This window comes from Aegilops tauschii, chromosome 7, assembly GCF_002575655.3.
Source record: "Aegilops tauschii subsp. strangulata cultivar AL8/78 chromosome 7, Aet v6.0, whole genome shotgun sequence".
NCBI lineage: Eukaryota > Viridiplantae > Streptophyta > Magnoliopsida > Poales > Poaceae > Aegilops > Aegilops tauschii.
In genome coordinates, this window is record NC_053041.3 from 328,945,372 (window position 1) to 329,089,550 (window position 144,179).

The following is a 144,179-nucleotide window of genomic DNA, read 5'->3' on the forward strand; positions in this document are numbered from 1 at the left end:
GAGCTCGCCAGCTTGTGGAGGAAAGGGGGCGTGGCCTGCTCAAGCGCGCTTTCTCCCGTGTCTTTAGCCACCTCCTGAATGCCGACCCCAACTTTGACTTTGACGCCGCCATCGCCCCCATACCCATGGCTATCCGGGGCGACCTAGCGCGCTGGGTTGAGGACAATGTGGACGCGTTGGTCAGGGCCTTCGCTTCGGAGGATGACGCGGTGGTGGTCGTCGCAGACGAAGGCGACGTGGTCGACGATGGCGACGGGGGCGTCGCCGATGGCGGCGATGATGCCGATGAAGACGACGACGGCGAGCGACATTTCTGGCTGATCCCTTGTTCTCCTGTCATTTCTTCCTGCGCAAAAACTCGGGCGTGGCCCTTGGAAACTTGTAAGAGCATTTTGAGAGGGGAGCCCCTCATGTAAGCAAATTGCAGCTTTTACTTTCCCATGCGATGTGAGTTTGTGTCCTCGTGAACTTGTGAATCCTGATGCGAGTTTTCTGCCTTGGTTTACCTTAGTCAGCGCCAGCTTTGAGCTGGGCTGCGATGTGTCGAGTTCCTGAGAATCTTGCGGAGCTCGTCGCCCCGTCGGAAGGGGCCCCACGAGAGGTGAGCACCAGTTGCAGTGTTAGCGCGCGCTTGGCGTGCGCGTGCTTCGCGCAGTCTCGCTCACGAGGAGCTCGTGAGGGAAAGGCGACAAACATGAGTCCTGGACAAAACAAGATCCGGAAGGCAAGAAATTGCTCAAACGAGAAAAGGCTCCCCCTGCGTGCATCAATAAAACTCAGGTTCAACTCAAATCCAGATCCAAAAAGCAAAGCTACAGAAAGAGAGAGATCCAAAGCAAAAGGCCGTGTCCGGCACCTAGTCTAGTCTTCTGGTCATCAAGTCTTGTCACCAGCGCGGAGCTAAGTGCTGCCACTAGGCTTGAGAGGGAGCCCCAGGGCCTGAGGCCGGCACCCCTGAGACTCCGGGGCGTGTACAACCCCAACTCATTATTACGTGAGAGTGTCACGGGCGGCGAGCTTCACAGGCACTAGGCCTTCTTCACAGGTACCGGCCTTGCTTCATATCGCTAGACGAGGGCCCCGCCTTGCGCCACCCTCGACCTCCTCTGAGCCGACCGGTCACCAGGACGACACAGAGGAGGGAAAGAGGACGCCAGCAGTTCCCTCGGCGACCACAGGTCCTCTGCCGGGGGAAGGGTTGTCGAGGCCTCCCCGGCAGAGGGCCTACCTCCAGGTGTCGTCGGGCGTCGCGCGCCGTGGGGAGGGGCCTTGCTCCTTGCTCCCTCTCGGTGGCCCCAAGCGTATCTCCATTGTTGGTATGGGTGCCGCCGTGCCTGGGTCGTCGATCGACGCTGCAACCTGATTCATTTGTAGTCCATGGTTAGCCGTTGCCGGCGCGAACGTTGTGGTTCTCCGTTGGTTCTTGGAAGGCTTCGGCTCCTAGCACCCCCTCTCCCCAATCTTCTCCAATGAATGAGCCGAGGTCATCCTCTGGTGCGTACCCTTGGTCCATCATGCGGGGCACGTAGGCTTCCGGGGCCGTCACCCCAAACACCTCGCCGTGGTGCCCCACGCTCCATGTTGCTCCGCCCATGATGGCGTCCTGGGGATGACAATACAGCATCCGGCTGGGACCATGGGGGGCGACGCTTGCGCTCGTGCTTGTCGAGGGCGGCATGGGGGAGTTGGAGCCCCCTACGCCGCCGGCCGTGCTGATGTTGACGAAGCCCCGGGCGTAGTTGATGGCGCGCGGATGTGGTGAGGTTCGCCGCACGGCCCTGTAGTGGCCTGGGGAGGAAGTCGATAGCAAAAGGGTGGTGCTCCCGACGCCGCTGCGTCCAGCAGCTCGGCAACACGCTCCAGCAGCGTATCCCGGCCGCTCTCCATCACCCTGCATCGCAGCAGCTCCCTTGCCACCGTGAGTGCCGCCCACATGTTTGCTTGCTCCCGCCGTGAGTGCGGCGCCGTTGCTGCAGCATGACTCGCCGCACTTGCCACGGCTCGTACTTGCCGCAGGGTGAGGGTGGATGACGCCTGGCCGCGCTGTCCGCGCCCGGCAGAGTTTGGCGGCACCCGTGCCGCTTGGAGTGCGGGGTCGAGACCTTCATGGGCAGGCGGCGCTGCCTGGGCCGGCCAGGCTGCCCAGCGGTCGGAGCCGGCCCTTGAGTCGCCAGACATCGTGGCCGGGGAGCGTCGAAGAGCTGGCTCGTGGAGAAGAAGCTCCGGCGCACCCCTACATGGCGCGCCAAATGTCGGATGTGGGGTTCCGGCAAACCCTTAAGGTTCGAACACTGGGGTGCGCGTGAAGTCTTTCCCTCCTACCGATCTACGCCCTAGCTCGCTAAGATCTCGCGGACGAACTCGACGAACTCGCAACATAGAAAGACACGAGGTTTATACTGGTTCGGGTCACCGTTGTGGTGTAATACCCTACTCCAGTGTGGTGGTGGTGGATTGCCTCTTGGGCTAGTGATGAACAGTACAAGGGAAGAACAGCCTCCTGAGGTTGAGGTGTTCTTGTGGCTAGGCTCTCGATCGGGTTGGATCAAGCTAAGATCAGACCCCCCCCCCCCTAATATGGTGGCTAGCTCTAGTTATAGAGGCCCTGGTCCTCTTCCCAAATATCGAGCGGGAAGGGAGCCAACAATGGCGGGCAAATTTAAAGGGGGACAGCTAGTACAAGCTATCCTGACAAAAGGTGGTATTCGCCTGCGAAAAGCTCTGGTGGTGACGCCGTCTTGGGCTCCACGATGACCTCCGTCTTGCCGCCCTCCTGGTCTTGGTCTCGTTGCACCAATATAGCAACCTTTGCCTGATGCCTTGGTACTCTTCTCCTGCGCTGGCCTCCTTAGCACCAAAGAGGAAATAAGGACACTGCGCGCGCTGGCGCCCGCCTGGTGCCTTTTGTCATGGCTCACGTCACGAGAGCCTCGTGAGGTTTGCCCCGCCTTGATATCTCCACTCCTCGTGAGCCTGCCTGGCTAGGCCACTCCAGAGGAGGTCTTGCGTCGTCCGCCTCGCGAGGCTTGAACCCTCGCGAGGGTCTTGGGTGCCTTGTTGATGAAGATGGGTCGTACGGCCTACTACCTAGCCACGCTGTGGGCCGCAGGCAGGCAAGTCTGGGGACCCCCGTTCCCAGAACGCCGACACACTATGCTACGCAGGAGGAGGACTCCAAACGGCGGCTTTTCTGGTCGCAGTTCCAGGCACCTGAGCACCCTCCCCTCCTCAGCAACCAGATGAAGCAGCTGATGGAGCTGCATTGGATGGTCGAGCCAGCCCTGAAGGATCTTTGTGTCCGGCTGTGGCCACAGAGCCCATTCCGGACAGCTACTTCGGCCAGGTGCAGAGGCTGCATGATGCGTCGCCGCAAATTGATGCCGTGAAGTGCTCTGCATGCCTTGAGGGAGCGAGGCTCGCCTTTGCGAAGACCATGGTTCATTGGCCAAAGATCAAGCCAGTGGACATGGCCACTAGTCCACTGCCGGTTGGGAAGGAGCATCGCCGCCCCGAACTGTATTTCACACAAGTTATGGATGGAGCTCGATAGATAGAGGGCCAGTGTTCCAAGGATGTAATCATTGAGTGATTGTATTAATCTATCAACTGAACCTTTTGCTTTTATAATGCGGCTCGTTTAAATTCTGTGGTGTTTTTTATCTTGACTCCTGTGCGACCATTTATTATTCTGAAAGTTACTAACCGTCGGCTTCAGCCCCCAAGTGAATAGTATGAGGGGTGTTTCGTCTTCGCACTGTTACCCTTAGCAGACATCTCGGGCCCGAAGGTGGTAGTGCAAGAGAGAGACTAGGCAATTAGACTATGCGGCTTTATTGCTTTCACTTAGCCATAGGAGCTTGACGACGGGAGCTAATGACTAGCCCCCAGTGTTTTGTGATATACGTGGGAGCTGAGGCATGCCTTTGTAATCACATGGTTAGTGCTAAGACGAACCCTACATATGACACACTTAAATGGCCAACGATTTCTTAGTTTAACACTTGTTATCGGATCGCTGACCAGTTCTCGCTGACTATGACGGTCAGTTTTCGGCTTTCTCTCGTGAGGTGCTTACCTGGACTAGCCAGAAGTACAATCACAGGAGTTCTCCCTTTGCCTCCTTATCCGAACGTGTGAAACATAAGAAGGCAAGCACAGGGGCCTAGCAACCCAACTATTGACCCAAGACATAGTTCGGAACTAATGCATATAGTGCAATATCCGAGATGCCCAACACACAACGGAAAGTGGTGTCGGACTTAGTACATAGATGGGAAAATCAAGCCTTTGGTCAATTAACCCATTTGTATTTGCTACATAACGTGTGCATGCCCAGCTGTTCGAAGAATGGAAAAAAGAAAAAGAGAGGGCTAGATAGGCCCTCCGGTCACACACGCGGGGCAATATGAGCTCGTGTGCGATCAGGCGAGGCATCAGAGACAATTATACAGGCCCAATCATTTATGTTTGTATGTACATCCCACACAGTGAATCCCAGAAAAACGTTTCCGTTCGTATGTATATCACACACAATTTTTTGTGGAAACGTTTGTCCAAGGTGGCCTAACACAAATAGTTCTCTGGCGGAAGTCGTGTGTGATTGTTAAGTGCTCCAACACGCCTACTTTCTAGAAACCGTGTGGGTTGTTTGAGTTCATCGCCCACAGTGTTGTCCGAGAAACCGTCTGCAATAGAAAACCCCAATACGCAGGGTAATTGGCCTATTATTGATAATCCATGTAGTAATCAAAATGACATTTCTTATAGAACACACCACATATTTCATATCCATATAACGACAACCAGGATCTCATAATCGAATTACATCAAATAGCTTCAGCACTCCGTTACACCATATAGGGATATAACTAGCTACGTCATTACACAACAACACCAAGTTTCACATGCAATATTGAAAACCTTTGGAAAGTAGCATTATACACGTTAAATAGACAAATTAATCTCATCTGGGTAACTGCAGAAGCGGGAGGCGAATATTGAGCCTTCAGTGATGTTGAAAGTCCTTGCAACTTTAGGCCAGTGGCTATGGGTAATTACCCGCCCAACCTTTGTCCTCTTGAGGAAGACTTCAATATTGTACTGTGGGTGTTGAATGAATACCTTCTTGCCTATTGACCATGCAAGTGGTTTGAGAGGTAATCATCGGTGAACTGCTTTGGAAAGTACTGAAAACAAAGATATGCATAAATCACTTTTATAAATTTTCAAATGGCACAAGGGAAAAAACAAGGTAAAAGAGTTAGTACCATCCTATAGTTGACTGATGTCTTCTTCATTGTGCAAACAAAGATCTTGTTGTTATTTGTCACAAGTTTCTTTATCCTCACAAGCTTTCCGAGTTTCTTGACTTGACTGATATTCATGGACATCTCATTTACTCCTATGGAAAATGGGTCGAATAGTGGGTCTAAGCCTCTGACAACAGGACCTACATGTGCAGGACCAAATTGTAAGAAACCTAAATATTAGAATGATTCCTGCAACTTCACAATAATGTGCTATTAGCGAAATGACCATGCATGAGCAAACCTCGATGGTAAACCGTAGTGCCTCCCATTGTTTCCTTGCAACACATATAAGGAAGATCTTGATCAGGTTAACTGAGAGTTGCCATACTATCAGTAGAATATGTTAATGAAAATAAACAAATTGCAGATCCAACAGATTAACTTGACTCGCATGGAAATGCCAGCTAACCTAACCAAACATGCTAAGCAACTTGGAAATAGAGCAATTATATATGTTTCTTGTGTATTGAGTATACCCAAATTTGATTTATTTCTCACAGGCATAACAATACAAAATTGTACCCACAACAAATGAAAATCAAATCGCAGAATTGAACCAAACAGTTAACTGGACAACAGTACAAATGAACCAAAACAGTTAACTGACCACGACATTGTAGAATAGAACATCTACTAGAATATAAGACTTAACGAAACCAAGAACGCTTGAGACTAATACAAAATGTAGCAATTTTTGTACCAAACTGTTAACTGAGCATTACATTTCTGAATATTAGATTGCATATTCACATGATAGAGGACAAATCACTTGAAGGCACTGGCGGTGGTCTTGAGAAAACAACACGAACTGTATTCTAAAGTAGACAACCGCGTGTTAGTGTCGACGGTGGCCACGAAGACGAGGTGCTCCTCCAAGATCTGGCGGTCGGCACGCATGGCAGCCATCGCAACCTCATCCACGCGTGCGGCCGCGGTTTGCTTCTGCGCTACCAGATGCTACTGAGCTGCACGCTATACTACATGCAAAATGGCTGTGGGCGGCACTTAATTGGAGGACGGGGCAGTGATTTGGATGGAACGTGCCGAACCATCGGTCGGGGCATGTGGGATGGGGAAGGAGGATGATGATGTGGATAGGGTATGTATTACCTGACAATATCGATGAGGCCGCACAACAAGAAGAAGGGTCGCCGACTAGGAGGGGGTGCTGCAAGAAGAAGAGTCACCGGCGCTGCAAGAAAAAGGGTCGCCAGCAAGTTGGCAGCGCTGCCAGTAAGCAACAGTGAAGGTTTGAACTTGGAAAGCAAGGAGGAACAGTGGAAATGTGGCTTTTGGTGGGGGCGGGGGTGGGGAGATAGATATTTTCGTGGTGGCAGAAAAAATTCGCTTGGTGCCGCAAAAAACTGGCGCGCAAGTGTGGTTCAAGCGCGGGTGGTGGACTGTAGATGACGAAGCTTCCTTCCTAAGCCAGACAAGACAATGCGCCAAGATATTTTATATCACATCCCACATGATTCTTGCTAGTAAACTATTTGTGGTATACCTGATTTTTTTGATTCTGTTTTGAAAGACAAAATGGTCTCATGGAGGGAAAGAATGGTGTTCGAATTTCTAGACATTTATCTGCAGTGAACATGCAACTATATGAATGTCATGTTAAAATTTGGAATTATTCCGGGTTCGTTTGGCCTTTTAATACATTAATTGAGTTTCTATGCATTTAATGTGCATAATTCCAATTTGAACTACAAGCACATGCTCCAGTGCACCAAAGTTGGTTGAAAAATCACATGTGTGTCCTTGGGTGAATTGCTAGGTTCCATTCAAGAAATGGGAATGAAATTCCAACATCCGGGCGTCGTGGCTCGACCGGGAACATTGAGAAATATTGTTTTAAAATTCCTGTAAATCCAAAGCTCACCTGAAAATCATGAAACTTGGCATGGTGTCATGTCATGGTACCAACATACTGTGGTAAAAAAATTGGCCGAATTGAGACAAGTTTTGCTATAAGCTTTTTGCAAACCGGAGCTTCTCTCAAGAAGGCTCGTGGTTCCGAGAGGGAGCGTGTCACCTTTGTCTACGAAATGACATACACTGCCCCCTTGCTTTTTTACAGAGGCAACATAGAACTATATGAGTGCCATGTTAAAATTTGGAGTTATTTCGGGTTTGTTTAGCCTTTTTTATGCATTAATTGAGTTTCTCGGCATTTAATGTGCATAATTCAAATTTGAACTACAAGTAGATGCTCCAGTGCACCAAAGTTGGTTGAAGAATCACATGTGTGTACTAGGGTGAATTTCTAGGTCCCATGCAAGAAATGGGGATGAAATTCAGAGATCCGGGCATCATGGCTCGGCCGGGAACATTGATAAACTTGGTTTTCAAATTCTTGTAAATCCCAAACTCGCCTGAAAATCATGAAAATTGGCATGGTGTCATCTCATGGCACCAACATGTTGTGGTAAGAAATTTGGTCGAATTGCGCCGAGTTTTGGTATAAGCTTCTTGCAAATCAGAGCTTCTCTCAAGAAGGCTCATGGTTCCGAGGGGGAACGTGTCACCTTTGTGTGTGAAACGACATATGCTGCCCATTCCCTTGTTTTTTTATAGAGGCAACATAGAACTATATGAGTGGCGTGTGAAAATTTGGAATTATTTCGGGTTCGTTTGGCCTTTTTATACATTAATTGAGTTTCTGTGCATTTAATGTGCATAATTCAAATTTGAACTGCAAGCACATTCTATAGTGCACCAAAGTTGGTTGAAAATATCACATGTGTGTGCTTGGGTGAATTTCTAGGTCCCATGCAGAAATGAGAATGAAATTCAAACATCTGGGCGTCGTGGCTCGGCCGGAAACATTGAGAAACTTGTTTTTTAAATTCCTATAAATCCAAAACACACATGAAAATTGTGGTAAATTTTTTGGCTAAATTGGGACAAGCTTTGGTATAAGCTTCTTGCAAACCGGAGCTTCTCTCAAGAAGGCTCATGGTTCCAAGAGCGAACGTGTCACCTCCGTCTGCGAACGACATACCCTGCCTTTTTCCCGCCTTGATTTTTTACAGAGGCAACATAGACCAATAGGAGTTTCGTGCTAAAATTGGGAATTATTCATGGTTTGTTTGGTCTTTCTTATACATTAATTGAGCTTCCAGGCATTTAATGCACATAATTCAAATTTGAACTACACGCACATGCTCCAATGCGCCAAAGTTGGTTGAAAAATCATTTATGTGTACTTGGATGAATTTCTACGCCCCATGAAAGAAATAGGAATGGAGTTCAAACATTTGGGCATCGTGGCTTGCCTGGAAACATCGAGAAACTTGCTTTTTAAATTCCTGTAAATTCAAAATTCTCCTAAAAATCATGAAACTTGGCATGGTGTCATGACATGGCACCAACATGATGTGGTAAATTTTTTGTCCTATTTGCGAAGGCGCACACATTAACAACCAACAAAGTCATTTTGGAACAAGTGTTGTCATGTTACAATCGGAAACACAAGTATTATTGAAACCGTGGGCGTTCTACTTACCATTCACGTGCCTCCACGCGTCCCCTTTTTTATTGGCTAGGAGGCGCCGTGCGGCGTAGCTATTTGAGTATGGGAGGCGTGCGATCAGACCCCTGCGCGTGCTTATCGGGAGGAGAGTCCTTTGACCTCCATCCGCTGCCCACCTCACTCCCAACGTCTCCATTAATGGTGCCCGAGCCCCTGTTTTATGGCGTGGCTATGCCTCACTCAACTGAGATTTGTGAGAGAAAAAAGAAAATCTGAAGAAAAAAATGCATGGATCTTGATGTACGATCTGACGGACATATATAGCATCGTCTACGACTTATAGCAAGACTGATATGAATATATGAGGAGATGACAGTGGATAATAATTGTCTTACATATTTAGGAAGATAATTAAAAATGCCACATAAGGCAATGCCCGAAATACACAAGGGCAAAATAAGAAGAAAGACGCAGACAACGATATGGCTCGCTGATCTCTACTTTCTTGATGCTTTGCTGCAGGCCGCGGAGACTAGTTTTTGCGGCGAGCAACGATGATCTCTTTCATGTCCTCAGTACGCTGCTTGGCAGCATCCACGAATTCCTCCACTAGCCTTTCGCACTCGATGCGGAGCATGGATTCTCGTCCATAAGTTTCTTGACGATGACACCCGTTCTCTTCAACAAGGCAGTGGTCTCCTCGTGCTCCTTTGCCCTTCCGGCGATCTTCGCTCTCAGCAGGTCGTGCTCGGTGTGGAGCTTCGCCTTGTGCTCCCCTAGTCCCCGGATGACGCCGGTGGCATTTTCAAATGAGGCATTCATCTCGTCCTATAGGTTCATCCAGCCGAAGACCCGATCCATCAGGTCATCGAGCATAGCACGCATGCGCCTGTGAGAGTCCTCGCTTGCCCGCGAGACATTTTCCCAGGTCGCCGCGGCGCGGGAGGACCTCTCTGCTGCATTCACGGCGCGGTGGCACATCTCTGCTGCTTCCGCGGCGCGACCAGACCAGTCTACTGCATGGATGGTGCAGTGGGACCTCTGTGCTACTTCGACGGAGCGGCGGGACCTCTGTGCTGCTACGACGGTGCGGTAGGACATGTCAGCTGCTTTCGCTACAAGGCAGGACATCTCTTGTGCTTCTGCTTCCATGCTCGCCTCTCCCTTGCAGTAATTTCTCGACCCAGGACTCATGCGGGCCATGGCAGGCGCAAGGGAACGATGAAATACTTGTTTGTTTTTGTCGATGAGGAGTTGAGGAGGAAGGTGTAGTCATCCTTGAGTAGGTAGTATTTATAACCAAGTACTATTACGCTCCTAAGTGGGAAACCGTTTAGGTTTTGATCGGTGTGAATAGGTTTGCAATTAAATATAGCATGGTAGTAATTTGGAATGTGACGGGACACAAGCTCAAAATATATTGACGATTCTAGTTTTGAAATGTGGAATGATTCCCAGATGGCGTAATGTGGGCATGCATTCTCGGCTGCATACGTGGCATTTGCACCATAGGTTGCACTGCAATAGGCCATGTCAGCACACGTCTTGTTCCATCAACTGTGCGCCCTTGTTATTACCATCCCACACGCTTCTTTTAATTAGAATGTGTGCCCATCTAGCGCGCACACCTCGATCTGTCTAAGTGTTTCTGTTTGTTGCGGCTAATCGCAAACAGTTCATCCGTGTGAAGTGTATGCTGTCAATCATAGACACCTAGATCTGGCTGACCGTTTATGTTGCGTTGCCTAATCACAAATAGTACATCCAAGTGAACTGTATGCCGTCAATGGCACACACACCTTGATCTACTCGACCATTTCTGTTGTGTTGCATAATCACAAACAATTCATCCGGGTGAACGGTATGCCATATATCGCACACACCTTCATCTGGCTGCCCATTTCTATTGTTAAGCTCATCACCAATAGTTCATTCGAGTGAATTGTATGCCACACATCACTCACACAACTATAATATGAAATGTGTTTGTTGTCTCCACCATCGCAAACATTTTGTATCTTTTTTATGGTTTTATTACATCACCGTTTGTGATTAATGCATCACACATAGTTTCGTCGAAGGGTCTTTGATTATAGTGTCGCATTTGGACCATCCTGCAGTAGTGATGGCTATCGCAAAAGCATGGACGCATTGTCAAGATCCTGGGCAGTCACCATGGCCTAATCAGAGGCCTTAGCACGGGCAAGTTCCGTTCCAACTGCAAGGACCGAGCCAAGCTTGACGAGTGGTTCCGATCCCCTGCCCTAGATCAGGTCGAGGAGCTCAGTTCTAATGATGGGCATATGCGCTCGCTGCCAACTTCCATGATCCACCTCGCGCCCATGCAGCACATCGCCAGGTTCATGAACTGCCATTTCCCCCTAATGGAGCGCCCGCTTTTTTTCTACCACGACTGAAGCACCTCGAGCTCATCACCGTCTGCATCCCAAAGGATGACATGGAGCGCCTGCTCTGTGGTTGTACTGCACTCGAGTACCTTCGTTTTAAGGCGATCAATGGGTTGAATAGCTTCCAAATCACCTCCATGACTCTCCGGACTATTTATGTGTGTTGCTGGTGCTGCAACAAGAGACCACAAAAGGTGTAGCATGGTATGGTTGATAACCCACAAGTGTAGGGGATCGCAACAGTTTTCGAGGGTAGAGTATTCAACCCAAATTTATAGAGTCGACACAAGGGGAGCCAAAGAATATTTGAAGGTATTAGCAGCTAAGTCGTCAATTCAACCACACCTGGAGATTAATTATCTGTAGCAAAGTGATCAGTAGCAAAGTAGTTTGGTAGTTTTGATAATAGTAACAGTAGTAACGGTAACGGTAACAGTGATAGCAGTAATTTTGTAGCAAGTGTAACAGTGATGATAGCAGTAGTAACTTAGCAAGAACAATATGAGATAAATTCATAGGCATTGGATCACTGACTTGTTGGATGATATTCATCATGAGACAGTTATAACCTAGGGCGATACGGCACTAGCTCCAGTTCGTTAATATAATGTAGGCATGTATTCCGTAAATAGTCATACGTGCTTATGGAAAGAACTTGCATGACATCTTTTGTCCTACCCTCCCGTGGCAGCAGGGTCCATATTGGAAACTAAGGGATATTAAGGCCTCCTTTTAATAGAGAACCGGAACAAAGCATTAACACATAGTGAACACATGAACTCCTCAAACTACGATCATCGCCAGGAGTGGTCCCGACTATTGTCACTCCGGGGTTGCCGGATCATGACACGTAGTAGGTGACTATAACTTGCAAGAGCGGATCTAGAACATGGATATAATGTGATAACATAAACGGTTCAGATTTGAGTTCATGGCACCCGGTCCCAAACTGACAAGCATTAAGCATGGCAAAGTTATAGCAACATCAATCTTAGAACATAGTGGATACTAGGTATCAAGCCCTAACAAAACTAACTCGATTACATGATGAATCTCATCCAACTCCTCACGGACCAGCGAGCCTACGAAGGAATTACTCACTCCTGGTGGGGAGCATCATGGAATTAGCGATGGAGAAGGGTCGGTGATGATGAAGAACGAAGACCCCCCTCTCCGCAGCCCCAAATGGACTCCAGATCTGGCCTCCCGATGAAGAACATGAGGTGACAGCAGCTCCGTCTCGTGGATCGTGATAATTATTTCTCCTTGATTTTTTTCTAGAAAAATAGGATTTTATAGCATCGGTTTCAGGGTCTGCGGGGCCACCAGGTGGGGACAACCCACCTGGGCGCGCCAGGAGATGGGGGCGCACCCTGGTGGGTTGTGCCCACCTAGGTGCCCCTCTCCGGTAGGTCTTGGCTCCGGAAATTCTTATTTATTATCTAAAAATTCCTCACAAAGTTTCGTTCCATTCCGAGAACTTTTATTTCTGCACAAAAAAAACACCATGGTAGTTCTGCTGAAAACAACGTCAGTCCGAGGTTAGTTTCATTCAAATCATGCAAATTAGAGTCCAAAAGAAGAGGAAAAACGTTAGGAAAAGTAGATACGTTGGAGACGTATCAACTCCCCTAAGCATAAACCTTTGCTTGTCCTCAAGCAATTTAGTTGATAAGCTGAAAGTGAAAAAGAAAAACTTTTACGAACTCTTTTGCTCTTGTTTGCATAAATAAGCTTAAACAGCACCCAGGTTTTTAGCCAACGTTATAACTAACTATGTCGACAATAAATCTTAAAGATTATATTAACTCATGTCAATGACATAATCAACTAGCGAGCAATAATAAGATATCTCAAACGGCAACATGTTATCAAAACAACCATGATATAATATGACAATAGTGGTATCTCGCTAGCCCTTTCTGAGACCGCAAAACATAAATGCAAAGCACCTCCAAAGTTCAAGCAACGACTAAACATTGTAATTCATGGTAGAAAAGATCCAGTCATGATGCACCCAACATTAGCTACACACAATGCATAAGTCATGACAGCTGTGCTCTCAGATTCTGGTGCTTGTTTTAGAAGGTGATGACACAACATAAAAGTAAATAGATAGTCCCTTCGCAGAGGGAAGCAGTGATTTGCAGAGGTGCCAGACCTCAAGTTTTAAAACAGATGTAGATGATATTTTGAGACATGCACCCTTCTCATTTACTTCACGACTATCAGTTATCAATATCTTCCATGCTAAGCATGCTAGTTGCGGTTCCCAAGTGATAAAAGTAAAGGTTTACTCCCCCTCCACCATCAATCACACTCCACGGCCTATCCGAAACAACGGGTGCCGTCCAAACCAACAACAGTCCCGGGGGAGTTTTGTTTAATTATTTGCATTTTTTAGTTCGAGACTGGGAACCCTATTACCGCCCTTTTCTTGTGCGATGGCGAGTGAATAAACACTCGACCTGAGAATAACCCGCTTAGCATGGAAGATACCGACCACCTCCTGTCGTTCCATGAATGATCCAGGCACACAAAAAGGATATTTATTTAGAAGTTTTTAGAGGTGGCACATGCAAATTTACTTAGGACGGCAGGGTAATACCGCGTATAGGTAGGTATGGTGGACTCATCTAGAATAACTTTGGTTTCAAGCTTTTTGATGTACCAGCAGAATTCCCACTTAGTACAGGCGAAGGCTAGCAATTAGATCGAGAAGCGGCCAGCTAGAGAGCAACAACGGTCATAAACATGCATTATGCTTAAGTAAGATTGGACACTAGCATGAGTAGGATATGAACACCATGAACATAAATACCATAGAGTCTATGTTGGTTTTGATTCAACTACATGCATGAACATGTGCCAAGTCAAGCCACTCAAACATTCAGAGGAGCATACCATATCATCATACTACATCACAATCATTTTAACACAATGTTGACATCCAAGATAAATCATTATCCACTCCCAGCTGCTTATGCATGGCATGAGAAACTATAATCTCTAATTGTCATTGCAAACATGTTTAATCATAATGGGTTGAATCATGGATACTAGGTTAAAATATTTACACAAACAGAACAAGTCGAGTTCATACCCGTTTCTCTCTGCCACGGCTAGTTCATCTAATATCGTCATTATTGCATTTCACTTGTGTTGGTGGAAACGACACCTATGGGATCACGGGGGAATTCCTTCTACGGTCGGCGGGCGCGGGGCTGTGGAAAGAGCGGGTTTAAGAGACCAACACGGGAAGTTTTATCCAGGTTCGGGCCGCAAGTGATGCGTAATACCCTACTCCTGCTGGCTTGTGTTTATCTGGTGTTCTTGGACTAGCTACAAAGCGTGTAGGGTCCAAAAAGTCCGAATCCTCTCTCAGTACGCCACGGGCCTCCTTTTATAGTAAAAGGGGTTGCCGCAGTGGCACACAGAAGGTGTATAGTTGTACAATGGTCGAGCTTATCGCCTGACATCACAGGACAAAACACATTAAATGCGCTACTTAGGTGTCCTCTTGCTTTATCGAGGACGGGAACGAGGCCCGTCCCGTCCGTCGCCGCTTCACCTTGTTCTGACATGCGTCCAGGCCAACGAGGCATGCAGCGCCATGTAGACTGGCAGGCCGCTGAGCTGGTGTGGTGGCAGGGTCTTCATGAAGATCTGCATGCCACCACGTAGGTGCTTGAATAGTTGGCCCAGGAGCCACGTACTGCCACGTGGGTACCTGCTTAGTTGGTGGGTCGGTCGCTGAGCTGGGGCGGCGACGGGGCGGCAAGACCTTGCCGCGGTCCTGCTGATATTCTCAGCAACGGTCTTGTCGGGGCCTTGCGGGCGCCCTCAGCAAGAGTCTTGCCAGGGGCTCATGGGTATCTTCGGCAGGAGCCTTGCTGGGGCCTCGTGGGCGTCGTCGGCAAGGAGCCTCGCTGTCGCCTTGTCTTCTGGTTCTCATCTAGGCCATGCAAGCCCTTTGTTTTCACAAAGATCTGCATGCCACCATGGAGGCGCCTCCCGAGCCTTGGTTCCAATGTGGTTGATGGCGTCGGAACTCCCTGGCTCAAGGGTGGCAGCCTCGTTGGCGTTGGGCAAGTTGCCGTGGCCGTGAAGACCGCCCCGGCAAGGGCCTTGCCGGGGGAGCTCACCTCGCCCTTCTGCTCTTCATACTTCTGGTCTTGAGCGCTGCTCTAGTAGTCTTGCGACTTTGCTTCCTTCCTCTATCCTGCTAAGTGTGGCCGTAGGTGCGGCTCTAACCGCCCGTGCACAAGTAAAGGGGTACAAAGAAGGGTCCCTATGTTTGTACACCGACAGGAGCCCCCGGGCCTAGGCCACACATAAGCGCAACGCGTTGTTGGGCTAGGCCCAAAACGGTGCGCGGGCATGCGGGGTTGAGTTTTATTACAGTAACTTCCTCGCCAATTGCGCTTCCCCACGCCCCGCGCTAAATGCGTGACGTGGGGGTCGTGCGTGGAATGACCGCAGCACGCTCGCGTCATCCCGTGGTGGATAGTAAAGAGGCGGCTTGCGTGCCCCTTTAAAACTGCTGGGTCGCTGCTCATTTACTCTCTCTGCCTCGAAATTGTCGTTCCACGTTTCCCACTACACCTGCTCCTTGTGCCACGTACGCCGCATGCACGGCATGAGGTAGGTGACAGATGCACGGGATATGGGAAGGCGCGTGGTGGCCGATACTCATGTGCCATTGATTGGGTGGGGACGGCGGTCGTCGGCCTTGCTCATTGCCACTTAACGAGCCAGACCTGAACTGGCTCTTCAGAGGCGTAGAGCTAGCCTTTTAGTCTTCCCCGCCCAACTATAAAAAGGGAACTCAGGGGGAGGAGGAGGAGCTTCTCCCCATGTCTCCCCTTCGTCTCCATTATCCATCCACCGTCATGGCGAGAGGGCGTGGCCGCGGCCGTTCTTCCGCGGAGGCGACCAGGTCCTCCTCCTGCCAGAGAGTCGCGGTGGTCAAGGAAGAGCCGGACGCCCAAGGTGAAGGCCAAGCTTGAGGTGGGGCTGCCGGCCAGGGCCGTGGTCGGCGAGGCGGCCAAGGCAGAGGCGGTCGAGGCAAAGGCGGGCGCAGAAGGGGTCGCATGCGTCGTCTCCATCTCCGTCACCATCTCCTCCACCATCTCCTCCTGCTTCGTCGAGCGGTCATGTTGGAGACACGGTGCTGGAGTTTATTCTGCAGCTGCGTGGGCCGCCACGCAGCCGCCTTCGCCTTCCCGAGGCATTCGTGAGGCTGCTGGAGGTTGACCGGCCACCGAGGCTGAGGCTTCACATGAAGGGGTGTTGCCACGGCGACATGTGGGTGAACACAAGGTTCCCCGCCCCTCATGTGATGCTCCTTCATCGGGGCTGGAAAACCTTCGCACGTGCCCATTGCTTGATGGATGGGCACATCCTCTACTTTAGGCTAGCAGAGAGCGACCTGCTCTCCGTCAAGGTCTTCGGGTGCTCGGGACACAGGCTAGGGTGCTGTGCGGAGAGCTCGACCGATGACAAAAGCTCCTCCTCGGGCGAGAGCGACGAGGAGGACAGCGACAGCGACGACGAGGGTAGCGGGCGGGAAGATGACGGGTCCGACTAGGTGTCGGACCCGCCGTCCCTGGGCGACGCCTGCAGCACCACCATCTGCATCGCCAGCTCCTTGAACTTCTCGGGGTCACCGCTTCTGATGGCTGGCGCTGGAAGGCCGGAGAAGACGAAGAAGGCGGGTGGCGGGCCGTCAACTCAGAGTACGATGGCACCGACGCCTTCGTCGCGTATTGCCGGCCCGCTGCCTCATCTTTCGGCTTCTTCCCCGGCACCGTCATCGCCAGCCCTCTTCTGGACGGCCATCGTGATGTTCTCTTGGTGTCTTTTGCTGCTCGTACCTCGCCTAGGCACTTCTTTTGCCCTTCCACCATCTTGTTCCGATTCCTGAGGAGAGGGACAAGAAAGGGATTACGGGCACCTTACCTTTTTTTTAGTTTTTAAGCCTGCAGGCATTGTCAAATTTAAACTTTGTAATCCCCTTGCTCAAGCTCTCATTCCGTATGAATTGTACTTGTTAACAACGTATTAAATGAAGAAAAAGGAGTGTTTGTCGGGTTCTTTCGTGCGCGAGCGAGGCCCACACCAAGGAGTGAATCCTTGTTATCTTAAAAATAAACATCGTCACCCGGCAACAGACCTTGCTGTCCTCCCGCTCTATAGCTCGACTACACTCACGCTTTTTGGCGGAGGTAGGGGCAAAGTAGGATTAGGCCCTTCGTTTGTTCTCTTTCCAACGCGCTACAACCAAGTTCCGGCCCAAATAAAGGTTCTTGGGCATGGGAAAGAGGGAGCACGGCGGTGTAAGAGTGAGCGAAGCTTCGTACGTTCAAGTTCCATACGGAAGTGTAGAGTGGGGGACGAAAGACTTATCTGACTCTGCAGCCCCCGGCAACCTGGGCTTTCCATGGTTGGATCTCTGGATCTGTAGCCCCCGGCAACCTTGCCTTGCCGGGGTTTGGGTGTCGACCTGTTTCCTTTCCCCCAAACAGCTCAGCAGAAACGCCCGCACATCCTGCGAACCAAAAGAAAGGACGAGAAGGAACATAGGGACACACACTCAACCTCTATGCTAGGGGTTAGTTGCCGCTAAGCACTATCAGCCCTAACACAAAGAGAGAGGCTCAACCTAGCATGCATGCTAAAACTTAGGGCGCCAGCGCTTCATTTATTTATGCTTGGGTCTGCGTCTGGCTTTGTACATAGGATTACATGCCTTGCCGGCAAGGCTAGTACAAAATGGGGGCTGCCGGGGCTCCCGGCAACCGCGCCTTAGGGGTAGAACTTGCGAAGATGTTCGATATTCCAGGAATTGCTCACCGGAATGCCATCTTTGGTCTCCAGGCGGACTGCGCCGGGCCTGGTGACTCGTATTACCCGATAAAGGCCTGCCCACTTTGGCGTCAAATGGTTTGAATTCTTGGCGGATTGAACTCACCAAAGAACAAGGTCGCCTTCCTCAAGGCTTCGGGCGTGAACCTTGCGGCTATGATAGCGGCGCAAGTCTTGCTGGTAGCGAGCGGCTCGCACAGCAGCCCGAAGACGATCTTCCTCGAGGATCGTCGCATCCTCTTGGCGCAACTGCTCTTGCTCAAGCTCATCATAAGCGAGCACCTGAGGTGACCCATATATGAGTTCCGTGGGGAGAACTGCTTCTGCCCCGTATACCAGGGCAAAGGGTGTCTGGCCAATGGCTCGATTTGGCGTCGTTCTGATCGACCAAAGAACCGTTGGCAATTCATCAATCCAGCGCCTTCCGCACTTGTGCAGCTTGTCAAAAGTTCTGGTCTTGAGGCCCTGCAACACTTCAGCATTCGCCCTCTCGGCCTGGCCGTTACTTCTGGGATGAGCAACAGAAGCAAAACAAACCTTGCTGCCGAGATCCTGAATGTACTGCATGAAGGTGCGGCTTGTGAGTTGTGTGCCATTGTCGGTGATGACCCTGTTGGGCACACCAAAACGGCAGACTAGCCCCTTGAAGAACTTGACGGCTGACTATGCTGTCACCTTTCTCACTGGTTCCACTTCCGACCACTTTGTGAACTTGTCGATCGCGACGTACAAGTACTCAAAGCCCCCCAACAGCGCGGGGAAAGGGGCCCAGTATGTCGAGCCCCCAGACCCAAAATGGCCAGGAAAGAGGGATTGTCTGAAGGGCTTGGGCTGGTTGATGAAGCTTCTTTGAATGGAACTGGCACGCTTCACACTTGGTTACTAGTACCGTCGCATCCTGGACAGTGGTGGGCCAGAAGAAACCTTGCCGGAACGCCTTGCCGACAAGGGCTCTCGACCCTATGTGGGAGCCACACATGCCTCCATGTATCTCTACCAGCAGCCTCAGTCCGTCTTCCCGAGGAACACAATTCAACTTCACGCCGTTCGGTCTCCTTCTGTATAGGGCATTATCCACGAACTGGTACATGCTGGACCGACGGGCTACTTTCTCTGCTTCTTCTTGTTCCTCAGGGAGCTCCCCTGTTTGGAGGAAACAGACGGTAGGATGCGCCCATGCCGGAGCCTGGGGCTCGACGGCAAGGACTAAAGGCACATCTTCGGCCGTAAGGGCAGCTGCCTCTACGGCCAGGGCTTGGGGCCCCGCCGGGGGCTGCTACTCTCCGGCAAACTTGGGACACCCGGCAACGTCTTTGCCGGCGGTTCCTGGGAGCTCAGAGGGAAAGTACTTGTCGGGGCCTGCCTTCCTTCGTTTGCTCTGTCATGCTGATGGTTCGCGGATGGCTGAGTTAATTGGAGCACAAAGGTACCTGGTTCCACAGGCAACTTGAGGGCAGCGCCTTTTGACAGGCCGTCAGCAATGCCGTTCTCCGCTCGGGGAACATGCTCTGCTTGCAACCCGTCAAAGCGCTCTTCCAACTTCCTCACTTCATCCACATAGGCTTCCATCGACGGGCTCTGGTAATCCTTGTTCACTTGCTTGATGACGAGCTGCGAATCACCTCTGATGATGAGCTTCCTGATTCCGAGTCTGCCTCGATCCTGAGACGGGCCAGCAATCCTTCGTACTCCGCCGTATTGTTCGTTGATTTTTCTCGGGGAAAGTGCATCTGGATTACGTACTTGAGGCGCTCCCCGGTGGGTGCGACGAGTAGTACGTCGGCACCAGCACCTTGGAGTGAGAAAGCTCCGTCAAAGTACATAACCCACTCACTGCTCGTCTCCTTGCCGGGAAGGGTGGTCTCTTGAATCTCCTCGTCGGGCGTTGCGGTCCACTCTGCCAAGGCTCGGCTCTTAATTGTCGAAGTACTTTCAAACATGAGGCCAAAGCTTGACAATTCCAAAGCCCACTCTAGAATCCTCCCGGTTGCATCCGGGTTGTGCAGGATTCTTTGCAACGGGAGGCGGGTGACGACGGTGATCTCATGTGCTTGGAAGTAGTGGCGCAGCTTCCTTGAGGCCATGACGAGGCCGAAAAGTAGCTTCTGCATACCCGAATACCTTGTCCTAGCCCCCTGCAAGAGGGAACTGACAAAATAAACTGGGTGCTGCACCATCTTCTTCGTTTGTTCAACTTCGCTCATCTGCGCAGACTTCGCCCCGCCGGGACTGGTCCTTGCCGGCGTCAAGCCCTGTCGGGGAGAACCCTGGCCCATCATCTGACGGCTCCGATGCTACTACCGCTTCTCCCTCAAGTTCCCTCTGCGCCAGTAGCGCAACACTAACCACTTGATTCGTTGCCGCTATGTATAGCAGCAACGGCTCTTGTGGCTTAGGTGCGACTAGTATTGGTGTGGAGGAGAGGTAACTCTTCAAATCTTGTAGCGCTGCCTCTGCCTCCGGAGTCCACTTTACTGGACCCTCCTTTTTCAAAAGCTTGAAAAAGGGGAGGGCGCGCTCAGCAGATTTGGAGATGAACCTACTCAGGGCAGCAATGCAGCCGGCGAGCCTACGGACGTAATTGACCCATTTTGGCGCCTCAATCTGCTCAATCGCCTTGATCTTGTCGGGGTTCACCTCGATCCCACGCCGTGACACAAAGAACCCGAGAAGCTTGCTGGAGGGGACACCAAACACGGACTTCTCTGGGTTGAGCTTGAGGTTGATCTTGCGCAGATTTGCAAATGTCTCTTCTAGATCTTGCACAAGCGTGGCCCTGTCCTTGGTCTTGACCACTATGTCATCCATAAAAGCTTCCATATTTCTATGTAGCTCGGGCTCAAAACCAATTTGGATCGCTCGGGCAAACGTCGAACCAGCGCTCTTCAACCCGAAAGGCATTCGTACAAAACAGTACGTACCACATGGGGTGATGAACGCGGTCTTTTCTTCGCCTTCCTTCATCATGAAGATCTGGTGGTATCTTGAATAGGCGTCGAGGAATGACAGCAGGTCACACCCGGCAGTGGAGTCCATAATCTGGTCAATGCGTGGCAGAGGGAAAGGATCCTTTGTACATGCCTTATTGATATTTGTGTAGTCAATACACAGCCTCCATTTCCCATTTGACTTACGCACCACCACTAGATTGGCCAACCACGTGGGGTGGAGTACTCCTCTAACCAGGCCCGCCGCCTCCAACTTCCTGATTTCTTCAACGATGAACTCTTGTCGCTCCAAAGCTTGCTTCCTGACCTTCTGCTTGATGGGCTGTGCATGAGGACAGACACCAAGATGGTGCTCAATCACCTCCCTGGGAGTGCCGGGGATGTCAGTTGCTTGCCACGCAAATACATCGACATTCGCCCGCAGGAAGGTGACAAGCGCGCTTTCCTATTTGCCATTGAGGGTGGAGCTTATAGTGAAAGCCCCGCCCGTGCCGTCCTCCTTGACGGACACCTTCTTGGTTTCTGGTGGTGCAGCCTTGGACTTCTTGCTCTTGCCGGTGGAGCTCTCTGGCACGTCCTCGACGGGAGCGCTTCACCCCGAAGAGGCGCGCTTGCTGGAGTGGGTGCCGGAGGTCCGGCCGGAAGAGGTCTTGCCGGAAGGGGTCTTGTTGGCCTTCTTCCTTCCCGGGGCTTCGGCGGCAGGAGCAAGTGCCTTGGCGGCAGCTGCTGCAACTGCCTCTCAGTAGAGTTGGTCGGCACAGGTGAGCACGTCTTTCTTGTCAGAGGGGACAGTGATGATGGTCAGCCGTCCTGGCATATTCAATGTGTTGTAGGCGTAGTGCGACGCTGCCATGAACTTGGCCAGGTTGGGCGGCCAAGGATCCCATTGTATGGAAAGGGGATCTCGGCGACATCAAAAACGATCTTCTCTGTCCTATAGTTCAGCTCACCCCCAAATGTAACGGGCAGCATGATTTTACCTTTTGGCTGGCTCCTCCCCGGGTTGACCCCTTGAAACGTGCCCGTCTCTTCGAGATCTCCATCGGGAATCTGCAACCTCTTAATCACATCAGGCGAGATCAAATTCAGGCCATCCCCACCATCAACCAGCACTTTTATCACCTTGAGGTTGTGTATTGTTGGTGAAACCAACAACGGCAAGCACCCGACCGCAGTTGTGCGATTAGGGTGATCCTCGGTGTAAAAAATGATGGGCATGCGGGACCACTTCAGTGGCTTCTGGGCATCGAATGATGCCGCTGCCGCAGTGACCTCACGTGACCACTGTTTCAGTTGGCAGTGCGAGGCGTGCAACGAGGCGCCACCGTTGACACACATGGCCTCTGTAGCTTTTTGGAAACCCTGCTCGCCGGACTCGTCGTCCTTGTCATGATTATCACCTTCTTCCTTCTTGTCGCGGCCCCGAGCGGGCCTCTCTTGCTGATTATCTTTGCCGCGGCGACCCCCTTGGCCGCCACGCTTCTTGATGGACCCCTCAGCACCATCCCGACCCTTCTCCTTGTCCCGCCTTTCATATTCAGCTTTCTGCTTTTCAGCAAGCAGCTCAACCTGTCGGCAGTTCTGGAGGTCATGGCCCTTGGTGCGGTGGATCTTGCAGTACTGCTTGTCGGAGCCACCTGGCTTGTCGGCAAGCCGCCAAGGCCCGGCAGGCGGCGCACCCGGCAACTTCTTTGCCGGGGTCGTCAGGCTTGGCCTTCTTGGCGGCACCGGGGTCGCTGGATCCCTCAATGGCAAGCACAGTCTTGCCCTTATGTTTCCTGTTACGGCGCCGACCCTTCTTCATGGGGGCGGCGACGTCTTCGTCAGTGGAGTTGGTTTCCGCGCCGGCGTCCTCGTTGGGGTACCTTCATCCTTCCTCAGCCCGGGCACACCTATCCGCCAGAACATAAATTTCTGCTACGTCCTTGACCTTGTTCATCGCCAGCTCTTCACACATCTTGTGGTTGCGTACGTTCTGATGGAACGCACTGATGACAGCGGCGGGATGGACGTCCGGGATGGTGTACTGCACACGGTTGAATCTTTGTATGTACTTACGCAGGGACTCACCATCCTTCCGGGGGATGACATGCAAGTAACTTGCCTGGCCAGGAGCTTGGTGGCCTCCGGTAAAGGCTCGAACAAACTCGTGGCATAGGTCCGACCAACAAGAGATGGAATCCATCGGCAGGTGCATCAACTATGACATGACGTTGGGCTTAAGTGCCAACGGAAAGTAGTTGGCGACCACCTTATCGTCGCGAGCCCCGGCGGCTTGCATCGCGATGGTGTAGATGCTGAGGAACTCCAATGGTTGAGTGTTGACGTTGTACTTTTCCCCAACATCAGGCTTGAATGTGCGGTGGGAGGGCCAATGGAACTGCCGCAGCTCTCGGGTAACGGTTGGACAACCCACCTCGTAAGGTAGGCCGCCAGGGCCCCCCGGCGCTGGGTGGTCCATAGCAGGCCCCGCACGCCGATCTGACTGATGGCGCATCTCCCACCGTCGCTCGATGGTAGTTCGAGCATCTTCCTGAGCTCGCTCTCGAGGAACTCGACGTTGGTCGCAGCGGGTTCGCGGGTCGGACGACGCTGTGGAAATGTTGTCACAAGCATCGGCCCGACGGGCCGGTGGCTGCTGTCGCGGCCACGGGGGAGGAGAGTGCACCATGGTCGCAGCGTCTACGGTCCCCCCACCGCCGGCATGCACCGGCTCGATGGAACGCCGGTGCGAGGATCCCGTCGGGAGCGGCTCATCTTTGTTGGCGAAACTGACAAGGCTTCGGATGGTGGCCCTCCACTCGTCGAGCTTCTCCGCAGCGGGGGGCGGGATTCGAGGAGCAATTGCACGCGCCCCAGCGCTTCTGCTGGCGTGGGCGGCGGCGAGAGCTGCATAGACCGGGACACGCTCCGGCTTCTAACCGGGTTAGAAGGGGCTCTGTCATGGTCTCACGGTCGCACGCCGCTTCTGCCGGCGTTCGAGCGCGCACACAGGCCTGATGCGTCCTGCGAGTGGTGCACAGTGCTCGTTCCGCGGCGGTGCCCGGGGGCTCAGATATCACGGTGTCGCTCGTCGCGCACTGCTTGGGAAGGCCGCGGCGCGGGTGCCAGCTGGGGCACCATAGAGGTTGCCGCGCCGCCCGTGGGTAGCACGGCCCCGCCCCCGGACCCAGCGGTGCGCGGCTCGTCGTCTCGGATTCGAACGGCGCCGCTCGCCTGGCTCCGATCGCCAGAGTGTCGTGGATGCTCGCGGGCCACGTCTCCAGCCCCATCCGTGGCCACCTGGTCGCCTGCCCGCGCTGGCGCAGACGGGCCGGCTCCGGGCGACCCGATCGCTATGACCCCCTTTCTCTTGGGGGCCATTGTGATGATGAAGTCGATGCGCTGACCTTCAAACCGGATTTTCACAGCTTGCGTCCCCTACCTGGCGCGCCAAAGATGCCGGCGGAAACGACGCCTATGGGATCACGGGGGAATCCCTTCTACTGTCTGCGGGCACGGGGCTGTGGAAAGAGTGGGTTTAAGAGACCAACACAGGAAGTTTTATCCAGGTTCGGGCCGCAAGTGATGCATAATACCCTACTCCTGCTGGCTTGTGTTTATCTGGTGTTCTTGGACTAGCTACAAAGCGTGCAGGGTCCAAAAAGTCCGAATCCTCTCTCAGTATGCCGCGAGCCTCCTTTTATAGTAAAAGGGGCTGCCACAGTGGCACACAAGAGGTGTAAAGTTGTACAGTGGTCGAGCTTATCGCCTGACATCACAGGACAAAACGCATTAAATGCGCTACTTAGGTGTCCTCTTGCTTTATCGGGGACGGGAACGAGGCTCGTCCCGTCCGTCGCCGCTTTGCCTTGCTCCGACATGTGTCCAGGCCAATGAGGCATGCAGCGCCATGTAGGCTGGCAGGCTGTTGAGCTGGTGTGGTGGCAGGGTTTTCATGAAGATCTGCATGCCACCACGTCGGTGCTTGACTAGTTGGCCCAGGAGCCACATACTGCCATGTGGGTACCTGCTTAGTTGGTGGTCGGTCGTTGAACTGGGGTGGCAAGGCCTTGCCGCGGTCCTGCTGATATTCTCGGCAATGGTCTTGTCGGGGCCTTGCGGGCGCCCTCGGCAAAGTCTTGCCGGGGGCTCGCGAGCGCCCTCGGCAAGAGTCTTGCCAGGGGCTCGTGGGTATCTTCGGCAGGAGCCTTGCTGGGGCCTCGTGGGCATCCTCGGCAAGGAGCCTCACTGTCGCCTTGTCTTCTGGTTCTCATCTAGGCCTTGCAGGCCCTTTGTTTTCACAAAGATCTGCATGCCACCATGGAGGCGCCTCCCGAGCCTTGGTTCCAATGTGGTTGATGGTGTCGGAACTCCCAGGCTCAAGGGTGGCGGCCTCGTTGGCATTGGGCAAGTTGCCCCGGCAAGGCTCTTGCTGGGGCCATGAAGGCTGCCCCGGCAAGGGCCTTGCCGGGGGAGCTCACCTCGCCCTTCTGCTCTTCATGCTTCTGGTCTTGAGCGCTGCTCTGGTAGTCTTGCGACTTTGCTTCCTTCCTCTGTCCCGCTAAGTGTGGCCGTAGGTGCGGCTCTAACTGCCCGTGCACAAGTAAAGTGGTACAAAGAAGGGCCCCTACTTTTGTACACCGACAACTTGCACGACCGAACGATATGAAAATAATAATAGTGCAAGAGTGCCGTGGACTAAGCTGGAATCTGCAAACATTTTATTCAACAGGAGAAGGCAAGGTAAAATGGGCTCTTTATTATATTAACATTTATTCATATGAGAGCCACTCAAGATTTTCATCATGGTCTTCTCCTCGGCAACACTCGAATAAAAAATGAAAGAAATTCAAAGAAACACACTGAAATATTTTTGCAGTTTTTGGTTTTCTTGAACAAGCACAATAAAGGGAAAAGCAAAAACGAGAAAAACTTATTTACACAGGAACGCTCCCAACAAGCAAAAGAAGAACAAGGAAATCTTTTTGGGTTTTCTTTTTAGTGCTACTACTAAGCATGCATAGAAAGTAAATTAACTGCAACTAATTTTTTTGGTTTTTCTGAGGTTTTTCAAACACACAAGAAGAAAGCAAGAAAATTAATTTAAACATGGATGATACAATGAAAAAGTATGAACACCGACAAATGGAAATAAGTGAGCATGAATGTAATGTCGATGAGAAACACATACTCCCCCAAGCTTAGGCTCTTGGCCAAACTTGGTAATCAATCAGTAGCCTGGATAGTATTTGGCGTGGTAGCTCACGGAGGCTCTCGGTGTGGATGCCTCGGCCTGCCGTGCTGCCTCCACTGCCGCGTTGTGATCTCGTGTCTCGCTCTCAAGAACAAAATATCTTCCTTTGCTGTGATAGTCAAAAAGAGCAGGCGCGGGAAAATATGTGTGTACAACAGATGTTTGGTTAAACAACAGATTGTAAGTGAAATTATGAATTTTTGCTTAGAGGATCTTATGATCTTTTAAAATGTCAAAATCTAAGTGCTGCGTGGGTAGGATAGGATCAAAGGGCAAAGGTGAAACACCTAGCCCTGGTGCTAAACGCGTGGAATAAATTCCACCATAGAAATAGCCACTATTAGCATTATGTTGAAGTTTGTGTGCAACAATCGCTCCAAGGTTATAATTTCTTTCACCAGTGAGAGCGGTGTGTATGAGGCTCAAGTCTGGAGCACAAAGTGTACTACAGTCTTGCTTGCCTACTATACATTTCCCGTTAAATCATGCAAAATACTGAATTGCAGGAAAATGAATGCTCTTTATTCTACCTTGTGTCACTCCCCTCGTCTCACCGCAGCAAAGACTAGTCAAGAATGATTGGTACTCAGCCCTTGGCGGTTCGTCAAGCGAACCCCAGAACGGGAGTTTGTAGTGGTAAGCAAAATTCTCTAGTGAGATGGTAAATGGATTATCATAAAGCATAAAAGACACCCTAGACTCACGGGGATGGAATTTAAATCCTTTGACAAACGATTCAGTAAGAATGTGGCGTTGTTTGCACTTATCTTAAATGTAGGGACTGAGACCGGCATTGTGAACATATTGCTCAAATTCCTCCTTAATGCCCACACGCACCATATAATCATCGCAAGGCCATAAGCATGTTTTGGTGGCGGCATCTCGTGTGGAACTTTCACTTGGTTCAACATAAGACCGGCGAGCGGAACTGTCACTAGAAGATGCCCCCGAGGATCTCCTCCTTGAAGAACTCCTTCCAAATAAGTTCATCCTGTTCGCGTACAATTTTTCTGAAAAAAAATAGGTGAAAAAAAATTATCAACAAAACTTCATACAATCGATAAAAACTACTCATAGGAATACATAGAGGCCATAGCAAGCATTCAAACTACTTAGAACTCTAAGAATTCAACATGCAAGCTCATCTACAGCAGCACCAAGAGTAGATAATTATTCAAAATATAAACCACTAAAACAAAAACTAATTGGACAAACGGTGGAGTCACATACCAAGCAACAATCCCCCAAAACAGTTTCGGAAATGGAGCTTCGAGCAAAGAGATCAAAATCCGTGGGTTTGAGAGCAAGAACATGGGAGAGAGAGCAATGGAGAATTTTTTGTGGAGGTAAGTGATGATGTGGGATGAAGAGATAAGTGAGGGGGCCCACGTGGGGACCACAACCCACCAGGGCGCGCCTGGGGATCCTGGCGCGCCCAGGTGGGTTGTGCCCACCTAGTGCACCTCCCTCTGGTATTATTTGCACCAGAAATTCATAAATATTCAGAAAAAATCGTATTAAATTTTCAGAGCATTATGAGAACTTCTATTTTTGGGTCATTTTTTATTGCACAGGAAATTCAGAAAACAGACAAAACATGGCATTTTATTTTATTTAACTAATAAAAATAGAAAACAAAAATGTAGGGATAGAAGGTAGTTCTTACTAAATTCATCAACTTCATACCGCTCAAAAATGATTTATTAATAAGGTTGATTAGGTCTTATTAACAACCACTTTCGATTAGCATGAAACTGAAGAACTTTCGTAAATCACTAAGTTACCTCAATGGGGATATGAATGTCCCCAACAATAAGCATTTCATATTTCTTTTTGACAGTAGGTAGAGGTATTTGAAAACTTCCAATAGTGATTGTCGGAGATTTTGCAATAACATTAATACCATTCACTTGGAATTGTTTCTTCGGAAAGTGCACCGTATGCTCATTACCATTGATATGAAAAGTGACCTTGCTTTTATTGCAATCAATAACGGCCCCTACAATATTCAAGAAGGGTCTACCAAGGATAATCGACATGTTATCGTCCTCGGGCATCTCAAGTATAACAAAGTCAGTCAAAATAGTAACATTAGCAACAACAACAATGGGCACATCCTCACAAATACCGATAGGTATGGCAGTTGATTTGTCAGCCATTTGCAAAGATATCTTAGTAGGTGTGAGTTTATTCAAGTCGAGTCTTTTGTATAAAGAGAAAGGCATAACACTAACACCAGCTCCTAAGTCACATAAAGCAGTTTTCACATATTTCTTTTTGATGGAGCAAGGTATAGTTGGTATTCCCGGATCTCCAAGTTTTTTAGGTACTCCATCCTTAAAAGTATAATTAGCAAGCATAGTGGAGATTTCAGCTTCCGGTATTTTTCTCTTATTAGTGATGATGTCTTTCATATACTTTGCATAAGGAGGCTTTTTCAAGATGTCAGTGAAGCGAGTACGGAAAAAGACTGGCCTCAGCATTTCAGCAAAGCGTTCAAATTCTTCATCATCTTTCTTTTTAGTTGACTTGGGTGGAAGAGGCATAGGTTTTGGAACCCACGGTTCTCTTTCTTTACCGTGTTTTCTAGCAATGAAGTCTCTTTTATCATATCTTTTATTCTTAGGTTGTGGGTTATCAAGATCAACAGGTGGTTCTATCTCAACATCATTGTCTCGTTCTTTATTATTTGTTTGAGTGTCTTCATGAACCTCATCATTATCTTTTTCATTATCACTAGGTGAGTGTTCATTACCAGATTGAGTTTCAGCATCAGAGATAGAAGTTTCATTATCATTATCAGGAGGTTTTTCTAATTCATGTTCACTAGAAGCATGCAAAGGCCTATCATTTTTCTTCTTTTTCTTTCTAGAAGGACTAGGTGCATCAGTGTTAACTCTTTGTGAATCTTGTTCTATTCGTTTTGGGTGTCCCTCAGGATAAAGTGGTTCCCGAGTCATTTTACCTCCTCTAGTTGCAACTCTAACAACAAAGTCATGTATATTATTATTCATTTCATCAAGCAATTCTCTTTGAGATTTAGCAACTTGTTCTAACTGAGTTTGAACCATAAAAGCATGTTTTCCAACACCTCTAACATCATCTGAAATTCTAAATAACGAGTCACTTAAGCGAGCAATCATATCAGAATTATATTTCAATTGTTTCATAACATTTGCATTGAAGTGATCTTGTTTTCTAATATAGTTTTCAAACTCATAAAGGCATTGGCTAGGACGCATATTGTGAGGATTATCATTATCATTGAACTTCATTAAAGAATTTACCTCTACCACCTTAGGTAGTGGTGGTGTATTAAGCCCATGTATTTCTTCAATAGGAGGTAAAATTTTAACATCCTCAGCTTTAATACCTTTTTCCTTCATAGATTTCTTTGCCTCTTGCATATCTTCAGGACTGAGATATAATATACCCCTCTTCTTCGGAGTGGGTTTAGCCGGTGGTTCAGGAAGAGTCCAATCATCATAATTTTTCAATATATTATTCAATAATTCTTCAGCTTGTCCAACACTTTGTTCCCTGAAAACACAACCAGCACAACTATCTAGGAAGTCCCTAGAAGCATCAGTTAGTCCATTATAGAAGATATCAAGTATTTTATTTTTCTTAAGAGGATGATCAGGCAAAGCATTAAGTAACTGACAAAGCCTCCCCCAAGCTTGTGGGAGACTCTCTTCTTTAGTTTGCACAAAGTTAAATATTTCCTGTAAGGCAACTTGTTTCTTATGAACAGGGAAATATTTTTCAGAGAAGTAATAAATCATATCCTGGGGACTACGCACACAACCAGGAGCAAGAGTATTGTACCAGGCTTTAGCATCACCCTTTAATGAGAAAGGAAATAATTTGAGCATAAAGTAATAGCGAGACTTCTCATCATGAGTAAAAAGGGTGGCTATATCATTCAACTTAGTAAGATGTGCCACAACAGTTTCAGTTTCATAACCATGGAAAGGATCAGATTCAACCAAAGTAATTAACTCTGGGTCGACAGAGAATTCATAATCCTTATCATCAATAAAGATAGGTGAAGTAGCAAACTTAGGATCATATTTCATTCTAGCATTCAGAGATTTTTCTTTATACTTGCATAATAATTTCTCTAGATCATCTCTATCCTTACAAGCAAGAATATCCCTAGTCATCTCCTCATTCATAACATAACCTTCCGGTACCTTAGGCAATTCATATCTAGGAAGACTAGTTCTAGCAGGCGTTTCAGGAGTTTCAGTTTCAAGCTTATCAACAGATTCAACAACATCATGTTGTATTACTCTAGCAATTTGTTTATCGAGAAAGTCACCAAGTGGCACATCATCATTGTCAAGCAAGGTACTAGCATCATCATAAGCATCATTCATGGTAGAACTAGCATCATCAATAACTTATGACATATTAGAATTGATAGCATGTGGTGGTGTTGCAAGTTTACTTATAACAAAAGGTGAATCTAAAGTAGAACTGGATGGCAGTTCCTTACCTCCCCTCGTCTTTAAGGGAAAAATTTAGTCTTAGCATCCTTCAGATTCTTCATAGTGATAAATTGATAATAATCCCAAGTAACTCAAAAAATATAGCTATGCCCGCCATCAACGGCGCCAGAAAAAGGTCTTGATAACCCACAAGTATAGAGGATTGCAACAGTTTTTGAGGGTAGAGTATTCAACCCAAATTTATAGATTCGGCACAAGGGGAGACAAAGAATATTTGAAGGTATTAGCAGTTGAGTTGTCAATTCAACCACACCTGGAGATTAATTATCTGCAGCAAAGTTATCAGCAGCAAAGTAGTTTGATAGTTTTGATAATAGTAACAATAGTAACGGTAACGGTAACAGTGATAGCACTAATTTTTGTAGCAAGTGTAACGGTGATGATAGCAGTAGTAACTTAGCAAGAACAATATGAGAGAAATTCGTAGGCATTGGATCGGTGACTTGTTGGATGATATTCATCATGAGACCGTTATAACCTAGGGCGATACTGCACTAGGTCCAGTTCGTCAATATAATGTAGGCATGTATTCCGTAGATAGTCATATGTGCTTAAGAACTTGCATGACATCTTTTGTCCTACCCTCCCGTGGCAGCGGGGTCCATATTGGAAACTAAGGGATATTAAGGCCTCCTTTTAATAGAGAACTGGAACAAAGCATTAACACATAGTGAATACATGAACTCCTCAAACTACGGTCATCACCGGGAGTGGTCCGGACTATTGTCACTCTGGGGTTGCTCGGTCATAACACGTAGTAGGTGACTATAACTTGCAAGATCGAATCTAGAATATGGATATAATGATGATAACATAAACGATTCAGATCTGAGTGCATGGCACCCGGGCCCAAAGTGACAAGCATTAAGCATGGCATAGTCATAGCAACATCAATCTTAGAACATAGTGGATACTACGGATCAAGCCCTAACAAAACTAACTCGATTACATGATGAATCTCATCCAACTCCTCACCGACCAGCGAGCCTACGAAGGAATTACTCACTCTCGGTGGGGCGCATCATGGAATTGGCGATGGAGAAGGGTTGGTGATGACGAAGAACGAAGATCCCCCTCTCCGGAGCCCCAAACAGACTCCAGATCTGGCCTCTCGATGAAGAACAGGAGGTGACAGCGGCTCCGTCTCGTGGATCGTGATAATTCTTTCTCCTTGATTTTTCTGGAAAAATAGGATTTTATAGCATAAGTTTCAGGGTCTGCGGAGCCGCCAGGTGGGGACAACCCACCTGGGCACGCCAGGAGAGGGGGGCGCGCCCTGGTGGGTTGTGCCCACCGAGGTGCCCCTCTCCGGTAGGTCTTGGCTCTAGAAATTCTTATTTATTATATAAAAATTCCTCGCAAAGTTTCATTCCATTCCGAGAACTTTTATTTCTGCACAAAACAACACCATGGTAGTTCTACTGAAAACAGCGTCAATCCGAGGTTAGTTTCATTCAAATCATGCAAATTTGAGTCCAAAACAAGAGGAAAACGTTAGGAAAAGTAGATACGTTGGAGATGTATCAATGGTCATTAAGGACACAGCTTCACTTGAGAGATTACTTGTAGTTGATCAACAAGGTCCAACAAGAATTGATGTCGTTTCTGCGCCGAAATTGACAGTGGTGGGTTACTTCTAGTTCTTGAGCTTGCATTGGCTTTTCCCTTGAAGAGGAAAGGGTGATGCAGCAAAGTAGAGATAGGCATTTCCCTCAGTTTGAGAACCAAGGTATCAATCCAGTAGGAGACAACGCACAAGTCACCGAATACCTACACAAACAATCAAACAACTTGCACCCAACGCGGTAAAGGGGTTGTCAATCCCTTTACGGTTACTTGCAAAAGTGAGATCTGATAGAGATAGATAAGTGGTAAAGTAAATATTTTTGGTATTTTTGGGTTATAGATTGGAAAGTAAAAGATTGCAAAATAGTAGATCGGAAACTTATATGATGGAAAATAGACCCGCGGGCCATAGGTTTCACTAGAGGCTTCTCTCAAGGTAGAAAATAATACGGTGGGTGAACAAATTACTGCCGAGCAATTGATAGAAAAGCGCAAAGTTATGACGATATCTAAGGCAATGATCATGAATATAGGTATCACGTCTGTGCCAAGTAGACCGAAACGATTCTGCATCTACTACTATTACTCCACACAACGACCGCTATCTAGCATGCATCTAGAGTATTAAGTTCATAAAGAACGGAGTAACGCATTAAGCAAGATGACATGATGTAGAGGAATTAACTCAAGCAATATGCTGAAAACCCCATCTTTTTATCCTCGATGGAAACAATACAATACGTGCCTTGCTGCCCCTACTATCACTGGGAAAGCACACCACAATATTGAACCCAAAGCTAAGCACTTCTCCTATTGCAAGAAAAACCAATCTAGTTGGCCAAACCAAACCGATTGTTCGAAGAGAATTACAAAGATATCAAATCATGCATAAAAGAATTCAGAGGAGATTCAAATAATATTATAGATAAGCTGATCATAAATCCACAATTCATCGGATCTCAACAAACACACCGCAAAAGAGTATTACATCGAATAGATCTGCAAGAACATCGAGGAGAACATGGTATTGAGAATCAAAGAGAGAGAAGAAGCCATCTTGCTACTAGATATGGACCCGTAGGTCCGTGGTAAACTACTCATGCTTCATCGGAAGAGCAATAGAGTTGATGTAGAAGCCCTCCGTGATCGAATCACCCTCCGGCAGGGTGCCGGAAAAGGTCCCTAGATGGGATCTCACGGGTACAGAAGGTTGCGGCGGTGGAAAAGTGTTTTCATGGATGCCTCTGTTGGTTTGGAGATATATGGGAATATATAGGTGCAAGAATTAGGCCAGGAAGTGCACGAGGGGCCCACAAGGGTGGGGGCGCGCCCTAACCCCCTGGGCGCGCCCTCCGTCCTTGTGGCCGCCTTGTGGCTCCTCAGACTTCATCTCCAAGTGTCCTGGTTGTCTTCTGGTCCAAGAAAAATCATCGCGAAGGTTTACTCCATTTGGACTCTGTTTGGTATTCCTTTTCTGCGAAACTCAAAACAGGGAAAAACGGGAACTGGGACTGGGCTCTAGGTTAATAGGTTAGTCCCAAAAACAATATAAATAGCATATTAATGCGTATAAAACATCCAAAACAGATAATATAATAGCATGGAACAATAAAAAATCATAGATACGTTGGAGACGTATCAAGCATCCGCAAGCTTATTCCTACTTATCCTCATGTAGGTAAATGATAAAAAAAGAATTTTTGATGTGGAATGCTACCTAACATATTTATCCATGTAATTTTTTTATTGTGGCATGAATGTTCAGATCCGTATGATTCGAAACAAAAGTTTAATATTGACATAAAAACAATAATACTTCAAGCATACTATCAAGGCAATTATGTGTTCTAAAAATAACATGGCCAAAGAAAGTTTTTCCCTACAAAATCATATAGTCTGGCTATGCTCCATCTTCATCACACAAAATATTCAAATCATGCACAACCCCGATGACAAGCCAAGCAATTGTGTCATAGTTTTGATGTTCTCAAACTTTTTCAACTTTCATGCAATACATGAGTGTTAGCCATGGACATAGCAATATAGGTGGAATAGAAGGTGGTTGTAGATAAGACAAAAAGAAGGAGATAGTATCACATCAACTAGGCCTATCAACGGGCTATGGAGATGCCCATCAATAGATATCAATGTGAGTGAGTAGGGATTCCCATGCAACAGATGCACTAGAGCTATAAGTTTATGAAAGCTCAAAAGGAAAAACTAAGTGGGTGTGCATCCAACTTGCTTGCTCATGAAGACCAAGGGCAATTTGAGGAGGCCCATCGTTGGAATATACAAGCCAAGTTCTATAATGAAAAATTCCCACTAGTATATGAAAATGGCAAAATAGGAGACTCTCTATCATGAAGATCATGGTGCTACTTTGAAGCACAAGTGTGGTAAAAGGATAGTAACATTGCCCCTTCTCTCTTTTTCTTTTTTTTTTCTTTTCTCTTCTTTTTTCTCTTTTTTTGGGCCTTCTCTTTTTTTGGCCTTTTTTCCTCACATGGGACAATGCTCTAATAATGAAAATCATCACACTTTTATTTACTTACAACTCAAAAAGTACAACTCGATACTAGAACAAAATATGACTCTATATGAATGCCTCCGGCGGTGTACCAGGATGTGCAATGACTCAAGAGCGACATGTATAAAAAATGATGAATGGTGGCTTTGCCACAGATACGATGTCAACTAAACGATCATGCAAAGCAATATGACAATGATGATGTGTGTCATAATAAATAGAATGGTGCAAAGTTGCATGGCAATATATCTCGGAATGGCTATGGAAATTCCATAATAGGTAGGTATGGTGGCTGTTTTGAGGAAGGTATATGGTGGGTTTATGGTACAGGCGAAAGATGCGTGGTACTAGTGAGGCTAGCAATGGTGGAAGGGTGAGAGTGCGTATAATCCATGGACTCAACATTAGTCATAAAGAATTCACATACTTATTGCAAAAATCTATTAGTCATCGAAACAAAGTACTACGCGCATGCTCCTAGGGGTAGGAAAATACCATCGCTCCTCCCCGACCGCCACTCATAAGGAAGACAATCAAAAAATATCTCATTCTCCAACTTCATTACATAACGGTTCACCATACGTGCATGCTACGGGACTCACAAACCTCAACACAAGTATTTCTCAAATTCACAACTACTCACTAGCATGACTCTAATATCACCATCTTCATATCTCAAAACAATCATAAATAATCAAACTTCTCATAGTATTCAATGCACTTTATATGAAAGTTTTTATTATATCCCTCTTGGATGCCTATCATATTAGGACTAAACTTATAACCAAAGCAAATTACCATGCTGTTTAAAGACTCTCAAAATAATATAAGTGAAGCATGAGAGTTCATCAATTTCTATAAAATAAAACCACCGCCGTGCTCTAAAAGATATAAGTGAAGCACTAAAGCAACTTGCCTAGCTCAAAAGATATAAGTTAAGCACATAGAGTATTCTAATAAATCACGATTCATGCGTGTCTCTCCCAAATGGTGTGTACAGCAAGGATGATTGTGGCAAACTAAAAAGAAAAGACTCAAATCATACAAGATGCTCCAAGCAAAACACATATCATCTGGTGAATAAAAATATAGCCTCAAGTAAAGTTACCGATAGACGAAGACGAAAGAGGGGATGCCTTTCGGGGCATCCCCAAGCTTAGGTTCTTGGTTGTCCTTGAATATTACCTTGGGTTTCCTTGGGAATCCCAAGCTTAGGCTCATTCCACTCCTTATTCCATAGTCCATCAAATCCTTACCCAAAACTTGAAAACTTCACAACACAAAACTCAATAGAAAATCTCATAAGCTCCGTTAGTATAAGAAAATAAATCACCACCTTTGGTACTGTTGTGAACTAATTCTTTATTTATATTAGTGTAATATCTACTGTATTACAACTTTTCCATGGTTTATATTAGTGTAATATCTACTGTATTCCAACTTTCCCATGCTTCTACCCATAGATTCATCAAAATAAGCAAACAACACATAGAAAACAGAATCTGTCAAAAACAGAACAGTCTGTAGCAATCTGGATATTTCAAATACTTCTGTAACTCCAAAAATTCTGAAAAATTAGGAAAACCTAAGAAATTTGTTTATTAATCTTCTGCAAAACGAATCAGTATTTTATCACGCTTCTATTAAAATTAGAATTGTTTTCCTGAGCGCAAAAGTTTCTGTTTTTCAGCAAGATCAAATCAACTATCACCGTAAGCTATCCCAAAGGTCTTACTTGGCACAAACACTAATTAAAACATAAAACCACATCTAACCAGAGGCTAGATGAACTATTTATTTCAAAATAGAACCTAAAAACCAAAATTAAAAATAAAATTGGGTTGTCTCCCAACCAGCGCTATTGTTTAACGCCCTTAGCTAGGCATAAAACGCGAATAGATCTAGGTATTGACATCTTTGGCATGCAATCCATAAGTAGCTCTCATAATAGATTCATAAGGCAATTTAATTTTCTTTCTTGGAAAGTTTTCCATGCCCTTCCTTAACGGAAATTGAAATCTAATGTTTCCTTCTTTCATATCAATAATTGTACCAATCGTTCTAAGGAAAGGTCTACCAAGAATAATATGACATGTAGGATTGCAATCTATATCAAGAACAATGAAATCTACAGGCACATAATTCCTATTTGCAACAATAAGAACATCATTAATCCTTCCAATAGGTTTCTTAATAGTGGAATCCGCAAGATGCAAATTTAAAGAACAACTCATTAAATTCACGGAAACCTAACACATCACATAAAGTTTTTGGAAACGTGGAAACACTAGCACCCAATCACACAAAGCATAGCACTCATAATATTTAATCTTAATCTTAATAGTAGGTTCCCACTCATCATACATTTTTCTAGGGATAGAAACTTCCAATTCAAGCTTTTCTTCAAAAGATTGCGTCATAGCATCAACGATATGTTTAGTAAAAGCTTTGTTTTGGTCATAAGAACGAGGAGAATTCAACATGGATTGCAACAAGGAAATAAAATTCCTTGAAATCCAAAAGAGTGGGTTCATTGCTACCTAAGGTTTTGATCTCTCCAATCCCACTTTCATCAATTTTTGCATCAAGATCTAAAAACTCCGAATCATTGGGACGCCTTTTAACTAAAGTTGACTCATCTCCAGTCCCATCTTTATCAAGATTTATATTGGAAAAAAAGATTCAATCGGAGTCACATCAATCACTTTAAGATCTTCATCATTTTTTTCACGGAAACTAGAAGAACACGTTTTTACAAACCAATCTTTTTAGCACGCATCTTAGCGGCTCTTTCTTTGCACTCATCAATGGAAATTATCATAGCTTTGAGAGACTCATTGATATCATGCTTGGCTGGAATAGATATAGGTTTCAAATAATGAACATCAAGAGAAATTGTATCCACGTTCCTAGCCAAATCATCAATCTTAAGCAATTTTTCTTCAATCAAGGTATTGAAATTCTTTTGCGAACTCATAAATTCTTTAACACTATTCTCAAAATTAGAGGGCATCTTCTTATAATTTCCATAAGAATTGTTGTAGGAATTACCATAATTATTAGAGGAATTACTAGGAAACGGCCTAGGATTAAAATTACCTATATACGCGTTGTTACCAAAATTGTTCCTACCAACAAAATTCACATCCATAGATTCATTATTATTCTCAATCAAAGTAGACAAAGGCATATCATTGGGATCAATAGAAGCACTCTTACTAGCAAATAATTCCATAAGCTCATCCATCTTTCCACTCAAAACATTAATCTCTTCAATCGCATGCACTTTTTTACAAGTGGAAGATCCTTCGGTATGCCATTGAGAATAGTTAACAATAATATTATCTAGTAATTTAGTCGCTTATCCTAAAGTAATTTCCATAAAAGTACCTCCCGCGGCCGAATCTAAAAGATTTCTAGAAGCAAAATTCAATCTGACATAAAAATTTGTATAATCATCCACAAATTCAAACCATGAGTAGGGCAATTTCGTATCGCCAATTTCATCCTCTCCCAAGATTGTGCAACATGTCCAGGATCAAGTTGCTTAAAATTCACAATATCGTTCCTAAGGGAGATGATCTTAGCGGGAGGAAAATACTTGGAAATAACTGCATCTTTACACTTATTCCATGAATCAATACTATTTTTAGGCAAAGGTGAAAACCAAGTTTTAGCACGATCTCGAAGCGAGAACGGAAATAGCTTCAATTTAACAATATCATTATCCACATCTTTTTTCTTCTGCATATCACACAAATCAACGAACTTGTTTAGATGGGATGCGACATCTTCACTAGGAAGGCCGGAAAATTGATCTTTCATAACAAGATTCAGCAAAGCGGCATTAATTTCACAAGATTCCGCATTGGTAGCGGGAGCAATCGGAGTACTAATAAAATCATTATTATTGGTGTTGGAAAAGTCACACAATTTGGTATTCTCTTGAGCCATCGTGACAAAGCAAGCAATCTAACACACGAGCACACAAAAAGCAAGCGAAGAAGACGAACGGAAGAGGGGCGAAGAAAAGGCAAATCTTTTAAAAAAATTGTTTTAGACGTGGGGGACATGAAAACAAGAGGTGAATGGCGAATAATGTAATGCAAGAGATGAGAGTTTATGATGGGTGCATGGTAAGGCTTGACTTGGCGTAGATCTCCCGGGCAATGGCGCCAGAAATTCTTCCTGCTACTTCTTGAGCTTGCATTGGTTTTTCCCTTGAAGAGGAAAGGGTGATGCAGCAAAGTAGAGATAAATATTTCCCTGATATGTCTCCAACATATCTATAATTTTTTATTGTTTCATGCTCTTATATTATCCATCTTGGATGTTTTATATGCATTTATATGCTATTTTATATGATTTTTGGGACTAACCCATTAACCTAGAGCCCGTTGCCAGTTTCTGTTTTTTCCTTGTTTTTGAGTTTTACAGAAAAGGAATACCAAACGGAGTCCAATTGACGTGCCAATTTTTGATGATCTTTTATGGACCAAAAGAAGCCACCGGAGTAAAAGAGTTGGGCCAGAAGAGTCCCGAGCCATCCACGAGGGTGGAGGGCGCACCCTACCCCCTTGGGCGCGCCCCCCCTATCTCGTGGATGACTCGGAGACCCCCCCTGACGTGAGACCGACGCCAAAAATTCCTATAAATACAGGAACCCCTAGAAAGAAACCTAGATCAGGAGTTCCTCCGCCGCAAGCCTCTGTAGCCCGCAAAAATCAATTGGGACCCTGTTCCGGCACCCTGCCGGAGGGGGAATCATCACCGGTGGCCATCTGCATCATCCCGGCGCTCTCCATGACGAGGAGGGAGTAGTTCACCCTCGGGGCTGAGGGTATGTACCAGTAACTATGTGTTTGATCTCTCTCTCTCTCTCGTGTTCTTGATATGGCACGATCTTGATGTATCACCAGCTTTGCTATTATAGTTGGTTCTTATGATGTTTCTCCCCCTCTACTCTCTTGTAATGGATTGAGTTTTCCCTTTCAAGTTATCTTATCGAATTGAGTCTTTAAGGATTTGTGAACACTTGATGTATGTCTTGCGTGGGTTACCCATGGTGACAATGGGGTATTCTATTGATTCACTTGATGTATGTTTTGGTGAAATTGCATGGGATATGTATCATATTTAAAGTCGTGACCTCTCCAAGCCCACTTTTATTAGAAATTTCACAAGATTCAACACTCTCCAATATGTGGGATTATTTTCACCTAAAGTTGACACTCTTCCAAACCCACTTTCAATCCTATTGCAAACATTATTATCAATACATATTCATCATGAGGCTCAAATAAATTTTCAAGATCATAAGAATCATTATCACCCCAATCATGATCATTGCAATAAGTAGTGGACATAACATAACAAGCATCCCCAAGTTTGGAGTTTTGCATCTCACTAACACAATTAATAGAATTTATAATATCATCATTGCAGTCACGCTTTTAATTCAAGGAGCTATCATGAATAACGTCATCAATTTCTTCTTTCAACACTTCATCACAATTTACAGATTCATGACTTTCAAGCCAAACTTCATAGAGATAATCAAGTGCACTCAACTCACTAGCAATTGGTTCAACATAATTGGATCTTTTGAAAAGATTAGCAAGTGGATGAGGATCCATATCAATAGATTTTTAGCATGCGAAGATGCAAGCAAATAAGAGACACATGGCAACACAAGCAAACATGAAATCTGACGAGAAAACCGCGAATGAAAAAGAGGGCGAATAAAACGGCAAATTTCTGTGAAGTGGGGGAGAGGAAAACGAGAGGCAAATGGCAAATAATGTAAATTGCAAGGAGATGAGATTTGTGATTAGGAACCTGGTATATGCTGAAGATCCTCCTCGGCAACGGCGCCAGAAATTCCTTTTGATGTCGGCTAGGACTACGTCGGTATTTCCCCAAAGAGGAAGGGATGATGCAGCACAACGACGGTAGGTATTTCCCTCAGTGATGAAACCAAGGTTATCGAACCAGTAGGAGAACCAAGCAACACAACGTAAACAGCCCCTGCACACAAATAACAACCACTCGCAACCCGACGTGTTAAAGGGGTTGTCAATCCCTTTCGGGTAACGGCGCCAGAAATTGGTGCGTGGACGGAAGAAAGTTGTAATAGATTGAATAAATAGATCGCAAATAAAATAAAGTGCAGTAAAGTATTTTTGTATTTTTGGTTTAATGGATCTGAAAATAAATGCAAAGGAAAAGTAGATCGTAAAAGCAAATATATGAGAAAGAGACCCGGGGGCCGTAGGTTTCACTAGTGGCTTCTCTTGAGAAAAATAGCAAATGGTGGGTAAACAAATTACTGTTGGGCAATTGATAGAACTTCAAATAATCATGACAATATCCAGGCAACGATCATTATATCGGCATCACGTCCAAGATTAGTAGACCGACTCCTGCCTGCATCTACTACTATTACTCCACACATCGACCGTTATCCAGCATGCATCTAGTGTATTAAGTTCATGGAGAAACGGAGTAATGCAATAAGAACGATGCCATGATGATCTATCTATGTAGAGATAGACCCCATCGTTTTATCCTTAGTAGCAACGATACATACGTGTCGGTTCCTCTTCTGTCACTGGGATCAAGCACCGTAAGATCGAACCCACTACAAAGCACCTCTTCCCATTGCAACATAAATAGATCAAGTTGGCCAAACAAAACCCGAATATCGGAGAAGAAATACGAGGCTATAAGAGATCATGCATAAAAGAGATCAAAGAAACTCAAATACTTTCATGGATATAAAAAGATATAACTGGTCATAAACTCAAAGTTCATCACATCCCAACAAACACACCGCAAAAAGAGTTACATCATATGGATCTCCAAGATTCCATTATATTGAGAATTCAGCGAGAGAGAGGAAGCCATCTAGCTACTAACTACGGACCCGAAGGTCTACAAAGAACTACCCACGCATCATCGGAGAGGCACCAATGGAGGTGGTGAACCCCATCCGAGATGGTGTCTAGATTGGATCTGGTGGTTCTGGACTCTGCGGCGGCTGGATCAATGTTTCGTCGACTCCCTAGGGTTTTGGGAATATTGGGATATTTATAGAGCAAAGAGGCGGTCCGGGGAGCACCCGAGCTGGGCACAACCCACCAGGGCACGCTTGGGCCTCCTGGCGCACCCTGGTGGGTTTTTCTCTCCTCGGAGCACCCCCCTTGCGCAGCCAGGGCCCATTAGGTGTCTTCTGGTCAAAAAAATCTCCGTGAAGTTTCGTTGCATTTGGACTCCATTTGGTATTGATTTCCTGCGATGTAAAAAACCATGCAGAAAACAGCAACTGACACTTGGCACTATGTCAATAGGTTATTACCAAAAAATGATATAAAATGATTATAAAACATCCAAGATTGATAATATAACAGCATGGAACAATAAAAAATTATAGATACGTTGGAGATGTATCATGGCTTCTCTCAAGAAAAATAGCATACGGTGGCTAAACAAATTACTGTTGGGCAATTGATAGAACTTCAAATAGTCATGACGATATCTAGGCAATGATCATTATATAGGCATCACGTCCAAGATTAGTAGACCGACTCCTGCCTGCATCTACTACTATTACTCCACATATCGACTGCTATCCATCATGCATCTAGTGTATTAAGTTCATGGAGAAGCGGAGTAATGCAATAAGAACGATGACATGATGTATACAAGATCTATTCATGTAGGAATTATACCCCATCCTATTATCCTTAATGGCAATGATACATACGTGTCGTTTCCCCTTCTGTCATTGGGATCAAGCACCGTAAGATCGAACCCATCACAAAGCACCTCTTCCCAAGGCAAGAAAAATCGATCTAGTCGGCCTAACTAAACCAAAGATTCGAAGAAGAAATACGAGGCTATAAGTAATCATGCATATAAGAGATCAAAAGACTCAAATAACTTTCATGGATAAAAACATAGATCTGATAATAAACTCAAAGTTCATCGGATCCCAACAAACACACCGCAAAAAGAGTTACATCAAATAGTTCTCCAAGAGACCATTGTATTGAGAATCAAAAGAGAGAGAGGTGCCATCTAGCTACTAACTACGGACCCGTAGGTCTACAATGAACTACTCACGCATCATCGGAGAGGCACCAATGAGGATGACGAACCCCTCCGTGATGGTGTCTGGACTGGATCTGGTGGTTCGAGAACTTGCGGCGGCTAGAATTGATTTTCGTCGACTCCCCTAGGGTTTCTGGAATATTGGGGTATTTATAGAGCAAAGAGGCGGTGCGGTAGGCCACCGAGGTGGGCACAACCCACCAGGGCGCGCCTGGGCCCCCAGCGCGCCCAGGTGGGTTGTGCCCCCTCGGGGCACCCCTCTGGTACTTCTTTGGCCCATTATGTGTCTTCTGGCCCAGAAAAATTCTCCAAAAAGTTTCGCTGCATTTGGACTCCATTTGGTATTGATTTTCTGCGAAGTAGAAAACAAGCAAAAAATAGCAACTGGCACTGGGCACTGTGTCAATTGGTTAGTCCCTAAAAATGATATGAAGTTTCTATAAAATGATTGTAAAACATCCAAGAATGATAATATAACAGCATGGAACAATAAAAAATTATAGATACGTTGGAGACGTATCAGAGATCAACAAGGTAAACACATTCGAGAATGGTTAATAAAATCTAAGTCTCTTGCATATTAAGGTCAAAATAGTACTACCAATATACGACTCTCAAATGATGCCATTTCAACAATTGTACTACAAAAGCCCGAAATATTACAAGGTCCAAATTCCAGAGTTATATGGCTCAAATTCGAAAATTACAAGGTTCAAATTGATAATAGAAATGAAATTCAGCTCATTCAGCTACAAATGCCCGCGCTGATCTGCTGAACATGGATATAAGAGAGGTTCAAACTAATATTACCACTTGTAAGGCTACTTTTGAAACGTCATCATTTTTGCATAGGGATCAACCACCGAGAACTCATGTATGGGGTTGACACAACGACTTCCGACTACTCTATCAGCTGAAGTTGCAAAATGAAATTCAGCTTTTTGGAGCCTTCTCCATTCTGCCGCAGCAGCCGGCGCTGATCAACAAACCATTCATTTTTGCAAAATAAATGTAGGGAAAACCTCGTTACCGTCAGCACCCTTGCTTTGACAACAAAGAACCTAGCGAATATAATCTTCGGAAGGTCCCTCGGTAGGAGTTCAAAGTAATTTCTGAGAGATGCAGATCTAGGAATTGGATGTGATTGTTATCTTTTGTCACATTATCCACCACCGGGCATAATCTTATCTGCACAAGAAGAGAACATATTAGTGCCTACATGCAGTTTTGAACACTTCTATAGGCCTATTTGGTTTGCAGGATTTGTAAAATGCACTAGCATGCCATCTTCGATCCGACATGATTAACATCGACATTTGATTACAATCTAGAAAAATGTAGCCTTCTTCACAGGAGGATGGAGTGGATAAAAAACTTCCCTAAGAAAACTAGTACAGATGAATCCAAAACGAGAAATGCTTATGGATTGTAACCATATGAATCAAGCAACCAATATGGGGGGAAAAGATGTATGTATTGAAATCTTCCAAAATTCCTCCCGAAATCATAGTACATTGTCATTGTAAACATGGGAAAAGGTGCCAAAAATTGAACACCCCTATGGTTAAAATTTAACAGGAAAGGAACATCACCTCGATATATAGCTTCTCCAAGCACGGAAAGCATCCCAGGAAACTGACAACTTGATCCGGGTTGGGGCCGATAGATTCTAGTGCCAGACCTTAACTGCGCGCAGATTCAGGGTCAAGCTTGTTGAAATCATTTGCTGGATGACAGATGAACATACATCATCAAAATTAGAAATGATGTTAATTTCTACAAGGAGAGGCAGAAGACGATTGTTGTACCTGAATGGGTGTGCATCCAATAACAAGTTTGGAGTATTTGACAGACGAGTAGCCCACCATTGTCAATTTCGGCATAGAAATGACATTGATTCTTGTTGGACCTTCTTGATCAACCATAAGTAATCTCTCAAGTGAAGGTGTGTCCTCAATGACCATATTGTGGTACACCTTTTGTGATCCCTTGTTGCAGCACCAGCAACATCCATAAATAGTCCGGAGAGTCATGGAGATGATGTGGAAGCTACCCAACCCATTGATCGCATGAGGACGAAGGTACTCCAGTGCAGTACAGTCGCGGAGCAGGCGATCCATGTCATCTTTTGGGATCACTAGTACAGCGAGGTGCTATACAAACGGTTTTTAACCCCTTTCCGCGACGGCATTTGGAACCGTCGCCTAGTGAGTGACGGTGGTAGGGGGTCCTTCCCACACGACCCAGAAACCATTGGGGATATGCCCTCCTGGCACACACGCTCGGCAAAATGAGTTCGTGTGCGAGCGGCGAGCACCCAAATACGGAAATACGTACAGTAGAGTTAAAAAATACAATTATACAGGCGAAATTGTTTCCGGTCGCAAGTACATCCCACACAGTCAGTCCCCGCTAAACGTTTCCGTTCGTATGTACATCCCACACAGTCGCTCTAAGGAAAACGTTTCCATTCACGGGAACATCACACACAATTCCCCCCGTTAAATCGTTTGTGATAGTGTTGCCATTGCACACGATTTTAAAAAATTTATCGTTTGCATTATTGAATGCATCACACACGGTGCGTAGAAGAAACCATGTGGCAAAGGCTGTCCATCACACACATTTTTTATGTGGTAAATGTTTGTGCAAGGTGGCCTAACGAAAACAGTTTTCAAGAGAAGGTCGTGTGTGATTGTTCATTGATCCAACACGGTTTGTTCCTAGGAACTGTGTGCGTTATTTAATGCATCACACACGGTCTTTTCTCAGTAACCATTTGCAATAGAAAAACCCAATTAGCAGGCTAATTATCCGATTATTAATAATCCATTTATTAATCTAATTGACATTTCATATTAAGCAGACAATATATTTCATTTTCATAATTGAAATACATCCGAGTACAACACCATATAGCTTCAGCACTCAGCTACCCCATTACAGAACTACACCAGCACCAAGTTTCACATGCAACATCTATAACCTTTCGAAATTTGCATCATAGACGGTACATAGACAGATGTATCTCATCTGGAAAACTGCTGAAGTAGAAGGCGAATATTGAGCCTTCATTGATGTTGAAGGTCTTTGTAACTTTAGGCCAGTGCCTGTGGATGATTGACCGTCCATCCTTCGTCCTCTTCAGGAACACTTCAATACTGAACCATGGGTGTTGTATGAATACCTTCCTCGCCTCCTGACCGTACAGGTGGTTTGATAGGCAATCATCAGTGAACTGCTTTGGAAAGGCCTGAAAACAAGGATGTGCATAAATATCTTCTCTATATTGGAAATGGGGCAAAGGAATAAAAAAGCAAGGTATAATAGTTAGAACCATCCTGTAGTGAACTGATGTCTTCTTCATTGTGCAGACAAAGATCTTGTTGTTTTTTGTCGCTAATTTCTTTATCCTAACAATCTTTCTGAGTTTCTTGACTTGACTGATATTCATGGACAACTCATTTCCCCAAATGCAAAAAGGGTCGAATAGTGGGTCAAAACCTCTGACAACAGGACCTACATGTGCAAGACAAAATTGTTAAAAACCTAAATATTAGAATGGTTCCTACAATTGCACAATAATGTGCTATTAGACAATGGACCATGCATGTGCTAACCTCCATTGTAAACCTTAGTGCTTCCCATTGTTTCCCTGCAACACATATACGGTAGTTAGCCATCAGGTTAAGTAAGGGTTCGCATGCTATCAGTAAAATATGTTGATGAAAAATAAGCACATTCCAGATTCATCACATTAATTCAAGCCACATTTAAAACCCATTTATCGAAACCAAGCATGATTAAGAACTAGGAAATATAGCACTTGTATATGTTTCTCATGTATTAAGTGCAGCCAAATTCGATCTCCTCACATGCACAACAATACAAAATTCTACCCACGACAATTGGACATCGCATTGCAGAATTGAACCAAGCAGTTAACTAAAAACCACAACAAATGAACCAAACATTAACTGAGCACCACATTGCACAATATAATATACTCCTAATAGAAGATCAGATAGATAACCAAACCAAGCATGCTTAACAACTTGGAAATATAGCAATTGTATTTGTTTCACATGTATTTAGTACAGCCAAATCCGATTTATTTCTCACATGGTATACAATAACGGAATGCACCCACAAAAATTGAACATCGCATTGCAGAATTGAACCAAACAGCCAACCGCGTCGCGTCGTCGGTGTGTGAGGCATCGATGGTGGCCTCGACGGCGAGGTGCTCCTCCAAGATCTGGGGGTCGACACGAATGGCAGCCATCGCGACCTCATCGGCGCGTGCGGCCGCGATTTGCTTCTCCGCTGCCAAATGGTCCTTGAGATCCTGGCTATACTGCACGCACCGTGGCTTAGGGTGGTGCTTATTTGGTGGAGGGGTCGGTGATTTGGGTGGAAGGTGTCGCGCCGGCGGTCGGGGCATGTGGGATGTGGAAGGAGGAGGAGGATGGGGGTTGGGTGTGGATTACCTACCTGGATAGGCGAGGCCGAGCAGCGTGATGGAGGGTCGCCGGCGAGGAGGCGGCGCTGCAAGCAAGGAGTGAAGGTTTCAACTTGGAAAGGAAGGTGAAAACAGGGGAAATGTGGCTTCTGGTAAGGGGGAGGGGCGGGGAGGTAGATATTTCCGCGGAAGCCGAAAATTTGGAATCGCTTCAGCGAAAAAACTGGCGCGCAAAGTGTCATCAGACACGGTCCCTTATTCAGAACTATGTACGATATGTGAACATCACAAACGATTCAGATAGCTTAACCCGTGTGTAATGAATTTGAATGTCAAAAATTTTGGTTCGAATTTACCTAGTTACAGTGGTCATCCACGTCATTGCATAATTTGGGTACACAAAGGAGACTACAGCACACCCACACTTCTTAAATGAGCAAGTTCAGCAATTAAACAGAGCTAGCTGACCTAAACATTACTCTAACAAATTAAAGACCGGCGCTCTTAATTAAACAAAACAAAGAGTACTACTACGGCTAGTGCTCGTCGATCTCCGCCGCCGCCTCCATGTCCAGCTCGCGCGTGACGGTCTCCTGGGGAAGGGGCTCCATGGCATCCATCGCACTATACTCGGCAAGCATCATGCCATCCGCGTCCGCCATATCTTTGGAATAGGCACCACGAGCTGGGCATGGGCGGCCGCGATCTGGGCTTTGGCGGGCTCCTTCATGGCAAGGTATGCCGCGCAGGAACAGAAGGCTGCTCTAACTCTCTCGGCGATTGCCAACTCTTCGGCCGTGGGTTGCCGACCGTTGTCGGAGAAGCTTTGTTTGATTTGTGCGGTGACCGCCACGAGCTGGGCGTGGACGGCCTCGACATGGTAGTGGGCGGCCTCCATCAGGGCTAAGGCCGCCGCTTCAGAATGGACATCTGTTGTACCGCTCTCGCCAGTTGCTATCCCCGAGGCAGATGTTGCTACCGTCGCCTGAGAAGAAACATCGGCCGTTTGGGCTGCCTTGGCCGCCCGGACGCAGATTGCAGTCGCCCTCACGAAGCTTGTTAGCTCACGCCTAGCGGCTGCGGTCGCGCTCTCGCCGGAGTGGGCCGCCGAAGTTGCCCTCACGACGCGGGTCCACGTCCCCATCTTTCACCGGCGATGAATGAACAGTGAAATGATATTTGGGGAGTGAGCTAGTGTGCTTGACATGCCGGCTGTGGACTGTAGCCGACGCACCCTCTCGCGTAAGCCATAGGCGTACTATACACCGATGGTGCTCCAAGATATTTTGTGCTGCATCTCACATGGTTGGTGATAATAAACTGTGTGCAATCTACTTGATTTATCATCTTGATTTGAATTACGTAATGGGGTCACAGCTGCAAAGGATGGTGTTTGAATTGCTAGAACTTTTATCTGCAGTGAACATGCAACTATAGGTGTGTCGTCAAAAAAATTGGAATTATTCAGGGTTCGTTTGGACGTTTTTATACATTAACTTGGTTTTGTAGGCATTTCATGTGCATAATTCAAATTTGAACTACATGCACGTGCTCCAGTGCATATAAACGGGTTGAAAAATCAAATATGTGTCCTTCGTTGCGTGCTTAGGTCCCATGCAAGAAATGGGAATGAATGTCAAACACCCTGCCACCGTCACTCGGCCGCAAACATGGAGATACCTGGTTTTTAAATTCTAGTAAATCCAAAACTCGTCTGAAATTCATGAAATTTGGCATGCTATCATGGAGCGGCATCAACATGCCGTGGTAAAAATTTTGTCCCATTTGGGGCAGGTCTGGGTATAAGCTTCTCACAAACCAGAGCTTCTCACAACAAGCGTGATGGTTTCGGTAGGGAGCGTGCCACCTTTGCGGATGAAACGGTATTCGTTGCCTCTTATTGCTTCAACATAGAACAATAGGAGTGTTGTGTTTAATTGTGGAATTTTTCAGGGTTCGTTTGGACATTTTTATACATTAACTGGGTTTTCCAGGCATTTTCTGTGCATAATTCAAATTTGAACTACATGCACATGCTCCAGTGCATATAAACAGGTTGAAAAATCAAATCTGTGTCCTTGGTTGCATGCTTAGGTCCCATGCAAGAAATGGGAATGAATTTCAAACACCCTGCCACCGTCACTCGACCGCAAACATTGAGATACCTGGTTTTGAAATTCTAGTAAATCCAAAACTCATCTGAAATTCAAGAAACTTGGCATGTTATCATGGAGCCGCATCAACATGCCGTGGTAAAAATTTTGTCCCATTTGGGGCAGGTTTGGGTATAAGCTTCTCACAAACCAGAGCTTCTCACAACAAGCGTGATGGTTTCGGTAGGGAACGTGCCATCTTTGGAGATGAAACGGAATTCGTTGCATCTTATTGCTTTCAAAAAAATTCTAGTGTCAACATAGAACAATAGGAGTGTTGTGTTTAATTTTGGAATTTTCGGGGTTCGTTTGGACATTTTTATACATTAACTGGATTTTCCAGGCATTTTATGTGCATAATTTAAATTTGAACTACATGCACACGCTCCAGTGCATATAAACGGGTTGAAAAATCAAATTTGTGTCCTTGGTTGCATGCTTAGGTCCCATGCAAGAAATGGAATGAATTTCAAACACCCTGCCACTGTCACTCGGCCGCAAACATTGAGATACCTGGTTTTTAAATTCTAGTAAATCCAAAACTCGTCTGAAATTCATGAAACTTGGCATGCTATCATGGAGCGGCATCAACATGCCGTGGTAAAATTTTTGTCCCATTTGGGGCAGGTTTGGGTATAAGCTTCTCACAAACCAGAGCTTCTCACAACAAGCATGATGGTTTCGGCAGGGAGCGTGCCACCTTTGGGGACGAAACGGTATTCTTTGCCTCTTATTGCTTTCAAAAAATTTCTAGTGTCAACATAGAACAACAGGAGTGTTGTGTTTAATTTTGGAATTTTTCAGGGTTCGTTTGGACATTTTGTACATTAACTGGGTTTTCCAGGCATTTTATGTGCATAATTCAAATTTGAACTACATGCACATGCTCTAGTGCATATAAACGGGTCGAAAAATCAAATCTGTGTCCTTGGTTGCATGGTTAGGTCCCATGCAAGAAATGGGAATGAATTTCAAACAACCTGCCACCATCACTCGGCCGCAAACATTGAGATACCTGGTTTTTAAATTCTAGTAAATCCAAAACTCATCTGAAATTCAAGAAACTTGGCATGTTATCATGGAGCGGCATCAACATGCCGTGGTAAAATTTTTGTCCCATTTGGGGAAGGTTTGGGTATAAGATTCTCACAAACCAGAGCTTCTCACAACAAGCGTGATGGTTTCGGTAGGGAACGTGCCACCTTTGGGGACGAAACGATATCCGTTGCCTCTTATTGCTTTCAAAAAATTTCTAATGTCAACATAGAACAACAGGAGTGTTGTGTTTAATTTTGGAATTTTTTGGGGTTCGTTTGGACATTTTTATACGTTAACTGGGTTTTCCACGTATTTTATGTGCATAATTCAAATTTGAACTACATGCACATGCTCCAGTGCATATAAACGAGTTGAAAAGTCAAATATGTGTCCTTGGTTGCATGCTTAGGTTCCTTGCAAGAAATGGGATTGAATTTCAAACACCCGTCCACCGTCACTCGGTCGCAAACATTGAGATACCTGGTTTTTAAAATCTAGTAAATCCAAAACACGTCTGAAATTCATGAAACTTGGCATGCTATCATGGAGCGGCATCAACATGCGGTGGTAAAAAATTTGTCCCATTTGGGGCCGGTTTGCGTATAAGCTTCTCACAACAAGCGTGATGGTTTCGGTGGGGAACGTGCCACCTTTGGGGACGAAACGGTATCCGTTGCCTCTTATTGCTTTCAAAAATTTGAATTATGCACATAAAATGCCTGGAAAACCCAGTTAATGTAGTTCAAATTTTTTACCATGGCATGTTGATGCCGCTCCATGCAAATAAGATATCAGGATGTTCAGAAAACATCACCTACATTTGGATGTAATTTTTATTCATGAAAAAAATATTGTTTATTCCTTTTTATTTTTAATAAAGTTAATAACATTAATTACCTCAGGTAGTTTAAAGGGTGCTTTTGTCCTGAATGCAAATGATATGCACATAAAGGTAATATTTATCTGAACATTTTGATATCTTATTTGCATTTTTCTGAGTTCATATGAATTAGTTATGAATTTTCAAAGTTTTGGTCAAACGGTCAAAGGGCATTCGAGGGACCTCGACGGAAAAAGTAAGGGCAAAACTGAGCAAGCTCGAAAAGTAAGGGCAAAACCCGTGGGTAGGAACCAACTAGGGGTAAAAATGCAATTGTCCCTTCATTCATAGATTAAGCAGTCGTTCTTAATTTATACAAACAGTTCAACTCGACAGCTGAACCGACCGAACTTTTCCCCAATTGTTGCCAACCACGTACTGAAATAGCTAGTTCAACTATATATACTAGCTAACTTTAAGTACGTTGTACAGTTCCACCACACATCTATTGTCAGATGAACTAAACAAAATAGCCCCTAAATACTACTACTACAACGGAGGGGCTTTGTGCTACTTCTGGCAGCCTCTCCTCTTCCGAGCGCGCTCAGGAAGAGGCAGAGGAGGAGGAGGCCGACGAGCTGGACAAATGCAGTACGGTGCCTACCGCTGCTGCACGTTCAGCGACGCTCGCCAGCTCGAACGCCCACTGCCGCTCCAGACGATCCCTCTCGAAGCGGCCGGACTGCTCGTAGATCTCCTGATTCCTCGCCTCTGCGTCAGCGTGTGCTGCCGCCACGGTTGCGGTGAGGCTCTTTGTGTGCTAGACGAGGTGCTCCTCCTCCTCCTCCTGCAGGAACTCGATGTAGCGCGCAAGGTCGCTGGCGCACGTGCGGGCCTCCACGTCCGCCTCCCTCCTTCGGGCGGTGGTGGCAGAGCAGGTGATGATTCCGGTGGTCGACGATGGGCTGGCAGCCACGGCGGCCGACGATAGGGTCGTGGCCACGACCGCCACCTCCCGCCTTCGGGCTGCGGTGATGGAGCGGGTGATGGCCGGCAGTGGGGTGGCGGCCACAACGGCCACCTTCCGCCTATGGGCCGCGGCGGCGGAGCCGGCGATGGCCCTGGCTTTCGTCGGTGGTGTGGCGGCAACGGCGGCCGGCAACAGCTATTGACGGGCAACGGCAGCGGAGCGTGTGGTGGGTGTTCCGCGCACACCCAACAGGGATGCCACGCGCACTACACTACGCCGGGGACTGATCCGCCGCCGCGGTGTAGCCTCCCAGCTGGAGCTATCCTCTGATGACGGTGGAGTGACTGAGCGACGACGATGGACCGGTGCCATTGGAAATTGTGGGAGAAGCGGATGAGATAAGCTACAGGGAGGGAGGGGAAAATGCGACGCAGGACTCGCCGGCCGTGTCGGTTTATAAAGCAGGCCGGTAAGCATTGGGATTTTGGGGGATTTCACTGAGTCGGGCGGGAAGCTTGCGCGGGAACCTGCGAGGTTGCGCGGGAACGGGCTCACCGATGATTCATTGGTGCCACTTCGAGCCACTGTTTGGCCAAAAGAATGCCCCCGCGCGCTGCGCAAGCTTGCGCTATAAGCCGTCTGCGGCAGCGGGCTGACAAAACATGCGAGAGGAGGACAAAAGAACACGTACACATACGGTTAATACAAAAAAACATTTGCGATTTAATTACCTACTATACCCCTGTCTTGGTTTATAAGTAGGATTTAACTAATACAATACGAATGCATGTCGCCAAAGATTATATCGTTGGATTCATATTTGAACATAGTTTCCAGTTGTACAATTTCTGTAACATGCATTAACACTTTTTTGGTTAAATTTAAGGTTATATACCAGCAAGCATTTGCCCGCAACACACACGGCTTATTCCATCACAAACAGCTTGGATGGATCAATTGTATGCCACGTATCGCACACGCAACTCTAATATGATTCGTGCTTGATGTCTCCGACATCGCTCGCACAGTTCGTCTTATTTTCCATGTATCACTGTGTCGGCCTCTGCTCGCATCCCTCGGCAAGCTCTGCTCACCGTTAGGCGCCGCAGCGCGTTGTGCTCCCCGTTAGGCGCCGCGGCGCGCTCTGCTCACATCCGTTGGCGCGCTCTGCTCGTGTCCGTCGGTGCGCTCGGCTTGTGGACAGGTTTTCCTTGCGTGTTCAACTACTATATGCATATATATATATATATATATATATATATATATATATATGTATATATATATATGGTTGCTCGCCGTTGAGGCGGCCGCGAAGCGCTCTGCTCGCGTCCCTCCGTGCATGGTTTTCCAGCGGTTGGGCGTGTGCACGATCTCGTCGGGGCCCCATATGCATGCGGTTGCGCCGTGCGCGTTGTCACGCGATGCAGTTACGTGCGACATGATGGAGTTACGCACTGCAAATTAGCCCCATATGCATGCGGTTGCGCCACACGCGTTGCCACGCGATGCAGCTACGTGCGGCACGATGGAGTTACACGTTGTAAATTAGAACTGCCATCAGGGCCTGCCGATATTCCTGGCCGTTCGGCTTCCCCTTTAATTCCCGCAGCCATTATAACCTTAGTCTCTTCAACCTTTCGATCGCGCCCCATACACAACAAGCACACCATGACGACACATAGAGAGGGGATGTCTAGCGGCGCTCCAATGGAGTTCGGCGAGCATAGAGTGGAGACCCACGTGAGGGAGCCGGATCTCTCAATGGTGTACACCATCGACCAGGCCGTGGTGGACGACTACATCAACATCGTTGAGCAGTTGCTTGCTAGAGACAAGTACAAGGTGGTCGACATCGACCTCCAGTACACCGCCGGTCGTCCCGGCATAGATCAGAAGGTTGCCGTTGCCCAGTTGTGTGTGCGCCATCATGTCCTCATCTACCACTACTGCTTGGCCATAGAGCCTTGCGACCATTTCAACAGGTTTGTCAATAGCACTGACTACAAGTTCGCCATGGTGGAAACCACCGATGATGTAAAAGCGCTCAGCGTTACGAGCTTGGCCTGCAAGAACCTTATCGAAATCCGTGACCACTACAGGGTCTAGGGCAGCACGAAGAAGGACTCCCTGGTCCAACTCGCCTCGGCCATCATCGACCCCTACTATGAAAATATGAAGCAGGATGCCCGGAGAACAAGTCCCGTATCCTGGCACAGGGCCTGGATGCGGCAACTGGATGAACCTCACCTCAGGCTCGCGGCCAAGAGCATGTACACATGCTACGAGATGCACAGGTGGATCGTTGACATGAGGAAGTGCCTCGTTACCCAAATCGACGAGCCTGGATCGAGCCACAAGCAGAGCAAGCGTCACAAGAAGTAGATGATGATCAGATGATCGTTTATGCTAGTTAATCATGCATGTAATATATAGTTTACTTTATTGGTGTGTGGAAATGTCATGTGTAGTAGCCACCTATGTAATTATGCATATAATAGTTTACTTTGGTGTGTGCAAATGCCATGGTTGTAGTAGCCACCTATGTAAGCGGATATTTAATTTGGTTATGCAACCATGTCCTTATAAGTGTGTGTGTGTATATATGTTGTTGTTCTGTATGCAATCCCATCGCACAACACACACGTCTTATTAGCAGCAACCGTCTGTGTTATTATCGGTCTTCGCACACATTTCTGATTGCAGACCTGTTTGCCACGTATCACACACATCTTGTTATATTGAACCGTTTCTGTTCTCTTGTCTCAACACAAACAGTTCATCCGAGTGAACTGCATGCCGTATATCGCACACACCTTGATCTGGCTGACCGTATCTTTTGTGTTGCTGTTAGCATCATCCTGTAATAGTGGATGCAAAGGGTGACAAGCTCGAGGTGCTTCAGTCGTGGTATTAAAAGAGTGGACGTGTCATTAAGGGGGGAGGGAAGTAGCATTTCATGAACTTGGCAAGGCATAGAGTGGCTGCGAGGCGGAGCGCGGACGTTGGCAGCGAGCGCATATGCCCATGATTAAAACTGATCTCCTTGAGCTGATCTCGGGCGGGGGATCGGAACCACTCGTCAAGCTTGGCTCAGTCCTTGTCATTGGAACGGAACCTGCCCATGCTAAGGCCTCTGATTGGGCCATGGTGACTGCCGAGGATCTGGGACAACCCGTCCATACTTTCGTGATGGCCATGGTAGAGCTTGTGGGTGTCGATGAGGTTGAGAGGGGTGGAGTGCCATAGGGGGCGCCACCGCTGGGAAAGGACGGTTATCCGCGCCCCATGTTTTATTGGGAGGAGGGAAATGATGACTATCAACATATAATTGGGGAGGTTGTTGATGAAGTCTAGGCCTGCTGGAGTCAGTTGCGGTTCTTGCTCGACCCACCTGTGCTTGTTGGCAGCCTCGTTCTCCACCTCCAGAGTCTCCTCGTCGGTGGCGCTTTCTGATAGAAGTGTGAGTACAGGGAATATTTAGTTAAAACAGGCAAAATAAAAGTGCATTGGTAACTAGAAGTTAGTAGGAAGGAGTAGAGTAAGAAAATGGAGAAACAATTGGTTGCTTAAATACTACACAATTCCTTTGATATTGATGGGTAAGTCAACATGCAGATACTTGAAAAGAACACTTACTTCGAGCAAAGTCTGGACGGATGATATCGTTAGGGAAGTTAGCATATATCTCATGACCAAGCTCTTTTATATGCAATGCAATTTTAGTGCCAGCTTTTAATACATAAAACTTAGAAATTTCTATCCAAAGGCCCGTGCCAAAATAGGAGTGACCACGTTCATCATGTCTTACTGAAGCAACAATTGTAAATCCATGGTTTGTGTTCAGTATGACATCCCTGCAGTCTGGAGTTATGTAAATGGTTGTGCTGCAGAAAATGGTAGGATTGTTAAAGAATATGGTAACAAGCAAATATGGGCGAAATTGAAAGAATAATATAGCAGTTGAAATCAAATGACAAAAATCTATAATTAAACAGATAGTGAAACCATGATGTCATGCAAATATGAGAGTAATCGAAAGAACAATATATTATTAATTTGCCTAATATAGAAAGAAGAGGAAAGAAATCCCCTTTGATGTATATGCTGCATGTGGAACCTTTTATCCAAATGTAGCAATATATAGTATATTTTTAGGAAAGTAGGCCATGCCAACCGATGTAGCGTGAGATTGAACATATCGTGCGCATCCGGAAGTCATATGGTATGGTGAGATGGAACTCCACGAATGTCTGGCCGAGGCCGCAAAGTCCTGATGTGTCCGCGCACTGTACACTCTATGAATGAATGAAAACCTCAAATCAGCTCAAATAAAAATGAATTCACGAAGATTTCGACCGGGTGATTAAAGGAGGCAGATGAACTGGGATAAGAGATTAGACAATATCTCAGTAAATTAGTTACCTTGTTCTCCATGAGAAAAAACCCTCAATACCACGGATTCCCCAATCAAGCAGAGCTGGGTCGACGGTGAGTGGCGTCAAGAAAGTCAATGGCGGTAGGCGGCGGAAAGCGGAAGTGGCGAAATGCGATGGGGTTTGTCAGCAGCATGGCGGTGGCTACATGCGTCGAGCTAAGTGGTTGCCGTTGCAATAGGCGGTCCATTCAAAGTTGTGGAGGAGCTTGTGCAGGTGTGAATGGGGACCAGAGGGGGTGGCAGGCGGGGTCCAGGTTTTTGTGACGTGGGGATGGTGAGGGTTTTCTTTTTTCCTTTTTTGAATTGGGTGGTCAGGGTTTTGGTCCCACAAAGAATTTTCGAGGCAACGATTTGCTAGAGCCAACCGTGTGCGATTTACGTAACTAGGAAAATGAAAGTCATTGCACACGGTTCCGATTTGGGAAAATAACCATGTTTCCGGGTGGTTCCACTTTTCCTTCATCGGTTGAATCTGAAATTTTTACCCACGCTACACAATCACCCTTATATGCATAAAATTCCATCAATCGAACTGATTGCATCCATATCCCACAACTAGACATAAGTAAACATAGATTAAACACACTCAGGCATAGATAATAATCGTACACAAGCATAGTTCAACCATATATAGTTCAACCGTCATTAAGCATACTCAAGCACATTTATAATTAAGACACTATATAGCCATACATAGTTCAATCCCACATCTCATCTCATATGCGGGCACGATCGTGAAGCTTCACCAGGTACTTAGCGTACCCGGCGTGCGCCACCCTGGGATAATACTTACACCTGAAGGAGCCAATGAATCGTCCGCTTGCATGCGCCATAACACTTTGATACACGTCATGAAGCTTTTGGTTGCAAAATGGGCATCGAAAGCCCCCGTTCCAGGTCCTGATATGCTTGTTATGAACTCCCGCAGAAAGCTCCCTGAGGATTTGCCTCTTGTACCTCCTCTGTCCATCTTCATCCTCGCTGTCGACATCGTCGGATAGCACCTATACATATAGTCAAAAAAATGTGGCGTCAAATTGGAATACAAACTAATCTCTAGCGAACATTTGGCCGTTGCCAAAATTTGGCATCAGATCAATTTTTACATGTTATAAAGTAGGATTAGGAATTTAGGCTATTTTTTAGACATATCCAAAGATTATGGTTCGATTTTTAAGCACAATCGTCTATGTACAGACCAATCTTGAAAAAAAATGGTGCAAACGTATATGTAGGTCATTCAAAATCAATTGTCAAGACATGGCTAGGAATTATTAACACGAACACTAACCCTAGTCGGATTATTAGAGAAATCATTTGCATAGATGAAACAACTAATCACTTATCATTTGTACCATTCAAACAATCAATAAACTACACACATCTAATGAAACTTACTCAGATTTCATGGATTTAGAGAACATAACCATAGGATTTCTATTCTAGAAAGGGGGAGGCGGGAGTAACCAGAGAAACCCTAGGATATATTTGACACATAAATGGGTATAGATGACTAACTGGTTGTTCATCGTTGTCGGTGTCGTCACCGGAGTGGTTGCCGGAGTCAGCACTGGAGTCGTCGCCAAAGTCGGTGTGGACCTCAGGCTCTGGTTGTGGAACCACGACGCCGTCGACGACGTCAAGGTGCAATGAGACCTCGTCGGCGGCGATGGCAACCTCTGTCTGCATTTTCATGCCGTGCTTCGGTGATTCAGCAGCCCCGGCATCGCCACTCCCTCCAATGGGGCGCTTCAGCGGCATCCTCACACTACAAAAAAATACACTTCCGTGATGATATGTGTTTGTCATAGTAGGTCACATTTTCTGTCATGCGTGTACATCCATGAGATTTTTATGACAGAATCAAGATAGTCATACTTGTGTTGTCGTAGAAGTGTTCCATGACAATACCAAAATTATCATCACAGATGTGTCCACTTCCATGCTGATAAATGGCACATCATGGAAGTGCTTTCGTCAAGGGTAACCGACACGTGGCATCCATCATAACTGGTCGCCGTTAAGCTATCGGGTTCCGGTTTGAATCTGATAACCCATTAACAGCCCAGACCAATGGGGATTTTCCACGTCTGAAATTCTCAATGGCTAGAGGAACCACGTGTCGGCTCACTGTTGGGACAGATGTCATCCACACATTGGACCGGAGGCGCCTATGATTGGTCGACACGTGGCACGGCACAACAGAGGCCCATTCTGGTGAAAAGGCCGGCCCATTTGACTTGGTCAAAAGGTAGTGGGTCGGCCCATAGAAAGGTTGTTAATGGCATGTTCACATATAGCCCATTTATAGCCCGCTAACTCACGGCCCATTATAGCCTATCCGAATTAGGCCAGTAGCGTCATCTGGGCCGTCCAATATGATTCAATCCTGTTGTAACTTCCGGCCCATGCATGGCCCATGACGTCTTTTGGCCCATAGGAGACCCTTTGTAACTCTGGGCCCATTAAAGGCCCGAGGTGAAACTGGCCCATAATGAACAGTGTATCGCTTTATACCCATTAACGACCCATTATTCCGTCGGCCGTTTTCCAGCCCTGTTAACTTTCGGCCTTCTAAGGGCCCATTTTTATTGGGCTCATTTCCAGAATTTGGTTACTTACGGTACGTTACTGGCGTGTTCCGCTTGTGGGCCAAATTGAGCCCATGGTTACAGTCGGCCCGTTTGCGGCCCGTTAACCCGTTGGTCTATTTTCATTGTGTCATCAAATACGGCCCATTATGGTCGGGTCATAAATAGACGATTTCCACTCTAGCCCATTTACGGCCCATTTTGTGGACCGTTATTGGTCCATGAATAGTACAGCCCATGTTTGGCGAAACAATTATACGGCCCATAGAAGGCCCATTGATTAGACGGCCCGTAGAAGGCCCATGGATCCTATGGCCCATAGAAGGCCCATGGATCCTCTGGCCCGTAGAAGGCCCATGGATCCTCTGGCCCGTAGAAGGCCCATGGATCCTATGGCCCGTAGAAGGTCCATGGATCCTACGACCCGTAGGAGGCCCATGGTCACTACAGCAGGTAGCAGGACCATGGTTACAACAGTCCGTGTGTTGCCACAGTTATTGTGGCCTAGTTATAAAAATAGGTTATTGTGGCCACTAGAAAAACGTGGATAAAGAACTGCAGTGACTACAAGCAAACAACTGAACAAGACAATAAAGAAATAAATAAGCAAGCAACTAACGTTAGGCTATTACGGCTATTACACATATTACATCCACTGGGCATCAAAGTTCACCACCAGTGCAAATATAGGGAATAAAGCAGCATATTACATACACTGGCTGTCTAAATTGACCACCAGTGCAAATATACATGGCAGAAAAACAAGTCCATAACTGAAACAACTTCAGAAGAGCTCAAGAAACGTTATCCTGGGTATCCACCAAGCTGGCAATAAGCTGAGCAAGCTTATTAGCTTTCTCCTGTTTGGCGCTAAAATCTTCCAACACTTGCTATTGCACCAGAAAGTATGCATCTGAATTCTCCAGGGACTTCCGCAGTCCTTCGGCTTCTTGTCGTAGCACAGCTGATCGATGCCTTTCAGCTTGTAGTTGAGACACAGGAAACCAAACTGATTCAGACAGTGAGTTTGAATAGCTTGTGCCAGCGGTAGTGGCTAGTAACTCGAACTCTACACCAAGACAGGACTTTGGGGTTGTCTCAGTGTCTTCAAGATAGTTTTCCTTAGCTATTTTATCAGCTTTTTTGGAGATCAACAAGGATGTCTCACTATCCTAAACCTTATCTGCATTACTTCCTTTACCATTGCTTAATAAGGCACTCTACCCAATATTCTGTCGGCATTCTAACAGGTTTAGCATGTACTAGTATATGAAACTCATTTCGGTGAACCAGTTCATTAGTAAGGTGGACAGGATTAAACTACCAAGTCTTCTATTGCCAAGTAGTACACAATAAAAGCATCAAACAAACATATATCTATGTCCTATGGTCACTGCATTATCTTGCCAAATCAAAATAGAGACATGGTTCAAATCATATCAGTTCAAGACAAAGCAGCACTGAAAGAATACAAAGCGTGGGAAACTACACGGCACAACAAGATTTCAGATGGGTACCATGGGTCTACATGTACAACAACACTATTGGCTCTGTTGTGATGCTAGTAATGTGCATGATCTGAGAAGTCAACTATGTACACAATTGAAATTGAAATCAACAGAGCTATTTATAAGAGCAACCCTATTAAAGAAACATGTGTAAACATACCTGTTGTGCCATTGGAGTTTCGATTGAATCCTTCAATTTAAAAATAACTTTGTATGAGTAATACAGTGGTACAAGAGCAAAGCAATATGCACGATAGCAATGGAATCTTAAATGAGAATAGTTGTTCTTCAGATTTAAGCACTTGTTCTACACGAACACAGTACTGTAAGACGCAGGCAAATAGTACTTAAAAATGGCAAGTAGTACTTAAAAATGAGCTCATAGACCTTACCACATTCTTCGTTCGGGACCAGTACAGAACAAGGCGTTCCCAGTCATCGTCCAGTAAATGTGTCTCAGGAGAACGTAAGGAAATTTGATGAGTTTCTTTGCCAGTGAAGTACATTTTCTTCAGGTAATTCTGATACTACCACCAAGCATTCTTGAAGATAGCAGAAGTATTTGCATAGGTTACGGATGTCGCTTGAAACTACGTCGGCATTTCCCCAAAGAGGGAGGGATGATGCAGCACAACGGCGGCAGGTATTTCCTTCAGATATGAAACCAAGGTTATCGAACCAGTAGGAGAACCAAGCAACACAACGTAAGCAGCCCCTGCACACAGATAACAAATCCTCGCAACCCGACGTGTTAAAGGGGTTATCAATCCCTTCCAGGTATGGTGCCTCAAGATAGGCAAAAGGACGTGAGATAAAATTGTAGTAGATTGACAGATCGAACGCCAAATAAAATAAATAAGAATAAAACGCAGCAAGGTATTTTTGTATTTTTGGTTTAATAGATCTGAAAATAAATGCAAAAGAAAAGTAGACCGCAAAGGCAAATATATGAGAAAGAGACCCGGGGGCCGTAGGTTTCACTAGTGGCTTCTCTCGAGAAAAATAGTAAACAGTGGGTGAACAAATTACCGTTGGGCAATTGATAGAACTTCAAATACTCATGACGACATCCAGCCAATGATCAATACATACGCATCACGTCCAAGATTAGTAGACCGACTCCTGCCTGCATCTACTACTATTACTCCACACATCGACCGCTATCCAGCATGCATCTAGTGTATTAAAAGTTCATGGAGAAACGGAGTAATGCGACAAGAACGATGACATGATGTAGACAAGATCTATCTATGTAGAGATAGACCCCATCATTTTATCCTTAGTAGCAACGATACATACGTGTTGGTTCCCCTTCTGTCACTGGGATCAAGCACCGTAAGATCGAACCCACTACAAAGCACCTCTTCCCATTGCAATATAAATAGAGCAAGTTGGCCAAACAAAACCCAAATATCGGAGAAGAAATACGAGGCTATAATAAACCATGCATATAAGAGATCAAAGAAACTCAAATAACTTTCATGGATATAAAAATATAGATCTCATCATAAAATCAGAGTTCATCGGATCCCAACAAACACACCGCAAAAAGAGTTACATCATATGGATCTCCAAGAGACCATTGTACAGCGAGAGAGAGGAAGCCATCTAGCAACTAAATACGGAACCGAAGGTCTACAAAGAACTACTCATGCATCATCGAAGAGGCACCAATGGAGGTGGTGAACCCCATCCGTGATGGTGTCTAGATTGGATCTGGTGGTTCTGGACTCTGCGGCAGGTGGATGAATATTTCGTCGACTCCCCTAGGGTTTCTAGAATATTGGGGTATTTATAGAGCAAAGAGGCGGTCCGGGGGGCACCCGAGGTGGGCACAACCCACCAGGGCGCGCCTGGGCCGCCTGGCGTGCCCTGGTGGGTTGTGCTCCCCTCGGAGCACCCCCAGGCGCTGCCAGGGCCCATTATGTTCTTTCTGGTCCCAAAAAATCTCCGTGAAGTTTCATTGCGTTTGGACTCCGTCTGAGATTGATTTCCTGCGATGTAAAAAACATGCAGAAAACAGCAACTGGCACTTGGCACTGTGTCAATAGGTTAGTACCAAAAAATGATATAAAATGACTATAAAATGACTATAAAATGATTATAAAACATCCAAGATTGATAATATAACAGCATGGAACAATCAAAAATTATAGATACGTTGGTGACGTATCAGCATCCCCAAGCTTAACTCCTACTCGTCCTCGAGTAGGTAAGTGATAAAAACAGAATTTTTGATGTGGAATGCTGCCTAACATGTCATATCATATTCTTTTATTTATAGCATGGACATTTGGAATTTTATGTGATTCAAAGCAATAGTCTAGTTTTGACATGATAATTTAAATACTCAAGCATATCGACAAGCAACCATGTCTTTCAAAATATCAACGCTAATAAGTTATCCCGAGCCCATCATGCTCAACCATTGATCTATTCATGAAAACACACTCGCATATTAGTTACAGTCAATACTTAAGTATGATCATATTGCCTCCTAGTTGGTGCTTTTGTAAGAGAAGATGGAGACTTAAATTCAAAATAAAAAATGCATAAAGTAAAAGAAAGGCCCTTCATTTAGGGAAGTAGGGATTTGTAGAGGTGCCAGAGCTCAAAGCGAAAAACTTAGAAATAAAAACATTTTGGGAGGTGTATCCATCCCACCAACGAAAATGACTTAGAATCCCCAACACTTTCCATGCTAGATATATCATAGGCGGTTCCCAAACAGAAAATAAAGTTTATTCCTTTTTCCACCATACTTTCACTTTCCATGGCTAGCCGTATCCACGGTTGCCCTCCACACCAACACTTTCCAAGGAATTTATTATTTGACAACATAAAATAAATTCATTTTTCATTTTAGGACTGGGCATCCCTAATACCTTTGCTTTACTCTCGTGCAATGACAAGTGAACAAACACTCATCGTGAGAATAACACATCTAGCATGGAAAATATTAGCCACCCCTCACCGCTCCGTGAGCAAAATGAACACACAAAAGAGAAGTTTATTTTGAAAATTAGAGATGGCACATACAAATTTTCTTAGAACGGCAAAAGAATACTGCATATAGGTAGGTATAGTGGACTCATGTGGCAAAACTGGTTTAAAGTTTTTGGATGCACAAGTAGAGATCATACTTAGTGCAAAACGGAGGCTAGCAAAAAGATTGAGAAGCGACCAACCAAGAAACGGATAATCTCATAAGCAAGCATTAAGAATAAATAACACTGAATAATGCACCACAAGTAGGATATAATTTCATTGCATGACTATTGACTTTCGTTCTTGCATAGGGAATCACAAACCTTAACACCAATATTCTTACTAAAGCATAATTACTCATCAACATAACTCACATATCACATCATCATATCTCAAAACTATTACTAAGAATCAAGTTTATTTTGTCTGATGATCTTCATGAAAGTTTTTATTATATCCTTCTTGGATATCTATCACTTTGGGACTAATTTTCATGTGTTGCTTTTCATAAGCTCAAACAAATATAAGTGAAGATCATGAGCATAATTTTTTCTTTCTTTCTCGCAAAATAATTTAAGTGAAGCAAGAGAACATCTCTTCAAAAATACTAAGCACACCGTGCTCAAAAAGATATAAGTGAAGCACTCGAGCAAGTCCATAGCTCATAAAAAATTTAAGTGAACCATAGAGAGCAATTCTAACAAGTCATGACATAATTTTGGCTCTCCCAAATGGGTGTGTCCAGCAAGGGATCAAGACTTAAAACACAAAATAAAACAAGAAAAGACTCATATCATACAAGACGCTCCAAGCAAAACACATAGTATGTGACGATTAAAAATATAGCTTCGAGTAAAATACCGATGGTCGTTAGAAGAAAGAGGGGATGCCACTCGGGGGAATCCCCAAGCTTAGTTGGTTGCTCATTTTTGGATAATAGCTTGGGATGTCGGGGCATCCCCAAGCTTAGGCTCTTCTACTCCCTATTCCTTCATCCATCGTAAGATAACCCAAAACTTGAAAACTTCAATCACACAAAACTCAACAAAACCTTCGTGAGATCCGTTAGTAAAAGAAAGCAGATCACTACTATAAGTATTGTACCAAACCAATTCATATTTTGTTTTTGCATTATATCTACTGTATTCCAACTTTTCTATGGCAAAAACTCATCAAAGAAAACCATAGAGCCATCAAAATAAGCACACAATGCAAAGAAAACAGAATCTGTCAAAACAGAACAGTTTGTAGCAATCTGACTATTTCAAAAACTTCTGGAACTCCAAAAAATTTTAAACCTAGGAAGACCTAGGTAATGTGTATATTAATCTTCTGCAAAAAGAATTGGCATTTTATCATGCTCTGCTAAAAGATAAGAATTGTTTTTGTGAGCGCAAAAGTTTCTGTTTTTCAGCAACATCAAACAACTATCACCCAAGAAGATCCTATCGGTTCTACTTGGCACAAACACTAATTAAAACACACAAAACACAATCATAACATTAGCATAATTATGCTAACACTCAAGAATAGAAAGCAAAACGCAAAAATAAATTTTATTCATTGGGTTGCCTCCCAACAAGCGCTATAGTTTTACGCCCTTAGCTAGGCATAAAGCAAGGATCTAAGTTTTGTCATCTTTGGTTCAAGATCCATAAGATGCCCTCATGATTGATTCATATGATGGCCTAATTCTTGTTCTAGGAAAGTGTTCTATACCCTTCCTCAAAGGAAATTGGAACTTAATATTGCCTTCTTTCATATCAATCACGACACCGATAGTGCGTAGAACCGGTCTACCAAGAATAATTGGACAAGACGGATTGCAATCAATATCAAGAACAATAAAATCTATGGGCACATAATTCCTATTTGCAAGAATAAGAACATCATTAATTCTTCCCATATGCCTTTTAATAGTAGAATCCGCCAAGTGCAAATTTAAAAAACATTCTTCAAGATCGGTAAGACCAAGCACATCACATGAAGATTTCGGAATTGTAGAAACACTAGCACCCAAGTCACACAAAGCAAACCATTCATAATTTTTAATCTTGACTTTGATAGTAGGTTCCCACTCATCATGCAATTTTCTAGGAATTGAAACTTCTAATTCCAATTTTTCTTCAAAAGCTTTCATCATAGCATCAACAATATGTTTAGTAAAAGCTTTATTTTGTTCATAAGTATGGGGTGAATTTATCATGGATTGCAACAAAGAAATACAATCAATCAAAGAGCAATTATCATGATTAAAGTCGTTGTAATCCAAAAGAGTGGGCACATCACTAGTTAAAGTTTTGCCTCTCCAAACCCACTTTTATCAATTTTCTCAACAAGATTTTCAACCTCCGAAATATTGGGGTGCCTTCTACCTAAAGTTGACTCTTCTTCAGTCCCTTTTTCATCAATCTTAACTTTACTAAACACGAAATCAATAGAAGAAACACCAATCACTTTAGGATCTTCATCACTTTTATCCTCTAACGAGATTGGTTTAGAGGCCATTTGATTTACTAAGGTAGCTTGTGCATCGGATATTTTTCCTAGCAAACTTTCGGCAAAAGCTTACTTAGATTGGACACTGCAAACTTTTCTACTAATATCATCAAGTTTTTTTAATAGCATCTAGCACAACGGAGTGCTCCTTAAGTTCTTTAGTAAAATACTTATTATGCTCAAATTGTGTAGTCATATATTCCTTAGTACTCTTCTCAATTTCAAGAAAAATATTTGGGTAAGGAACATCATAATATTTTCTTTGAGGCATCATGACTATGCAAACAAGAACACAGTCAAAAACAGACCCGGCAAGAAAAAAGCGAATGAAAAAGAGAGGCGAATAAAACGGCAAATTTTTGTAAAGTGGGGGAGAAGAAAATGAGAGGCAAATGGCAAATAATATAAATTGCGAGGAGATGAAGTTGGTGATTAGGAACCTGGTATATGTTGAAGATCCTCCCCGGCAACAGCGCCAGAAATTCCTTTTGATGTCGCTTGAAGCTACGTCGGTATTTCCCCAAAGAGGAAGGGGTGATGCAGCATAGCGGCGGTAGGTATTTCCCTCAGATATGAAGCCAAGGTTATCGAACCAGTAGGAGAACCAAGCAACACAACATAAACATCCCCTGCACACAGATAACAAATCCTTGCAACCCGACGTGTTAAAGGGGTTGTCAATCCCTTCCGGGTACGACGCCTCAAGATAGGGAAGAGGACGTGAGATAAAATTGTAGTAGATTGATAGATCGAACACCAAATAAAATAAATAAGAATAAAATGCAGCAAGGTATTTTTGTATTTTTGTTTTAATAGATCTGAAAATAAATGCAAAAGAAATGTAGGTCGCAATGGCAAATATATGAGAAAGAGACCCGGGGGCCGTAGGTTTCACTAGTGGCTTCTCTCGAGAAAAATAGCAAACGGTGGGTGAACAAATTACTGTTGGGCAATTGATAGAACTTCAAATACTCATGACGATATCCAGGCAATGATCAATACATATGCATCACGTCCAAGATAAGTAGACCGACTCCTGCCTGCATCTACTACTATTACTCCACACATCGACCGCTATCCGGCATGCATCTAGTGCATTAAGTTAATGGAGAAACGGAGTAATGCAATAAGAACGATGACATGATGTAGACAAGATCTATCTATGTAGAGATAGACCCCGTCGTTTTATCCTTAGTAGCAACGATACATACGTGTCGGTTCCCCTTCTGTCACTGGGATCAAGTACCGTAAGATCGAACCCACTACAAAGCACCTCTTCCCATTGCAAGATAAATAGATCATGTTGACAAAACAAAACCCAAATATCGTAGACGAAATACGAGGCTATAATAAATCATGCATATAAGAGATCAAAGAAACTCAAATAACATTCATGGATATAAAAAGATAGATCTGATCATAAACTCAAAGTTCATCGGATCCCAACAAACACACCGCAAAAAGAGTTACATCATATGGATCTCCAAGAGACCATTGTACAACGAGAGAGAGGAATCCATCTAGCTACTAAATACGGACCCGAAGGTCTACAAAGAACTACTCACGCATCATCGGAGAGGCACCAATGGAGGTGGTGAACCCCATCCGAGATGGTGTCTAGATTGGATCTGGTGGTTCTGGACTATGCGGCGGCTGGATGAATATTTCGTCGACTCCCTTAGGATTTCTAGAATATTGGGGTATTTATAGAGCAAAGAGGCGGTCCAGGGGGCACCCGAGGTGGGCATGCCTGGGCCTCCTGACGCGCCCTGGTGGGCTGTGCTTGTGACGCCCGGGTAATTAAGCTACAGTAATCCTACGCTAATGGTGCCACGTTACCTCCGTTACAGTGGCTAATCTTTCGTTAGTTCAAACCGATTCAAAAATCAATTAAAAATATGGCAAACACACAAATGTCTCCAAACATTGAAACAAAAATGTTCGGGCAGTGCCAAAAATAGCATAGGTAATTATAGTGCAGCAAACACCTTTTTAGAAAATGCCTGAATACATTAAAATGAAATAAATAAGAAAAGAGAAATAAATAAAAGAAAATGCAAAAAAGGGGGAAAAGGAAACCCCCCTGCCCCTGGGCCTATGGCCACAGAGACAGACCCAGCCGACCAGGCCCAGCTCCCCTCCCTGATCGCTCTCCTCTCCCCCACTGTTCCCCCGGTGCGCGTCGCTACAGGAGGCTGGTCGCCGCCGAACCACCTCGCCGGCGACGACCCCCCGCGAGAGGATAAGGCCTCCACGCCCCCGGACGCCTCGAGTCCTCCCCCTACCTAGCTCCACCCAGTCCTCTCTCCATCTCGGCTACTCTCTCTCTGCTCCCCCCCTCGCCCGAGCGAGATCGCCGCCGAAGCCTCGCCGTAGGCGTGGCCCCGACCACCGTTCGTCGAGCCGTCGAGTCCCCGAGTTCCCTCTACGTCGTCCTCGTCGACCCCGCGCTTCAGGACGAGATGGAGTGCCCTGCAGTGGCCGGGTCAAGATTTTCTCCAACCCCGGTCGCCGTCGTCCGCCGCGATCGATTCCGCCTCCCCTCCGCGCTCCCGTTCACTCGAGGGCCTCCGTGTGCTGCGCCGTAAGCCTCCGCACCCTCCTCCTTCCTCTGGTTCCTCCTCATGCACCGTAGATGGCTCGCGGTGCCGCCGTCGCCGTTGCCGTGAGCTCGCCGCTGCAGATCACCTCACCGTCGTGGCCACCGTGGCCCGAGCTCGCGTCCGAGCTCGTAGTCAAGCTCCTGGGGCTCGTAGGAACCCAGCTATGCTCTCAGCATCGCCTGTCGCGCCCCACATCGCCGTAGCCACCAACGCCCGATTCCGGTGTCCGCTGGCGACGACCTAGCGCTCGGCTCCGTTTGTTTTAGCTCACGCTAAAGCCACAGATCGACGCGGAACATTGTTCCCGTTCGAACGCGGCCAACCGCGGTCGATTTGGTGCCCCATAGGCTTTTCCCGACGTGCCCGAACGCCGCCGCCGCCCCTGCTCGTCGTCGGCGCCCCTTTCGGCCTCCCCAGTTGCTGCCGCTGCCGCCACTCGATGTGGCTCGTTCACCGCTTCCGAACGGCGCCTCTCGCGCGTCAAATAAACCCCGGACGGCTGTTTCCGAACATCGCCGGTGAAGCGTCGTCGCGAAACAGCCGCCGGAGTAACTCCGGTCACCAGCGCCGGCGTGGGCTGACGAGGACGCCTGGGGCCCGCTCCCTGAGCCACTGACTGTAGGCCCCCAGCGCCTCAGTTGACCGCGTTGACTACGGTCAACGCGGGCACCGTTCACCCCTGCCACTGACTTGTGGGCCCTTGCGCTTAATTAAGATAATTAAGTTTTCAAACTAATCTGCTAACAAAAATACTCACTGACACATGGGGCCCACACCCCTAATTAACCCCCTTTGAGAACAATTAATCCACTGTTAACCCACAGAGGCTGACATGTGGGTCCCTGTGGCCCCACTGGTCAGTTTGACCTGGTCAGCCGTTCTGTTGACTGCTGACGTCACAGTGATGTCATGCTGACGTAGTATTCCTTTTCTGTTAATATAAATAATTCCATAATATGTTTTAAACTTGCAAAATTCATAGGAAATAAACCGTAACTCGGATGAAAATGTTTTCTACATGAAAGTTGCTCAGAAAAATCCAACGAATCTGAATACGTGGTCTGTTCATCTGTCACATGCCCCTAGCATACTGAACATGGAACGTTCCCCCTCTTTTCCTCTGTCCGGAATCCGCCTAACGTCGGGAATTCATCCTCGGATGTTTATCCCCTCCGTCTGCAACGTGTAGTACTACGTTAGGTCAACCCTATTCCTGCTTATCGTCATGCTATGCTTTGTGATGCTATGTTTGCTTTATATTTACTGTTTCTTCCCCCTCTTCTCTCTGGTAGACCCCGAGACCGATGTTGCCCCTGTGATCGACTACGTCGACGACGACCCCTCCTTGCCCGAGCAACCAGGCAAGCCCCCCCCCTTGATCACCAGATATCACCTATTCTTCTCTATACTCTTGCCTTAGAGTAGTGTAGCATGTTACTGCTTTCCGTTAATCCTATTCTGCTGCATAGCCTATCTTTGCCACTACTGTTGTTAACTTTACCTGCAATCCTACATGCTTAGTATAGGTTGCTAGTTTTCCATCAGTGGCCCTACATTCTTGTCCGTCTGCTGTGCTATACTATCGGGCCGTGATCACTTGGGCGGTGATCACGGGTATATACTTATATACTTTATACATGATACATGTGGTAACTAAAGTCTGGTCGGCTCGAGGAGTACCCGCGAGTGATTCACGGATTGGGGGCTGAAAGGACCTTTGTCCCGACGGCCCTCTGGGTGGATCTTTGTGGCGGAGCCACAGGGCAGGTTGAGACTACCTAGGTGAGAGGTGGGCCTGACCCTAGTCGGTGTCCGCGGTTACATCAAATAACACGCTTAACGAGTTCTTGGTATTTGATCTGAGTCTGGCCATTTGGTCTATACGCACTAACCAACTACGCGGGAACAGTTATGGGCAGTCGACGTCGTGGTATCAGCCGAAGCCTTCGTGACGTCAGCGACTGAGCGGCGCGCGCCAGATTGGACTGGAACGCCTCCTAGGCTAGGTCTGCTTCCGGCCGCCCTCGCAACGTGCAGGTGTGCAATGGGCGATGGGCCCAGACCCCTGCGCCATAGGATTTAGACCGGCGTGCCGACCTCTCTGTTGTGCCTAGGTAGGGCTGCGACGTGTTGATCTTCCGCGGCCGGGCATGACCCAGAAAAGTGTGTCCGGCCAAATGGGATCGAGCGTGTTGGGTTATGTGGTGCACCCCTGCAGGGAAGTTTATCTATTCGAATAGTCGTGTCCCTCGGTAAAAGGACGACCCGGAGTTGTACCTTGACCTTATGACAACTAGAACCGGATACTTAATAAAACACACCCTTCCAAGTGCCAGATACAACCCGGTGATCGCTCTCTAACAGGGCGTCGAGGAGGGGATCGCCGGGTAGGATTATGCTTGCGATGCTACTTGGTGAACTTACCATCTACTCTCTTCTACATGCTGCAAGATGGAGGTGGCCAGAAGCATAGTCTTCGACAGGATTAGCTATCCCCCTCTTATTCTGGCATTCTGCAGTTTAGTCCACCGATATGGCCCTTTACACATATACCCATGCATATGTAGTGTAGCTCCTTGCTTGTGAGTACTTTGGATGAGTACTCACGGTTGCTTTTCTCCCTCTTTTCCCCTTTCTATACCTGGTTGTCGCAACCAGATGATGGAGTCCAAGAGCTAGAGATCCCGAGGATGATTCTACGTGGAGTTCAGCTTCGAGGAGTAGTTAGGAGGTCCCAGGCAGGAGGCCTTGCCTTTTCGATCGTTGCTACTTTTGTGCTAGCCTTCTTAAGGCAATCTTGTTTAACTTATGTCTGTACTCAGATATTATTGCTTCCGCTGACTCTTGTGTTTTAGAGCTATGTATTCGAGCCTTCGAGGCCCCTGGCTTGTAATATAAAGCTTGTTTTATTTTAATTTGTGTCTAGAGTTGTGTTGTGATATCTTCCCGTGAGTCCTCGATCGTGATCGTACACATTTGCATGTATGATTAGTGTACGATTGAATCGGGGGCGTCACAGTGCTCTCCTTGGAGCACCCACAGGTGCAGCCAAGGCCCATTATGTTCCTTCTGGTCCAAAAAAATCTCCGTGAAGTTTTGTTGCATTTGGACTCCGTCTCATATTGATTTCCTACGATGTAAAAAACATGCAGAAAACAACAACTGGCACTTGGCACTATGTCAATAGGTTAGTGCCAAAAATGATATAGAATGACTATAAAATGATTATAAAACATCCAAGATTGATAATATAACAGCATGGAACAATCAAAAATTATAGATACATTGGAGAATATCAGTTACCTCATCTCGAGTTTCCAAGTAGGTCCTTCTCTATAGAGAAAAATGGGAAAATTTGTTGTATTATAACCATCATGGAGGTAGAATGTATGGCATAAAGCAAAGTAATTGCCATGAATAACATTACTTACACATAACTCCTGGACGAGCACCTGCACCTGGCATTTTCCTTCATCTTTAGTATAATATTTCCATGATGGGAAGATATGCACATAGGATTTAACAACATCAAATCTGATAGATGCTAAACTATGAATGGTTGGTTGTGCTTCCTCCACGGGAATAGGTGTACTAACTGGTGGAGTTGGGGTTCGCCGTGGTAGTACTGGCGCTTTGGGCACTAGAGCTGCCTTACTAACTGCTCTTGTTTGGGAGCTCTGTGGTGGAGATGGTGTTGTGTCAACACGAACTGGGTTACTATCTGCTGGGGTTGGGGTTAGATTGGGTGAAGCTGGTTCTCTGTCCATCGCAGTAGGGGTACAATCTGCGAGAGTCTGGGTTTTGTGTGGTAGGGCTGGTTCTCGTGCATGTACAACCGGGGTGCTATCTCCACCAAGAGGTAGCATTGTTTTACTTGAAGACCATGGTTTTACTCCGCTAGATACTGCCATCACCTGCTCTAATTCAAATGGCTGATAAACAGGAAACATAGTTGAATGTGCAAACCTTGTATGAGAGACAGATGCAATAGATTGTATGGAAAAAAGAGGACATGAAATAGTTGACATGTATATTGTTTAACTAAAAAGGATAGCCTGGCATAATTTCAGATATATGATGTCTATCTAAACTGGATATCATGGCATGACATGATTCAAAGATATGATGACTAACTAAACAGGATGGCACGAGGTAATAATATGATGTCTTTAGTAAATAGGTTCGCATGACATAATTCACATACATGTTATCTAAGTAATCAGGATAGCATGATTTAATTCACATATGTGATTTATATGCTAAGTAGAGGGCATTCGCATATATGATGTCTGAACTAAGAACATGGTGTTGAATATTGTGTATATGATGTCTAAACTATGCAATGCAAGACACCATATGCATGATATGAGCAGTATAACCGTGCCAAGTTAGAGCATACACCTCGGTGGGGGAATAGGACTGGTCATCTATCTCTGAATCCATCTCTAAGGAGCTATCGAGACCCAGCAAGAGATCTGCTTTGACAGGTAGCACTGTCTGCTCTGAAGACCTTGTTTTCACTCCAGATTTTCCATCACCCACTCAAATGGCTGATTCACAGGAAGAGTAGTTTAATGTACAAACATTGTCGACAAATGGAAATGTAATGAAGAAAAGGATGGGCAAGATATCATTCAAATATATGATGCCTGGTTAAACAGGATGGCATTGCATATTTCACATATATTATGGTTGGCTAAAAGAGATGAGACTGCATAATTCCCACATATGATATAGAAACTAAACAGGTGGCATTACAGAACATGTCTAAACTAAGCAGATGACATATATGATGTCAAAAGTAGGCACTACAAGGCAACATATGCATGATATGACCAACATCATCATGCCAAGTTAGAGCAAACACCTTGGGGGGTAAATAGGAGTGGTCAGCTGCGTCTGAATCCGCCTCAGAACAGATATCTTCCTATGGATTACAATCTTTATAGGGGGGGGGGGGGTTTCCATTGAACCCTCCATGGAGCGATCTGCATGACATTGTATTGCTGCGCAAAAATCTTCTCTTTTTCTCTACATGTTCAGCATGACTGTGTACAATATCTGACATGCATACGAAAAAAAGTAAGATTATGTAAGGAGAGCATGCAGAAATTGAGAGTGATGGTAACAAACAGTGGATGGATCCAAAAATAATGATAGCAAGCTGATGATAGCTTTAATTCAATAAAAATACAAATGATGATTGATTTACTATTTGTTTCCCGCCCAAGATGAACAACATAGGCATACCCTAGGTGAACCAGAAAATAGCCAGAGATACTATTCATTGCTGCCTCGATATGTGCCCCACAAGTAATTTTAAAACTCAAGTTTGAACATTAATTTGGACCTGACTTGGAGTCTAAGAGGTGAACAGGATGATAAAGTAGCAGGTAATATTAAGCAATGTATAACATAAGCAGAAACAAAAGAGTGCGACCTGTCTTGTGGACCTGTGTACTCCTCAGGTTCATCTGTTGAGTTGATGATGGTGATGCAGTTGCGGTGGGTGCCGGCGGCAGGGAAGGAGATCTGAGGCGGCGAAAGACGGCCGGGAGTCCTGATGTCTGGTTTGGTGGATGCTTCTATTGATGGAGCACCTCTAGTGAGGTGGACGACGTCGTGGCAGGAGTAGGACAAATCACACAAAGTTTTCTTCGACACCTACCTATATCTGAAGTAATTTTGTAAGGGCTCCTTTGGCTTGAAGGATTCTAAATACGCAGGGATAGTAAAAACACTAGAATAGGATAGGAATGCACATGGGAAACATAGCATTTGTAAACACAGGATTTCCGTCAACTTGGGTGTTTGGTTCACAGGAATTGGAAGAGCAGAGGAATGCAAAGAAACATGGCCAAATTAAAGTGAAACCATATGAAAGCGTGTACAGTTAGAATGTTATTCTGCCACTAATGCACTTGGTCTTGTTTTCATGCATAGGATTTTGAAAAGTAGGTCCAGGTGGATGTTTTGCTCCATTCCTTTCAACAAAATGCATGAATAATTGAATAGTAGAGTGCCATAGGAAAATTTCCTATTGCTATGGTTTTCCATCACTTTTTCCTTTGAACCAAAATAGCCCCAATGGATCGACATGAATGTAGAGTAATAAGTGATGCAACAAGTGTACAACCTCTTTGCCGTAGCCGTGTCGACCTTAGCATCATTGGGTTGGTCACTGAAGAAGTTGCGGCAAAGGTGGCTGTAAGAGGTGTTGAGGAAGATCTGAGGAATCTGTAGACGGTGTCTAGGGCACTGCTCTATTGTGATGGATGGTTCCGTCGTTGGAGCAGCTCCAGCGAGCCGCAAGACGTCGAGGCTGAAGCAGTACAAGACATACATCGTTAATCTCAAGTGGGATTCTAATAGCATCTCCAATAGATGATGTAAAATACATTACCAAAAAGTGATAGATGTAAAATTTACATCACCAAAAAAACACCTGACTACAACAGATGAGGTAAAAATGGTTGACTCTAAACTTAACTATCGAAACTGAAATTTACTGTGTTGAATGTTACTGTCAAAACTGAACGCACTGGTAGTAGAGAGGCACTTCACATGTAGTTTAGGACGCTCAAGAACTAGTAGTAGAGAAACAGTGATATAAATTAGCAGGCGATCGACGGGGAACACAGTAGCAGATAGCAGCGGGAGCAGCAACGCCTGGAGGCGCAGCGTGAACTAGAGCCAGAGAAGCAACTCGTGTAGCTGCAACAGCCTGTGTACCAGCATCAGCAGCGCGAGCGAGAGCAAGAGCAGAGAAACAGCACAAGCGAGGGGGAGAGCGGAGCAGCGGTGCGACCGAGAGTGAGACGGAGCAGCAGCAGCGCGAGCAAGCGAGAGCCGGAGTAGTAGCAGCAGATCCCGCTGGTATGGACGCTGCCGCCGAAGGGGCCTCGCACTGGGGAAGAGCCGCCGTGGAGATGTCACCCGTGGCACCGGCTTCGAGGTAGCCGCGCCATGGGGGTGCGGGATGGAGCACCGTCGGTGCCGGTAGGTCGAGTTAAGGAGAAGGTGTGATGCGATGAGTGTACAACCTCTTTGGTGGCGCCGAGTAGGCCCCAGCTTCGTCCGAGGAGTCGGTGAGGATGCTGCGGTTCCGGTGGAGCAGGTTAAGGCGGTGCTATGGGGATGGATCAGCCGCAATAGACAAGGTCATTGGAGCAGCTCCTTGGAGGTGGAGGACGGGGCGGCTGAACCGGCGAGATGACAAGATCGACGAGGGAACCTCATCCGGGAAGGTGGATGAGGGACGTCGGGCTGTTGCAGTGAACGACATCGTCGGGGAAGAGGCTCCGATTATGGCGGCCTGGGATTTTGAATGGTGAAAAGGAGGTGATGGGAGGGGGGAACCATGACTTAGGGGCGCACTTGTCCAAAATGTAGGGTGTGTTACCAAAGTACCCCCAGCGATTTGAACTAGCGGCCCTTTCGGCTCAGGGTTAGAAGGGGGATGTTGTGTGTCGGGATTTGGCAGCTGGAGGGGGTTTTTGCGCGCGTTGTAATTTCGGGATAGCAAGGAGCGGGTTCTGAAGGCGCGAGTTTTGGGAGCACAATATCAGTATTTTCGAGATATAACAAGGCGCGGGTTGAATTTTAGGGACAAGCCTACCAAATCAATTCGCACTTCCCTCGACGAAAAAAACTATTCGCACCACACAAAGAGAGAGTCTGGTCCCGTTTTACTGTACAAATGCTATTCAAAGCTATGAATCCATGTTATGTCCAATTAAATTTTTTCGCTAGCTGTATAATGCATGTAACCTACTGATACGTCTCCAACGTATCTATAATTTTTTATTGCTCCATGCTATTATATATTCTGTTTGGGATGTTTAATGGTCTTTACTATACACTTTTTATATTAATTTTGGGACTAACCTATTAACCCAAGGCCCAGTGCAAACTGCTATTTTTTTTGCCTATTTCAGTGTTTTGCGGAAAAGGAATATCAAACGGAGTCCAAACGGAATGAAACCTTCGGGAGCGTGATTTTTGGAACAAACGTGATCCAGAGGACTTGGAGTGGACGCCAAGAAACAACCGAGGAGGCCACGAGGCAGGGAGGCGCGCCTGCCCCCCTGGTTGTGCCCCCCACCCTCGTGGGCCCCTCGTGGCTTCACCGACCTACTTCTTCCTCCTAGATATACCCACGTACCCCGAAACCAAAGAGGAGCACCACGAAACCCTATTTCCACCGCCACAACCTTTTGTACCCGTGAGATCCCATCTTGGCGCCTTTTCCGGCGCTCCGCCGGAGGTGGAATCGATCACGGAGGGCTTCTACATCAACACCATAGCCTCTCCGATGATGTGTGAGTAGTTTACCACAGACCTTCGGGTCCATAGTTATTAGCTAGATGGCTTCTTCTCTCTCTTTGGATCTCAATACAAAGTTCTCCTCGATCTTCATGGAGATCTATTCGATGTAACTCTTTTTGCGATGTGTTTGTCCAGATCCGATGAATTGTGGGTTTATGACCAAGATTATCTATGAACAATATTTGAATCTTCTTTGAATTATTTTATGTATGATTGGTTATCTTTGCAAGTCTCTTCGAATTATCAGTTTGGTTTTGCCTACTAGATTGATGTTTCTTGCAATGGGAGAAGTGCTTAGCTTTGGGTTCAATCTTGCGTTGCTCGATCCCAGTGACAGAAGGGGAAACGACACGTATTGTATTGTTTCCATCGAGGATAAAAAGATGGGGTTTATATCATATTGCTTGAGTTTATCCCTCTACATCATGTCATCTTACCTAATGCGTTACTCTGTTCTTATGAACTTAATACTCTAGATGCATGCTGGATAGCGGTCGATGTGTGGAGTAATAGTAGTAGATGCAGGCAGGAGTCCGTCTACTTGTCATGGACGTGATGCCTATATAGATGATCATGCCTAGATATTCTCATAATTATGCACTTTTCTATCAATTGCTCGACAGTAATTTGTTCACCCACCGTAATACTTATGCTATCTTGAGAGAAGCCACTAGTGAAACCTATGGACCCCGGGTCTATTTTCCATCATATTAATCTTCCGTCAACTAGCTATTTCTTTCGCCGTTTATTTTGCAATCTTTACTTTTAATCTTTATCATAAAAAAACCAAAAATATTATCTTATCATCTCTATCAGATCTCACTTTTGCAAGTGGTCGTGAAGGGATTGACAACCCCTTTATCGCGTTGGTTGCAAGGTTCTTATTTGTTTGTGCAGGTACGAGGGACTTGCGTGTGGCCTCCTACTGGATTGATACCTTGGTTCTCAAACAATGAGGGAAATACTTACGATACTTTGTTGCATCACCCTTTCCTCTTCAAGGGAAAAACCAACGGATGCTCAAGAGGTAGCAAGAAGGATTTCTGGCGCCGTTGCCGGGGAGTCTACGCACAAGTCAAGACATACCAAGTTCCCATCACAAACTCTTATCCCTCGCATTACATTATTTGCCATTTTCCTCTCGTTTTCCTCTCCCCCACTTCACCCTTGCCGTTTTATTCTCCCTCTCTTTCCGTTCGCCTCTTTTTCGCCTGCTTCCTGTGTGATCATTCTTTGTGTTGCCATCATGTCTGAAACTGGGGAGGTTATCGTTGATAAGGATAATAATATGGAAAACTTTGATGCTTTTGATGATCCTCTTGAAGATCCTACTATTTTACACACTAAAAAGTTTCGGGTTGGTAACGGAAATATTATTGTGAAAGGAGTTATTCAAGATTTCTTTACTTGTGCCGATACCCTACCCTCTATGGATGGGTCTATTCTTCATAGAAATAGTATTCTTGCGGATGCTATATCCTTGCTCGTAGTTGAACTTGAAAGACAATTTATCCATTTGCATCCTTGCATACAAAGGATTTTTCTAGAGTTTTCCAATATCGAGCATTCTTCTGTTACGCGAGCGGCTACTATATTTTTGGCACATGAGTTCAGATTTATAATGAAAGAAGCCAATGAAATTAATGCGCATTATAGGGTGGACGCTGGTCGTCCTCCCATAGAGCCTATCCTTTTTAATCAAGAAGACTTAATGCGCTTATGATCCTTAGATCATGTTGCTTTCAATGAAAACCTTAGAAAAAAGGTTCCTACCGATGTTCTAGTTGATAGAATTTCTGAACTTAATGATGACTTTGCTATTCAAAACAACAGGTTAGGTTTTTCTCTTGAACAAAGGCTCATGACTTATTGTCAAAAGAATGCTTATAATGATGAATTGGTTGTGCAATATAAGGGGCCAAAGGAGGAACCCATACCTCCCGAGCTTGATCTTGGGGACTTTTGTCCCATTAAATTTAGCCCTTTTGATTACTTTACTTGCCACAAAGAAAACTTGCTGCTGAACGTAGGGAATATGAGATGAGTTTTCGTGATTTACCTTACTATTATTATGGCAATACCTAGATCTATCCTTGCCTTTATGCCTAGCTAGGGGCGTTAAACGATAGCGCTTGTTGGGAGGCAACCCAATTTTATTTTAGTTTCTTGCTTTTTGGTTCTGTTTAGTAATAAATAATCCATCTAGCATCTGTTTAGATGTGTTTTTATGTTTTGATTAGTGTTTGTGCCAAGTAAAACCTATAGGATCTTCTTGGATGATAATTATTTGATCTTGCTGGAAAAAATCAGAAACTTTCTGCTCACGAAAACAATTGTTAAAAATCACCAGAACGTGATAAATTACTGATTCCAATTGCAGTAGATCAATAAAAAAATTATCTAGGTCGTCCTATTTTGGTCGATTGTTCTGAGTTTCAGAAGTTGGCGTTAGATACAGATTACTACAGACTGTTATGTTTTTGACAGATTCTGTTTTTCGTGTGTTGTTTGCTTATTTTGACGAATCTATGGCTAGTAATGGAGTTTATGAACCATAGAGAAGTTGTAATACAGTAGGTTTAACACCAATATAAATAATTAATGAGTTCATTACAGTACCTTGAACTGGTGTTTTGTTTTCTTCCGCTAACGGAGCTCATGAGATTTTCTGTTAAGTTTTGTGTTGTGAAGTTTTCAAGTTTTGGGTAAAGATTTAATGGATTATGGAACAAGGAGTGGCAGGAGCCTAAGCTTGGGGATTCCAAAGGCACCCCAAGGTAAAATCCAAGGACAACCAAAAAGCCTAAGCTTGGGGATGCCCCGGAAGGCATCTCCTCTTTTGTCTTCGTCCATCGGTAACTTTACTTGGAGCTATATTTTTATTCACCACATGATATGTGTTTTGCTTGGAGCGTCTTGTGTGATTTGAGTCTTTGCTTTTTAGTTCACCATGAAGGAAATATGCCCTAGAGGCAATAATAAAGTTATTATTATTTCCTTATATCATGATAAATGTTTATTATTCATGCTAGAATTGTATTAACCGGAAACATAATAATGTGTGAATACATAGACAAACAGAGTGTCACTAGTATGCCTCTACTTGACTAGCTCGTTGATCAAAGATGGTTATGTTTCCTATCCATAGACATGAGTTGTCATTTGATTAACGGGATCACATCATTAGAAGAATGATGTGATTGACTTGACCCATTCCGTTAGCTTAGCACTCGATCGTTTAGTATGTTGCTATTGCTTTCTTCATGACTTATACATGTTCCTATGACTATGAGATTATGCAACTCCCGTTTACCGGAGGAACACTTTGTGTGCTACCAAACGTCACAACGTAACTGGGTGATTATAATGGTGCTCTACAGGTGTCTCCAAAGGTACTTGTTGGGTTGGCGTATTTCGAGATTAGGATTTGTCACCCCGATTGTCGGAGAGGTATCTCTGGGCCCACTCAGTAATACACATCACTATAAGCCTTGCAAGCATTGTGACTAATGAGTTAGTTGCGGGATGATGTATTACGGAACGAGTAAAGAGACTTGCCGGTAACGAGATTGAACTAGGTATCGAGATACCGACGATCGAATCTCGGGCAAGTAACATACCGATGACAAAGGGAACAACGTATGTTGTTATGCGGTCTGACTGACAAAGATCTTCGTAGAATATGTAGGAACCAATATGAGCATCCAAGTTCCGCTATTGGTTACTGATCGGAGAGGTGTCTCGGTCATGTCTACATAGTTCTCGAACCCGTAGGGTCCGCACGCTTAACGTTACGATGATAGTTATATTATGAGTTTATATGTTTTGATGTACCGAAGGTTGTTCGGAGTCCCGGATGTGATCGCGGACATGACGAGGAGTCTCGAAATGGTCGAGACATAAAGATTGATATATTGGAAGCCTATGTTTGGACATCGGAAGTGTTCCGGGTGAAATCAGGATTTTTCCGGAGTACCGGGAGGTTTCCGGAACCCCCCCGGTAACTTAATGGGCCTTATTGGGCCTAGGTGGAAGAGAGGAGAGGAAGCCAGGGCAGGGCCGCGCGCCCCTTCCCCCCCCCCAGTCCGAATAGGACAAGGAGAGGGGGGCGGCGCCCCCCCTTCCTTCCTCCCCTCCACCTTTTCCCCCTCCTCTCCTAGTCCAACATGGAAAAGGGGGGGAGTCCTACTCCCGGTAGGAGTAGGACTCCTCCTGGCGCGCCTCTCCTCCCTTGGCCGGCGGCCTCCCCCTTGCTCCTTTATATACGGGGGCAGGGGGGCACCTCTCGACACACAATTGATCTACGATCTTTTAGCTGTGTGCGGTGCCCCCCTCCACCATATTACACCTCGATAATATGGTAGCGGAGCTTAGGTGAAGCCCTGCGTCGGTAGAACATCATCATCGTCACCACGCCGTCGTGCTGACGAAACTCTCCCTCAACACTCGGCTGGATCGGAGTTCGAGGGACGTCATCGAGCTGAAGGTGTGCTGAACTCGGAGGTGCCGTGCGTTCGGTACTTGATCGGTCGGATCGTGAAGACGTACGACTACATCAACCGCGTTGTGTTAACGCTTCCGCTTTCGGTCTACGAGGGTACGTAGACAACACTCTCCCCTCTCGTTGCTATGCATCACCATGATCTTGCGTGTGCGTAGGAAATTTTTTGAAATTACTACGTTCCCCAACAGTGGCATCCGAGCCTGGTTTTATGCGTTGATGTTATGCACGAGTAGAACACAAGTGAGTTGTGGGCGATATAAGTCATACTGCTTACCAGCATGTCATACTTTGGTTCGGCGGTATTGTGAGATGAAGCGGCCCGGACCGACATTACGCGTACGCTTACGCGAGACTGGTTTCACCGTTGTGAGCACTCCTTGCTTAAAGGTGACCGGCGGGTGTCTGTCTCTCTCACTTTAGTTGAACCAAGTGTGGCTACGCCCGGTCCTTGCGAAGGTTAAAACAGCACCAACTTGACAAAATATCGTTGTGGTTTTGATGCGTAGGTAAGAACGGTTCTTGCTAAGCCCGTAGCAGCCACGTAAAACTTGCAACAACAAAGTAGAGGACGTCTAACTTGTTTTTGCAGGGCATGTTGTGATGTGATATGGTCAAGACTTGATGCTATATTTTATTGTATGAGATGATCATGTTTTGTAACCGAGTTATCGGCAACTGGCAGGAGCCATATGGTTGTCGCTTTATTGTATGCAATGCAATCGCCATGTAATTGTTTTACTTTATCACTAAGCGGTAGCGATAGTCGTAAAAGCAATAGTTGACGAGACGACAACGATACTACGATGGAGATCAAGGTGTCGCGCCGGTGACGATGGTGATCATGACGGTGCTTCGGAGATGGAGATCACAAGCACAAGATGATGATGGCCATATCATACCACTTATATTGATTGCATGTGATGTTTATCTTTTATGCATCTTATCTTGCTTTGATTGACGGTAGCATTATAAGATGATCTCTCACTAAAATTTCAAGATAAAAGTGTTCTCCCTGAGTATGCACCGTTGCGAAAGTTCTTCGTGCTGAGACACCACGTGATGATCGGGTGTGATAGGCTCTACGTTCAAATACAACGGGTGCAAAACAGTTGCACACGCGGAATACTCAGGTTAAACTTGACGAGCCTAGCATATGCAGATATGGCCTCGGAACACGGAGACCGAAAGGTCGAGCATGAATCATATAGTAGATATGATCAACATAGTGATGTTCACCATTGAAACTACTCCATCTCACGTGATGATCGGACATGGTTTAGTTGATTTGGATCACGTAATCACTTAGATGATTAGAGAGATGTCTATCTAAGTGGGAGTTCTTAAGTAATATGATTAGTAGAACTTAAATTTATCATGAACTTAGTACCTGATAGTATCTTGCTTGTCTATGTTAATTGTAGATAGATGGCCCGTGCTGTTGTTCCGTTGAATTTTAATGCGTTCCTTGAGAAAGCAAAGTTGAAAGATGATGGTAGCAATTACACGGACTAGGTCCGTAACTTGAGGATTATCCTCATTGCTGCACAGAAGAATTACGTCCTAGAAGCACCGCTGGGTGCCAGGCCTGCTGCAAGAGCAACACCAGAAGTTATGAACGTCTGGCAGAGCAAAGCTGATGACTACTCGATAGTTCAGTGTGCCATGCTTTACGGCTTAGAACTGGGTCTTCAACGACGTTTTGAACGTCATGGAGCATATGAGATTTTCCAGGAGTTGAAGTTAATATTTTAAGCAAATGCCCTGATTGAGAGATATGAAGTCTCCAATAAGTTCTACAGCTGCAAGATGGAAGAGAATAGTTCTGTCAGTGAGCATATACTCAAAATGTTTGGGTATAATAATCACTTGATTCAACTGGGAGTTAATCTTCCGGATGATAGCGTCATTGACAGAATTCTTCAATCACTGCCACCAAGCTACAAGAGCTTCGTGATGAACTATAACAGGCAAGGGATGAATAAGACAATGCTAAAGGTAGCGGAGGTAGAAATCAAAAAGGAGCATCAAGTGTTGATGGTCAATAAGACGACTAGTTTCAAGAAAAGGGCAAAGGGAAGAAGAAGGGGAACTTCAAGAAGAATAGCAAGCAAGTTGCTGTTCAGGAGAAGAAACCCAAGTCTGGACCTAAGCCTGAAACTGAGTGCTTCTACTGCAAGCAGACTGGTCACTGGAAGCGGAACTGCCCCAAGTATTTGGCGGATAAGAAGGATGGCAAGGTTAACAAAGGTATATGTGATATACATGTTATTGATGTGTACCTTACTAATGCTCGCAGTAGCACCTGGGTATTTTATACTGGTTCTGTTGCTAATATTTGCAACTTGAAACAGGGGCTACGGATTAAGCGAAGATTGGCCAAGGACGAGGTGACGATGCGCGTGGGAAATGGTTCCAAAGTCGATGTGATCGCGGTCGGCACGCTACCTCTACATCTACCTTCGGGATTAGTATTAGACCTAAATAATTGTTATTTGGTGCCAGCGTTAAGCATGAACATTATATCTGGATCTTGTTTGATGCGAGACGGTTATTCATTTAAATCAGAGAATAATGGTTGTTCTATTTATATGAATAATATCTTTTATGGTCATGCACCCTTGAAGAGTGGTCTATTTTTAATGAATCTCGATAGTAGTGACACACATATTCATAATGTCGAAGCCAAAAGATGCAGAGTTGATAATGATAGTGCAACTTATTTGTGGCACTGCCATTTAGGTCATATCGGTGTAAAGCGCATGAAGAAACTCCATAATGATGGACTTTTGGAATCACTTGATTATGAATCACTTGGTACTTGCGAACCGTGCCTCATGGGCAAGATGACTAAAAAACCGTTCTCCAGAACTATGGAGAGAGCAACAGATTTATTGGAAATCATACATACAGATGTATGTGGTCCGATGAATATTGAGGCTCGTGGCAGATATCGTTATTTTCTCACCTTCACAGATGATTTGAGCAGATATGGGTATATCTACTTAATGAAACATAAGTCTGAAACATTTGAAAAGTTCAAAGAATTTCAGAGCGAAGTTGAAAATCATCGTAACAAGAAAATAAAGTTTCTACGATCAGATCGTGGAGGAGAATATTTGAGTTACGAGTTTGGCCTACATTTGAAACAATGCGGAATAGTTTCGCAACTCACGCCACCCGGAACACCACAGCGTAATGGTGTGTCCAAATGTCGTAATCGTACTTTACTAGATATGGTGCGATCTATGATGTCTCTTACTGATTTACCGCTATCGTTTTGGGGTTATGCTTTAGAGACGGCTGCATTCACTCTAAATAGGGCACCATCAAAATCCGTTGAAACGACACCTTATGAACTATGGTTTGGCAAGAAACCAAAGTTGTCTTATCTTAAAGTTTGGGGTTGCGATGCTTATGTGAAGAAACTTCAACCTGATAAGCTCGAACCTAAATCAGAGAAATGTGTCTTCATAGGATACCCAAAGGAGACTGTTGGGTACACCTTCTATCACAGATCCGAAGGCAAGACATTCGTTGCTAAGAATGGATCCTTTCTAGAGAAGGAGTTTCTCTCGAAAGAAGTGAGTGGGAGGAAAGTAGAACTTGATGAGATAACTGTACCTGCTCCCTTATTGGAAAGTAGATCATCACAGAAATCAGTTTCTGCGACACCTACACCAATTAGTGAGGAAGTTAATGATAATGATCATGAAACTTCAGATCAAGTTATTACTGAACCTCGTAGGTCAACCAGATTAAGATCTGCACCAGAGTGGTACGGTAATCCTGTTCTGGAGGTTATGTTACTAGACCATGACGAACCTACGAACTATGAAGAAGCGATGGTGAGCCCAGATTCCGCAAAATGGCTTGAAGCCATGAAATCCGAGATGGGATCCATGTATGAGAACAAAGTATGGACTTTGGTTGACTTGCCCGATGATCGGCAAGCCATTGAAAATAAATGGATCTTCAAGAAGAAGACTGACGCTGACGGTAATGTTACTGTCTATAAAGCTCGACTTGTTGCGAAAGGTTTTCGACAAGTTCAAGGGATTGACTATGATGAGAGCTTCTCACCCGTAGCGATGCTTAAGTCTGTCCGAATCATGTTAGCAATTGCTGCATTTTATGATTATGAAATTTGGCAAATGGATGTCAAAACTGCATTCCTGAATGGATTTCTGGAAGAAGAGTTGTATATGATGCAACCGGAAGGTTTTATCGATCCAAAGGAAGCTAACAAAGTGTGCAAGCTCCAGCGATCCATTTGTGGACTTGTGCAAGCCTCTCGGAGTTGGAATAAACGCTTTGATAGTGTGATCAAATCATTTGGTTTTATACAGACTTTTGGAGAAGCCTGTATTTACAAGAAAGTGAGTGGGAGCTCAGTAGCATTTCTGATATTATATCTGGATGACATATTGCTAATTGGAAATGATATAGAATTTCTGGATAGCATAAAGGGATACTTGAATAAGAGTTTTTCAATGAAAGACCTCGGTGAAGCTGCATATATATTGGGCATCAAGATCTATAGAGATAGATCAAGACGCTTAATTGGACTTTCACAAAGCACATACCTTGACAAAGTTTTGAAGAAGTTCAAAATGGATCAAGCAAAGAAAGGGTTCTTGCCTGTACTACAAGGTGTGAGATTGAGTAAGACTCAATGCCCGACCACTGCAGAAGATAGAGAGAAGATGAAAGATGTTCCCTATGCTTCAGCCATAGGCTCTATCATGTATGCAATGCTGTGTACCAGACTTGATGTGTGCCTTGTTATAAGTTTAGAAGGGAGGTACCAAAGTAATCCAGGAGTGGATCACTGGACAGCAGTCAAGAACATCCTGAAATACCTGAAAAGGACTAAGGATATGTTTCTCATTTATGGAGGTGACAAAGAGCTCATCGTAAATGGTTACGTTGATGCAAGCTTTGACACTGATCGGGACGATTGTAAATCGCAAACCGGATACGTGTTTACATTGAACGGTGGAGCTGTCAGTTGGTGCAGTTCTAAGCAAAGTGTCGTGGAGGGATCTACGTGTGAAGCGGAGTACATAGCTGCTTCGGAAGCAGCAAATGAAGGAGTTCATATCCGATCTAGGTGTTATACCTAGTGCATCGGGACCAATGAAAATCTTTTGTGACAATACTGGTGCAATTGCCTTAGCAAAGGAATCCAGATTTCACAAGAGAACCAAGCACATCAAAAGACGCTTCAATTCCATCCGGGATTTAGTCCAGGTGGGAGACATAGAAATTTGCAAGATACATACGGATCTGAATGTTGCAGACCCGTTGACTAAGCCTCTTCCACGAGCAAAACATGATCAGCACCAAGACTCCATGGGTGTAAGAATCATTACTGTGTAATCTAGATTATTGACTCTAGTGCAAGTGGGAGACTGAAGGAAATATGCCCTAGAGGCAATAATAAAGTTATTAATTATTTCCTTATATCATGATAAATGTTTATTATTCATGCTAGAATTGTATTAACCGAAAACATAATACATGTGTGAATACATAGACAAACAGAGTGTCACTAGTATGCCTCTACTTGACTAGCTCGTTGATCAAAGATGGTTATGTTTCCTAGACATAGAAATGAGTTGTCATTTGATTAACGGGATCACATCATTAGGAGAATGATGTGATTGACTTGACCCATTCCGTTAGCTTAGAACTCGATCGTTTAGTATGTTGCTATTGCTTTCTTCATGACTTATACATGTTCCTATGACTATGAGATTATGCAACTCCCGTTTACCGGAGGAACACTTTGTGTGCTACCAAACGTCACAACGTAACTGGGTGATTATAAAGGTGCTCTACAGGTGTCTCCAAAGGTACTTGTTGGGTTGGCATATTTCGAGATTAGGATTTGTCACTCCGATTGTCGGAGAGGTATCTCTGGGCCCACTCAGTAATACACATCACTATAAGCCTTGCAAGCATTGTGACTAATGAGTTAGTTGCGGGATGATGTATTACGGAACGAGTAAAGAGACTTGCCGGTAACGAGATTGAACTAGGTATCGAGATACCGACGATCGAATCACGGGCAAGTAACATACCGATGACAAAGGGAACAACGTATGTTGTTATGCGGTCTGACCGATAAAGATCTTCATAGAATATGTAGGAACCAATATGAGCATCCAGGTTCCGCTAATGGTTATTGACCGGAGACGTGTCTCGGTCATGTCTACATAGTTCTCGAACCCGTAGGGTCCGCACGCTTAACGTTACGATGACAGTTATATTATGAGTTTATATGTTTTGATGTACCGAAGGTTGTTCGGAGTCCCGGATGTGATCGCAGACATGATGAGGAGTCTCGAAATGGTCGAGACATAAAGATTGATATATTGGAAGCCTATGTTTGGACATCGGAAGTGTTGCGGGTGAAATCGGGATTTTTCCGGAGTACCGGGAGGTTACCAGGGCAGGGCCTTATTGGGCCTAGGTGGAAGAGAGGAGAGGAAGCCAGGGCAGGGCCACGCGCCCCTTCCCCCCCCCCCCCCAGTCCGAATAGGACAAGGAGAGGGGGCGGCGCCCCCCCTTCCTTCCTCCCCTCCACCTTTTCCCCCTCCTCTCCTAGTCCAACATGGAAAGGGGGGGAGTCCTACTCCCGGTAGGAGTAGGACTCCTCCTGGCGCGCCTCTCCTCCCTTGGCCGGCGGCCTCCCCCTTGCTCATTTATATACGGGGGCAGGGGGCACTTCTCGACACACAATTGATCTACGATCTTTTAGCCGTGTGCGGTGCCCCCTCCACCATATTACACCTCGATAATATCGTAGCAGAGCTTAGGCGAAGCCCTGCGTCGGTAGAACATCATCATCGTCACCACGCCATCGTGCTGACGAAACTCTCCCTCAACACTCGGCTGGATCGGAGTTCGAGGGACGTCATCGAGCTGAACGTGTGCTGAACTTGGAGGTGCCGTGCGTTCGGTACTTGATCGGTCGGATCGTGAAGACGTACGACTACATCAACCGCGTTGTGTTAATGCTTCCGCTTTCGGTCTACGAGGGTATGTAGACAACACTCTCCCCTCTCGTTGCTATGCATCACCATGATCTTGCGTGTGCGTAGGAATTTTTTTGAAATTACTACGTTCCCCAACACACCACAACCATCCTTGTTGTACACACCTTTTGGGAGAGACACACATTAATCGGAATTTATTAGAATACTCTTTGTGCTTCACTTATATCTTTTGAGCCAAATAATTTTGCTCTAGTGCTTCACTTATATCTTTTAGAGCACGGTGGTGGTTTTATTTTATAGAAATTATTGATCTCTCATGCTTCACTTATATTATTTTGAGAGTCCTTTAGAACAGCATGGTAATTTGCTTTGGTTATGAAATTAGTCTTAATATGATAGGCATCCAAGATAAAAAATTCAAAGTGCATTGAATACTAGGAGAAGTTTGATACTTGATGATTGTTTTGAGATATGGAGATAGTGATATTAAAGTTGTGCTAGTTGAGTAGTTGTGAATTTGAGAAATACTTGTGTTGAAGTTTGCAAGTCCCGTAGCATGCACGTATGGTAGACGTTGTGTCACAAATTTGAAACATGAGGTGTTCTTTGATTGTCATCCTTATGAGTGGCGGTCAGGGACGAGCGATGGTCTTTTCCTACCAATCTATCCCCCTAGGAGCATGCGCGTAGTGCTTGGTTTTTGATGACTTGTAGATTTTTGTAATAAGTATGTGAGTTCTTTCAGACTAATGTTGAGTCCATGGATTATACGCACTCTCAACCTTCCATCATTGCAAGCCTCTTCGGTACCGTGCATTGCCCTTTCTCACCTTGAGAGTTGGTGCAAACTTCACCGGTGCATCCAAACCCCGTGATACGATACTCTCTATCACACATAAACCTCCTTATATCTTCCTCAAAATAGCCACCATACCTACCTATTATGGCATTTCCATAGCCATTCCGAGATATATTGCCATGCAACTTTCCACCGTTCCGTTCATTATGACACGCTTCATCATTGTCATATTGCCTTGCATGATCATGTAGTTGACATCGTATTTGTGGCAAAGCCACCATGCATATTATTTCATACATGTCACTCTTGATTCATTGCCCATCCCGGTACACCGCCGGAGGCATTCATTTAGAGTCATATTTTGTTCTAGTGTCGAGTTGTAATCATCGAGTTGTAAATAAATAGAAGTGTGATGATCATCATTAATAGAGCATTGTCCCAAAAAAAAAGAGAAATGCCAAATAAAAAAAGGCCCAAAAAAGAAATAAAAAGGGGCAATGCTACTATCCTTTTTTTCCACACTTGTGCTTCAAAGTAGCACCATTATCTTTATGATAGAGAGTCTCTTGTTTTGTCACTTCCATATACTAGTGGGAATTTTTCATTATAGAACTTGGCTTGTATATTCCAACAATGGGCTTCCTCAAATGCCCTAGGTCTTCGTGAGCAAGCAAGTTGGATGCACACCCACTTAGTTTTTTTGTTGAGCTTTCATACATTTATAGCTCTAGTGCATCCGTTGCATGGCAATCCCTACTCCTTGCATTGACATAAATTGATGGGCATCTCCCTAGCCCGTTGATTAGCCGCGTCAATGTGAGACTTTATCCTTTTTTGTCTTCTCCACACAACCCCCATCATTATATTCTATTCCACCCATCGTGCTATATCCATGGCTCACGCTCATGTATTGCGTGAAAGTTGAAAAAAGTTTGAGATTACTAAAGTATGAAACAATTGCTTGGCTTGTCATCGGGGTTGTTCAAGATGAGAGGATCTTGTGTGACGAAAATGGAGCATGACCAAACTATATGATTTTGTAGGGATGAACTTTCTTTGGCCATGTTATTTTGAGAAGACATGATTGCTTAGTTAGTATGCTTGAAGTATTATTATTTTTAGGTCGATATTAAACTTTTAATTTGAATCTTTCGGATCTGAACATTCATGCCACATAAAGAAAATTATATTGAGAAATATGCTAAGTAGCATTCCACATCAAAAAATTTGTTTTTATCATTTACCTTCTCGAGGACGAGCAGGAATTAAGCTTGGGAATGCTTGATACGTCTCCAACGTATCTATAATTTTTGATTGCTCCATGCTATTATATATTCTGTTTTGGATGTTTAATGGGCTTTACTATACACTTTTATATTATTTTTGGCACTAACCTATTAACCCAAGCCGCAGTGCAAATTGCTGTTTTTTTTGCCTATTTCAGTGTTTTGCAGAAAAGAAATATCAAACGGAGTCCAAACGGAATGAAACCTTCGGGAGCGTGATTTTTGGAACAAACGTGATACAGAGGACTTGGAGTGGACGTCAAGAAACAACCGAGGAGGCCACAAGGCAGGTAGGCGCGCCTGCCCCCTGGGCGCGCCCCCCACCCTCGTGGGCCCCTCGTGGCTCCACCGACCTACTTCTTCCTCCTATATATACCCACGTACCCTGAAACCAACGAGGAGCACCACGAACCCCTATTTCCACCGCCGCAACCTTCTGTACCCGTGAGATCCCATCTTGGGGCCTTTTCCGGCGCTCCGCCGGAGGGGGAATCATTCACGGAGGGCTTCTAGATCAACACCATAACCTCTCCGATGATGTGTGAGTAGTTTACCACAGACCTTCGGGTCCATAGTTATTAGCTAGATGGCTTCTTCTCTCTCTTTGGATCTCAATACAAAGTTCTCCTCGATCTTCTTGGAGATCTATTCGATGTAACTCTTTTTGCGGTGTGTTTGTCCAGATCCGATGAATTGTGGGTTTATGATCAAGATTATCTATGAACAATATTTGAATCTTCTCTGAATTATTTTATGTATGATTGGTTATCTTTGCAAGTCTCTTCGAATTATCAGTTTGGTTTCGCCTACTAGATTGATCTTTCTTGCAATGGGAAAAGTGCTTAGCTTTGGGGCCAATCTTGCGTTGCTCGATCCCAGTGACAGAAGGGGAAACGACACATATTGTATTGTTTCCATCGAGGATAAAAAGATGGGGTTTATATCATATTGCTTGAGTTTATCCCTCTACATCATGTCATCTTACCTAATGCGTTACTCTGTTCTTATGAACTTAATACTCTAGATGCATGCTGGATAGCGGTCGATGTGTGGAGTAATAGTAGTAGATGCAGGCAGGAGTCCGTCTACTTGTCATGGACGTGATGCCTATATAGATGATCATGCCTAGATATTCTCATAATTATGCACTTTTCTATCAATTGCTCGACAGTAATTTGTTCACCCACCGTAATACTTATGCTATCTTGAGAGAAGCCACTAGTGAAACCTATGGACCCCGGGTCTATTTTCCATCATATTAATCTTCCGTCAACTAGCTATTTCTTTCGCCGTTTATTTTGCAATCTTTACTTTTAATCTTTATCATAAAAAAACCAAAAATATTATCTTATCATCTCTATCAGATCTCACTTTTGCAAGTGGTCGTGAAGGGATTGACAACCCCTTTATCGCGTTGGTTGCAAGGTTCTTATTTGTTTGTGCAGGTACGAGGGACTTGCGTGTGGCCTCCTACTGGATTGATACCTTGGTTCTCAAAAACTAAGGGAAATACTTATGCTATTTTGCTGCATCACCCTTTCCTCTTCAAGGGAAAACCAACGCATGCTCAAGAGGTAGCACCTACTCATACCAACATTTTAGTGCATTCCAAATGTCTATACTACCGCTGCTATTCGAACTAAATTTGAATTCGTTTCTCTATTTGAATAGGAATCTACAATCATGACTGTTGCCAACTTAAACCATTATTCGTGTATTATCGTAACAACACACCACATGATTACTATAGAGATAGATATGAACTATGTGTACTATATGAACTCGAATTCAAAATTTTTAATACACTTGATGTTGATTCCAAATAATAGTACATTTGATGTACGGACAAGATCTTCATAATCTAAACCATGATTCATATTAACACTGTGTTTATCACACAAAGTATAGTGCCCCGCCCCCTACATTATGACATGTATTGTCAGAACCCTAGATTTTGCTTGTAAGTAGTTGCACCAGAGAGTATCATGCATCATGTCATTTGAAGAAATTTGAATGGAGGAAAAATGACAGCCTCAAAATTAAATTAAAAGAAGAGCAAGAACCCTGAAAATTGCATCCAACGAAACCAAAATGTTCATCCTTAATGTTTGATATTTTTGGCAAGGGTTTTGATCCAAACCAAAAATAATGAACATTTTTGTGGAATATTTTGGGCACTGAATTTAAATCACTATTGTATTTGAATTTGAATTTATATCCATATTATATGGAATATATTCTCAAATATCTCTGAAATATTTATGAGCCTTTGTAAAAGTCTATCTAAGCCACATAAATATTTACAAAAAGTTTGACTCTGGTTTAAAATTGTTTTGAATTTGGAATCAGTGGCAAAGAAATAAACAAAGAAAAGAAAACAGAAAATAAAACAAAAGGGAAGAAACTCACCCGAAGCCTACATGGCAGACCGCTACTGTGCGGCCCAGCCTAGCTGCTCCCCCTGTCGTCTCCCTCGCTGGACAGAAGGACAGGGCTCGTGCTCGCCGCGCCCGGGCACCTCCTCCCTGCCTGGCTGCCCCTCTTCCCCCTGGATGCCTCCCGCGACGACACGCATCCCCCTCGACCCCCATGACCCCCTCGAGCGCTCGCTCGTCCCCATCCTCTATCTCTGGCCCTCTCTCTCTCGCAAGAACAGAGCGCAACCGAGCGCTGCCATCGGCGCCATTCGCCACCACCGCGGCCATCGTCCACCCCTTGCCTCGCCGGTCTTTACCTAATAATAATAAAAGGGTGATCGCTTCTTCCTCCTAAATTTTCGTCTGTACATCAGATTTATTCATCCGTCGTATGCTAAACCCAATCGAGTCGCTCGATGTTTTAAATCCACGTACTGGTTTTCCAAGCCCAGTCAAAGGTGAACAGCCCACCAATTTTTCCAGCCCACCCAGTCCAACAGTGCAAAAATAATAGTGTGCAGAATCGAACTCGCAACCTCGTGCCCGTCAAATTCGACCAACTAAGCTAGCTTCCGTTATGCTATACTAAAAGGTTCGTGCAGATTTTAAATAGTCCCACATCGCTGCCTTCAATCCAAAGTTTGTAATTTAAATAGATCTTCGAGTTTCCTGAGTATCAAGGAGCAATTCCAGGAATCAATAAGGAAGGAAATAATAAGTTGTCCCGATAAGAAAGGAAAAGAGAGGAAAATAAGCATGGAAAGAGGGGATTTCAAGTCAAGTCTCAAGTCTATGACAGAGAAGAAAAAGGAAAGAGTGGATAGGTAAATAAGGAAGCAAATGGAATTGAATCCAAAGAACGAAGGAAAGAAGGATTTCGTTCTTCAAGAAGGAAATAGATTGTTTCTTACTTTTGAAACAAAAGGAAAGAAGAGGGATTTCGCTCTTGAAGAAGGAATGGTGCAGCCGGAAGCATGCATAGGTGAGTCGGAAGCATGCATGCACAGGGGGGCGAGACGCGGGTTGCATGCATGCCTACTCGGTCGGACGTCGTCGCTATGATATCATTCTCCTTCTCCGCTCTCATGCATGTTTTTAATTAGAAGCCATAATGAGGTATCCTTTTAGTTATTACAAAAACACCTTTGATTTTAATATTTTTCCTTTGAAAAAACGATTCGTCTAGGAAATGGTGTGGAGCGAGTGATCCGTCTGCAACTCGGAGTAGACCAATATCGATGGAAGCTTTCACGTTCGGCTTCGATCTAGATACGCCGCCCACTTTCAAGGTGATGAAATTTAGCTTTCTTTGAAATATGAAAACTTTGTATTAATGCTTTTCTTTACAAAAAAGTTTGCATTACCCTTGTCATGCCTATTAGTAAGCTTGTGAATTTCTTAGAGTGTTCACTAATATAAAAACAAGACATATTCGAGCAATCTCCACTATCCAAAAGCCTAAACAGTAATTAATGGTGTAATCAAGCACGTACTAGGTTTGACCGATGATGTCAAGTTGCATGGCATAAAATCTATTTAGGCCGTTGCATCATTAGTGACAATGAATAATGTTATTTCTTCCTATTATACTTTTATAAATTTCATTATGCACTAATAATCTGAATTTGTGTTATTCATCCAGATCAATTGACTCGCGATCATGTTTCATGTTCCGAACTACCGTCTTGAATAACCCTACTATCAATTGGTCTATTGTTATTGCCATGAGTAACATGTGTCTTGCGACCCAGTTTCTCGACCTTGCCACCCCTGATTCATAATAAAGCACATGTCCCCAAGCCTGATTCGCGTCCCTTGGAGTCTCCCATTGCAACACACGGGCATATGTGCTAGTACTTCCAAAAGAACCGTCGTGTCTTCCTCTTCGTCTCCACCAACCCACGCGACGCTGGGCGCACCGCAGCGTCGTCTCTGGCTCGTCTTCAACCTCGGGCACCCGCACTTGCCTCCGGTCAATTCGGCGCCGCCAGGACCTCCCCGAGCCCGTTGAGCCTATCCTCCGAACCACCATGAGCACCCAATCCTTTTCCCCATATCCCATCGTCGTTCTCCTCGCCTAAGCCGTAGTTCCGCCAGAGTCGTGAGCTCCCCGCCGCCGGCGATCATGCAGCCACGGCCATGGCCACTGCTGCCCGTGTCCGAGCACACTAGTGTGCTTAGGACGTCTCCCCGAACCTATAGCCACCAGCAGCTTCCCCTCCCGTGCTCTCTAGCGCCGAACCCGACCGCTTCCGAACTCCGGCCGTCGCCCAAGTGCTCGCCGCCGGTGAACTAGACGACCCCGCGACTTCCCACTTGGCCCTCTGGATGCGCGAGAGCAAGGGCTATGCCCTGGTGCCCTTAGAAAGCCAAGCCGACGCCTCTAGCACCAGTCCGGCGTGCCCCCGCCGTGTCCTGTGGTCACCATCGGCTGGTCTCCGATGTGATGACGTAGCACCGTTGTTAGGGACTAATTACCCAACTTAATTACCCCCTGACCCACTGACACATGGGCTCCACACCCTTAAATAACCGCAGTTTAATTCCTATTCAATTTTAATTAACCACGGTGGCCCCATGCATCGGTGTTGACCTTGCTGACGTGGCCCTTGACCGGCCCCAACCGTCAGTGAACCAAGCCAGCACGGTGACACTAACCAGGGGGACCCACTGGTCAGGTTTGACCTGAACGGCTCAGTTGACCTGCTGACGTAGGGCTGACACAGTGCTGACATTATGAATGTTTTCTGGATAATTAATAAATCAAAAATGATTTATGAATTTAAAAAAATACCAAAAACTTCTGAAAATCATATAATTTCAACTGTAGCTCAGAATGAAATAATTTATATATGAAAAATTATCAGAAAAATCCAAAGAATCTATTTATGGCACTTTCATGCATGTTTGAAAAACTTAAAGCTGCTGTATAAAACAATTTGAATAAATGGCATTTGAAATGTCTTATATGGAGTTTGAATTTGAACCCCGGGTTAAACCAACTTCATTTAAATTTTTTCTAGTTGCATTAGCTCAAATCATAGCATGGTGCCATGTCATGATCATGCATCATATTATTGCATTGCATTGATTGTGTTCTTTCTATGTTTGCCGGTATTTGTCCCCTCTTAGTAGACGTTCCCCGATGATGAGATCGATGACACTGATGAAGAGCTATACTATCTTCAGAAGTGCCAGGCAAGCAAACCCCCTTTGAGCATTCCGATACAATCCCACTCTCTCGCTCCTGCTCTGTTTTACTGCATTAGGACAACAATGATTCAACTGTTACATGTTGCGGTAGTTGAACCCATTCCTTTGCATGACATGTCTTTGCCACAGTAAATAGTTCAAACCCACTAGCATGAGTAGGAGTTGTTTGAGCCATGATGTGCCTACTCATTCATGTCTGCTTGTTATGCCTGCTATGCTTAGAGTTGTGTCGGGTCTGATTCATCTGGGATGGATTGGAATGGTGATGAACATGTCCTACTGTGTGTGAGCTAAGTGTGTGAACACAATTTGGTGAAGGTAGCAATGAGAGGCCATGTAGGAGTACATGGTGGGTTGTCTCATTGAAACCGTCCTCAGGAACTGAGTTCTCTGTTTGTGATCCAAGACATACTACCACACATTGGGATACTTAATTGACCCACTCGACTTATTAATCGCCTTGATCTCTATCCAGGAGTTGCAACTAATTTCTGGTGTTTGTAGGATATGCGTTGGAGGCCGTGCATAGTGCTGACCCTAGTGGTGGGCTATGACGCGATAGAGACACGAGGCACGGTGTACCGGGATGACACCCGAACGGTGCTCTTGGGAACCCTGCTCTCATCGTTTGGGGTCGTGAGTGAAACCTCGGCCGGACTTACTTGCGAATGGAACTCAAATAGGCGATAAACCTGGACTAGAGTCTCGTGTGGTTAGTCAGGTCGTGGCGGACACCCTCGCTGGGCTTCCACTTGAAGGTTGTTGAGTCCATGTCGTGTAAACGGTGGTAAGTGGTGAGAGCATGTGTGAAGAATTACACCCCTACAGGGTTATAAATGATCTATTCGAATAGCCGCCTCTGTGGATATGGACTACTTGGAACGCTTACATTGTTCATAGATAACTGGAAGTGGATACTCTAAAATGCGCAAGATAAGCGTGAGTGCTATGGATGGCCTCCTCGTAGGGAGACGGGAGCGAATCCATAGTGGTGTATTGATATGGTGAATATGTGGACTCGTGTGCGCCACCTCAAAGAATGTTGTTAGTTGTAGTATAGGATAGCCAATGAGTCTAAGCTGGCTTGCTACAGTTAAACTCCACCACCCCTTGGTTGATACTGATGCATAAGTAGATAGTTCTGATGTAAGTCTTGATGGGTACATTTGTACTCACGTTTGCTTAATTTATGTTTTTGCAGAGAGATTTGGTCTCACTAGTAGTGCACGTGGGCTTTGACGATTAGCCAATCCATGCTTGATACTTCTTGCACCGGTTCCTTATGAAGAAGACTATTGAATTTAGGTGGGATCTTTTAGAAAGAATTAAATGCTACTCTGAAGATTGGGAACTCGATGAAGGTAAAGAGTTAGGTATTAAGCTTAAGTATGATTGTGTTAAATCTTTTATGAATACCGATGCTTTTCAAAAGTTTAGCGCTAAATATGCACTGGTACGCGTAGGTGCTATACACACGGTTTTTAACCCCTTTCCACGACGACATTTGGAACCGTCACCGAGTGAGTGTGGGCGATAGGGGAGTCCTTCCCACACGACCCAGAAACCGTCGGGGGTAGGCCCTCCTGGCACACAGGCTGAGGCAAAATCTGCTCGTGTGCGATCGGGCGAGGCATCAAAACCCAATCGTTTCCATTCATATGTACATCACACACGGTGAATCCCAGAAAAACATTTCCGTTCATATGTATATCACACATAGTCAATCCAAGGAATACATTTCCGTTCTTATATACATCCCACACAGTCAATCCAGGGAATACTTTTCCATTCGTATGTACATCCCACACAGTCAATCCAGGGAAAACGTTTCCGTTCGTATGTACATCCCACATAGTCAATCCAGGGAAAATGTTTCCGTTTGTATGTACATCACACACAGGTTTATGTATAGGCTCGTGTGTGATAGGTGTAACTATCACACACGCTCTACCTTGGTTAACCGTTTGCTTTTATCAACTACATCACACACGATTTGATGAAGAAAACTGTGTGGCATTGGGCTATCCATCACAAGCACTTTTACTGCTAGAACCGTTTGCAAAGTTCCATGACACATTTAGAAGGTTTATTAGCTTACAATTAATAATTCCAGTATTACGCAAATTCACATTTCATATCGAACAGCTGTTTGCCAATTTCATATCAGGCACATAAATATATTTTAACATCACAGTACGACAGCTACCTGAAAACAGCATTGTACAACATATAGCTAGTTCAACTTCATAAGAGCAATATTAGAACAATATATTCATTTCCTTAATCGAGATCATCCAGGCTCGTCTTATCCACCTCTGCTTTCAGTTCAGTAAGAACCTGTTTTGCACTGGCCAACTGGGAAAGTGCCTCGTCCTTCGCCAACACCATCTTAGCAAAGTCTGATTTCAAAAATCTGAGCTCATTCTCCACCTTCCTCTTTTTATCTCGCATCTTCAAATATTCTTCAGCGTTGACAACACTTTCTCTAAGCCTTCCTCTGTTCTCTTCCTCATACATGCTCCAGAGCTTTGCTAGGCACATCTTCAAAGACTGTGGCCACTCTTGATCAACCCACTCCAAGTAAGAACACTTCCGTTCATCCTATAATATTTAAAACTAGATCAGTAACAATTGTAGGTGAAATGGGTTTATAGCAACATAGAAAATCACCAATACTTATTTTGAAAAACTGAAGAAACAGGTTAACTATGACATATGTTCTCAAAAAGATCAATGTGCAAATGAATTAATTACTACTGAGACAACATCCAAATTCTGAAACATCAGAAGCTCTAATTAACTACAACAACGCTACAAGTCTTACTCATGTACTATAAATAACAAATTCAACATTTTATGAGGAAGGTAAATGTAACTACAATAGCATAGCGACAGTGTTTGTATGACAGCAAATTGATACTAACAGGTGTGTACATGCACAAATTTAGTAACATAGAACTAATAGCACTAAGGCCGTCCACCATGTATGCCAAAACCGGTGTAAAGACAACTTTTGCTACATCTCGCACCGGTGCCCTGCACTGGCGAGCCGATGCAGCGAAAAAAATTAGGGACCCGGACTCTGGAGCACCTAGTTGCTCTGATGCCCAGTTCCTTCCTGCCATAAAGATTTAGTATTTTACTGCATGGCTTCTCGGATGTGTGGACCAAAGTTGGCTGCACAAACTGCTGAAGTGGTGCCAAATAATTTTCTAATGGCACCGCTGATGAGATGGCAACATTTTTAGATACTAGGTACAAAATGTGACACTGCTTAGGATGTGTTTAGTTGAAGGTGTGGTATGAATGGGTTGGGACCGTGACAGTGTCTGAATCACATCTAACAAATGATTTGTAATAACGAAAGAGGGTCTAACCTTCTCTGCACATGCTAGAAACTTCCCCCCACTGTCAAAGGCAACTAGGTTCACACATGGAGATTGATGGTGACAACGAGTAGATAGATCTTCAGCCACCCCTCTCCATTCGTTGCAACTGATGGTCTTAGGGAGCTACAAGAGGAAAAAATGACTTAAATTGACCGCCGGGTTAAAATCCTTCATTCCAAGTCATAGCCCGAGAGAGAGAAGAGATGCATACCCGGGTGGTGAAGGAGTCGTCGGAGGAGGAGGAACCACTGGAGAGGTCATTGTAGAAGACCATGGCAAGCCCGGCGGTAGGATGCGAGACGGCGAGAGCGAGGAAGCGAGCGAAGAAGCAACTATAGCTTAGGAAGGAAGGAAGGAAGGAAGGAAGGAGGAAACAGGGGAAATGTGACTTGTGGTCAAGGAGAAAAGGGGGTGGGGAAGGGGGGAGGGGGAGGGGGTAGATATTTCGGTGGTAGGCCAAAAATTTTGAAATATGGAGGGAAACTTTGCGCGCGGTGCCGCCGGACACCATTCACTTTGAACGATTGTGTGCATCGCAAACGATTCTTCTGCTTTACGCGCATGGGATGAGTTTGATAATTCAAAATTTGGTGGAAATTTCCCCGGGTACGTCATTGCATAATTTAACATCGCTTGCTAGTTTGGGAACACAAAAGAGCGTACAGCACACAGACCACACTTACTAAATCGAGCAATTTTAGTAATCAAACAGAGCCGGTTGACCAAAACATTGCTCTAACAAAAGACCGTCATTAAAAACAAAGCCTAAGTACGCATAATTTTAACAAATCTACCGCCGCGCCGGCCTATCCATCGCCGGGTGTTAGATGAGACGTCAATGACTTGTCCTGGCGAAATGCCGCCATTGGTGGACTCCGCGTCCCCCCTGCTGAAGTCGACCGCGTCCTCGTCCTCGGCGCCACCCTCAAGGTTGTAATACTCGTAGTAGTGGTTGCGCCAGAGCTCGTGTTGGTACTCCACCGCCGATTCCTCGACGGACAGACTCTTCTCTACCTCGACCTCGGCCACGCGCAACTCCTCATCCTGGCGCTCCTTGATCTCTGCCGCCTCCTTCATTCTAGCTCCCGCTCGGCGATCTCATGAGGAAGCAGGTGCTCCATGGCCACCGCTGCCATTTCAGACGTGGGTTGCATGCTGGATTTCGAGGTGGCCTGGAATATCTTGGCGTGTGCATCCTCGATCTTGGCATGGAAGGCCTCAACCCGGGCCAGGGCGACATCGGCGACACGGACGGCAGCTCAAGCACTCTCGGCGTTTGCAGCCGCCGTCGCAGCAGCAGCTGCAGCCGTCTCGGCTGCTGTAGCTGCCCTGTTGACTGCCGCAGACGCCCTCTCAGCGGATGCGGCCGCGCTCAATGCGGATGCGGCGGCACTCTCGGCGTAGGCGCCCGCGCTCTCGGTGCAGGCGGCGACACTCGGGGAGGACACAGCCATCGTACAGGCCTTCACGAAGCATTTCCACTGCGTCATCTTTGCAAGAAGTGGGTGCGGGAATGGGGATCAGGATTCGTGGATTTGGAGGTTGCCGACAGTGGAGCAGACGAGCCGGTGAAGCTTAAGGAGGAAGACTTAAATAGACCCAGAAATTTTCATCGCAAGCGGTTCCTACAAAAAAACTGTGTGTGATGTTGTGCATATTTCTTATTAGCTGTGAAAGATGAATTTGGAGTAAAGTGGCAATGGATGGTGTTTTAAATGTATGAAAAAATTTGTAATACTAATACAATTGTCATGTCAAATTTTGGAAATTTTCAGGGGTAATTTGACCTTTTAAGACATTTAAGTGATTTTCTAGCCATTTAATGACCGTAATTAAAATTTGAACTACGTGTACGTGCAACAGCTAACCATAACGGTTTGAAAAGTCATATTTAGTGTACTTGTGTGCGATTTAATTCCATGTGCGATAAATTGGAAGGAATTTTCAAACATATTGGTCTAACGACTATGACACAATTAAGCATGGAGTGCCATGGAATTTAATTCCAAGAAATTAAAAAAGATCAGAAACACATGAAACCTTGCTTGATGTAATGTCATCCCACCAAGATGATGTGGTAAAAAATTTGGCATGTTTGACAAAAGTTTGGACACAGACCCCTCACAAACCGAAGCAACTCACTAGAAGGCTCGTGTTTCCGAGAGGGAACAATGCATGTTTGATGACGAACGGGAGATAGCTTCCCCTTATGGCCTTGAAATTTTTTCTACATTTAACGTGCACTAATACAACTGTCATGTGAAAATTTGGAAAATTCTAGGGATCATTTGACCTTTTAAAGACATTTAAGTGATTTTCTAGCCATTTAATGACCGTAATTCAAATTTGAACTACATCTACATGCAACGGCTAACCATAACGGTTTGAAAAATCATATTTGTGTACTTGTGTGCGAGTTAATTCCTTGTGCAGTAAATTAGAAGGAATTTTCAAACATATTGGTCTCACGGCATGGACACACACTGGTACGCGTCGGTGCTACACAAACAGTTTTTAACCCCTTTCCGCGACGGCGTTTGGAACCGTCGCCAAGTGAGTGTGGGCGATAGGGGGGTCCTTCCCACACGACCCAGAAATCATCGGGGATAGACCCTCCTGGGACACAGGCTGGGGCCTTGTGCGATCGGGCAACGCATCGAAACCCAATCATTTTCGTAGGTATGTACATCCCACACGGTGAATCCCAGAAAAACATTTCCGTAGGTATGTACATCCCACACGGTGAATCTGAGAAAAATATTTCCGTTCGTATGTATATCACACACAGTCAATCCAAGGGATATGTTTCCATTCTTATGTACATCCCACACAGTCAATCCAGGGAAAACGTTTCCATTCGTATGTACATCCCACACAGTTTTATGTATACGCTCGTGTGTGAAAGGTGTAACTATCACACACTCTCTGCCTTGGTTAACTGTTTGCTTTCATGAACTACATCACACACGATTTGATGTAGAAAACTGTGTGGCATTGGGCTATCCATCACAAGCGCATTTACTGCCAGAACCGTTTGCAAAGTTCCATGACCGACTGTTCTCTTTTTATTTTTGCCTGTAATTTATTATTCGAATTGGAAATTTTGAAATATGAAACATGCAATTCAAATTCTCAGCACAATGGTTCAACAACGAATCCATAAATAAAATTGCCAGTACAATATATTCAGCAATTACAGGATTGGGCAGCATTTAACTATGATGAACCACAATATTTAATGGCGGTAAAGGTGAAGAGACAAGTGTAAATCATTTTGAGTGCCGACGGTGTTGAAGAAGCGGAATGCCCATAATGTGCCTTCCTGCATGCCATAGGCACGAACCACTTTTGTCCAAGCCCTTGTGACGATCGCCCGCCCATCCTTCACCGCCTTCAGGAAGACTTCTAGAGCACTATCATGGTAGCATGAATTATATACTTTAACCTTAGTTGCCTCCACTCCGGTCATGTAGTTTGCAAGGTAATCATTAGTAAATAGCTTCGGAAACCACTGAAAAGAGAAAAATATCAGATACGGAGGTCTAATAGAGTAACTTGTTGTGGGCATGGGGAAAGGCAACACATGACTTACCATCCTAAAGTTCACTGTTGTCTTCGACAAAGTGTAAATAAAGAGGTTAATTCCAATCACCCGTTTCTTTCGCCTAACAATCTTTCTTAGTTTCCTCAATTGATGCTTGTTCATGAATATCTCATTGCCCCATATACAAAAGGGATCGAAGCATGGATCAGTACCGCTCATATATGTACCTACAAGCAACCAGTAAATGTTAGAAGCTAAACTGAGATTGCACAAATGATGTAAAATACAACTACCTATGTTCCTAAGTACAAGTATTTTTTTGAGATTTCAATATGAACTACATACGGATGTATATAGAATTATAGATATAGTTTAGATTAGTATCTAGATTCACTCATTTTGCTCCTTATGTAGTCTATATTGGAACCTCTAAAAATACTTATATTTAGGAATAGATGGTGTATAAGACATGGGATGCAGCTAACCTTGCCGGCAAACAACAACATTGTCCATTGTAGCCATGTGTAAGTACATGGAAAACCAATGTTAACTACAACAGGGTTAACATCCACCAAAAATAGCAAATGGTAATAAAACGGTAGCATCTATAGTGATATCTTCATTGCGAAAGAGTAGCACGGTAACAAAGGGACGGATTAAAAAATGGATACAACTGTTAATTCCAACAGGCTTAACAACATCCTAATTCATGTTTTGTAAGTTTGTAGCCATTGAAATACAACTCTTTAAAAATGGATACAACTATTAATTGCAACAGGCTTAATGGCCATTGAAACCGGTATTGATAAAAATGCAATTGGCAGAGTTAAACATCATAGGGCAGGTGCTGCCAGAGCAGATAAGGGCCAGTTGTCTATAAAAAGGTAGGGAAAATAGCTAAAACGTGTTAGGCATGTTTACTACAACATGCTTAATACATCGACGGTACAAAACATAGCCATTAATTGCAAGTGGTATTGGTAAGATTGAACTGGTGAGTACATACTTGGTAAGTCCTAAGAGGTAGTTGCTGGGGCACTTCATCTTGGCCAGAGCCCGCCCAAAGTCAGCGGCGGCAGAGGCGAGCTCTTCCTCCGGGTCGAAGCGTGGATCAGTGCCACTGACATGTGTACCTACAGGCAACCATTAAATGGTAGAAGTTAAACTGCAATTGCACAAATGATGTGAAATACTGTAAGACATGGGATGCAGCTAACCTCGACGACAAACAACAGCATCGGCCGTTATGACCCTGCGTAAGTACATGGAGAGGCATGTTAAGTAGAACAGGGTTAGCATCCACCAAAAATAGCAAATGGGCAGCATCTCTAGTATATCTTCATTGCGGAGAGTAGCATGGTAGCAAATGGACAGATTAAAAAATGGATACAACTGTTAATTGCAACAGGCTTAACAGCATCCTAAGTCATGTTCTGTAAGTTTGTAGCCATTGAAATACAATTGTTTAAAAATGGATTCAACTGTTAATTGCAGCAGGCTTAATAGACATTGAAACCGGTAATGATAAAAATGCAATTGGCATAGTTAAACATCACAAGGCAGGTGCTGCCAGAGCAGAGAATGGCCCAGATGTCTATAAAGAGGTAGGGAAAGTAGCAAAAACATGTTAGGCATGTTTACTAGAACATGCTTAATACATCGACCGTACAGAACATAGCCATTAATTGCAACTGGTATTGGTAAGATTGAACTGGTGAGTACATACTTGGTAAGTCCTAAGAGGTAGTTGCTGGGGTACTTCATCTTGGCCAGAGCCTGCCCAAAGTCAGTGACAGCGGAGGCGAGCTGTTCCTCCGGGTCGAAGCGTGGATCAGTGCCACTGACATGTGTACCTACAGGCAACTAGTAAATGGTAGAAGTTAAACTGCAATTGCACAAATTATGTGAAATACTATAAGACATGGGATGCATCTAACCTCGACGGCAAACAACAACATCTGCCGTTATGACCCTGCGTAAGTACATGGACATGCATGTTAAGTACAACAGGGTTAGCATCCACTAAAAATACCAAATGGGCAGCATCTCTAGTGATATTCTGAGTCATGTATTGTAAGTTTGTTCTGGTATTGGTGAAATTGAGCTGGACACGTTAATATTTGAACATAACATAGTGTGCAGTACTGAAATAAACAAGGCACGAACATGCTTACTACATCAACCGTACAAATCATAGCCATTCCAAGTGGTCTTGGTAAGATCTAGCTGGTCAGATCTTACCTGTTAAGTCCTGGGGAGGGGGGGGTAGTCGCTGGGGGACTTCATAAGGGCCAGAGCCTGCACCATGTCGGCGGCGACGGCGGAGGCGAGGTGTTCCTCCGGGTCAACACGCACAACGGCCATCGCGCCATGGACCGCCATCAGCTCCTGGTGGTGAGGATTTGGAGGCATGAGGATGTTTCGCAGGCGCCATTTAAGCAATCAGGACGGGGCCGTGATAGAGATCGGTGGGTTACCTGACTGGATCCGAGCAGAACATAGATGTGGTTGATGCTGTGCTTGCGGCGGCGGCGGTTTGAGATGTTGGTAGGGGGAGGCGCGAGGGGGGGATACTAAGGGTGGGGATGGGGTTGGATGCAAATAAATTCTGAAATCGCACGCCTAATGAAAATTTCGCTGCGAAACTTGAAACTTGGGAGGGGAAACACACAACACAAACGAAGCGCGTAAAATACTCGTGTGCGAGAAAAAAGAAAGTTGGCAGATCCCGTCTCCAAAAAAAAGTATATGTGTACTTGATTTGTTCGGTCAATGGTACGCCTGGTTTATTAGGAAACATCGCACAGGTAACTGACTTATGGGTCATTAACGCAAAAAAACGCAGATGGGTACGGCATAGAAACCGTGTGTTTTGTGATCTTCTAATGATTAACGCAAAAAAATGCACACGGGCACACATGCTAATCAACGCTCAAAGCCCTCAAAGGATGCTCTTACCGACATTGTACGTTAATACTACAAACTTAAGGTACTACTGGTAATTTGCTCTAATACTACAAACTTAAACTACTTCTCACATGCTGCCATCGGGGCATACTGACCAGACGCCGGCGTTCTCCTTCCCGGCCTTGTAAGCGGCAGCCCACCATGCTTCGATCTCCGCCAAGCTCTCCTCACCATGGCATGCGGCCTCTTTTTTCTTGCGGCGGCGGGACTCTCTTTTCTTGACTGATTTATGCCTTTTCCGCTCCTTTTGTGCAGCTTTGGCCGCCTCTAGATCCACCACCCATTCGGCCATGGCAGCCTCAAAGTCCGCCCATGTAACTGTGTGGCCGCCGACGGTGATGAACTCGGCGCGGCGAGATGCCATCGCTTCCTTACCATGTGTGCGGTCGCGGCGGCGAGGAATGCGGCGCGGCGGGATGTCATCGCTTCTTTACCAGTTACTGTGCGTCACGGTGCCATGCACGATGCCTGGAGAGAGCTCTAGGACGGAGGGGCTGAGCAGCCGTATAGTGCGGTGGTATTCAAGAGCTCAACGACAAACGACAACATAAACTTGGCTTCCCTTACAATTTTGCTCGTTCATTATTGCACGCGGTTCATCTCCGTCGCTTCTGGAAACAGTGTGCGCTGAGCCTATTGTGTGTTGCATTATGATTAGCTGGAACCCCAGCCACGCGGATCGCGCGTGTGCACCGTAAGATGCGCCGCGATCGAATGGCAATCCACATCCCTCACATCACAGCCATGCACTTGTAGATGGATTGGATTTATATGCGCTAAATGCCTAGAAAATGCACATAATCCCCTAAATATGGTAAATGAGCCCGGAAAAATGCCAAATTTGAAGACGGTGATTTGCAGGGTGTATGTTCGTCGTAGAAACAACTCCAGGACAAAGAACAAAGAAAATTTGGATTCCCCTTCAATCTTGGTGATTTCGCTCTCGAAAGCGTGGAACTTCTTTGGTGATGGTTCGATTTATGAAGGCCGTGCATGACGACATAAGCCAAACCTTCTCTAATTTTTACCAGTGCATGGTGAGGTCATACCATGGAACATCATGCCGGGTGTGATGTTTTTCAAGAATTTATTTCATTTTTTCTATAGCTGAAAACCCAATAAACAAACGTTTGTGGTTTACTATTGCCACACATTTCATCGAAATATCTGTCCCTTCCTTGTAAAAGCCAAGAGAATTTACTAAATGGCACGAGCATGGTTTTCCATGCCGTTCTTGTGCACCCTTTCATGCACCGATTGTTTGAACTTGAATTATGTGCATTAATGCCTAGGAAATGCACATAATCCCCTAAATATGGCAAATGAACCCGGAAAAGTGCCAAATTTGAACACGGTGATTTGCAGGTTGTATGTTCATCGTAGAAAAAAACTCATGGATAAAGGACAAAGCAAATTTGGATCCCCCTTCAATCTTGCTGATTTCCCCCTCGAAACCATGAAACTTCCTCGGTGATGGTTCGATTTATGAAAGGCGTGCATCATGACATAAGGAAAACATTCTCCAATTTTTACCAGGGCATGGTGAGGCCATACCATGGCACCACGCCAGGCGTCATGTTTTCCAACCATGTGTTTCATTTTTGGTATAGTTGTTAACCCAGTAAACGACGCGTTTATGGTTGACTATTGCCACACATTTCCTTGAAATATCTACCCATTCCTTGTAAAAGGCATGAGAATGTACTAAATAACACGAGCATGGTTTTCCAGACCGTTCTTGTGCACCGTTTCATGCACCGATTGTTCGAATTTTAATTATGTCCATTAATGCCTAGAAAATGCACATAATCCCCTAAATATGGTAAATGAGCCCAGAAAAATGTCAAATTTGAACATGTTGCATTTGAGGCAGTATGTTGATCGTTGGAAAAAAACTGAATGACAAACTAGGACGAAAATTTGGATTCCCCTTCAATCTTGGGGATTTCCCTCTCGAAAGCATGGAACTTCCTCGGTGATGGTTCGATTTATGAAGGGCGTGCATGACAACATAAGCCAAACCTTCTCAAATTTTTACAAGGGCATGGTGAGGTCATACCATGGCACCATGTCAGGCGTCATATTTTTTAAGAATTTATTTCATTTTTTCTATAGTTGAAAACCCAACAAACAAACATTTGTGGTTGAATATTGCCACACATTTCATCGAAATATCTGTCCATTCCTTGTAAAAGGCATGTGAATTTACTAAATGGCACGTGTATGGTTTTCCAGGTCGTTGATGTGAACCCTTTCATGCACCGATTGTTTGAACTTGAATTATGTGCATTAATGCCTAGGAAATGCACATAATCCCCTAAATATGGCAAATGAGCCCGGAAAAGTGCCAAATTTGAACACGGTGATTTGCAGGTTGTATGTTCATCATAGAAAAAAACCGTGGACAAAGGACAAAGGAAATTTGGGTCCCCCTTCAATCTTGGTGATTTCCCCCTCGAAACCATGAATTCCTCGGTGATGGTTCGTTTTATGAAAGGCGTGCATGACGACATTTTTACCAGGGCACGGTGAGGTCATACCATGGTACCACACCAGGCATCATGTTTTCCAAGAATGTATTTCATTTTTGTATAGTTTTTAACCCAGTAAATGACGCGTTTATGGTTGACTATTGCCACACATTTCCTTGAAATATCTGCCCATTCCTTGTAAAAGGCATGAGAATGTACTAAATAGCACGAGCATGGTTTTCCAGACCGTTCTTGTGCACCTTTTCATGCACCGATTGTTCGAATTTGAATTATGTGCATAATTAATGCCTAGAAAATGCACATGATCCCCTAAATGAGTTCGGAAAAATGTCAAATTTGAACACGTTGCATTTGAGGCGGTATGTTGATCGTTGGAAAAAAACTGAATGACAAACTAGGACGGAAATTTGGATTCCCCTTCAATCTTGGTGATTTCCCTCTCGAAAGCATTGAACTTCCTCGGTGATGGTTCGATTTATGAAGGGCATGCATGATGACATAAATCAAACCTTTTCAGCTTTTAACCAGGGCATGGTCAGGCCATACCATGGCACCATGCCAGGCGTCATGTTTTTGAAGCACATATTTCTTTGTTCTACAGTTGATAACCCAGTAAATGACGCGTTTGTGGTAGACTATTGCCATGCATTCCATTGAAATCTCTGCCCATTCATTGTAAAAGGCTTGAGAAATTACTAAATACCATGAGTATGGTTTTTCCAGACTATTCTTGTGCACCTTTTCAAGCACCAATTGTTTGAATTTGAATTATGTGCATTAATGCCTACAAAATGCACATGATCCCCTAAATATTGTAAATGAACCCGGAAAAGTGTCAAATTTGAACACAGTGATTAGCAGGGTTTATGTTCATCGTAGAAAAAAAACTCATGGATGAAGGACAAAGGAAATTTGGATTCCCATTCAATCTTGGTGATTTACTATCGCACACGATTCATCTCCGTCACCTCTGCGCACCGTGCGTGTTCACTCACACATGCAAAAGGAAAAAAGAAAACCCTTGCCCACTTTGTCCCCACTCACTCGCCGCGGACTCCTCCGCAACTCTGCACCCTAAGCTCGACGGCTGTTGGCGGCGGGTGTAGGTCGCGCTCCAAACGGCACAAGATTTTGACCCTACCGCTTTCGGCCGCCTATCTGCACCGACATTCTAGACTCTGGTCGACTGGGGTTTTCTGCGGGATTGGGCCGGGGATTTTTCTCGTGGAGAAGGTAATCAACTTAATTAGCTAAATATTCACTCATCTCTTATCGCAGTCTGTCCGTCGCTGTTAATCAACCGGCGGAAATCGCCGTGGAATAATTTTTGTTCTAGCTAATTCGTGGGTGTTCATTCATGTGTCCACAGTGCGAGCACAAATCGGGCAACTGTGGTCATGGCCAGTCGAAAACGAAGTTCTGTCTCACCATTCTGGATGACTTTAGGGATGATGACCCACAAGTATAGGGGATCAATTGTAGCTCTTTTTTATAAGTAACAGTGTCGAACCCAACGAGGAGCAGAAGGAAATGACAAGTAGTTTTCAGTAAGGTAATGTGTGCAAGTGCTAAAATTGTAAGTAGCAGAGTTGTTTGATAGCAAGATAATTTGTAACGAGCAAGTAACGATAATAGTAACAAGTATGCAGCAAGGTAGCCCAATCCTTTTGAGGCAAAGGACAGGCCAAAACAGTCTCTTATGATAAGCAAAGCGTTCTTGAGGGTACACGGGAATTTCATCTAGTCACTTTCATCATGTTGGTTTGATTTGCGTTCGCTACTTTGATAATTTGATATGTGGGTGGACTGGTGATTAGGTGTTGTTCTTACTTGAACAAACCTCCTACTTATGATTAACCCTGCCGCAAGGATCCGCAACTACGAGCAAAGTATTAAGCATAAATTCTAACCATAGCGTTAAACTCTAGGATCCAATCGGTCCCTTACGGAATAGTGCATAAACTGGGGTTTAAGTTTCTGTCACTCTCGCAATCCACCATCTATTTACTACTCCACAATGCGATCCCTTAGGCCCAAATATGGTGAAGTGTCATGTAGTCGACGTTCACATGACACCACTAAGGGAATCACAACATACATACCATCAAAATATCGAACTCATATCAAATTCACATGATTACTTGCAACATGATTTATCCCATGACCTCAAGAACAAATGTAACTACTCACAAACAATAAACATGCTCATGATTAGAGGGTATTAATATGCATAATGGATCTGAACATATAATCTTCCACCAAATAAACCATATAGTAATCAACTACAAGATGTAATCAACAATGTCATTAGCATAGTGAGCATACCAAGGAGTATTGTGAGAAACATTTATTGCAGCTAACTACTCATCAGGAAAACTATCATCAATAGGTAGTGGGTCATCAAGCACATTTTCAAGCCTAGACAAGTTATCAGCTACGGGGTTCTCAGCTCCTTATGTATCAATAATATGCAAATCAAATTCCTGTAACAAGAGAACCCAACGAATAAGTCTAGGTTTAGCATATTTCTTTTCCATAAGATATTTAAAAGCAGCATGGTCTGTGTGAACAGTTACTTTAGAATCAAAAATATAAGGTCTAAACTTATCACAAGCAAACACCACCGCTAAGAATTGTTTTTCAGTTGTAGCATAATTTCTTTGAGCATTGTCTAGAGTTTTACTAGCATAATGAATAACATTCAATTTCTTATCAACTCTTTGTCCTAGAACAACACCAACAGCATAATCACTAGCATCACACATAATTTCAAAAGGCAAGTTCCAATCAGGAGGTTCAACAATAGGTGCATAGATTAAAGCTTTCTTGAGTGTTTCAAAGGCTTCAAGACAATCATCATCAAAAACAAAATGAATATCATTTTGCAAAAGATTAGTAAGAGGCCTAGAAATTTTAGAAAAGTCCTTGATAAATCTCCTATAGAAACCAGCATGACCTAGGAAACTACGAATACCTTTGATGTCCTTAGGACATGGCATTTTCTCAATTGCATCAACCTTAGCTTGGTCCACTTCAATACCTCTTTCAGAAATTTTATGACCCAAGACAATGCCTTCATTAACCATAAAGTGGCACTTCTCCCAATTCAAGACAAGATTTGTTTGTTCACATCTCTGTAAAACTCAAGATTGCTTAAACAATAATCAAAAGACTTCCCATAAACAGAAAAGTCATCCATGAAGACCTCAACAATCTTGTCACAAAAATCAGAGAATATAGCCATCATGCATCTTTGAAAGGTAGCAGGTGCATTACATAAACCAAAAGGCATACGTCTATAAGCATAGGTTCCAAAAGGACAAGTAAAAGTGGTCTTTTCTTGATCAGGTTGAGAAACAGGTATTTGTGCGAAGCCAGAATATCCATCAAGGAAGCAAAAGTGTGTGTGCTTAGATAATCTTTCAAGCATTTGATCAATAAAAGGCAAAGGTGATCTTTTCTAGTAGCTTTATTTAATTTTCTAAAATCAATTACCATTCTATAGCCTGTAACAATTCTTTATGGAATTATTTCATTCTTATCATTAGGAATAACAGTAATACCTCCTTTCTTAGGGACACAATTAACAGGACTTACCCATCTACTATCAGCTATAGGATAGATAATACTTGCTTCCAGAAGTTTTAATATTTCTGTTCTTACCACCTCTTTCATCTTCGGATTTAACCGACGTTGGTGATCAACAACTGGTTTAGCATCAGGTTCCATATTAATTTTGTGCTGACATAGAGTGGGACTAATGCCCTTTAAATCATCAAGAGTATATCCAATAGCAGCTTGGTGCTTCCTCAGAACTTTCAATAATCTTTCTTCTTCATGTTCTGAAAGGTTAGCACTGATAATAACATGATATATTTTCTTTTCATCAAGATAAACATATTTCAAAGTGTCTGGCAATTGTTTTAATTCAAACACAGGATCACCTTTAGGTGGAGGAGGACCTCCAAGAGTTTCAATAGGCAAATTGTATTTAAGCAGAGGACGTTGTTCAAAGCAAATCTTATCTATTTCATTTCTTTCATGCATATGTAAATCATTCTCATGGTCTAGCAAATATTGTTCTAAAGGATCAGTAGGTGGCACAACAATAGAAGCAAGAACAATTAATTCATCCTTACTAGGCAATTATTTTTCATGATGATTTCTACTAAACTTGGAAAAATTAAACTCATGAGACTCATCACCAAAGCTACCACCAACTGTTTGTTTCTTGCAATCTATCCTAGCATTAACTGTGTTCAAGAAAGGTCTACCAAAGATAATGGGACAGAAGTCATCTTGTGGGGAACCAAGAACAAGAAAATCAGTAGGGTATTTTATTTTCCCACACAAGACTTCAACATCTCTAATAATTCCACAAGGTGATATGGTGTCTCTATTAGCAAGTGTAATAGTAACATCTATGTCTTCTATCTCTGCAGGTCCTATGTCTTTCTTAATTTCTTGATATAAAGTGTAGGGAATAGCACTCACACTAGCACCCATGTCACATAAACCATGATAACAGTGATCTCCTATTTTAACTAAAATGACAGGCATGCCAACAACTGGTCTATGTTTATCCCTTTTATCGGGTTTAGCAATTCTAGCAGCTTCTGCACAGAAGTAAATAACATACCCATCTATATCTTCTTGCAGGAGATCTTTAACCATACAACATTAGGTTCTACTCTAATTTGTTCATGTGCTTTAGGTGTTCTAACATAGCTTTTGTTAACCGCAGTTGAAACTTTAGCATGTTCCTTTATCCTAACAGGAAAAGGGGGTTTCTCAATATAAGCAGTAGGAACAACTAGATCAACATTATAGAGTATAGTTTCTTCTTTAACTGGTACCGGTTCTTTAATTTCTTCTTTAATAGGTGGGTGATATTTAAACCACTTCTCTGTAGGGAGTTCAACATGAGTAGCAAATGATTCACAAAAGGAGGCTACTATCTCAGAGTTATGTCCATATTTAGTGCTAAACTTTTGAAAAGCATCGGTATTCATAATTTTTTTAACACAATCATACTTAAGCTTTATACCTGACTCTTTACCTTCATCGAGTTCCCAATCTTCAGAGCTGCAATAAATTCTTTCCAAAATATCCCACCGGAATTCAATAGTTTTGTTCATAAAGGAACCAGCACAAGAAGTATCCAGCATGGTTTGATCATTACGAGAAAGCCGAGCATAAAAGTTCTAAATAATAATTTTTCTTGAGAGCTCATGATTGGGGCATGAATGTAACATTGACTTAAGCCTCCCCCAAGCTAGAGAGATACTTTCTCCTTCACGAGGCCAAAAATTATATATATAATTCCGATCACGATGAACTAGATGCATAGGATAAATTTTTTGGTGGAACTCCAATTTTAAATGATTCCAATTCCATGATCCAATATCATCGGATGGCCTATACCATGCCAATGCTTTTCCCTTCAAAGATAAAGGGAAAACCTTTTTCATCACCTCATCTCTGTGTAAACCTGCAAGCTTGAACGATCCACAAATTTGTTCCACATATATCAAGTGCATATCAGGATGTTCTGTTCCATCTCCTGCATAAGGATTAGCAAACAGTTGTTCTATCATACCCGAAGGAATTTCATATTCAATATTTTCAGTAGGTGCAGTATGTTAAGGGGTAGCTAATTTTGGTTTCGGACGAGGTGAAGATACCCCGAACAAACCCCTCAAAGGATTGTTTTCCATAGTAACAAGTGACAGTAAATTTCAGCACACTATATAAATGTTTCCTTGCCGAAGTCCACTTACCAAAGGCGCTTCACTCCCCCACAACGGCGCCGGAAAATAGCCTTGATGACCCACAAGTAAAGGGGATCAATCGTAGCTCTTTTCGATAAGTAAGAGTGTCGAACCCAACAAGGAGCAAAAGGATGTGACTAGTAGTTTTCAGTAAGGTAATGTCTGCAAGTGCTGAAATTGTAAGTAGCATAGTTTAATAGCAAGATAATTTGTAATGAGCAAGTAACGATAATAGTAACAAGTATGCAGCAAGGTAGCCCAATCCTTTTGACGCAAAGGACAGGACAAAACGGTCTCTTATAATAAGCAAAGCATTATTGAGGGTACACGGGAATTTCATCTAGTCACTTTCATCATGTTGGTTTGATTTGCGTTCGCTACTTTGATAATTTGATATGTGGGTGGACCGGTGCCTAGGTGCAGTTCTTACTTGAACAAACCTCCTACTTATGTTTAACCCTCCCGCAAGCATCCGCAACTACAAGAAAAGTATTAAGAATAAATTCTAACCATAGCGTTAAAATCTAGGATCCAATCGGTCCCTTACGGAATAGTGCATAAACTGGGGTTTAAGTTTCTCTCACTCTCGCAATCCACCATCTATTTACTACTCCACAATTCATTCCCTTAGGCCCAAATATGGTGAAGTGTCATGTAGTCGACGTTCACATGACACCACTAAGGGAATCACAACATACATACCATCAAAATATCGAACACATATCAAATTCACATGATTACTTGCAACATGATTTATCCCATGACCTCAAGAACAAATGTAACTACTCACAAACAATAAACATGCTCATGATCAGAGGGGTATTAATATGCATAATGGATCTGAACATATAATCTTCCACCAAATAAACCATATAGTAATCAACTACAAGATGTAATCAACACTACTAGTCACCCCCTAGCAACAATATATAGTTCCGGTAACAAGATTGAATACAAGAGATGAACTAGGGTTTGAGATGAGATTGTGCTGGTGAAGTTGTTGACGGACATTGCCCTCCCCAAGATGGAGATTTGGTGGTGATGTTGATCACGATGATTTCCCCCTCCGGGAGGGAAGTTCCCGCGGCAGAATCGCTCCACCGGAGGGCAAAAGTGCCCCTGCCCAAGTTCTGCCTCGAGACGGCGGCGCTCCATCCTGAAATACTTCTCTTTATTTTTTCTAGGTTAAAATGACTTATATACGAAAAGATGGGCATCGGAGGTGGGCCGAGGAGGCCACAACCCACTAGGGCGCGCCTGGGTGGCCTGGTGCACCCAGGTGGGTTATGCCCACCTGGTGGCCCCCCTCTGGTGATTATTGGCTCCAATATTTTTTAAATAATCCAAAAAAAATCTCCGTGAAGTTTCAGCTCATTTGGAGTTGTGTAGAATACGTGGCCTGACATAGCTTTTTCAGGTCCAGATTTCCAGCTGCCAGAATTCTCCCTCTTGGTGTGTACCTTACAAATTATGAGAGAAAAGGCATTAGAATTACTCAAAAAAGCATTATTATGGATAAGAACATTATAAATAAGAGTAAGAAAACATGATGCAAAATGGACGTATCAAGGGAGCGCTTGGTATGTTCAATCTCAACCTACCACGGTCGGCATGGCCTAAATTTGTGAACATATACCGTCTGTTGCTACATTATCTATATACTTGCATCAAATCTTTGTTACATTATCTATTTTTAATTCTATATTTTTGTACTTTGCTTTCATCTATATATTGATTTGTTCTATCAGTTACTCCCATATTTGCATCTTGCTCTGTTATTTCAATATATCTAATTTACGATCTTAATTTTCATTTCAAGTAGTACATCCCTTGCTTTGCAAGAACAGGAGTAGAAGGAAATCTTGGGCTTTACTTTGCTGATGACTCCCAGGATGTCATATTGACAATGCAACATGGATTTACAATGACGGTTAGCGTAAAACTTGATAAAGATGGTCACTCTTATTTTAATGCGGACCTTTGGAGAAAAATGTCTAACTGTTATGAATTGAAAGCTGGCAATAAAATTCTAGTGCGTGCACCACAACCTGGTCTAATTAACATGGATGTTTAGTTCCCCAACGTCATCAGCCGATCAAAGTCTGATCGAGGTTAGTGTCCTTTCAACTTTCTCCATGCTGTCATATTACTATTTAAGCAACCAATTGATCACTATTTAAGCAACCAATTGTGATATCATATTCTGACTCCGTTCCTAGGCAGTAACAAATTCTATTTACCAATTTATGCGCACTATATATTCTTCTGCCATGTTCTGAATAAATAATACATTTCCACCTTTTAAGCAGGATATGTTGGATGCATAGTAAACGATCTGTATGTTACTAAGCGTACCAAATTTCACTAGAAGGACTTGAAGCAGGTCATAAACTTTGTTGATAATCTGACAGAGATAGCACAGCGTATGAACGCTGGATTTTGGATGGGATTAATTAGACCTATGGTGCACACACTAAACAAGACCAATTGTGTGCACAAAACGCTGGCAAAAAGTCTTATTTTAATGTTGATGCTCATAAACTGTATATATCTTCAACGATATGTTACAATTGTTTTGTATTCTACATGTCAACAGAAATTGCCCCCTGTAGCAGTTCCTGGATCGATTTCCTGGCGTGCTCGAATTACACTTGTGCCTGCTAATAATGCCAAAGTGATTGCAAGGTACTGCATTTCCCGCAGAAATGGAACCATTCAAATTAACAAGTTCTCGCTTCTCGTGGCAATGCATCCATATTGGAAAATTGGAGACATTGTTCTACTTGCTCTACCAAGGCACAGGAGGGCTCTTCCTTTTCATTTACGAGATGCCGAGTCGCCGTGATCAAGTTGCTTCTAGTGGATAGTTGTGGTTGTTGGCCCTCAGCCTCTTAAAATGTGCTAGTTGTTACTATATACGTTAAGTATGTAGATATGGACCATATGGTTGTTGGCCCTTAGCCTCTTAAAATGTGATAGTTGTTACTATGTTAAGTATGTAGCTATGGACCATATGGTTGTCAAAACCGTGTTACGAAGATCCTCCTTTTGTCAAATTGTGTAACCACTATATATATGTTACTCAAATGTTGTTACCCAAGTTCATAAATTTTCATGGAAAGTATTAGTATCGTACATAGTTCATTGAGTTTAAGCGTGTGACCGATGTCCAGAAGGCATTTGCATATTAACTGTCCATATTATAAATTCACACACATGTTAACATAAGGAAACGTACGTGTAACATGCTAATCATCGCACACAAGTACTCGTAGACGTATTGTGTGCGATACTCGTAGCCACCGCAAGCAACTAGTTTGCATTTTTCAAAGTTTTTTGTACACACAGAATCGCACACGAAGTAACTGTATTGACCGTCTATGTTGTAGTTTCTCATCGCAAACAATTCATCCGAGTCGGCTGTTTGCCACGTCTCACACACATCTTGTTTACACGACTCGTTTGTGTTCTTTTGGCTCATCGCAAATAGTTCATCCATGTGAACTGTATGCCGCATATCACACACATCTTGTTAAGTTGAACCATTTATGTTGTGTTCCCTAATCGAAAACAGTTCGTCCGAGTGAACCGTATGCCGTATATCGCACACACATAGATATGGCTGCCCGTTTCTGTTGTTCTACCTCATCGCAAACAGAGGATTAACCTTGTGTCCTGCATCGCACACACATTGATATGGTTGCCCGTTTCTGTTGTTCTGCCTCATCGCAGATAGTTTGAATGGATTAACCGTGTGCCCTGCATCGCACACGCAACTAAAATCTGAACCGTGTTTGATGGCTCCGCCATCGCAAACGTTTTGCACCTTTTTGACGGGTTTTTACACCACCGTTTGCGATTATTGCATCGCACTCAGTTTCGGCAAAGGGTCTCTAATCGTAGTGTCGCGTTAGCAGTATCCTGCGGTAGTGACATGCATGGAGTGCCATGGCATTTTAATTCCAAAAAAAATAAAAAATGATCAGAAACACATGAAACCTTGCTTGAAGTAATGTCATGCCACAAAGATGATGTGGTAAAAAAATTGGCGTATTTGACAAAATTTTGGACACACACCCCTCACATACCGGAGCAACTCACTAGAAGGCTCGTGGTTCCAAGAGGGAACAATGCATGTTTGATGACGAACAGGAGATAGCTTTCTCTTGCGGCTTTCAAATTGTTTCCATCGTTAACGTGCACTAATACAACTGTCATGTGAAAATTTGGAAAAATTCAGGGGTCAATTGACCTTTTAAAGACATTTAAGTGATTTTCTAGCCATTTAATGACTGTAATACAAATTTGAACTACATCTACATGCAACAGCTAGCCATAACGGTTCAAAAAAATCATATTTGTGTACTTGTGTGCGAGTTAATTCCATGTGCAGTAAATTGGAAGGAATTTTCAAGCATAATGGTCTCACGGCATGGACACATGCATGGAGTGCTATGGCATTTTAATTCCAAAAAATTAAAAATGATTAGAAAAACATGAAACCTTGCTTGATGTAATGTCATGCCACCAAGATGATGTGGTAAAAAATTGGCATGTTTGAAGAAAGTTTAGACACACACCCCTCACAAACCGGAGGAACTCACTAGAAAGCTCGTGGTTCTGAGAGGGAACAATGCATGTTTGATGACGAACGGGAGATAGCTTCCTCTTACGGCCTTCAATTTTTCTATGTTTAACGTGCACTAATACAACTGTCATGTGAAAATTTGGAAAATTTCAAGGGTCATTTGACCTTTTAAAGACATTTAAGTGGCTTTCTAGCCATTTAATGACCGTAATACAAATTTGAACTACATCTACATGCAACGACTAACCATAACGGTTTGAAAAATCATATTTTTGTGTACTTGTGTGCGAGTTAATTCCATGGGCAGTAAATTAGAAGGAATTTTTAAACATATTGGTCTCACGGCATGGACACATGCATGGAGTGCCATGGCATTTTAATTCCAAAAAATTAAAAAATGATCAAAAAACATGAAGCCTTGCTTGATGTAATGTCATGCCACCAAGATGATGTGGTAAAAAATTTGGCCTGTTTGACGAAAGTGTGGACACACACCCCTCACAAACCAGAGCAACTCACTAGAAGGCTCGTGGTTCCGAGAGGTAACAATGCATGTTTGATGATGAATGGGCGATAGCTAACTCTTACGGCCTTCAAATTTTTTCTACATTTAACATGCACTAATACAGCTGTCATGTGAAAATTTGGAAAATTTCAAGGGTCATTTGACCTTTTAAAGACATTTAAATGATTTTCTAGCCATTTAATGACCGCAATTCAAATTTGAACTACATCTACATGCAACGGCTAACCATAACGATTTGAAAAATCATATTTTTGTGTACTTGTGAGCGAGTTAATTCCGTGTGCAGTAAATTAGAAGGAATTTTCAAACATATTGGTCTCACGGCATGGACATGTCGCATGGAGTGTCATGGCATTTTAATTCCAAAAATTAAAAAAATGATCAGAAAAACATGAAACCTTGCTTGATGTAATGTCATGCCACCAAGATGATGTGGTAAAAAATAGGCCTGTTTGACGAAAGTTTGGACACACAGCCCTCACAAACCGGAGCAACTCACTAAAAGGCTCGTGGTTTCGAGAGGAAACAATGCATGTTTGATGATGAACGGGAGATAGCTTCCTCTTACGACCTTCAATTGTTTTCTACATTTAACATGCACTAATACAACTGTCATGTGAAAATTTGGAAAATTTCAGGGGTCATTTGACCTTTTAAAGACATTCAATTGATTTTCTAGCCATTTAATGACCGTAATTCCAATTTGAACTACATCTACATGCAACGGCTAACCATAACAGTTTGAAAAATCATATTTTTGTGTACTTGTGTGCGAGTTAATTCCATGTGCAGTAAATTAAAAGGAATTTCAAACATATTGGTCCCATGGCATGGACACATGCATGGAGTGCCATCGCATTTTAATTCCAAAAAATTAAAAAATGATCAGAAAAACATGAAACCTTGCTTGATGTAATGTCATGCCACAAAGATGATGTGGTAAAAAAATTGGCATGTTTGACGAAAGTTTGGACACACACACCCTCAGAATCTGGACCAACTCATTAGAAGGCTGGTGGTTCCGAGAGGGAACAATGCATGTTTGATGATGAACTGGAGATAGCTTCCTTTTATGGCCTTCAAATTTTTTCTATGTTTAACGTGCGCTAATACAACTGTCATGTGAAAATATGGACAATTTCAGGGGTCATTTGACCTTTTAAAGACATTTAAGTGATTTTCTAGCCATTTAATGACCGTAATTCAAATTTGAACTACATCTACATGCAACGGCTAACCATAACGGTTTGAAAAATCATATTTATGTACTTGTGTGCGAGATAATTCCATGTGTAATAAATTAGAAGGAATTTTCAAACATATTGGTCTCATGGCATGGACACATGCATGGAGTGCCATGGCATTTTAATTCCAAAAAATTAAAAATGATCAGAAAAACATGAAACCTTGCTTGATGTAATGTCATGCCACCAAGATGATGTGGTAAAAAAATTGGCCTGTTTGACGAAAGTTTAGACACCCACCCCTCACAAACCGGAGCAACTCACTAGGGGTTCCGAGAGGGAACAATAAATGTTCTATGACGAACAGGAGATAGCTTCCTCTTACGGCCTTCAAATTTTTTATACGTTTAATGTGCACTACTACAACTATCATGTGAAAAGTTGGAAGATTATGGGGGTCATTTGACCTTTTCAAGACATTTAAGTGATTTTCTAGCCATTTAATGACAGTAATTCAAATTTGAACTACATCTACATGCAATGGCTAACCATAATGGTTTGAAAAATCACATTTTTGTGTACTTGTGTGAGAGTTAAAAAATAATCAGACGATGTAAATATCTGGTGTTCAAAAAAGAAAGTGTAAAGATCTGGCAAGACAACCGGCCCCACATGATTGGCACTCTATTTCGCGGCTTGAGGTTTGGTAGGTGAGTGTCGGGGTTATTAATCAGACATGGTTCTGTATTGGAAACCATCAGCTAATAAGTTCACACGGATTTTGCTGCGGGAATCGTGTGTAATTCAAACTACAGTACTCGTAAATTCCGGCGACCGGCGTGTGTACTGTTCCCGTTGATCTAGATTCTGGTCCCTAATAAATACTACCTTGCTCATGTCGTCCCGCCTGCATTCTCATATACATCCTCCCCTTGCCCGCCCTCTCTCTCTCTATCTATCTATCTATCTATCTATCTCTCTCTCTCTCTCTCAAATCACTGCCATGGCGCCGCTGGTCTGCCCACGCGCCGACGAGGAGTCGCCGCCCCCTGTGTACGCTCACTCGAAGAGCAGCGATGAGGACCCCTACGCGTCGCCGGACGAGGTTGCGCCGGACCCCCAACTTTGGATTGGTTTTGGGGCCAGTACAATCTTTGTGTGTGGAAGTTGCTGCCGCCGGCTGAGAAAGCCAGGCAAGTGGCGTTCAAGAAGGAGATGGCAGAGGAGGAAGCCAGGTATCAGGTGGCCTGTGAAGCCCGTGATGTCGCCTGGAAAAAGAAGGCGGTGGAGCTTTGGGGGCGGACGCGTCGTCGTGCGGAAGAGGTGTACGAAGATGGGTACTTTGCGAGGAAGGTCAAAGGCGCTAGGCGCCTCACCGCAGCGTGGAGGTGGGCCGATAAGCTCCAGCGTGCCACCGACGAGGAGCTCTGGTGGGCGCCCAACAAAATGGCAAGATCGTTCGCACTCGTCGGCTAGCAAGAGGCACATCGGTACGTCAATGTGACGCCCCCGATTCAATCGTACACTAATCATGCATGCAAACGTGTACGATCAAGATCAGTGACTCACGGGAAGATATCACAACACAACTCTAAAAACATAAATAAGTCATACAAGCATCATAATACAAGCCAGGGGCCTCGAGGGCTCGAATACAAGTGCTCGATCATAGACGAGTCAGCGGAAGGAACAATATCTGAGTACAGACATAAGTTAAACAAGTTTGCCTTAAGAAGGCTAGCACAAACTGGGATACAGATCGAAAGAGGCGCAGGCCTCCTGCCTGGGATCCTCCTAAACTACTCCTGGGCGTCGTCAGTAGCCTGCACGTAGTAGTAGGCATCTCCAGTGTAGTAGGAGTCGTCGTCGATGGTGGCGTCTGGCTACTGGGCTCCAGCATCTGGTTACGACAACCAGGTAGAAAGGAGAGGGGGAAAAGAGGGAGAAAGAAACCGTGAGTACTTATCCAAAGTACTCGCAAGCAAGGATCTACACTACATATGCATTGGTATATGTGTAAAGAGGCAATATCGGTGGACTGAACTGCAGAATGCCAGAATAAGAGGGGGATAGCTAGTCCTGTCAAAGAGTACGCTTCTGGCAGCCTCCATCTTGCAGCATGTAGAAGAGAGTAGATGGTAAGTTCACCAAGTAGCATCGCATAGCATAAACCTACCCGGCGATCCCCTCCTTGTCGCCCTATTAGAGAGCGATCACCGGGTTATATCTGGCGCATGGAAAGGTGTGTTTTACTAAGTATTCGATTCTAGTTGTCATAAGGTCAAGGTACAACTCCAAGTCGTCCTGTTACCGAAGATCACGGCTATTTCTAATAGATAAACTTCCCTGCAGGAGTGCACCACATAACCCAACACGCTCGATCCCATTTGGCTGGACACACTTTCCTGGGTCATGCCCGGCCTCGGGAGGTCAACACGTCGCAGCCCTACCTAGGCACAACAGAGAGGTCAGCACGCCGGTCTAAATCCTATGGCGCAGGGGTCTGGGCCCATCGCCCATTGCACACCTGCACGTTGCGAGGGCGGCCGGAAGCAGAACTAGCCCCCTTAATACAAGAGCAGGCTTACGTTCCAATCCGGCGCACGCCGCTCAGTCGCTGACGTCACAAAGGCTTCAGCTGATACCACGACGTCGAGTGCCCATAACTGTTCCCGCGTAGTTGGTTAGTGCGTATAGGCCAGTGGCCAGACTTAGATCAAATACCAAGATCTCGTTAAGTGTGTTATTATGAAGTAACCGCGAACGCCGACCAGGGCCAGGCCCACCTCTCGCCTAGGTGGTCTCAACCTGCCCTGTCGCTCCACCACAAAGTAACAGTCGGGGGCCGTCGGGAACCCAGGCCCACCTCTACCGGGATGGAACCACCTGCCCCTTCAGCCCCATCTCCGAACAGTATCATACGTAATGTAACAGTACAAAGTATATATCATATGACCGTGATCACCTCCCGAAGTGATCACGGCCAGTAGTATTGCATGGCAGACGGACAAGAGTGTAGGGCTACTGATGGAATACTAGCATCCTATACTAAGCATTTAGGATTGCAGGTAAGGGTAACAACTGTAGCAACAATGACAGGCTATGTAGCAGAATAGGATTAACGAAAAGCAGTAACATGCTACACTACTCTAATGCAAGCGGTATAGAGAAGAATAGGCGATATCTGGTGATCAAGGGGGGGGGGGCTTGCCTGGTTGCTCTGGCAAGAAGAAGGGGTTGTCGTCGATGTAGCCGATCACAAGGGTATCGGCAACGGTCTCGGAGCCTACCGGAAAGAAGTAACGGAGGAGGAACACAATAAATAACAGAGCAATCAAATGTAACACAAAGCAAGACGCGGCAATACGTTGTGCTAGGGGTGACGTAACGCAGGGATATGTGATACCAGCGAAGGGGGGAAACATCCGGGAAAGTATCCCCGGTATTTCACGTTTTCGGGTAGATGAACCGGAGGGGGAAAGTTGCGTGATCGCTATGCTAGGGATGTGTGGCGGACGAACGGACTGCGTATTTGGATTCGTCTTGTCGTTCTGAGAAACTTTTATGTACAAAGTATTTTCATCTAACTTACAAATTATATTATATTTTTTTCAAAGTTTTAAATGATTTTCTAATTATTATAATTAATTAAATTCGAAAATAAATTAATATTTAATTGCTAAGTGTACACAGAGAAGTGTACACATCAGTGGGCTTTAGAGGCTGACAGGTGGGGCCAGCCTGCTGAGTCAGCAGGACAACTGTTGACCGGTTGACTAGTCAACAGGTTAACATGGGGCCCACCTGCCATAGACTGGGACTAGCCCAGTCAGCAGGTTGACTGGTCAACTGGATAGAGGTGTGGCCCACATGTAATTGACTCAAGGTTAATTGACCCAATAACTAAACTAACTAATGCAGGGGCTTACATGTCGTTGGGCCACCATGACAATTAACCACTAATTATCCTAATTAGATGGGCCGGCTCACTGGACAGTAGTGGCTGTGCACGCATGGGGCGCACAAGCACCATGGCCGAGCACAAAGGCTCGCCAGGATTCGTTTGCGGGAGGAGCTGAAAGGCACGTGGGCTCGCGCGCGAGCGTGGGCAAGCGCGGCGCGAGCTGGTGGCTGCGCGCAGGCGTCGGGGCGCACAGGAGCGGCACACGTGGCCGGCTGTACACGCACGGACAGCGCTTCGGTCATGGCAATGGCGCGGACGGCCGGAGCATCGACCGCGCGGTCCTGGGGCGGTGGACGAGCAGGCGGCTGCAACGGCGCTAGTAGCGGGTAGCGAGAGAACGCGGGCGGCCAAGTCAGCAGGTACAGGTATGGGCGGCTGCGGGGCGTGGTGGCAGAAGCAGCAGTCAGCGCAGGCAGCGGCGGCGGCCGAGCAGGAGTAGCAGCACCAAGTAAGCAGCGACAGGAGTAGCAGCGAGGAGGAGTAGCAGTAGCGAACGGTCGTGGCTGCGGCGTGCGTACGCGGATGCAGAACTACAGTTGGGACTATGACGAGCACAAGGCGAAGGCTACGGCTACAGATCAAAGGGGAAAAATGAGGGGAATCGCCTAAGGAGCTCACCGCGAAGCTCGTGGACGTAGTCAGGAGGTCGGGGCGGCCCGGAACAGCAGCAACCAGCGATGAGATGCGGCGGCCGTGGGCGAAGATGATGAAGATGGTGACACGTGCAAGGCGTCCCTGCTCTATTCGAAGCGCGTAGGCGAAGGAGACGTCGATGTCGGGGCTCTTGGAAAATTTGGTGTGGCGCGGGACGGCTCCGGAGCACAAGATCGACGACGTGCGTTGCGGCAGTGGTTCGGTCGTGGACCAAATCGAGAAAGGTGAACAGGAGAGGGGAGAACGAGAGAGTTAGGGTTCGCAGGGGCGTCGAGGGCGTCTTATAGACGGTGGGGAGGCAGTGGATGGCCGACGCGTGCACCCCTCCGGCTATGGCGCCGGTGGATGGCCGCCACGCGCCACTGTCCTGTACAGAGGAAGGGGATGAACCCCATTGGGCTGGGCCATAGCACTGTTGCACATAGAGCCCACTACTACAGCACTAGCTGGGCCCTTTTTTTAATTTTGTTTTCTTTCTGTTTTATCCTATCTCCACTATTTTGTATTAACATTTGCTGCACATTGACTTTTCTTAAATATGGTATTTGACACATAAATACTAGGCATTATTTTGAGCATGCCCACAAAGTTTGAAGGCAATCGGAGTTAAATAAATAATTGTTTATTTCGAAAAGGCCATTTTATTTGTTGTTGGACCATTTGTTAATTTACTAGGAATTTAGTTGTTAGTCAAATGAAGTTTGTTTCAACATGAAAATTGATCCGGGTAATTTATAGAATAATACAACATTTTTGTTTTACTGTTTGAAGAATTAATAATTTGACTTGCAATTTGGATTTGAATTTAGGTTTGATTTTCATCCGGGGCAACTAAGCTTGGCAAACATGGTGACATGGCATCATTAGGTTGGAATTAATGTAGGTTAATTATCCGGGCGTCACAGTCAAGCACTGCGAGGCGGAGGAGGCAGAGTACTGCCTCCGCGTTGGGAAGACGCCGCGCACGAGGGAGTTGCTGGCGAGGGGCTGCCGGAATATTGCCCCAGGAGGGATTATTAGTTTTAGTATTGTTCGTTTTCAATTTATGCATTGTACCTAGTAGTTAATATTATATATATTCTGTGATGAACTAATGAACAATTAATATATATATATTATGAATTCCATTTTCTATCGGTTTTTGTATACTAATTTAAATCTAGCTATTATCATCCACGTATACAGAATGGAAAGCGTATATACACACATTGAAACAGAACATATAAGAACGGAAAATAGAGTACACACATTGAAACAGAGCAATAAACAGAGAAATATTATGATTGTTGTGAATACATAGCTATCCACATCGAAACGACTCAACAAAATAAAACGCGTCCATGAGACCATGACCAGGAGACCTTGGCAACGGTAGCTCTTGGCTTTGCCTGAACTCGTGCAGGTGTTCGTCCAAGCGGTCGACACGCTCGCGGTACATCTGGAGCGCGATCTCGAGCTTCAAGTTGGCTATTTCATCGGAGATCACCAGCTCGAGGATGCGACGACCATGTTCCTCTACTGCGCCCAGGTGGACACCTGGGCCAAGGAGGCGGTCGAGCCTACCGACCAGCGCGTTGGCATCGAGCGGGCCGCGGACAAGGCGAACGGCGCAGCGAGCGTCCGGTGCAAGTACGGCGCGACCGACCTCTTGTGCAAGTACGACCCAGAGGGCCTCTGCCCACTGCTGGCAAGGAATGGGGGTACTGACGAGACGTGTACCCAGCTTTGATGCCCTGTCGATAGCAGGCAAGCGTTGATGGATCTGCTCTTGCTATGCGGCGTGTTGCGCCACTTGCTCTGCGGCGCTCCAACGGTCTTGATCCGCGGCGCTCAAGCGCCATGCGCCAAGGGTCTGCTCAACTCTGGCGATGGCGCGCATCATGACGTCGTCCATCACGTTGCCGGGGAGCGCCTCTGCCTCGACGGGCCGTGGCGCCTGCTCGTTTACCTCATCGATGAGATTGATGGCAGAGGCGGCGCTTTGGTGGGTTGGCATGCTTGGAAAAGGTGGATGTGCTACAAGCTGTGCTTGTTGCCTCCGTGCGTCGCGCGCCGCCTAGGTTTATGCACAATATCGCTGGGTGGCGGGAAACCGGTGAGGAAATGGTGGGAAACGGTGGCGTGTTCATAAAATGCCTTCAATTAATGGAAACTTTGCATAGAAGAAACATCGAGCTAGCACAAGAAGTAGATTATGATCAGATGATCATTTATCCTAGTTAATTATGCATGTAATAGTTTACTTTGGTGTGCGGAAATCTCATGTGTGTACTAGCCACCTATGTAATTGGATGTTTGCCGCGTATTACACACATCTTGTTTATGTGAAACGTTTCTGTTCTCTTGGCTCAACACAAACAGTTTATCAGAATGAACTGTATGCCCACCATTGCACACACCTTGATCCGGTTGAACCATTTCTGTTGTGTTGCCTAATCGAAAACAGTTCATCCGACTGAACCGTATGCTGTATATCGAACACACCTTGATCTGGCTGACCGTTTCTTTTGTGTTGCCTAATCACAAATAGTTCATCCGAGTGAACTGTAAGTCGTATATCGCACACGCCTTCATCTGGCTGCCCATTTCTTTTGTTCTGCCACATCACAAACAGTTAATTGAACTGAACCGTATGCCCCTCATCGCACACCCAACTAAAATCTGAACCGTGTTTGATGTATCCTTCATCGCAAATGTTTTGGATTGTTTTGACAGTTTTTTTACATCACCGTTTGCGATTAATGCATCGCACACAGTTTCCTCAAAGGGTCTCTGATCGTAGTGTCGCGTTAGCAGCATCCTGCAGTAGTGATGGACTTGACTCTAAGATAGTAACCTCCTTTTGTGAATCATTTGCTACTCATGTTGATCTCCCTAAGGAGAAGTGGTTTAAATACACCCACCTATTAAAGAAGAAATTAAAGAACCGGTAATAGCTAAAGATGAAACTATTATTTATAATGTTGATCCAGTTGTTCCTACTGCTTATATTGAAAAACCACCTTTCCCTGTTAGGATAAAGGAACATGCTAAAGTTTCAATTGTGGTAAATAAAAGTTATATAAGAGCACCTAAATCTGTTGAACAAATCAAAGTAGAACCTAGTGTTGCTATGGTTAAAGATCTCTTGGTAGAAAATATAGATGGGCATGTTATTTACTTCTGTGATGAAGCTACACTACTGCAGGATGCTACTAACGCGACACTACGATCAGAGACCCTTCGACGAAACTGTGTGCGATGCAATAATCGCAAACAGTGGTGTAAAAAACCATCAAAAAAGGTGCAATAACGTTTGCAATGGAGGATGCATCAAACACAGTTCAGATTTTAGTTGTGTGTGCGATGTGCAAGGCATACGGTTTAGTTCAATTAATCGTTTACAATGAGGAGGAACAAAAGAAATGGGCAGCCAGATGAAGGTGTGTGCGATGTACAACATATGGTTCACTTGGATGAACTATTTGTGATTAGGCAACACAAAAGAAATGGTCAGCCAGATCAAGGTGTGTGCGATGTACAGCATACGGTTCACTCGGATGAACTGTTTGTGATTAGGCAACACAAAAGAAACGGTCAGCCAGATCAAGGTGTGTGCGATATACGACATGCGGTTCACTCGGATGAACTGTTTGCGTTGAGACAAGAGAACAAAAACGGTTCAATATAACAAATACCATAAATATTGCAAGGTTCAAATTCAAAGATTACAATGCCCAAATTCACACATTGCATACTTTGTCATTTATGCAAAGGGATCAGCCGCTGACAAGTCATGTATGGGTTTGACACAATGACTTCCAATTACTCTGTCATATGCTGTTCCAATACGAAGTTAACTTTTTTGGAGCCTCTTCCATTCTGCAGTACCTGCCGGCTCTGATCAACATACCATTCATCTTTCCTAATTAAATGCATGTTCAACCTCAGTACCCTCAACACCCTTGCTCTGGCAAGAAAGAACCTGGCGAGTGTAATCTCCAGTAAGGCCATTAATACAGACCAGTGGGAGCGAGGCGGGCGGCGGTCCAAGGCTGTCTCGCTTCCCAGAGAGAACGACTGCTTAATCTCTATGAATGAAATATATGCTTCATTACTGAATTTTAGTTGCAAAAAATAGATAGTGCTATTGATATTTAGCTGCATATTTTCAAAAATCGCAGTGTCTCTTGGCTTAGCGCCGAAGTCTGGCTTTAATTTGCATACCGTAATCTGAACCGTTTGCGTTGGAGAGATGCATAGATCCTGCGTTGAACAGCTTGCATGCTTCCCGGTGAGGCTGCAAACCGGACTGCGCATGCACGCCTCCCGTTCAGTCAAGCAGCTGTCCGCACGGCACCTCCTATAGCCATTAAAAGCAAGACACGTGGGGTCACGTGAATGGTTAACAGAACGCACACAGTTTGAATTATACAAACGTTTGAGATATTAAAGTGGCAGCTATTTTTTCAAAATGCCTTTGTTGGCTGTTATTCGAGTGTGCCTTCTCTCAAAATGGACACGAAAAATACCACAGCATGTCGGGTGCCAATCCATGATAGCATGCCAACTTTCATGAATTTCAGACGAGTTTTGGATTTACTAAAATTTAAAAGCCAGGTATCTCAACGTTTTGCTGGCAATCAACAGTCCCCTGGTGTTTGAAATTCATTCCCATTTCTTGCATGGGACCTAACATGCGCCCAAGGACACAAATTTGATTTTTCAACCAATTTATATGCACTAGAGCATGTGCATGTATTTCAAATTTGAATTATGCACATAAAATGCCTAGAAAACCCAGTTAATGTATAAAAATGTCCAAACGAACCCTGAAAAATTCCAAAACTTAACACAACACTCCTGTTGTTCTATGTTGGCACTAGAAAAATTTTGAAAGCAATAAGAGGCAACGGATATCGTTTCGTCCCCAAAGGTGGCACGTTCCGTACCGAAACCATCAAGCTTGTTGTGAGAAGCTCTGGTTTGTGAGAACCTTATACCCAAACCTTCCCCAAATGGGACAAAATTCTGACCACGGCATGTTGATGCCGCTCCATGATACCATGCCAAGTTTCATGAATTTCAGACGATTTTTGGATTTACTAGAATTTAAAAACCAGGTATCTTAACGTTTTGCCGGCAATCAAAAGTGCCCTGGTGTTTGAAATTCATTCGCATTTCTTGCATGGGACCTAAGCATGCACCCAAGGACACAGATTTGATATTTCAACCAATTTATATGCACTAGAGCATGTGCATGTATTTCAAATTTGAATTATGCACATAAAATGCCTAGAAAACCCAGTTAATGTATAAAAATGTCCAAGTGAACCCCGAAAAATTCCAAAACTTAACACAACACTCCTGTTGTTCAACGTTGGCACTAGAAATTTTTTGAAAGCAATAAGAGGCAACAGATATCATTTCGTCCCCAAAGGTGGCACATTCCATACCGAAACCATCAGGCTTGTTGTGAGAAGCTTATACCCAAACCTGCTCCAATGGGACAAATTTTTTACCACGGCATGTTGATGCCGCTCCATGATACCATGCCAAGTTTCATGAATTTCAGCTTAGTTTTGGATTTGCTAGAATTTGAAAACCAGGTATCTCAATGTTTGCGGCCGAGTGACGATGGCAGGGTGTTTGACATTCATTCCCATTTCTTGCATGGGACCTAATCATGCACCCAAGGACAAAGATTTGTTTTTTCAACCAATTTATATGCACTGTAGCATGTGCATGTAGTTCAAATTTGAATTATGCACATAAATGCATTGAAAACTCAGTTAATGCATAAAAAATTTCCAAACGAACCCCGAAAAATCACAAAAAATGACACAACACTCCTGTTGTTCTATGTTGACACGAGAATTTTTTTTAATGCAATAAGAGGCAATGGATATTGTTTCGTTCCCAAAGGTGGGACGTTCCTTACCGAAACCATCATGCTTGTTGTGAGAAGCTCTGGTTTGTGAGAAGCATATACACAAACATGCCCCAAATGGGACAAAAAATTTACCACGGCATGTTGATGCCGCTCCATGATAGCATGCCAAGTATCATGTATTTTAGACGAGTTTTGGATTTACTAGAATTTAAAAACCAGTTATCTCAATGTTTGCGGCCGAGTGACGGTGGCAGGGTGTTTGACATTCATTCCCATTTCATGCATGGGACCTAAGCATGCACCCAAGGACAAAGATTTGATTTTTCAACCAATTTATATGCACTGGAGCATGTGCATGTAGTTCAAATTTGAATTATGCACATAAATGCATTGAAAACTCAGTTAATGCATAACAATGTCCAAACGAACCCCAAAAATTCCAATTCTTTTACGACACACATATAGTTGCATGTTCACTGCAGATAAAAGGTCTAGCAATGACCCCATTATGTAATTCAAATCAAGAAGAAAAATCAAGTAGAGCCCACACAGTTTATTATAACCAACCGTGTGAGATGCAACACAAATTGTCTTGGAGCATCGTCAGAGTATAGTACGCATACGGCTTATTCGAGAAGGTGCAACGGCTACAGTCCACAGCCCGCTCTGAAGAAGGGACCGTGTCTGATGACACTTTGCGCGCCAGTTTTTTCGCTGAAGCGATTCCAAATTTTTGGCTTCCGCGGAAATATCTGCCTCCCCGCCCCCTCCCCCTTACCCAAAGCCACATTTCCCTTATTTCCGCCTTCCTTTCCAAGTTCAAACCTTCACTCCTTGCTTGCAGTGCCGCCTCCTCGCTGGTGACCCTCCTTCATGCTGCTCGGCCTCGCCTATCTAGGCAGGTAATCCACACCCGACCCCCATCCTCCTCCTCCTCCTCCCACATCCCACATGCCCCGATCGCTGGCGCGAGCGCGGCACCTTCCACCCAAATCACCGACCCATCCACCAAATAAGCGCCGCCCTAAGCCATGGTGCACGAAGTATAGCCAGGATCTCAAGGAGCATTCGGCAGCGGAGAAGCAAATCGCGGCCGCACACGTGGATAAGGTCGTGATGGCAGCCATTCGTGCCGACCCCCAGATCTTGGAGGAGCACCTCGCCGTCGAAGCCACCATCGACGCCTCGCACGCCGACACTGCGATGCGGTTGGCTGCTTTAAACGACAGTTCATGGGTTTTCTCGAGGCCACCGTCGGTGCCTTCGACGAAGACTACGAGGTGTTTTCTCAGCGTGCACGCGCTTACCTCATCTCGAGAGCAAGCAGGTTGGTGCCTGGAGCGGCTCAGGCAACTCACCACTACGACGAGGGCACCCACGATGCGGAGGCCTCGCCCTCTTCCATGTCCAAGGAGCCAATCGTCATTGATATCTCCGACAATGAGGAGTAGCTTGTCTTATTAGCTCACTATAAGGACCCATGTTCAGTTTGCTAGCTACTGCCTTTCCTTAACAAATTCTAGTGGATTGTGCTATCTACTTTTACCATGCAATCTTCTGCTCTAGAGTATATGTTTTATATGTCGTGCAATGTGGTGTTCAGTTAACTGTTTCGTTCAATTCTGCAAATGTGATGTTCAATTCTTCAGGGTGCAATTTTCCAAGTTGTCAAGCATGCTTGGTTTGGTTAACTGTCCGATATTCTATTAGGAGTATGTTATATTGTGCAATGTGGTGCTCAGTTAATGTTTGGTTCATTTGTTGTGGTGTTTAGTTAACTGCTTGGTTCAATTCTGCAATGCGATGTTCAATTGTTGTCACTGCATTCTGTTATTGTATACCATGTGAGAAATAAATCGAATTTGGCTGTACTAAATACATTAGAAACAAATACAATTGCTATATTTCCATGTTGTTAAGCATGCTTGGTTTGGTTAACTGTCTGATCTTCTATTAGGAGTATGTTATATCGTGCAATGTGGTGCTCAGTTAAAGTTTGGTTCATTTGTTGAGGTGTTTAGTTAACTGGTTGGCTCAATTCTGCAATGCAATGTTCAATTGTTGTGGGTGCATTCTGTTATTGTATACCATGTGAGAAATAAATTGACTTTGGTTGTACTAAATACATGAGAAACAAATACAATTGATATATTTCCAAGTTGTTAAGCATGCTTGGTTTGGTTAACTATCTGATCTTCTATTAGGACTATGTTATATTGTGCAATGTGGTGCTCAGTTAACATTTGGTTCATTTTTTATGGTGTTTAGTTAACTGTTTGTTTCAATTCTGCAATGCGATTTTCAATTGTTGTGGCTGCATTCTATTATTCTATACCATGTGAGGAATAAATCAAAGTTGGCTGCACTTAATACATGAGAAACATATACAAGTGCTATATTTCCTAGTTCTTAATCATGCTTGGTTTGGATAAATGGGTTTTCCATGTGGCTTGAATTAATCTGATGAATCTGCAATGTGCTTATTTAACATCAACATATTTTACTGATAGCATGCGAACCCTTACTTAACCTGATGACTAACTACCTTATATGTGTTGCAGGGAAACAATGGGAAGCACTGAGATTTACAAGACGGTACTAACTATTATACCTTGCTTTATTTTATTCCTTTGCCCCATTTCCAATATAGAGAAGATATTTATGCACATCCTTGTTTTCAGGGTTCACTGATGATTACCTCTCAAACCACCTCTATGGTCAGGAGGCGAGGAAAGTTTTCATACAACACCCACAGTTCAATATTGAAGTGTTCCTGAAGAGGTCGAAGGATGGACGGTCAATCATCCACAGGCACTAGCCTAAAGTTGCAAAGACCTTCAACATGAATGAAGGCTCAATATTCACCTTCCGCTTCAGTAGTTTTCCAGATGAGATGCATCTATCTATGTACCGTCTATGATGCTAATTTTGAAAGGTTCCAGATGTTGCATGTGAAACTTGGTGCTGGTGCAGTTGTGTAATGGGGTAGCTGAGTGCTGAAGCCATATCATGTTGTACTCGGATGTATTTCAATTATGAAATCCTGCTTCCTTAATGGAAATGAAATATATGATGTGCTTAATATGAATGCCAATTAGATTAGTAAATGGATGATTATTAATAGGGCAATTAGCCTGCTAATTGGGTTTTCCTATTGCAAACGGTTATTGCGAAAACACTGTGGGTGATAAGCTGAAGCAACGGACACAGTTTCTAGGAATAAACCGTGTTGGATCAATGAACAATCACACACGACATTCTCTTGAAAACTGTTTGCATTACGCCACCTTGCGCAAACGTTTTCCTTGGAGTGACTGTGTGGGATGTATATACGAACGTAAACGTTAAGCAGGGACTGACTGTGTGGGATGTACTTACGAACGGAAACGATTTCGCCTGTATAATTGTATTTTCTTAGCACTGATGTACGTATAACCGTATTTGGTCGCCCGCCGGTCGCACACGACCTCATTTTGCCGAGCGTGTGTGCCAGGATGGCATATCCCCGATGGTTTCTGGGTCGTGTGGGAAGGACCCCCCTATCGCAGTCACTCACTAGGTGACGGTTCCGAACGCCGTCGCGAAAAGGGGTTAAAAACCGTTTGTATAGCACCGACATGTACCAGTGCTACTAGAATTGCCAAACCCGATGAAAAAGATAAACATAGACCTGTTATTGGCATGCCTGTTGTCTCGGTCAAAATAGGAGATCACTGTTATCATGGTTTATGTGATTTAGGTGCTAGCGTGAGTTCTATTCCTTTTACCTTATTTCAAGAAATTATGAATGATATATCACCCGTTGAAATAGAAGACATAGATGTTACTATTAAACTTGCTAATAGAGACACCATCACACCACTTGGGATTGTTAGAGATGTTGAAGTCTTGTGTGGGAAAATAAAATATCCTACTGATTTTCTTGTTATTGGTTCCCCACAAGATGACTTTTGTCCCATTATCTTTGGTAGACCTTTCTTGAACACCGTTAATGCTAAAATAGATTGTGAGAAACAAACTATCGGTGTTAGTTTTGGTGATGCGTCTCGTGAGTTTAATTTTTCCAAGTTTAGTAGAAAGCATCATAAGAAAGAATTGCCTAGTAAGGATGAAATAATTGGCCTTGCTTCTATTGTCGTTCCTCCTATTGATCCACTAGAACAATATTTGCTAGACCATGAAAATGATATGCATATGTATGAAATAAATGAGATAGATAAAATTTTCTTTGAACAACGACCTCTGCTTAAACACAATTTGCCTATTGAAACTCTAGGAGGTCCTCCCCCTCCTAAGGGTGACCCTGTGTTTGAATTAAAACAATTGCCAGACACTTCGAAATATGCTTATCTTGATGAGAAAAAGATATATCCTGTTATTATTAGTGTTAACCTTTCAGAACATGAAGAAGAACGATTATTGAAGGTTCTGAAGAAGCACCGAGCTGCTATTGGATATACTCTTGATGATTTTAAGGGCATTAGTCCCACTCTCTTTTAGCTCAAGATTAATATGGAACCTGATGCTAAACTTGTTGTTGATCACCAAAGACGTTTAAATCCTAAAATGAAAGAAGTGGTAAGAACTGAAATATTGAAGCTTCTGGAAGCAGGTATAATCTATCCCTACCTGATAGTAGATGGGTAAGTTTTGTTCGTTGTGTCCCTAAGAAGGGAGGTATTACTGTTGTTCCTAATGATAAAAATGAACTTACTCCACAAAGAATTGTCACTGGTTATAGAATGGTAATTAATTTTAGAAAATTAAATAAAGCTACTAGAAAAGATCATTACCCTCTACCATTTATTGATCAAATGCTAGAAAGACTATCTAAGCACACACACTTTTGTTTCCTAGACGGATATTCTGTTTTTTTTCTCAAATACCTGTTTCACAACCTGATCAAGAGAAAACCACTTTTACTTGTCCTTTTGGAACTTATGCTTATAGACGTGTGCCTTTTGGTTTATGCAATGCACCTGCTACCTTCCAAAGATGTATGACTGCTATATTCTCTAACTTTTGTGAAAAGATTGTTGAGGTTTTCATGGATGATTTTTCTATTTACGAAACTTCTTTTGATGATTGCTGATGATTGCTTCAGCAACCTTGATCGAGTTTTGCAGAGATGTGAGCAAACTAATCTTGTCTTGAATTGGGAGAAGTGCCACTTTATGGTTAATGAAGGTATTGTCTTGGGACATAAAATTTCTGAATAAGGTATTGAGGTGGATAAAGCTAAAGTTGATGCAATTGAGAAAATGTCATGTCCTAAAGATATCAAAGGTATTCGTAGTTTCCTCAGTCATGCTGGTTTCTATAGGAGGTTTATTAAAGACTTCTCTGAAATTTCTAGGCCTCTTACAAATCTTTTACAAAAGGATGTTCCATCTCTTTTTATGATGATTGTGTAGAAGCCTTTGAAACACTTAAGAAAGCCTTAATTTCTGCACCTATTGTTCAACCACCTGATTGGAACTTGCCTTTTGAAATTATGTGTGATGCTAGTGATTATGCTGTTAGTGTTGTTCTAGGACAGAGAGTTGATAAGAAAGTAAATGTTATTCATTATGCTAGTAAAACTATAGACAATGCCCAAAGATATTATGCTACTACTGAAAAAGAATTTTTATCAGTGGTGTTTGCTTATGATAAATTCAGATCTTACATTGTTGATTCTAAAGTGATTGTTCACACTGATCATGCTGCTATAAAATATCTTATGGAAAAGAAAGATGCTAAACCTAGACTCATTAGGTGGGTTCTCTTGCTGCAAGAATTTGACTTATATATCACTGATAGAAAGGGAGCTAAGAACCCCGTAGCTGATAACTTGTCTAGGTTAGAAAATATTCTTGATGACCCACAACCTACTAACGATAGTTTTCCTAATGAGAAATTAGCTGCAATAAATGTTTCTCATAACACTCCTTGCTATGCTATAGACTATGCTAATTACATGGTTGCTGAATATATACCACCTAGCTTCACATACCAACAAAAGAAAAAAAATTCTTCTATGATTTGAGACATTACTTTTGTGATGACCCACATCTTTATAAAGAAGGAGTAGATGGTATTATAAGACGTTGTGTACCTGAGCATGAATAGGGACAAATCCTACGGAAATGTCACTCTGAAGCTTATGGAGGGCATCATGCAGGAGACAGAACTGCTCACAAGGTATTGCAATCTGGGTTTTATTGGCCTACCCTCTTCAAAGATGCCCGCAAGTTTGTTTTATCTTGTGATGAATGTCAAAGAATTGGTAATATTGGTAAGCATCAAGAAGTTCCTATGAATTATTCACTTGCTGTTGAACCATTTGATATTTGGGGTTTTGATTACATGGGACCTTTTCCTTCCTCTAATGGGTATACTCATATTTTGGTTGTTGTTGATTATGTTACTAAGTGGGTAGAAGCTATTCCAACTAGTAGTGCTGATCACAACACCTCTATTAAAATTCTGAAGGAAGTTATTTTCGCAAGGTTTGGAGTCCCTAGATATTTAATGAATGATGGTGGTTCACACTTTATTCATGGTGCTTTGCATAAAATGCTTGCTAAGTACGATGTTAACCCTAGAATTGCATCACCTTATCATCCTCAGTCCAGTGGTCAAGCTGAACTTAGCAATAGAGAAATAAAATTAATTTTACAAAAAACTGTCAATAGGTCCCAAAAGAATTGGTCTAAGAAATTAGATGATGCACTTTGGGCTTATAGAACAACATAAAAATCCTATGGGTATGTCTCCTTATAAAATGGTTTATGGAAAAGCTTGTCATTTGCCTCTTGAGTTAGAACATAAAGCATATTGGGCAATTAAAGAACTCAACTATGATTTCAAACTTGCTGGTGAAAAGAGGTTATTTGATATCAGCTCACTGGATGAATGGAGAACCCAAGCTTATGAAAATGCCAAGTTATTTAAAGAAAAACTTAAAAGATGACATGAAAAAAGAATCCAAAAGCGTGAGTTCAAAATTGGAGAATATGTTCTTTTGCACAACTCTCATTTCAGATTCTTTGCAGGAAAACTCCTCTCCAAATGGGAAGGACCCTATGTTATCGAGGAGGTTTATCGGTCTGGAGCCATCAAAATAAATAATGCCGAAGGTACTAACCCGAAGGTTGTCAATGGGAAAAGAACAAAACATTATATCTCGGGTACGCCCATTAATGTTGAAAGCAATATTATCCAAACTATAACACCTGAAGAACACATAAAGGAAATCTTTCAGAACACTCCAGAACCGTGAAAAAAGAGGAGGTACGTGATCTGGTAAGTAAACAGACTCCAAAAAATCCGCAAACATATTTTTTGTCAGTTTTGGAATATATGAAAAATTAGGAAAATAAGAAACAACCAGGAAGGTAACCCTGGTGAGCGCAAGACACTAGCCAGGCGCGCCCAGGTGGGTTGTGCCTTCCGGACTCCGTTTTTCTTCCGTTTGCTTGTTTCCGAAGATAAAAAATCTTTATATACCCCCCGAACCTATTGACCACTGTATCACGGAGAAATCTTCTGTTTTCTTTTCCTTGTTATTTCCTCACAGATCTGAAAGTTTGTCATCTCAAGATTCCGAGGAAGAGTGCCCAGTTTCTTATCAGCCTTTAGACAAAAACATCTTCAAGGACACCTATCCCTACATATGGTTTTCCGATGAAGAGGATGAAGATGAACCAGTTCCCCTTCGTTTCAAGAACGAAAGCATGCTGACGTTATGCAAGAGGATAATAAAGCTTGAGATGGAGAATGATGAGTTGAGGATAGATAACTTTACTCTCCGACGTAAGCTGGAGAAAGAGAAGGACAAACCCTCTACCTCATCACCACCACCTCCTTCTCCATCACCAAAGGAAACTTGAGTATCGGGTATGGGCACTCCCCTTGGCTTGGGGGAGGTGTCCCGGTATCATATCACCTTTACTTATCTTACACTGGTACAACAAGGTGCTATACAAACGGTTTCTAACCCCTATCCGCGATGGCATTTGGAACCGTCGCCAAGTGAGTGTGGGCGATAGGCGGGGTCCTTCCCACACGACCCAGAAACCGTCGGGGATATGCCCTCCTGGCACACACGCTCGGCAAAATGAGGTCGTGTGCGATCGGCGAGCGATCAAATATGGTTATACGTATAGTAGTGTTAAAAAATACAATTATACAGGCGAAATTGTTTTCGGTCGTAAGTACATCCCACACAGTCAGTCCCTGTCGGTGTACAAAAGTAGGGGCACACCTTTGTACCCCTTTACTTGTGCACGGGCAGTCGGAGCCGCGCGCCACGACCGCACATAGCAGGGCAAAGGAGGGAAGCCGGAGAGAAGCTGAAGCCCAAGACAACGCCAAGGCCAAGAACACAAAGAAGCAGAGGGATGAAGCAGGTTCCCCCGGCAAGACCCTTGCCGGGGCAGCTCGCCCACACCAGCGGAGGGAGCCACCCTTGAGCCCACGGGTTCCAACTCAACCAACCACATTGGAACTAGGGCTCAGGAGGCACCTCCGTGGTAGCATGCAAATCTTTGTCAAGACCATAGAGATATGAGATCAGATGAGAACCAGAAGACGGAGACCCTCGGTTGGATCCTTGTCGAGGAGATCCACAAGACCCCGGGCAAGCGCCTTGCCGGGGACGACTGCAATGCCACGGCAAGACCCTTGTCGGGCCCCCGGCAAGGCCCTTGCCGAGGGCATCAGCGGGGCCACAGCCAGGCCCGCGTCGACCAAGACTCCACCGCCGTCCCCAAGCAGCTGCTAGCTCAACCAGTTGGGCAGGCACCTGCGTGGCGACGGGCGGTCTCTACGCCAACTCAGCAAGCACTTGCGTGGTGGCATGCAGATCTTCATGAAGACCCTACCACCGCGCCACCTCAGCTGCCTGCCTGCCTACATGGCGCCGCATGCACCGCTGGCCTAGGCGCGTGTCGAAGCAAGGCGAGGCGGCAACGGACGGGACGGGCCTCGTTCCCGTCCCCAATAAAGCTAAGGGACACCTAAGCTACGCATTAAATGCGTCTTGTCCTGTAACACGAGCGATAAGCTCGCAGCATTGTAGGCCTTTCCACCTCCTGTATGCCACTGTGGCAGCCCCTTTCGACTCTGCGTCGTACTGGAGAGGGATTCGGCTCTTTTGAACGACGCAGCCACCGTAGCTAGTTCGAGAGCTCAAGAACTCTCTCAAATACACACCAAAGCAGGACTAGGGTATTACGCATCCTTGCAGCCCGAACCTGGGTAAACGATCCTCGTGTTGACTGCTAATCCTGCTCCTCTCACAACCCCGCGACCCGGCAACCGTAGTAGGGATCCTTGTGATCCCATAGGTGTCGTTTCCCACCGACATCTTTGGCGCGCCAGGTAGGGGCGGCACAATTGTGAGAATCTCGTCTAGTAGTTAGCCTAGCAGTTCTTCATCGCCATGGCTCCCAAGAAGAAGACGGTCACAGCGATCGGCTCGTCGGGAGCCGAGCGGCCCGTGCCAGTGCGGGCGAGCAGCGGGCCGGTCGCGGACAGGACCCGGGCCGCAGTCCGCGAGCACCAGCGTCGCTCTCACAGTCAGAGCCTGGCGAGCGGCATCGTGCGCCAGGCGACGGACCGCACGCCGCGAAATCCAAAGACGGAGCTGGCCCCCCCGGAGGCGGCGCGGGGCCCTCTAGGATGTTGTGCCACCCACGGGCGGTGCAGCAACGTCCAAGACGCCCACGCCGGTATCCACAGCGCGCTCTTCCCAGGGTGCGCGTGACGAGTAGCGCCACCATGCTCGAGACCCCGGACACCGCCGTGGGAAGAGCCATGTGCATCGTCCGCGGGACGATGGAGTCCAGCATGCTCGCCGAAGCACTGGCGAAAATGGCACGCAACCGCTGGGCCGTGGTAGAGCTCCTTCTAACGTAGTTAGAAGTCGAAGCGTGCCACGGTCCATGCAGCTGTCACCACCACCCATGCCAGCAGAAGCATTGGCACGCGCGCAGCTGCTCCTCGACTTCCCTCCTGCTGCGGAGAAGCTCGACGAGTGGAGAGCCACCATCCGGAGCCTCATCGCCGTCGCTAATAAAGATGATCCGCGACCGGCGGGGCCTTCGGGCCGGTGCTCCGTCGAACCACCGCATGGCAGCGGTGGAGGGGCCGGGGGTGCTACGGCCACGGTGCACTCTCCTCCTCCACGCCAGCCACCATGGGTGTCGGTCCATTGCGATGACGCTTGTGATAATATTTCCATAGCGTCGTCCGACCCACGGACCCATCGCGACCAACGCCAAGTTCTTCGAGAACGAGCCCACGAAGATGCTCGAACCACTATCAAGCGTCGGCGCAAAACGCGCCACCAGTCAGACAAGCGGGCGGGACCCGCTATGAACCACCCAGCGCCGGGGAGCTCTGGTGGCCTACCTTACGAGGTGGGTTGCCCAGGTTTTACCCGTGAGTTGCGGCAGTTCTAGTGGCCGTCCCACCGCACGTTCAAGACCGACGCTGGCGAGAAGTACAATGGCAAGACCCATCCGTCAGAGTTCGTCAGCATCTACACCATCGCGATGCAAGCTGCCGGAGCTCGCGAAGACAAGGTGCTTGCCAATTACTTCCCATTGGCACTAAAGCCCAACGTCATGTCTTGGTTGATGCACTTGTCGGCAGATTCCATCTCTTCTTGGTCGGATCTGTGCCATGAGTTCGTTGGTGCCTTCACCGGGGCCACCAAGCTCATGGCCAGGCCAGTGATCTGCATATCATTCCCCAGAAGGAAGGGGAAACCCTGTGCAAGTACATCCAGAGGTTCAGCCGGGTGCAGTACAACATCCCCGATGTTCATCCCGCCACCGTGATCAGCGCGTTCCATCAGAACGTCCGCAACCGCAAGATGCGCGAAGAGCTGGCGATGAACAAGGTTAAGGATGTGGACAAACTTTATGTTCTGGCCGATAGGTGCGCCCAGGCTGAAGAGGGAAGGAAGTACCCCGGCGAGGATGCCGACGCGGAAACCGACTCTACTCATGAAGACACCGCCACCCCGACGAAGAAGGGCCGGTGTCGCAACAGGAAACGCAAGGGCAAGACCGTGCTTGCCGTCGAGGGATCCGACAGCACCGGCGCTGCCAAGAAGGCCAAGGCAGACGACCCCGGCAAGGAGATTGCCGGGTGCGCCGCCTTCCGAGCCTTGGCGGCTGCCGACAAGCCAGGAAGCTCCGACAAGCAGTACTGCAAGATCCACCGCACCAAGGGCCACGACCTGCAGAACTGCCGACAAGACGAGCTGCTTGCTGAGAAGCAAAAAGCTGAGTACGAGAGGCGAGACAAGGAGAAGATCCAGGATGGTGCCGAGGGATCCGGCAAGAAGCGTGGCGGCCAAGGAGGCCGCCACGGCGAGGATAAGCAGCAAGAGAGGCCCGCTCGGGGCCGCGACAAGAAGCAAGAAGATGATGATCATGACGAGGACGACGAGTCCGGCGAGCAAGAGTTCCAGAAGGCTACCGAGGCCATGTGCGTCGACGGTGGCGCCTCGCTGCATACGTCTCACCACCAGCTCAAACAGTGGGCGCGTGAGATTACAGCGGCGAAGCCCTCGTTCGACGCTTAGAAGCCGCTGAAGTGGTCCAGCACGCCCCTCATCTTTGACGCCGAGGATCACCCTGACCGCATAACTGCGGTCGGGTGTTTGCCATTGTTGGTTTCACCAACGATACGCAACCTCAAGGTGAACAAGATGCTGGTTGACGGCGGGGCCGGTCTGAACTTGATCTCACCTGTTGTGATCAAAAGGCTGCAAATTCCTGATGGAGACCTCGAGGAAACGGGCACGTTTCAAGGGGTCAACGAGGGAGGAGCTAGCCAAAGCGGAAGGTCACGTTGCCCGTGACGTTTGGAGGCGAGCTGAACTACAGGACGGAGAGGATTGTCTTCAACGTAGCCGAGATCCCCTTGCCCTACAATGGGATCCTCGACCGCCCGGCACTGGCCAAGTTCATGGCGGCGTCGCACTACGCCTACAACACGCTGAAGATGCCTGGGCCGATGAACATCATCACCGCCCCCTCCAACAAGAAGGACACGCTGATCTGCGCCGACCTACTCTACCGGGAAGCAGTTGCAGCAGCTGCCGCCAAGGCACTTGCTCCTGCCGCTGAAGCCCCAGGGTGGGGGAAAGAAGAAGACTGGCAAGACCTCTCGCACCCACTCCGGCAAGCGCACCTCTTCGGAGTGTTGTGCTACCGTCGAGGACGTGCTAGAGAGCTCCACCAACAAGAGCAAGAAATCCAGAGCTACGCCACCAGAGACCAAGAGGGTGTCTGTCAGGGAGGATAGCACGGGAGGGGCTTTCACCATAAGCTCCACCCTCGACAGCAAATAGGAAAGCGCGCTCGTCACTTTCCTACGGGCGAATGTCGATGTGTTTGCATGGCAAGCATCTGACATCCCCGGCGTTCCCAGGGAAGTGATTGAGCACCATCTTGCTGTCTGTCCCCATGCGCGACCCGTCAAGTAGAAGGTCAGGAAGCAAGCTTTGGAACGGTAGGAGTTCATCACAGAAGAGATCAGGAAGTTGGAAGCAGCGGGCTTGGTGAGGGGAGTGCTCCATCCGACATGGTTGGCCAATCCGGTAGTGGTGCGCAAGGCAAACAGGAAGTGGAGGCTGTGTATTGATTA